This window comes from Hyperoodon ampullatus (assembly GCF_949752795.1).
Source record: "Hyperoodon ampullatus genome assembly, chromosome: 11".
Taxonomy (NCBI): Eukaryota; Metazoa; Chordata; class Mammalia; order Artiodactyla; family Ziphiidae; genus Hyperoodon; species Hyperoodon ampullatus.
In genome coordinates this window covers 96,314,870-96,450,969 of record NC_136924.1, presented here as the reverse complement: position 1 = coordinate 96,450,969, position 136,100 = coordinate 96,314,870, and the positions used below count along the sequence as shown (strand labels likewise).

General features: G+C 55.2%; 12 protein-coding genes and 1 long non-coding RNA gene across 20 annotated transcripts; 10 read left to right on the top strand and 3 right to left on the bottom strand.

Annotated features, from left to right (window-relative positions):
- Positions 1–7,800: 7,800 nt before the first annotated feature.
- Positions 7,801–12,338, top strand: PTMS (parathymosin). Its single transcript, XM_079714554.1, has 5 exons — positions 7,801–8,173; positions 11,101–11,172; positions 11,344–11,419; positions 11,558–11,619; positions 11,781–12,338. Exons 1-5 carry the CDS (start codon positions 8,129–8,131, stop codon positions 11,829–11,831), a joined length of 306 nt encoding a protein of 101 aa, XP_079570680.1. The 5' UTR covers positions 7,801–8,128; the 3' UTR covers positions 11,832–12,338.
- A 1,780-nt stretch (positions 12,339–14,118) lies between these two features.
- LAG3 (lymphocyte activating 3) lies at positions 14,119–19,427 on the top strand (the record flags this gene model as incomplete). Its single annotated transcript, XM_079714534.1, has 8 exons — positions 14,119–14,176; positions 14,481–14,628; positions 15,016–15,275; positions 15,928–16,191; positions 16,582–16,857; positions 18,385–18,627; positions 18,916–19,043; positions 19,323–19,427. 8 exons carry the CDS (start codon positions 14,119–14,121, stop codon positions 19,425–19,427), a joined length of 1,482 nt encoding a protein of 493 aa, XP_079570660.1.
- Positions 19,428–35,892: 16,465 nt separating this feature from the next.
- Positions 35,893–48,042, top strand: CD4 (CD4 molecule; the record flags this gene model as incomplete). The annotated part of the gene is made up of 9 exons (XM_079714537.1): positions 35,893–35,941; positions 36,080–36,244; positions 43,310–43,468; positions 43,896–44,129; positions 45,121–45,459; positions 46,433–46,633; positions 47,206–47,327; positions 47,646–47,713; positions 48,012–48,042. 9 exons carry the CDS (start codon positions 35,893–35,895, stop codon positions 48,040–48,042), a joined length of 1,368 nt encoding a protein of 455 aa, XP_079570663.1.
- A 4,397-nt stretch (positions 48,043–52,439) lies between these two features.
- Positions 52,440–55,810, top strand: GPR162 (G protein-coupled receptor 162; the record flags this gene model as incomplete). Its single annotated transcript, XM_079714512.1, has 4 exons — positions 52,440–53,306; positions 54,021–54,210; positions 54,804–54,961; positions 55,265–55,810. The coding sequence occupies 4 exons, from the start codon at positions 52,440–52,442 to the stop codon at positions 55,808–55,810; spliced, it is 1,761 nt and encodes a 586-aa protein (XP_079570638.1).
- A 1,321-nt stretch (positions 55,811–57,131) lies between these two features.
- Positions 57,132–67,242, top strand: P3H3 (prolyl 3-hydroxylase 3; the record flags this gene model as incomplete). The annotated part of the gene is made up of 15 exons (XM_079714509.1): positions 57,132–57,629; positions 58,544–58,696; positions 59,033–59,234; positions 59,315–59,446; positions 59,917–60,053; positions 60,483–60,572; positions 61,628–61,680; positions 61,795–61,862; positions 61,975–62,099; positions 64,672–64,773; positions 65,049–65,199; positions 65,418–65,535; positions 65,612–65,687; positions 66,410–66,550; positions 66,696–67,242. The coding sequence occupies 15 exons, from the start codon at positions 57,132–57,134 to the stop codon at positions 66,849–66,851; spliced, it is 2,202 nt and encodes a 733-aa protein (XP_079570635.1). The 3' UTR covers positions 66,852–67,242.
- A 1,461-nt stretch (positions 67,243–68,703) lies between these two features.
- Positions 68,704–74,163, top strand: GNB3 (G protein subunit beta 3; the record flags this gene model as incomplete). Of its 2 annotated transcripts, none has more annotated exons than XM_079714543.1 (9): positions 68,704–68,760; positions 69,040–69,078; positions 70,609–70,715; positions 70,804–70,867; positions 70,985–71,147; positions 71,232–71,295; positions 71,397–71,598; positions 72,930–73,146; positions 73,935–74,163. In XM_079714543.1, the coding sequence occupies 9 exons, from the start codon at positions 68,704–68,706 to the stop codon at positions 74,039–74,041; spliced, it is 1,020 nt and encodes a 339-aa protein (XP_079570669.1). In that variant the 3' UTR covers positions 74,042–74,163. The 2 variants fall into 2 exon arrangements, with proteins under 2 accessions (XP_079570669.1, XP_079570668.1); XM_079714542.1 differs by having other exon boundaries at positions 71,232–71,298.
- Positions 74,164–76,290: 2,127 nt separating this feature from the next.
- Positions 76,291–78,184, bottom strand: CDCA3 (cell division cycle associated 3; the record flags this gene model as incomplete). Its single annotated transcript, XM_079714546.1, has 5 exons — positions 76,291–76,637; positions 76,764–76,867; positions 77,005–77,298; positions 77,692–77,818; positions 78,065–78,184. 5 exons carry the CDS (start codon positions 78,182–78,184, stop codon positions 76,482–76,484), a joined length of 801 nt encoding a protein of 266 aa, XP_079570672.1. The 3' UTR covers positions 76,291–76,481.
- A 1,216-nt stretch (positions 78,185–79,400) lies between these two features.
- On the top strand, positions 79,401–92,634 carry USP5 (ubiquitin specific peptidase 5; the record flags this gene model as incomplete). 7 transcript variants are annotated; one of them, XM_079714502.1, is made up of 20 exons in its annotated part: positions 79,401–79,526; positions 82,519–82,644; positions 82,894–82,960; positions 83,158–83,291; positions 83,448–83,593; positions 83,826–84,010; positions 84,484–84,578; positions 85,132–85,325; positions 86,055–86,126; positions 86,391–86,478; positions 86,607–86,732; positions 87,206–87,359; positions 87,695–87,869; positions 88,485–88,573; positions 89,621–89,812; positions 90,315–90,458; positions 90,544–90,689; positions 90,908–91,061; positions 91,304–91,388; positions 92,012–92,634. In XM_079714502.1, 20 exons carry the CDS (start codon positions 79,416–79,418, stop codon positions 92,103–92,105), a joined length of 2,577 nt encoding a protein of 858 aa, XP_079570628.1. In that variant the 3' UTR covers positions 92,106–92,634. The 7 variants fall into 7 exon arrangements, with proteins under 7 accessions (XP_079570628.1, XP_079570633.1, XP_079570630.1 ...); XM_079714507.1 differs by having other exon boundaries at positions 79,416–79,526; positions 83,502–83,593; positions 89,621–89,743; XM_079714504.1 differs by having other exon boundaries at positions 79,416–79,526; positions 83,502–83,593.
- Positions 92,635–93,999: 1,365 nt separating this feature from the next.
- Positions 94,000–97,583, top strand: TPI1 (triosephosphate isomerase 1). The gene is made up of 7 exons (XM_079714544.1): positions 94,000–94,136; positions 95,271–95,394; positions 95,498–95,582; positions 95,657–95,789; positions 96,075–96,160; positions 96,761–96,848; positions 96,967–97,583. Exons 1-7 carry the CDS (start codon positions 94,022–94,024, stop codon positions 97,083–97,085), a joined length of 750 nt encoding a protein of 249 aa, XP_079570670.1. The 5' UTR covers positions 94,000–94,021; the 3' UTR covers positions 97,086–97,583.
- A 1-nt stretch (position 97,584) lies between these two features.
- SPSB2 (splA/ryanodine receptor domain and SOCS box containing 2) lies at positions 97,585–99,973 on the bottom strand. The gene is made up of 3 exons (XM_079714547.1): positions 99,893–99,973; positions 98,978–99,741; positions 97,585–98,038 (listed from the first exon to the last, which is right to left on the bottom strand). Exons 2-3 carry the CDS (start codon positions 99,642–99,644, stop codon positions 97,911–97,913), a joined length of 795 nt encoding a protein of 264 aa, XP_079570673.1. The 5' UTR covers positions 99,645–99,741; positions 99,893–99,973; the 3' UTR covers positions 97,585–97,910.
- A 19,786-nt stretch (positions 99,974–119,759) lies between these two features.
- LRRC23 (leucine rich repeat containing 23) lies at positions 119,760–125,196 on the top strand (the record flags this gene model as incomplete). Its single annotated transcript, XM_079714540.1, has 6 exons — positions 119,760–119,882; positions 119,960–120,069; positions 120,522–120,775; positions 122,095–122,225; positions 122,875–123,011; positions 124,935–125,196. The coding sequence occupies 6 exons, from the start codon at positions 119,760–119,762 to the stop codon at positions 125,194–125,196; spliced, it is 1,017 nt and encodes a 338-aa protein (XP_079570666.1).
- A 2,449-nt stretch (positions 125,197–127,645) lies between these two features.
- On the top strand, positions 127,646–133,551 carry ENO2 (enolase 2; the record flags this gene model as incomplete). The annotated part of the gene is made up of 11 exons (XM_079714538.1): positions 127,646–127,730; positions 128,245–128,340; positions 128,491–128,549; positions 128,837–128,906; positions 129,497–129,630; positions 129,852–130,074; positions 131,102–131,299; positions 132,384–132,585; positions 132,848–132,956; positions 133,117–133,175; positions 133,482–133,551. The coding sequence occupies 11 exons, from the start codon at positions 127,646–127,648 to the stop codon at positions 133,549–133,551; spliced, it is 1,305 nt and encodes a 434-aa protein (XP_079570664.1).
- On the bottom strand, positions 131,897–132,441 carry LOC307060157. Its single transcript, XR_013811146.1, has 2 exons — positions 132,314–132,441; positions 131,897–132,163 (listed from the first exon to the last, which is right to left on the bottom strand). It is a non-coding gene; the product is annotated as an uncharacterized lncRNA (long non-coding RNA).
- Positions 133,552–136,100: the final 2,549 nt, after the last annotated feature.

Sequence of the window (136,100 nt, the reverse complement as noted above, 5' to 3'; positions counted from 1 at the left end):
GGTCCAGTGGTTAAGACTTTGTGCTTCCACTGCAGGGGGCACGGGTTTGATCCCTTGTCAGGGAACTAAGATCCCTCATGCCGCATGGTGTGGCCAAAAAAATGAAATAAATAAAAAAAAAATCTGGTTATCAGTCATTTTTACCTTTGCATGATTTTAAATCAATTACCTCTCCTAGGAATATTTACAAATTACAGTTTAGCATCTAACGATGACCTGGGCTTTGTCTCAGGTTAAAAAGAGATCCTTGGGACTTCCCTGGTGGCGCAGTGGTTAAGAATCTGCCTGCCAATGCAGGGGACACGGGTTCGAGCCCTGGTCCGAGAAGATCTCACATGCCGCGGTGCAACTAAGCCCGTGTGCCACAACTACTGAGCCTGCGCTCTAGAGCCCCGTGAGCCACAACTACCGAGCCCACGTGCGATAGCTACTGAAGCCCGCACGCCTAGAGCCCGTGCTCCGCAACAGGAGAAGCCACCGCAATGAGAAGCCCGCTCACCACAAGGAAGAGTAGCCCCCGCTCTCCACAACTAGAGAAACCCGCGTGCAGCATCGAAGACCCAGCACACCCAAAATAAATAAATAAAAATTTTTTAAAAAAGAGATTCTTGAACAGATGGGGATGAAAGAGGAAATGCAGAGCTCATTTTCAGAGTGCCCAGCGATGGACCATATAGGCAGCCATCCACTCCAGGAATTGAAGGAATGTAATTTTACAAGTAACCTTTCTGTCCCCCAGACACAGTTTGTGTCTGTCTTCCTTCTCCGTCACCTTCCCATCCCTTCCATTCCCCTCCCTCCCCCCTTCTTCCTTCCTTCCTTCCTTCCTTCCTTCCTTCCTTTCCTTCCCTTTGTCCCTCCTTCCTTCCTTTCTCACATCTCTGTCCAGTGAATTCTGATGAACAGAAATTCCTCAGTCATCAGAGTTTCCTGTAGATGATAAGATGTAGGAGGGAGGGTGGGCCCTGCCAGGGGTGAGGCTGAGCTCAAAAGGGGATAAGCATTGTTGGGAAGGAAGAGAAACAGTGGTTTCTCTTCACTGCTTTATCTGATGGAGCCAAAGTCAGGAAGTCCTTGAGAGAGTAGACGTGGGACAGAAAAGGGGCCCTTGTTAGATGTGAGCTCACGCATCTGGAGCAATCCCAGGGCAGTTGGCTATTGGAGCAGCGTGAGGATGGGGCGATGATGGAGTTAGGGGAGACTGGATTCCAGCCTGAGCCAACGTGAATGGGTGTGATTTGTGTATGTGTATGTGCATGTGTATTGGGGGGGGGAGATAAACCCTGACAATTAGCACTAAGTTGCCCCAGGTAGAGAGACTGAGTTGTATAGTGGACACCAGATCAGAGTGAGATTGAAAAATGACTCAGGAACATGTTTTTCAAAACCAGCTTTTCAGTTTGTTTTATATTCACAACCATTCAACAAATATTTATTGAATGCCTACTGTGTCAGGCACTGTTCCTGGCTCTGGAGATATAGTGATACACAGAAAAATAAAGCAGGTTGGAAGTTGGGTAGAGAGACAGGCAAGCAGCTGGGAGGTGGTAGTTGCTTTTTAGGGTGACTAGGGATGGCCTTATTGATAAGGTGACTCTTAAGCAGACTGGGGTTAAGGCATTCTGGGCAGAGGAAAAAGCAAGTGCAAAGGCACTGAGGCAGAAGTATGCTTAGTGTGTTCATGGAACAAAGAAGCCAATGTGCCTAGACTGATGTGAATGAAAGGAAGAGCAGTAGTGAGAAACAAGGCACAGAGCAAGAAGGAAGCCAGATCCCGTGGGACTTTGTAAGACCTACAAAGGACCACTCTGGCTGTTGTACGGAGAATAGACCATTGGGGGGACCACAGCAGAAACAGAAGGACCTATTAGCATGCTGTAGCCGTAATCCAGATGGCTTAGAGTAGGTTAGAAACAGTGGAGGCGAGAAATGGTCAGATTCTAGGTATGTTTTGAAGATGGAGTTAACAATTTACTGATGGTTGGATGCAGTACAAGGGAGAAGAGTCAAGAATGACTCCAGGGGGAGTTCCCTGGTGGTCCAGTGGTTAGGATTTGGCGCCTTCACTGCTGTGGCCCTGGGTTCAATCCCTGGTCGGGGAAGTAAGATCTCCGCGAGCCGCAAGGCATGGCCGGAAAAGAAAAAAAAAAAAAAAGAATGACCCCAGGGTTTTTTGACCTGGGCAACTGAATGAGAAATAAATGACCATTCTGTTTGCCACACTGTACTGTGTGCATATAGGATTCACTTGAGAACATATGGTAATTGTGTCTGGCTGAAATTGTGATCCTAACCACATGGCTACACAGGAGAACTGAGTGTACAGTCTTCCCTTTAGAAGCTAGTCACCCAAAGCAGGCGGAGGACAACAGGAATACGTGAATCCCATGCCTAGTTCGACCATAAGATATTAGATGTTAGACTACCTTGGGCAGGTATGCTAATGTTAATGGTTGGCATTAGCAGTGGAGTTTTAAGTCTTAAGAACTTCCTGTTGTCTGTTGATCATTTCAAGAAGGCATCCCCAAGAAGGCAGCATGTCTCGTGATTAACATGGGCTATAAGGATTGAAGTTTGCACTGCCTGTGTGGTAGTTCCTGTCAGTAAACATTGATGGAGCTCCTACTACACGCCAGGCACAGTGCAAGGTGCTGGAGATGAAAAGACAAGTAAGACACGGTCTCTGCCCAACAGGGTTCACAGCCCAGTGAGGGTTGCCAACATGGAATCCATGATAATCCTGGGATGAAGGCTGCCATAGGAAGATGTATATGAAAAGGGCAAAAGTGGTTCAGAAGAGGGAGTGAGTGGCTCGGGGGGGGGTGGGGTAGGGCAGCCAGGAGAGCATTTCAAGTGGAAGGTGAGATCAATGCGAAGGCACAGAGGTAGGGCCCGTTGGGGAGGAGCTATGAGGAGTAAAAACAATGCTGAAGCAAAACTTTTGAGGGAAACTTGGTGAGAGCTAAGGCTACGGAGGTTAAAAGGGACCAGACCCTGAAGGGCTGGGTTTGCTTCTGGACTTTATCCTATGGGCCTGGGGAAGCTATCTGAAGGTTTTATGGAGGGAGATGACAACTGTCTATTTGTATTTTAGGTAGAAATGCAGTCTATGCATTTCAGCAAACATTTTTGAGCTTCTACCATAGGCCAGGTACAGTGGTAGGTGCTAAATATACAAAAACTCTTAAATCATGATTGAAAACCCAAATTAATTAAGCTTAAAGCCAGTGAGTGATGTTGACCCTTGGAGCAGGGGCAGGACTGGGCTTGGAGAGAAGAGGAGGTGCTCAAGGAAACTTTAGAAAGTGAAATGTGAAGGATCTAGGGAAGAAAGGAAGAGGCGGCGTCTCGGATGACCCCTTGGCATGAATAAATGGGTGGGGGACAGGATCTTTAACTGAAATAGAAAAATGGGGGAGTTGCCGTTGGAAGGCATGGGGTTGAGGCGCTTTGGAGGATCCAGGGAGAGAAGACAGAAGGGAATTGGAGTCATGACTCGCACTCAGGAGAGAAGCTGGCGCTGGAGATATGGGTTTGAGAGTCATCAGGGTTTGAAGTATGCGCTGGCAGTGGGACTTGCACCATTGGAGGTGCAAGATGGAGTCGCTTAGGGAGACTGAGTGAGAACAGGACCCCTGAGACCTGAGCCACTTGCATGGGTTCAGTTGGCACCGCTGACTGAATAACCTCCTCCTGGTTATTGGCACCGCTGACTGAATAACCTCCTCCTGGTTATTAAGTCCTCCCTCGGCCTTTTACCTTCTGGGCAAAATAAGCCTCTAGCTGTCAATCCCGGTCCCATCTCCCCTAGCCTTTTCACTTTCACTTTCCTCTACTCTGGGTCAGCCACATTGTCTGTTTCATCTGTGAAAATATGGAAATCCTGAGCAATCATGCACCTGTGGTAAAGTACCTGACAACAGTGGCCCAGGTGACCTTCCAACACGGCAGCCAGAATTGCTTTTGACTTTCCATGTACAGAACACTGGGGATGGAGACAAGAAACGAGAGAGAAAAAGAAAAGGTAGTTTAGGGCCAATGTCTGAAGTGGTGCTGTCCAGTATGGTAGCCACTAGGGCTATTTAAATTGAATTAAAATTGGGAATTCCCTGGCAGTCCAGCGGTTAGGACTCAGCATTCTCACTGCTGTGGCCTGTTCAATTCCTGGTCAGGGAACTGAGATCCCACAGGCCGTGCAACATGACAGAAAAAAAAAAATAAATAAATAAAATAAAAAAGAATGAGGTAGACTTCTGTTTAAAATAAATACATAAGGGACTTCCCTGGTGGCACAGAATCCACTTGCCAATGCAGGGGACACGGGTTCGATCCCTGGTCCTGGAAGATCCCACATGCCACGAGCTACTGAGCCCATGCGCCACAACTACTGAAGCCCGCGTGCCTAGAGCCCATGCTCTACAACAAGAGAAGCCACCGCAATAAGAAGCCCACGCACCGTAAGGAAGAGTAGCCTGTGCCCAGCAACGAAGACCCAACGCAGCCAATAAATAAATAAATAAATAAATTTAATTAAAATTGAAGTAAAATATGCAGTTCCTCAGTTGCACTAGCCGCATTTCAAGTATTCAGTAACTACACGTGGCTTGTGGCCACTGTATTGGAAACTGCACATATAGAACATTCCCGTCATCACAGAAAATTTTATTGGACAGAGTCCAGCCTAACTAAATCTAGGAATCCATCTCCTTTCAACTCTCTACTGTCTTGAGTTTTGAAAGGATTTTTCTTTTAAAGCAAAGGAAAAATGAGGAATAGCAAACGAGGTCATTGGGAGTGGAATGGGATGAAGAGTATAGTGAGGAGTGGAGAGGCCCAACTTTCAGGTTTCTGTCCTCCCATCCTTGAATGATAGCTAACAACGCCTTCCTTAGCACTTAACCTATCAGATAAAGAGGCAAACTGAAAAAAACCCAGGAAGCTGAAGAGGGGGAAGAATTCACTTAAGAATGAGATGGAAATAGTTATAGAGTTGAACACCTTCTACAGAGTAGTGAGGGAACTGCTGGGATGTCAGAAGTCATAGTTTCCAGGGGGCTCAGGCCTCCCCTATTCTCACCTGGCCTTCCTTTTCCCACCTCCAGAAAATGTGTAAGAAGGCACAGGTTTCCCCATTCAACCAGTGGAAAATTCTCCGTTGAATTGTGGACTAAAAGAACTCTAGGAATAGGCAAGCTTCCACAAGGCCTCAGAAATCATTCTTTGGAAAGCAGTAAACACAGGCTGGCATCATTTAACACTCTTGGCCCCAGAGGCCCAGAGACCAACCCCAAGGAATAGGGGGTGGGCTTTCAGCATCCCACCCATTCCAAATTCATCCTAAGTGTGTAGCTTTCTTCTTAGGAAGCCAAGACTTCAGGAGACATGTGTTGTCCAACCAGAGAGCGAGGGCTAAGGGGTGCTTCTCCCATGCAGGAAGGAATTAGATCCAGGCCTCCTGCTTCCTACTTTTTCCTTTGGTCCCTGCGGACCCTAGTGTCCAAACTCTTAGATTCTCAAGGCTCTCCCTTGGGCCTTGGGGGAGGATTCCCATTCTCTGCCTCTCCATCTCCCTGGAATTTTCCATTGCAGCTGCCTCCGCTCCCAGACACCCCTCCCTGGGCAAAATTCCCGGCTCCCTCCGCCTCCCCTTCCCTAATCACACCTCATTCCCACCCCCGGCCCTCAGGCCCAGCCCACAGTCCAACCCACAGCCCACACTAACCCCGGTGGTCCCAGTTAGGGAAATGGGAAGCCAGACCCTTATAAAAGGGTGAGAGGGAGGGTCCTAGGCTCTCTTCAGGGCGGGGATAAAGGACAGTGGAGGGGCTGGTCCCCTGTGGGGCTGGAGTGGGGGGGGTGGCCCTCCTCAAATCCCCATATAAGGCAGGGCAAGCAGTTAGGCTCCTGGATTGGCTGATTCAAATGAGCATTCCACCTGGCAACAGAGTTTCTATTGGCTCTCAGGAAAAATAGGAGGAAGGTGGATGGAGGTTGTTGGTGGCGGTGATTGGAGGGGGGGGAGGGGAGTGGAGATGACCGGAGTGGGGGGCGGTTACCAGGGCAACAGGGTAAGAGCCCAGCAGGGTGTCCGAGACACCAGGCGGGGCTGCTAGGTGGAGAAGGGGGGAAGAGGAAAGGAGGGTGGGAGGGAGAGGAAAGAGACTGACGGGGAGGGAGCGAGACAGGGAGACTGGGCGGGGGGTGGGGGTGGGGGGGGAGAGGGAGATAAATGAAGCAAGAGAGTACAGAGCTGGAGAGGGTCAGAGATCGCTAAAGACATCAGCGAGTATGTCAGGAAAAACAGAGACAGAGATGGAGAGATCTCAGAGAAAGATGGACAGAAGTCGGCAAGGAGAAACCTGGGTGGGGCTCCAAGATTTCTGAGGAGACAGAGACCGAGAAACTGATAGAAGAGTCGAAAGAGAAATTAGGAGGTGTGGACACCAAGGGACCAAAAGATGGGGTATTTAAGCACTCAAAGACTAAATGGTGATGATTAGTTCGTTATGTCTTTTTTTATTAAGAAAATGAAAATGATAAAAAGATGAAGACTAATGATAGACAAATGCAGGAGTGCACATACACCAAAGATATCTTTTTCCAAACCCTAGCCTTCCATTCCATCCACCTTCCTGACCTTTGCTACACACCCCAGGTCTCCTGTCCCCTCCTGAAACCCCAAGCTTCTCAAAATGACCCAAAGATACTGAGACTGAGGGAGAGGAGCTGAGGGTGTGTGGAACAGTGTGGGCTGGAACCCCCTGCAAAGGAAGCAGATACCATCCAGAAAGGCTGGGGAAGATGGCAGCAGAGGAAAGAGAAAGACCAAGAGAGGGAAAATGTGGGAAATGAGGACATGAAGAGGAGCTGAGGAAAATCAGCTAAGGATATAGGGCCGGGTGACAGACTCAGGTGAGACAAGAACAGTGCTGTCTGGAGAGAGAGGGAAGGCAGAGATGGAAGGTAGAAGAGGGCAAGTGAGAAGTGGTGACAGAAGAAGAGAGATGTGAGACAGAAATGGATGAGGAGGGATGAAGACAGAAGGACCAGGCAAAGAAAAGTGAGGTGGGATGGGCAAAGAAGAAAGGTCGAAGATGGAAAGGGGGAAAGGAGATTGGAGGGCCTCTGACTCCCCGCAGATCACAAGCGAGAGCCCGGAAGGGAGGAACCCAGCAGGGGTCACAAAAGTCAGCCTAGGGCAGGACGGAGGGTGGCCGGCCCTTTCTGCTCTCTCAACCCCTCCCAAGGCCACCCAGGGAACGTAGATGCCGCAGGAGAGGGGAAATCCAGCGAGAATGTGGAAGTAGCTCCCGCCCTCTTCCTCCTCTTTAAGCTTTTGGTTTCTCAAATACCTGCCCGGCCTTTCCATCTGCTTCCCCCCCACCCCACCCCTTGGCAAAAATCTCGAGGCTATTGGTGGGGTGTCTGTAGGATCCAGGCCATCCCTCCAGCCCGCCCCCAAAAGACACACTCCACATTCGCCGGCAGTAGGTCGGGATTCGGAGAGGTCCCTCCCCACAGGAACCCCACCCCTTCCCACCTCCTCGCCCCACTCCTTTCGCCGCGACCGTAGTCTCTCCATTTCCCCCTCCTGGTGTAGTCCTCCCTCCCGCCTCTCGCGCGCTCCCTCCCCTCGCTTTCATCCTCCTATCCCCACCTCTCCAACCTCCGCTTTCATCCTCCTCCCCTCTCCTCTCCTCCCCGCTCCCGCCTGCCCCACCCCTGGGAAGCCCCTCCCGTCGGGCAGCGCCGCTTTATAAGCGGGTTCCCTGGCCGGGGGCGGCAGCGGCTGGTCGGCGGCAGCTCTGCGGGTGCGGGGGCGGCGAGCCGAGGACCGAGCGACCGCGGCCGGAGCGCGCCGGCCACCGCCCGCACCGCCCTTCCGCCCGCCCTCCGGACGGCCGCAGCCCTGCGGGTCTCCGCTCCAGACCCACCCCCGCCCCACCCCGCGCGCCTCTGCCGCCTCTTCCTGAGCCCCAGCTTGCCGAGCGGCCGCCGCTGCCGCTGTCGCCGCCGCCGCCGCCACCGCGCCAGGTTCCGGCCGCGGCCACCCTCCGCCGTCCAGGGCCCTTCCGTCCCGGCGCCGGGACCCCGACTCCCCGCCAGCCCCGGCCCCGGCCCCGGCACCATGTCGGAGAAGAGCGTGGAGGCAGCGGCCGAGTTGAGCGCCAAGGTACGGGCGGGGCCGGCGGCGGCCCGGCCCCCGCACGCCCCCCGGGCTCCGCGCAGTCGTGCGCCCCAGGCCGCCCCCGACGGCCCCAAGCTGCTACCCGTGTGCGGGGTCCCGGCGGACCCCGCTCCGCCCTCCCCCCGCGCCCCAGCCTGGCGCTGCCTGCCCCGCTCCGCGCGGCTCGCGCCAGCGCCCTCTAGCTTCCCGAGCGCCGTGCGCCCGGCTCCCGGCCTGGCCGCTCCGGCCCCGCGCCGTCCCCACCCCTCTCCGGCCCCGGCTCGCGCGCCTCCACCCCGGCCGGTGACCGTCGGAGCTCTGCGCGTCTCATCTACCCTGCCCCCTCCCCCGAGCCCCTCTCCGGCGCCCCGTCCCCTGTCTTCCCTTCCAGTCTGACCTCACCTTTCCTCCGCTAAGCGGTTTGAGAGCCTCCGGTGTAAACAGGACTCTCCAGGGAGGCTGCTCCTCTCGGCCCCTCCCCTCGAGGCCCAACCGACTCTTGCTTCTCTCCTCCGACAGCTACTGCCTCTGTCTATTTTCTCCTTCCCTCCTTTCCTTCCATCTGAATCCACTCCTTCGTCCACTGGCCTTCAGCTCTCTTAGTGTGCATAGCCCTCCTCCAGCGTCTCCCCCCACGCTTAAAGAATCTTGAATTCCTAAAAACCAGAAGGGGGCCAGGAACAGCCTTCGAAAAAGCTGGGGCCCAGCATTGCATGGCATTGCATCGCGCCGCCCTTGCTCCCGTCAGCTCCCTCCCTGGCCCCATCCCTTCGGCCTTGCCTCTCTTCCAGCCTTTCTCTAATTTCCCTAGGGAACCTGCTGAGTGTCGCTTGGGGAAATTAATTCGGCCAGGGTTTGGGGGCTGGGAGCCCGACCTTGGGTGGGGGGTGATTGCTGAGGAGGTCACAGAGGTCTCCTGCAGGCCGGTGAAGTGAAAGGGGGAACCGCTGGGATTCGAGGCAGTGGGAGACAGGGGCTCCGTGTGAGATCTGACAAGGTGTGCTGAACGGCCCTCCGGTGGGCTGTGCGGTGGCATGTGACTTCACTGAGTAGGTGTCTTTGTATGTCTGAAATCCAGCGAGTGTGTGGGACTGCCCGTGTCAGTTACATGTGTGCGTGTGGAGACGTAGCTGTTCTGGAACCGTGTTGCTGCTTTGTGAGTGTCGAGTGGCTCCACTGTGCTCTTGTGCTGTCTCAAGAGTGTGTGCCAGAATGCCCAAACACCGGGCCATGTGTCTCCGGATCGCGTGGGTGCCCCTCTGTAGCTGTGTGTGTGAATCAGTGTCAGCCTGTGTCAGTGTGTGTGCCCGTGTTGAGTAAATGAGGCCAGAGAGCTGCCTAGCACAAGACCTAGGTCACATACCCTCCTGGAAAAGGGATCATGGAAGGACAGTGACCAGAAGGACAGGACCAGACAGGGGAGGAGAGGGCCCGGCCCCTTGGACTTTGGCCTCTGGTAGACTCCCTCCCTCCCTGGCACTCACTCTCCTTCCCTCCATCAGCACCGATGAGAAACTCAGGCCAGGGCCGTGCAGACCTGGTGCTGGGGCCCCCAGAGAGAAGCTGACGATCCCCTGGCTCTCCGGGCCCAGGATGTAGGGGAAAGCCCGCCAGGTAGTAGAAATGCCATACCGACCATGTGGCGGAGAAATGAGGACAGCGGTGGCATGAAGAAACCTAGCTGGAGTGAGAGGGGCAAGCGTTTGGCGCTCCCCATAAAGGGAGAAGGGAATTGAGCGTCCCTCCAGGCCAACCACCCAGCACCAAACCTCTCTCCTGTCCCAACCCTGTTCCAGAAAGGACACACCCTCCCCGGCTGGTCTACTCACCCAGAAAACTTCCATCCCCGTGGAATCGGATACACAGTTGCACACCAACACCAGATCCGATCCGATCTCAGAGACACCACAGTGCCTGCCAAGGGGTGGGGTAGAGAGAGGACTGGAGTCTCAGTTGGAAGGGCCGGTGTGGTGTCCCGAGAGAGGGGACTCTTGTGAGCGCCTCCCTGGGCCACATCATATCAGGACAAGACATCAAAGGTGTGCCTGCTGGGGTCTTGGGAAGGAGAGGGGCCGTGTGGAGGGAGGGGACTCTACGCAGGGACCTTCCCCTCTACTTTCCCATCCCGCCCACACAGACCTTGTCTGTCTCTTCGTCTACCAGGTCCCAGAGTCTTTCCCTTCCACGTTTCCCTTATCCCACTTCCCCTACATCCCCCGCCCCGGCAACGGTGACTCCTACCCTTCTGCCACACCAGTGCACACACCACACCAGGGCCCACACCGTGCTGGTGCACGCACCATGGGTGGTCGGGAGGAGGAAGCCAGCTGCACTGCCTGGGGGCAGGAGTGGGCGGAAGTGAGGGGGGCGTGGGGAGTCGTGCTAAGGGGCTCTTCCTATTCCTGTAGCGTTGGGCCAGGTACGAGCCTGAGGATTAGGGGGGCACAAAGGCAGAAACAAAGGCTTTCGCAGCTGAGAGGGAAGCTGGGAGGGATGCCCAGGAGAGAGTACTCAGGAAAAGGCCCCAGAGGTAGACAAAAGGCCGAGCAGGGCCGGCAGAGGGAGGGGGCAGGCGAAGGAGGGACCTCCAGAGGGGGTGGGGCGTCAGGACTGCGAGCAGATGGAGGGGACTGGCTTTGCTGAGCTGAACTCTTCAGCCGGTGAGGTTGGCGGTGATGAGCGCTTACCTTGGCTGCCTCTTCCCGGGCTTCATCACTTTGCTCCTCCCTCGAGTCTTGGGGAGGGTGTCTGGTCTCAGCCCCTCTGTGGCTGTGAGGGCCCTGGGACCTCTGTTCAGTCTCTAAGCCGCACTGCCCACTTTCTCCATCTTCCACTCCTCTAAAGTCACTGCAGAGGGAGAACCGGGCCTGGAGGGACTTAAGGGCTGCGGATCGTTTGTGGTGAGAGGAAGGTGACCTCTCTCTCTCTTGCAGGACCTAAAGGAGAAGAAAGAGAAGGTGGAGGAGAAGGCAAGCCGGAAAGAGCGGAAGAAAGAAGTGGTGGAGGTGCGGAGGGGTCACCTGCCCACGTGCCCCCAGCCCCCTTCCTGGGGGCCCGCCTTGCCCTGGCCCCTCCCATCCTCGCCGCCCCGCCCTCAGGCCCCTTACCCTTGGCGCTGACGGTGGGTGGAGGCACGGGGCCATCCTGACGCCTCCCTCTCCCTCTCCCCTCCGCAGGAGGAGGAGAACGGGGCTGAGGAGGAAGAAGAGACCGCCGAGGACGGCGAGGAGGAGGATGAAGGAGACGAGGAAGGTGGGGAGGGGCAGGGAAGGCTGGGCTCAGGCACCGTCAGGGCGGGTCTGAAGAGCTGGAACAGGGCTGAGGGCCACCACAGGGGGTCTCTGCTGGAGCTTCCAGCCCTTCCCCAATGACCCATTTCTGGCTCCTCAGATGAGGAAGAAGAAGAAGATGAGGACGAAGGGCCCGCGCTGAAGAGAGCTGCTGAAGAGGAGGTTTGGGCTGGGTTGTGGGCTGAGGGGCTGTCAGGGATGCAGCAGGGCCGGGAGCCCTTTGGATTTGGACCTAGATCCCGGTGGTGCAGGGCGGGGGCTGGAGCAGCAGAGGGCGGTCCCTCTCCAGGTGACAGCTACCGCAGCTCTCTCCCTCTCCACAGGATGAAGCGGATCCCAAGCGGCAGAAGACAGAAAATGGGGCGTCGGCATGAGCCCCCTGCCAGTGGGCTGGGGGTGGGAGGCCCCTCGGGGGGCCTGGAGGTGAGGGTAGGGACAGCCGAGCACAGCCGCTCTTCACCTGGCTCCCTGCTCTGGGCCCCGCGCCAGAGCTGCCGCCCTCTCTCTCCCCAGCCTTCTCATGCCGCCCCTCCACACACTGCCCCCTCCATCCGCACTGCCATCTTCCACCTCCTGACCTGCTCCATCTGAGCTCCCCAGCTGGTCCCCAGTGGCCCCTCCCTCCCCCTCCTCTCTCCCTCCATCCCCGCAGCCAACCCCACCCCCTCCTCCGGGAGCCTCACCCTCCTAACCTCTGCATCCCAGCCTCACGTCCTGCCCATCCCTACCCTGCCTGATCCCTGGGTCTCCCTCAGATCCCCTTCTCTCAGACAGCGCCAGGCCGGGGTGGGAACAGGGTTGGGGCCGAGCCCCACAGCTGCCCCCCTCCCCTCCCCTTTTTGTATAATTTAATAAAGAAACGGTCGCGCTTCTGTTTTTAACCTGCCTCCTGCTTGCCCGCGCAGAGCGAGGAGGAGGGTGGCCGATGGCACATTCTCTCAGGACCCCTCCCCTCTATAAAAAATCAGCGGCACCCTCCTACCACCCACCCCGCGAGAAGACAAGAGCAGCAGCGCTCCGGGTGGACGGGGGGTGGGGGTGGGGCGGTGGCTCTGAGAGCTGACTCGCGCGTCCTGGTTTTGGATTCTTGGGGATGTTCCTCCCAGCCATACACACACCCTTCCCTGCTAACCCACACCAGGCTAGACAGTGCTGAGCCCAGTGGAAAGCTACCAGCCCTATTGTGCTGAACCAGGCAAAGAAACAGCCTCAGAAACAGGAAGTCCCGCCCCTGAAGTGGGAGAGAGCAGGAGACCTGGGTCTCAGCCTCTTTGGATGGAGTGAGAGTTGCCTGGCCCTGAGCAGTGAGCTCCTTCCTGGTCAAGCAGGGAGAACTCCAGGACCTCTTGCGGTTCCAGGCCTGCTGCAAGCTCTGGCTCCGCAGGCTGGGTGGCGTGGGGAGGAGTTCCCCTCCGGCCTTCTCAGGCTTCCTTCCCCAGTTCTGCCTCAGGTTTTCCCGAGGCAGGATCCCTGCTGCAAGATTTCTGCGGTTTTCCGTATCACCCTTGCCCTCTCTTAGTTCAGAGCCTCTGGATTGGGAGAGCCTGCTGATTACACAGAGGTCTGAGCTGTAGAGGGGTGTGTGTGATTCACTGATACCATTCATCCCCAAAGATGAGAAGACACCTGTAACTCACCCGGGGTCAGGGTCACACACACACACACACACACACACACACACACACACAGCTTTTGTCTTCACACTCCCTACCTCACCTTTAATCTCTGAGCCTGCCTCAGTTTCCTCATGTGTACAATGGGGGATAATATTAGATTTCATGAGTTATTGTACACAAAGTGCCCACTACAATGTCCAGCACATAATGAAGGCACAGTACAGTGTAGCTATTCTTTTCCCTGTGTGTGGGGTGCCCCTCTTCAGACCTACCATCTCTTAGGGTACAGTAGAGCTTCTAGGAGTCATTGGATGGGTAGGGAGACAGGTAGACGAGGGTAATGAAGTTCTGGGAAGGTAAGGGAATAAGGGAGGGGATGAGTACCAAGGAAGGGACTTGCCAAGAAAGCGTGACTGGGGCCTGGGGAGGCAGCTCAGAGATGGGCAAGTGGGTAGTTCGAGGCAGAAGAGAGGGGCAGAAGTTCCTCGGGGAAAGAGAACAGTCGGGAGGGTGGGGGAGGAGGGGAGAGGGCGGTGGGGACACCCAGGACTGAGGAAATAAACAAGGGGAGCGCCACCACAGGGGTGGAGGTAATGCTGCTGGGAATCAGCCCCCTCAGACTTTCCACTGCGAAGCGAAACCGTGAGCCCTGGGGTGCTGGCGGGGGCAACGGGGAGGGGAAGTGCGGAAGGTGGAGGGAAGACGGACAGGGGCCAGGGCCCTGGGAGCAGCAGAAGGGCCTCTAGCTCAAGACAGCCACCTTACCTCCACTCTGCTCTCTGCCAGCGCCCTGCCCCGTCCTCCGGGACCCCCACCCCATCCCTGACTGCACCCTCCAGCTGCCCGATCTGCCGGGCTTTCCTCTAGATTCCAGCCCCCGGTCGGGTCGTTGGTTCCTCCCTCTCTCTCCAGGCCTCCATTCCTCTTTTTCTAGATTCTCTTTCTCCAACACCCTCTTTGCAGAACCTCTCTTTGGAACATCAGTCCTTCCCCACTTTCTGACCTCTTCCCTTTGGAGGGCTGCGTGGCCCAGGGCTCAGAGGAGATGTGGGAGGCTCGGTTCTCCGTCTGGCTGCTTCTGCAACTGCTGTGGGCAGCTGCAGGTAAGGTGGGGACCACCCTCTGGGAGGGTTGACCTCCAGACCCACAGCAGGGGGTGAGGAGGGATTTCTCGTTGACCACACAGATGCCAAGGTCCTTAGATTGGGTGGATTCTTCTAACGCCTTTCTTGGGGCAGTCCTTCAGCCCCCAAAGCCTCTCTTAGGTCTCCCCCTTGGCAGGGAAAGGGCAGAAACCCAAGGTCTCCCTCAGCCCTGTTTCTCCCTCAGAAAACACTGAGGCTCCTTCTCTGCTTTGAAGTCTCTTGGTTCATGGCCCCTCCCCTTGGCCTCTCTTTTCCTCCCCAGTGGAGGCTCCAGACCCTGGGGCAGAGGTCCCAGTGGTGTGGGCCCAGGAGGGGGCTCCTGCCCAGCTCCCCTGCAGCTCCACAATCCCCCTCCAGGATCTCAGCCTTCTGCGAACAAGACAAGTCACTTGGCAGCATCTACCAGACAGGTATGCACCCCAAACTGCAGCAACAAGACCCCCAGATCCAGCAGTAAAGGCATGCAGACTTCCAGTCCCAGGCCCAAGCCAGCCCTCTGAGTTCTCCCCAGAGCTGTCGGTCCCTCTGAAGCCAGTGGCTCAGCCTCCCCTGCCGCCCACCGGCCCCCTCCCCGCCCTTCCTCCGCAGCCTGCCCGGCTCACACCTGCATCCCCCAGCACGCCTGCCTCTCTCCGGTAGTGGATGGTGCTGGCCAACTGGAGCGGGGGACGGGACGGTTAGCAGTCCAGAGATCTTCCCTTTGGGCGGGCTTCCTCATCCTCAGAGTGTTGTTGGACGGACTCTTCCCCGGGGTTTCTTCCCCTCGGATTTCTCAGTCCCATCTCTCTCCCGCCCAGTGAGCCCGCGGCGCTCTCCCCCCAGGGCCCGGGGCCACGCCGCTACACGGTGCTTAGGCTGGCTCCCGGAGGCCTGCGCGCCGGGAGGCCGCCCCTGCAGCCCCGCGTGCAGCTGGATGAGCGCGGCCTCCAGCGCGGGGACTTCTCGCTGTGGCTGCGCCCGGCCCGACGCGCCGACGCCGGCGAGTACCATGCCGCTGTGCGCCTCGGAGACCGCGCTCTCGCCTGCCGCCTCCGTCTGCGCGTGGGCCAGGCGGCGGGTAGGTGTCGGGGCGGGGGATGGAGGGGGGAACGGGGCTAGGAGGAGGGCGCCCCATATCCCGCCGCCCCGGAGGCAGGAAGGGCTGGGCAGAGGCTGGCTGTGCTTCTAAGGATGCGCCCCAGGCCCTGCCGGAGAGCCCCGAGCAGAGGGGCGGAAGGGGCCGGCGAGCCTGCCTGCGGGGTGGAAGGTGCCCCCGGAGAAGCACGTGTGTCGGGGGAGGGCCCGGTGGAGAGATCGTATCACCCCTTGAGCTCCGCTTCCCCGACCCACAGCGGGAGTGCCAGGGTGGAGGAGGGGAGGCACCCCTTCGAGGGGAGAGTGCGGGGCTGGAGTGACTCCGTTGAGACATCTGTAGTCTGTAGCTCGGGGTGGGCTTAGTGCGGATCCTCAAGCAAGGCCTGGAGAAGGGGAAGCATAGACCAAGCCCAGTGAACTGGAGGCAGGGGGCAGGGGAAGTAGGCAGGGGGCCCCTGGGCATGCATTTTAAGCACCTCCAGGGGCCAGGCCCTGGGCTGGGTGGGTGGGAGGAGGGTTGGGAGAGAGAAGACAAAGAGATCTACAGCCGGCTGCCTGTTTCCAGGAGCTTCCAGCTTAGTTGGCCTGATGTGTCGGGAAAGTGGGCCTGATCAACCTTCTCTGTCCTTGCGCAGTGACTGCCAGCCCCCTCGGGTCTCTGTGGACCTCCAGTTCCGTCATTCTGAACTGTTCCTTCAGCCGCCCTGATCTCCCAGCCTCTGTGCACTGGTTCCGGGGCCCAGGCAGAGTCCCCGTTCAGGAGTCCCCTCATCACCTCTTAGCGGGAAACTTCCTCTTCCTGCCCCATGTCAGCCCCTTGGACTCTGGGACCTGGGGCTGCACCCTCACCTACAGAGATGGCTTCAGTGTCTCCACCACGTACAGCCTCGCTGTTCTGGGTAACTCCTCCAGTCTGCCTTCACACTTGACCGCAACCCCTTCCTGCCCCCCTGCCCCCCGTCCCCTCCCCCGGACTAATGAGCCCCCACACCAAGCTGATGGCACCTGTGATTGCTCTGGGCCTCACTGTCCCACTCCTTTCTCTTTCTCTTTGCAGCCTTTCAGCGGCTTCTCCCTTGTAGCTTTTCCTTTGGTCATCCAGCCCCACTTGCCAGTCTTTGGTCTCCTGCTGGCCCCTGCACATTGGGGGTTCTGAGCATCCGCAGTTCACCCACTTAGCTCCTTAGCACTCTCCAGAGCCGGACCACCTCCTTCACCCTTCCTCCTCCCTTCCCTGCAGACCTAGCGCTCCAGCTCCTTTGTAACTTGGGGTTCCCTTTTCTTTGCAGGCCTGGAGCCCCCAGTCCCTCTGACAGTGTACGCTGGAGCCGGTTCCAGGGTGGAGCTGCCCTGCCACCTGCCTCCGGGTGTGGAGACCCAGTCTTCCCTCACTGCCACGTGGGCCCCTCCTGGGGGAGGCCCCGACCTCCTGGTGGCTGGAGACCATGGCAACTTTACCCTTCTACTAGAGGCTGTGGGCCAGGCCCAGGCTGGGACCTACACCTGCGGTGTCCACCTGCAGGGGCAGCAGCTCAGTGCCACTGTCACTTTGGCAGTCATCACAGGTCAGCCCCAGGTGGGAAAGTTCAGGAAGGGAAGGCTAGCTGGGCAAAGACTGGGCAAGTCCGCCTCATGATGCCAGGCCACTGGGCACAAGTTGCAGGGGGATGCCCCTTGTGGCCTCCTCTTTTCTCGCCCCCATATAACGAAAAGAAACTGAAAATCTCCCCTGAGCCACTGGATGAGTGTTCCACTCTTCCGTAAGGGACTCCCCTGCTCTGAATTGGGGGGAGGGTCAGAGAAGTTAGAAGGAGAGGTGGCAAAAGTTTGAATGGTTCAAGAGAAGTGGAATATAGTTCAAGAATCCGTGCCCACTTTGGAGCCAGGGCCTGGGTTAAAGTTGCAGGAAGTGGCCTGGATTGGGGAGGAATTAATAAATCCATCCCTTAGTCAGCAAATATTTACTGAGCAAGGGCTTTTTCAAGACAGTATAAAACAAACAGAGAAGAAAAAACCAAACAAACTCAGAAAGTATGTGTTGATTGATCGGTAACTATCACCGCTTGGTTGTGTCTGCCGTACTCAGCTATGCCACTAAATAGTAGCACCACAAAGTAGGCACTTAATAATGTATATTGGTTGAATGAATAAATGAATCTGCCAACAACACACCTCCTGAAGACCAGAGCTGGATTTCCACTTGCTTCCCACGTATCTCTACATAGATATGGTACCCACACCTCAGCCTCACTCTGAGCCCCATCTTTTCCTCGCACCCAATCCTCTTGCTAAGTCACCTTCCCGTCAGCCACTCGTGTCCTACTCATCCTTAACTTCCCCCTTCCCAGTCAGTTACCACAGCCTACCAATTCTTTCTGTCCAGGGTCTTCTTGAGGGTCAACTGTCTTGAGTCAGTTTTCCAAGCTATCTGCATGACAGCTCAATGGGAGAGAGATTGTTGTCCCTGTTTTACAGAGAAGGAACTTTTCCAAAGTCACAGAGCTGGGAAGTGCCAGACTTGGGGCTAAACTCAGGTGTCTGTGCCAGCAAACCTTCAGGGGCCTGTACACCATGCTCAGCTCCAGGCCATTCATCAATTTTCTCCTCTTGCCCATCCCCACCGCACAGCTTCGAGATGCTCTGTCCTTAGATCGGTTGATCTGTTCTCTAGACATTCAGAAATAGGGATAGAATTCATTTGGGGGACACAGATGTGAGCCACAGCATGGAAGCAGGAAAAGTGCCAGGTCTCCGGGAGGCCAACTCACCGGAACGATGGGGGTTCTGAGCGTTTGAGTAGAAAGTCGTGGAAACGAATCTGAAATATTTGTCATGTGATCCTTCGGGCCAGTTTGAGTTTGAACAGTCCCCCGAAGGCAGTAGGGAGCCTGGAAAGTTTGGGGGCAGCAGAGTGATCTGACCAGAGCTTTGTCTTGATAAGATTAAGTTGGCCATGACCCTGATCTCCTCCCCTCAACCTCACCCAATCAGAGCCCAGGTGAGTCAAGTCAATTGAGACTTGGGAGTTGAGCCTATGCTTTCATGTAAGGGGGTCGGGGCCCCAAAAGATCTCTTCCCTCTAATTTTTTCAGTGACTCCCAAATCCCATGGATTACCTGGCAACCTGAGAAAACTGCTTTGTGAGGTGACTCCGGCATCTGGACAAGAACACTTTGTGTGGAGCCCCCTGGACGAGCGGTCTCGCAGGACCTCCGCAGGCCCCTGGCTGCTGATGCCGGAGGCCAGGCTCCTGTCTCAGCCCTGGCAGTGCCGTCTGTACCAGGGGCAGAGGCTTCTCGGGACCGCGGTGTATCTCACCGAGCTGTCCCGCCCAGGTCCGAGACCCCACAGCGCCATAGCCCCGACTCCAGACCAGTCACCTCTATCCCACTTCCAGACCTCCTCCCCACACCACGCCCCGTCCCCGCTCTTTCTCTCCAGCCAGGGAGCTGACCTCCAGCCCTTGTCTAGGCCTGACCCACTTCTGCCAATAATTAGCTGAGTGACCCTGGACAAGTCCCTTAAACTCTCTGGGTCTCATTGTCGGTAACATGTGGGGGTATGGCAAGGTGTCCTTCCAGCCATGACCGTAGGGCTGTTGCGATCCTGACCTCTCTCCGTAGGTGCCCAATATTCCGGGAGAGCCCCGGGGGCCCGGAAAACAGGCCACCTCCCGCTCCTCATCCTTGGGATCCTCTTCCTCTTCGTGTTGGTGACTGGAGCCTTTAGCTTTCACCTTTGGAGAAGATGGGTGAGCCGGGAGCCCCCTCCCCAGTCCTCGGTGTGCTGTCTGGCACCCCTTCCTCAGGTAGATGAGCAAGGTTGACCCCTGAACTTGCCCTCAGAGCCCCCTCTCCATGAGCCTCTGCGCTCCAGGGACCCCTTGTGCCTGAAGGAACCAAAGGAGGCTCGGAGGGGCTGAGAGGAGGCCTGGGACCGTATGGGCAGAGAGGGGCCTGGGAAGGAATAGCTTATTCCCTTTCCCTTCCCCCTCCTCTTCCTCCTACCCTCCGTGTCTGTCTTCCCACAGTGGCGACCAAGAAGATTCTCTGCCTTAGAGCATGGGACTCACCCACCTCAGCCTCAGAGCAAGATAGAGGATCCGGAGCCGCAGCTGCAGCTGAAGCAGCCCTGAGCTGGAGCCGGGCAGCCCCTGCATCTCCGCACTTCAGTGCAAATAAACTCCCCGTCAGCAGCAAGCCTGAGTCTGGCCCCTTCTTGCCCAGGGAAGGTTCTGTCTCTCCCCAGCCTCTGGGGCTCCCTTCTCACACCCTGGCCTTCTGACCTACTTTCCCCAGGCAGTCTTGCATCTTCCCCTTTTCCGTTCCTGGTTTCTTCGTGATTCTTTCCTCCTGGTCTCCGTCTTGCTCTTTCTTTCTCCTGGGGAGTCGTTTTCCTGAAGGTCCGAGCAGCGCTCACCCCTCCAGCCCTCTCCTCCGTCCTTCTGCTCACGTTGCTCTGGCTGCCCGGTTTCCTTTATATTTTGCCCCTCAGGCCCACCCCACGCACGCCATACCTCAGCACTGTCCTTGGCCCTCTGGCGGCAGCGCGCGCGCGCACACACACACACACACACACACACACACACACACACACACACTCAGCCCTGCCGGGTCGAGTCCTCCCGGAGATGGGGTCTCGCAACCTTTCTGGGTGGCAGCCTCCGCCTCACCCCTACATTCCGCAGCCCTGGGTGACCTGTCTGGTCCCAGGCACGAGAGCACACTGCCACCCAGTGGTCTCTGTTTGTCACACACCACTGGAGGTCCCAGGGCAGGCTGAGGCAGATTAGCAGCGTGGGGACCGGGGACCAGGCAGCTCCCATGCCCCGTGGGCTGGCTCTACCTTTGTGACTGCACTCTCCGTGGTCCGCGCACGAGCGCGCACCCAGCAACTGTCTCCCGCCCTGTACACCCTCAGGACAGATCACCCTGGCCCTGGCACAAAGTTATGATCCAAGTCTGACACAGGGGAGTCCTGGGGACAAAGTCCCCCACGTGGGGAAGAGAACAGACAACCAGACTCTGGCTGCTGCTAAAGCCTCAGGAGTCCGGAACCCTGGCTTCTGATCCTGGCTGTGCTGATGTGACCAGAGCTAGTCTCCTTCAGCCTCAGTTTCCTCATCTATTAAATGGGACAAGGGTGATAATGCACCCAAAGGGGTTGTGCAGATATTGGATAATACAAAGGCTTTGAAAACTGTGATTGCACTGGGCATCCATTCGCGAAGGAGGAGAAGACCCATGAGCCTGACTGCCTCCTTGCTCTGTCTGTCTGTCTCTCTAGGAGGGAACGTTTCTCTGGGCGGGGCAGATGGTGCTTTAGCAGAGCACACAAACACACACACACACACACTCTCACACACACACACACACACACACACACACACACACACACGAGGGACCCAGCCCTCCACCTGCAGTGTTTGCAGGGCTCTGGACTTGGGCTGAGGGAGCTGTCACCCTGCACTGGATGGAGAACACACTGCAAGCGGGTGGGAGCTGGTCTACAGGCGCCAAGGGGGGGTGCACAGACACAGGATGTGGCAAAGGCCCTGCCACTGTCCTCCGAGCCTGTGTGCTGTGTGCAGTGACACAGACACGAACCATGAAGCTGAAAACCTGCCCCGTGGAGACACAATGGCCAGAGACTTGGGGACACAATGAGGAGAGGGGCACCTTCGTTCCGTGCAGAGCCCTGGTGGGGAGGGGCCTGAATAAAGACCCCTGTGAGGCCATCTGAAGTTCCCAGCCTTAGGATGGTGGTGACCCTTGTCTCGTCACAGGCAGGGACACAGGGGCGCAGAAAGGAGGCTTTGGGGCTCGCCAGGGACGGTCGTACTGTAAGGAGAGGCCTGAAGCCCCTCTGAGCGGCCTTCAAAGCACCATCAGTGTGGGCTAGGGGCGCTGCCAAGGAGACTCCTTAGCTCTGCCCACGGCCCTGGTGAAAGCCACCAGGCTTTAATGGAGCAGGGGTTTCCTGGAAAGTTCTGTGGGTGACATTCTTCCTCTCTACGAGGTGACACTCTCTGCCCTTTGGGCTTCTGAGAGGAGTCACTGAGGATTCACAGGCTCTGTGCAGGGACGTCCCCGCGCTCCTGCACAAAGGGGACAGGGAGGGGACAGAGGCCACCTGTTCCTCCACCCACTGAGGAAGAGAGGAGCAGAGAGCGGAAGGAAGTGGGGGCGGGGGGCTTGTGTACACAGTGCTCCTTTGATTAATTCTCGGCCCGTCTCTGTGGGATCTCTCCTGGGGGCAGGGTCACTTTCCTGCTCCTGCTCCTCTGGCCCTGAGCCCCACTCCCCATCCAGCAAGACAACCTCCAGCCCTTTCCATGTCCTCTTAGGGTCCAGGGAGTGAGATTAATCCATCCTGTTTCACCAAGTGTATCTGCAAACTGACATTCCAGGTTGGAGTTCTGGAGGGGAAAGGGCGGCAAGGCGGCAGGGAGCTCATGGTGGGTGTGGGGAGGGAGAATCGCCTTAGGTCCTCGTTAAAAAGGAAGGGAGAGGAGCTCCCTGGTGGCCTAGTGGTTAGGATTCCGGGTTTTCCCCGCTGTGGCCTGGGTTCAAGTCCTGGTTGGGGAACTGAGATCCCGTAAGCCGCGCGGTACAGCCAAAAAAAAAGGGAAGGGGGTGTATTAGTTGTTTACTGCCACGTAACAAATCACCCCCAAACTCAGTAATTTAAGACGGTGAAGATATTATCTCACAAGTTCAGGAATCCGGAAGCAGCCTGGCTGAGTAGTTCTGGTGCGGGTCTCTTACGGGGGTTTCTGCCACAATTTGGGCCAGGGCTGTAGGCATCTGAAGGCTGCGCTGGGCTGGAGGATCTGGAGGTGAAAAGGTTCCCTCAGGCGGCTGCCGGCCAGGGGTGTTGGTCTCTCCCCACATGGGCCTCTTCACAGGGCTGCTCATGACCTAGCAAGACAAAACGCTACCATGTCTTTACAACCTAATCTGGAGAGTGACATGCCATCCCTTCTGCTGTTTTCTGTTGGCCACAGAGCCCACGCTCGTACAGTGTCGGGGACAGCATGAGGGTGTGAGATGAAGGAAGCAGGAATCGCGGGGTCCGTGTTGCACCCCGCTATCATGGTGGGGAACAGTGCCCGAAAGAGACATAGGCCAAGAGAGGGAAGAGGCCTCTCTGAGGACCTCCGCCCCCAGCGCTGCCAGGGACCTGACGGCCTCCTCCAGAAGTTCTGGAGGCCAAACGAGGTCCAGAGCTTTGCCCAGTCCAGCGTGTCAGGCAAGAGGCCATACTGTGCGCCTTCAGGCCTGTGGTCACCGTTGCCGGTGTGTCCCCCATCCCTGATCTGGTCTTCTCATCTCCACGGGGCAGGGCAGCCCCGCAAAGGTCCCTGCCTCACCTCCCCCAGCAGCCAGAGGTACTAGGCCTGGGCCCCTGCTGTTACCCCTCCCCCAAAGGAGGTGAGCTTAGCTTTCCCTGCTCGGGCCCACCCCAAGGTGGGGTTCGCCCTTTGAAGGGAATGAGATTCGGGTGGGGATGGGTTCTATCTGCTCCACTCTGTGGCTGACAGTTTCTCCAGGGCCTGCAGGTGCCAGCTGGCTGAGCCCAGGCTGGGCTCTGAAATCTGCCTGCTCATACCTCCCATGGGGCGGGAGGCCTTGGAACCACCCTCTGAGAGTTGTAGAAAGTGGTCGTGGAACGGGGGTGGGGGGTGGTGGGGAGGGGAATGTGGCCTGGGTGGAGGTGACTCAGCCCTGCAGAACTCTGCTTCCCAGAGGACAGCCTCTGTGTCCCCTCCCCCTCTCCCCCGTCCCCAAGCCCCGCCCGCACCCTCTTTGCCGAGGCTGTGGAGGGTGCCGCTGCAGCTGTTCGGGTGAGGAGGCCACCACAGGACTGCACCTGGGGCTCCCAACCTCCCTGCTCCACAGGCGGCCCCACCCCTCCTCCCACAGCCTGGTCCCGACCATTCTGTCAGCAGCCTGGGTGCTGGCTACCCTCTGCCTCCATCTCTTGCTCCCCCCTTGGTCTACCCCCGCACCTCCAGCCTGGAGACAAAATACACGCGGCAAAAATAGCTTTGTTTCAGGAACCAGGAGACTTCTGGAAACCCCCATGCTCCGTGCCTACCGTCACAGAATGGGGCAGAGAGCTTAACTTCAGTTTCTTCTTCTGTAAAATGAGGATCGTAATCCGTGCTGAAAAGGTCTGGCATGTGCTAATGTATGTGACAGTGCCTTGAAAATGGAAAATCTCTCTATAGATGTGAGGGATGCTGGTGATGCCCAGCCTCGGAAGCCCCAGATGAGGTCACGGGCCTCCTACCCACTCCATTGCTGTGGGAGAAGACTTCCCGCCGCCTCAGCCTCATCCTGGCCTTGCTTTTTTTTTTTTTTAAATTGAAGTATAGGGGCTTCCCTGGTGGCGCAGTGGTTGAGAGTCCGTCTGCCGATGCAGGGGACACGGGTTCGTGCCCCGGTCCGGGAAGATCCCACATGCCACGGAGCGGCTGGGCCCGTGAGCCACGGCCGCTGGGCCTGCGTGTCTGGAGCCTGTGCTCTGCAACAGGACAGGCGGCAGCAGTGAGAGGCCCGTGTACCGCTAAAATAAATAAATACATAGAATAAAATAAAATAAAATAAAATTGAAGTATAAGTTGATTTACAATATTATATTAGTCTCAGGTGTACAGCATAGTGATTCAATATTTTTACAGATTATACTCCATTTCAAGTTATTACTAAATGATGGCTATATTTCCCTGTGCTGTACAATAGGTTCTTGCTGCTTATTTATTTTATACATAGTAGTTTGTATCTCTTAATCACCTACCCCTATCTTGCCCTTCCCCCTTCATCCCGGCCTTTCTTTTTTTAAAAAAAATTTAATTAATTTATTTATTTTTGGCTGAGTTCGGTCTTCATTGCTGCGCGCCGGCTTTCTCTAATTGCTGTGAGCGGGGGCTACTCTTCGTTGCGGTGCGCGGGCTTCTCACTGTGGTGGCTTCTCTTGTTGTGGAGCACGGGCTCTAGGCACACGGCTTCAGTAGTTGTGTCTCTTGGGCTCTAGAGCACAGGCTCAGTAGTTGTGGCACACGGGCTTAGTTGCTCTGCGGCATGTGGGATCTTCACGGACCAGGGCTCCAACTCGTGTCCCCTGCATTGGCAGGTGGATTCTTAACCACTGTGCCACCAGGGAGGTCCTCCTGGCCTTTCTTAGTGAAGAGGAGAGGCAGTAGGGTGAGGAGCACCATCCAGGGATTAGGGGCCAAGCAGGTAAGTTCAAATCTTAGTGCCATCAGGTGTAGTTACTAGCTTTGTGACTGTTAGCGATTCTCTTAAACTTTTTGAGCCTCAGTTTCCTCATCTGTATGGTCTGGAAAATAATACTTATGCCCGATCATTGCTGTAAGGATTAAATAAAATACACAGCCATATAAAGCACAGAGCAGTTCTCAATGTTCAGTATAAACTTGCTGTCTCTTCCCCTTTTCTTTTCCTGCTTGAAAACCCCAGAGGGAGGCATTGGTTCCTGGGAACACATCTTCACAGGCCACAGACCCAAGAGTTGGGTGGCATCACACCGTCCATCTGGTACATCAGTTGCAAACTGGTGGGCCCTGAGCTAGATCCAGCCCTTGGAATGCTTTGTGTGATTTATTCAGTGTTAGAACAAAACACAAAATTAGTTGCCAACATTAAAATTAGGAGATATTACATAAATGTCTGGTTTTCCACCTTCTGTTGAAATTTTGGCAGAGCTGGCGACTCTGGGTTCACGTTCTGGTACAACCTCTACTGTCAGCTCAGCTGGAGCTGTGTGGTTAGTAGCTGCCCTCATTAGCTGAGGCAGTGCCTCTGTTTACCTCAGTCCTCACCCCTCCCTATTGTTTACTACCAGCTTTTCTCAGTTATAGTGCCTAGCAGGCTCCTATAGGCATTTAAGTCTGTGAGCCTTTCTATAGCCCCTCGGCATTCATTCATTCAGAAAGTATTCAACAGCCAGGGGCTGGGGGGAGGGGGAACAGAGAGTTTGCATTTCAGAGGGCAGAGCTTCAGTGGGGGAAGATGAAAAAGTTCTGGAGATGGATGGTGGTGAAGGTTGTACAATAACATGAACGTACTTAATGGCATAGAACTGAACACTTAAAAATGGTTCAAATGGTAAATTTTATGGTAAATGTTACCACCATATATTTAAAATCAATCAATATCAATACAACTTAATATTTTTAAAAGTATTCGACAGGGCTTCCCTGGTGGTGCAGTAGTTGAGAGTCCGCCTGCCAATGCAGGGGACACGGGTTCGTGCCCCGGTCCGGAAGGGTCCCACATGCCGCGGAACGGCTGGGCCCGTGAGCCATGGCCGCTGAGCCTGTGCGTCCGGAGCTTGTGCTCCGCAACGGGAGAGGCCACAACAGTGAGAGGCCTGCGTACCGCAAAAAAAAAAAAAATATATTCGACAAGTATTAAGAGTCTACCAGGCCCCAGGCTCTCTGCTGGGTGCTAAGTAAGACAGACGTGGTCACCACTGTAGCCCGTGAGACAGACACTAAACAATAATTTCATAATTGTTTCACTTGGATAAGTGCTTCCAAGGGAGAAGCCGCACAGGGTACTGGGAGGTCTTACCACAAGGGAACCTTCATTCAACTTGGGGTGCCTGAGCAGCCTTCTCAGACTAGGAGGAGGGGTCATGCGCAGGATGAGGGTGTGGAGCAAGATACAAAGAGCCAGTCTTGCCACTGGGGTAGGTGTGCTGTTCCTCACCCCACAACCCTCACCTCTGGACCACCCGCCTCCAGGCTTCTTTCAGGGGAGAAATCAACCTCAGTCTCATTCCAGCCTCTGTTATGTTGAATTTTCTTTCACTGAGAGCGGAGCCCAGTGGTTACTGATCTACGCTTCCCGTGGAAGCCCTTCTCAACCTCCCAGTTGCAATAAGGTTCCCTATGATAAGCTGTCCCAAAATTCTGTGCTTCTCCCTTTGTAGCACTTATCCAGTTGTGATGGAATTATTAAATGTTTAGTGTCCGTGCCACCATGTCTAGCTTACTTAACATCACATCCCCGGGTCCCAGCAGAGTGCTTTGGGCTGGTAAACACTGCACACTTGTTGAATATACCAGTGAATGGAGAGAACTGGGCTGGGTCAGGGGTTATAATCTTAAATGCCTACAGGAGCCTGCTCAGTCATGTAAATGAGAAAAGCTGGCAGGCGGTACACAGGAAGGATGTTTGCATTCCTGCTTGAAGGAGGACACACCCTCTCCCTTGAAGGACATGCCTTAGAGGTTGCACCTAACACTTGCTTTTATTTCCATTAACCAAACCCGAGTCATTTAGCCATACCCAGCTGCAAGGGAGACTGGGAAATATAACTTAAATCTGGGCAACAATGAGCTCAGCTCAAATTCGAGGGTTCTATTACTAAGGAAGAAGGAGAAAACAGATTTGGGGGACAACTAAAGGTCTGTGCAGAGAGAGAGCTAAGATCTGAAGAGTGGATACAAGTTTTCCAGTTTGGTTATTCTCAACGTGTGGCCCATGGGAGTCCCTGAGACCCTTTTGGGGAGGGGGGTGGTTGCCAGGTCAAACCATTTTCATAAAAATAATAGGACATTATTTACCATTGTCACTATGTTGACATTACAGTGATGTTGCAAAATCTGGGTTAGACTGTGCCTTAGCACAAATCAAGGTCACGGTGTCAAACCATGCTATGGTCATCGTGCTCTCCACCGCCAGGCACTTGCAGTAAAAAAAGAAGAAAAAATTAATGCCAGTTTCACTTTAGAATGCACTTGATGAAGCAGTAAATAAATATTAATTGTATTAACTCTCAACCCTTGAGTACACTGTGTTATGAAATGAGAAGGAGCAGAGAATGCTTTGGCTGCAAATAAAGCACAATGGTTGTATCAATAGAAACACTTGTATTAATAGCTGGAGTTGCAAGCTGAACTAGCCACTTTTGTTCATAGTAAGGGAAGGCCGTGATGACACGCGCATACTGGAAGGACCACTCAGGCTGCTGTGCACAGGATGGCCTGGAGGAAGGTAGAATGGAGAGGCCAGGAGGCCAGTGAGGAGGCAGGAGCTGTGGTCCAGGTGAAGGATGCTGATGGCACCGTGGACTGGAGTGGTGGTGGTGGGCAGAGTGACCTGGACAGACTTCAGAGCTGCTTAGAAGGTAACGTCCAGGGGAATTGGTAAATAAATACATGGGAGGGGGCGGGTGAGGAAGGAGTCAGAGATTACACCCAGTTCCTTGGGCTTGAGCAGCTTGGTGGATGGTGGAGCCCTCACTGAATGGGAAATTTGAACAAGAAGTAGGTTTGGGGGCTTCCCTGGTGGTGCAGTGGTTGAGAGTCCGCCTGCCAATGCAGGGGACACGGGTTCGTGCCCTGGTCCGGGAAGATCCCACATGCCGCGGAGCGGCTGGGCCCGTGAGCCATGGCCGCTGAGCCTGCATGTCCGGAGCCTGCGCTCCGCAACGGGAGAGGCCACAACAGTGAGAGGCCCACGTACCGCAAAAAAAAAAAAAGGAGGTTTGGAGGGTAGTAGTATTCAGGGGATGAATTTGGTTTGGGATGCGTTGAGTTTGCTATGTCTGATGAGCATCCAAACGGAGAAACCCAATGGGCAGACGGATACCCCCATTTGGTGCTCATGAGAGATCTGGGCCAGAGAGAAACATTTGAGGGTTGGCCAGAGACGAAGGCCCAGAGGAAAGGAGCCTGGTCCATGGTCACTCTGGGTGTCTGAAATGCCTCAGGCCAGGCCCTTTCTGCTACAGGGGCCCAACTATAGTGCCCCTGGGGAGGGAGCCCCAGAAGCCCCCCCCTGAACAAATGTCCTCAGGGCCCTGGAGCCAGGGGCTAGGTGGGGCTGACCACAACGGCTATCGTAGACCCTCTGTCTCCCCCCCTCCCACGTCTGCTTTCCCTGAAGCCCAGGCCAGACTGTAGTATCACTGATACAATCTTTCTCTTGTCATCCAACGAAAAGCACAGTGACCCTTTTTCTCGCCACTCAGTGAGAAGCGCGGTGACACTCTGGGCTCCGGCCAGGTTCTGCTGATGTTTTTCGCTTGACTTTGCCATTTTCATTTTGACAACTTCCCCAAGAGGCAGGGGGTGGGGACCCCAGCCCCAGGTGGTGACGCTGGGGGCTGGCCCAGGCCTGGGGCGTGGAGGAGCCTCACTACCAGGCTTCCTGTCTCTCCGTTTGAGCACATCTCTGCAGAAGCAACAGGCGCTCTCTCCCGTGGGCTCTTGCTCCAACGCTCACATAGACACACCTGTGCAAGAAGCAGAGGGGAAGAGAGATCCAGGCCCAGAGGTAAGAGGGACAGACAGGGCTTTGTTCCTGCCCGAGGGTCCGGGAAGGGGAGAGGAATGTCGCAGAAGATGTGTTGGATTTCCAGGTCTCTGCCCACAGCTCTGACCACCTTCTCTTGCATTTCATGAGCATTGATCTCCTCTTGGAAATGGGAGCTGGCAGAGGCCGGGGATTAGGCCACACTTCTCTCCGCAGTCCCATGGCGCACAGCTCAGTTCCCGGAGCGGAAGGGTGTTGACTCGGAAGGGTGACTCCGAGAGCAGAGAAGGAATGGGTGCTCAAGTGCCCCGGGCTGAGAAAGGCCACTAGTCATGGGGAGTGGAGGAGATGAAGACAGGGAGAGGGAAAAAGAAGAAGACAAGAAGGAAGGAAGGATGGGAAAGACATAACAATAATCAACAAATACGAAGGAGGGAGGAGGCCTAGAAGAAAGAAAGGAAAAGAGAAAACAAAATAAAAGCAAGAAAAAGAGAAAGAGAAGTAGAATCTGGTCTAGAGACAGCTCTCCCCCCAAATTAATTTTCCCAATGACCCAATCACCAAAAACTCACACCAGAACTCATACTTGCAGCATTTCGTAAGCTGTGGGATTGATGTAGCCTCCATCGACTCCCTGTTTATGTGTTTCTATGCTTTTGTTTACTTTTGGTGCGTTTTTAGGATTTTTGAACAATACGTCTAAAGGCACTTCGACTTTAATTAGCTTTAAAATGATGAATGAAGCAGTTGAAAGGTAAAATTCCCAGAAAGGGTTGAAACCGAGCTCTTCAGTATGACACGCTGTAAAAGTGACAGATACGTATTTTTAGGCCACGACATCGTTAGAAAAATTGGTTCTAAGGAATTGGTTTTAGGTGTCTCAGCTGCTCTGGAAAAGGAGGCTAGTGGGGATTAGAAAAGGATTTGCAGACCCTCCCCGGGCTTGGGGTGTGTGTGTGTGGGGGGGCATGCAGGAGGTGATACCCCTCAAGTGGGATGCCCTGAGGACCCCAGCCTTCCGCTTCCATGCCCTGCGTCCTTTCCTCTTTCCTGAGGCCTCCCTGGCCTCCAGCCCTGTTCCCTGGGTGTCCACTGTCCTCCCTTCCTGGCTGGATTCTGGGCGAACGGCCTCCCTCCCCACGGTCAGATCCCTCAAAATAGAAAGGCCCCATTCTCGCCAAGTCAAAGATTTCACTCTGGGTGGGATAGCTCTTCCTGAACGTCCTGCTCTTGTGGCGCGACTTTTTCGGGGTGCGAGGCTGAGGGTAGAACCTGATGGGGGAGGTCACCACACCTCATGTTCTGACAAACAATTTCTTGTGCTGTGCAGGCTCTGGGCTCGAACAAAATGGCCGCCCTCCTCACCTCAGATGAAAGGGCTCCCAGAGGACCGGGTCAGAGAGAACCCCGGGCTGTTTCCCTCTTTCAGCGTGGGGCCCCTTAGGTAGAAGAGGCCCCCCTGGGATAAAAACTCCCCCCACCGACCGGTTTGGGGCAGAAGCCCCTCAGCCCTTGGGCCCTGATCCTGGCCACGGTGATGTCCGCCACGCCGTTGGAGACCCACGGGTCCCGGCGTGCTGTCTGTAGACCCTCAGTGAGCGCTGGTTGAATGAACTACCTCTGATGAGGGTGGGTGTCGGCGAGGGGCAGGCGGGGGCCTGGGTTTGTGGGCTCCGAGGCCGAGGACCCGTCTGCACCTTTCGGGGGATTGTGGTAGGAGGGGGGCTCCGCTCTCCCCACGTGGGCGGCAGAGGCAAAGGAGAGGATGGCGGAGGTTGCAGCCAGGGAACCACAAGGGTCCCTTAGAGGGACCACGTCTCTAGGAAGTTAGTTCCTGTGAAGCTGGGGAGCAGCAGCCGGGCGCGTGCGGTGGAGGCCGCATCCCGCGGCGGGGCTGGAGGGGGCTGATGGGGGCCGTGGGGGGCCGTGGGGTGGAGATGAAAGTGCCTGCGGGACCACAGACTGTGGCTGCGGTGGGGATGCGCCCTCCTCCTCCCCCCCAGCCTCGCTCCTCAGCCCAGCCCGGGGCGGGGAGGCTCGGGGCGCCAAGGGTGTGCGGTGCCTTGCCACTTTGGCCTCTCCTCGCCTCTCTTTGGGTGTCCAGCTCCCGGCGTGGGTCTGGCCTCTCAGAATTTCCTTCGCTTTCCCTCTGCCTCTACCTTGTTTGCACGACCCTGGGCTTTGGGTGTGATCGTGGACTGTGTGAAGTGCAGCTGCTGCTTTAATGAGCTGCTCTGGGTCTCTCCCTGCCGCCCACTTTCCTAACCATCCTCCCGTCATCCCCCTTTGGAGCTTCTCTGTGTTTCTCTGAATCTGTCCTTTCCCTTTTCTTTTCTTTTTTTTCTTAATATTTATTAATTAAATTAATTTATTTATTTTGGCTGCACTGGATCTTCGTTGTGGCATGCGCGTGGGATCTAGTTCCCTGACCAGGGATCGAACCCAGGCCCCCTGCGTTGGGAATGCGGAGTCTTACCCACTGGACCGCCAGGGAAGTCCCTGTCCTTTTCCCTTTGTCCAGGCTGCAGCCATCTCCCTGACATCCGCGCCTGGGTTCCAGGCTGTGTTCTGCAGGCTCCCTTCACATGGAGGCTTGTGGAAGCCTGCATCCCTGCCAGAGGTCTGCATGCCGGTTTCCAGGCCAGAAGGGCCTAGAGAGTAGTGGCAGCTGGAGAGAGGAGGGATGCCAAAGGAGAAGAGGCAAAGGGCTCTCAAGGTGAGCCCAGGAGAGCCAGACTCGCCTCCTGGTGTCTGAGGCACAGAGGAAGGGGGACACGGATGCAGGGAGTTGAAGGTGGAGGCATCAGCGTGGGGAAGCATAGGTGCAGGAATGCACAGATGTGAGCAGAGAAACGGGGGGGAGAGAGGAGCCAGGGCCTCGGGGACCAGCGGGCCCTCCCAGGCGCTCTCAGGGGCTGTGGTGTACAGGATGCTACTGTACCGGGGCAGAGCGCCTCTGGGGAGGCTGAGGATGTGGAAATCAAAGGCCAGCTCTCTGAGGCAGCAGCGGAGGCCCCAGGCACCAAAGCAAGCAGCAGCTGGAAACCCAGAACCTCCCCCATCAAGCTGAGCCCTGTGGTGGTTTGGGGCAGCGCAGGGAGCTGGTGGCGAGAGGTGGCCCTTGCGCAGACCCCGGGATCACCGAGTGGGGAAGAAAGAATGACCACCACTTGGGGAGAGGCAAGAATGTCCCCAACCTTGCTCAGGCATCTAGGCTGGCTTTGGACCCCAGGGAAGGGCTATCCCACGTGCAGACTCCTTCACTCTCCGCTCACCAAGGACACGGTGAGTCTGGGGTGGCGGTAGTGGGACCCGCTCTCAGATGTCAGCGTGCCCTGGCCTACGCTTTCACCCCAGCCTTCCCCTCTGTGCCTCCACCGCCTAGGCCAACTTGCAAAACAACTTCGCCCGTGACGAGCCTCCCTCTTCCTTTCCCGGAAACCTTCTTGCTGACCTCTTCTCTTCCTATTTCCCTGGTTTAAAAGAATTCTGTCAAGTTCCCACCATGAGTTAGGCCCTGGATCGTTCCTCATTCAGGCAGATGGAGCAACAGGAGGGGGCTTTCCCCCTGCCCCCCAAACCTCATGAGGAGGACCAAGCCCTCAGCACCCATCTGAGTGCTACATCCTTATCATGGATCAGTGCCCAACAGGAAACAGAATGCATCTCAGATGGGTCAAGACCATCTGCAGAAAGAGGTGTGGACAGGGGCCCAACCAGCATGGTGAGGCACCAGATGCCAGTAGGAAGAGGCGGAGTCTTGAAGGAGAAAGGGCCAACCTGTTGTTTCTAGAACCCAGTGAGGGTTCTAGGGGGCCATCTGACAGGAGCTGCAGTCGCCAGGGGAGGGAGCGGGGAGAGAGGGAATCCAGCCATTGCCAGAAAATATGCCCAGAGCTGGGAGAGAGTAAGGATAAAATACCCCAGCCTCTCTCCTCGGCCCTCCCATCTCTTGTGGATGCTTCCCAGTGGCCAACCCCAGCCAGGAGTTGGAGCGTAAGGGAGCCAGGGTGACACGCTGTGTAGGATGTGTAGCAGTCAGCCTCCTTGTGGAAAGCAGGGCAGAGAGGATGGAGCATGCCTGGGGGGATGCTCACAGAATAGGCAGCGTGGATGCGGATGATTGGGCTTCATCCAGGCCAGGCTTGGGTGGGTACAGACCCTTCAGTGACCCATTTTAGTAACAGAATTAACATGTTGAGTACAGAAAAAAATAATCAGCGATTTCCCCTCTTCTGTTCAATTCAATTTGGTTTAAGTTACCCAAACACATCACGAGACCTTACTCTGTGCTCCAGCTGGTGTCAGTGGCAGCATTGCTGGCTGGACCATCACCTCTAACCCAGAGATCAAGGTGGTGGAGGAGAGGTGGGAACCCAAGTCATTGTACCCGAAGGTAGAAGGTGGGACGTGCCCAAGGGGGTGTCAAGTTCAGAGTGGGAGGCTGTGGGAGTTCAGAGGGGGCAGATCACTGCAAAGGTGGTCTCGGGGGAGAGAAAGACCAGGCAGGGGGGAGAGAAAAGTAGGTCTGGATGCACAAACTCTGGGCCAGGTGCATGCCGACACTGCCCCCAAGGCCGGTTATGCTCTGAGGCCCGCTTACAGCCTGGGCCTGGAGTTCAAAGACACTTTTCTTTAAACTGCAGTATAGTTGATTTACAACGTTGCATTAGCTTCTGCTGTACAGCAAAGTGATTCAGATACATCTATATATATATACATATACATTCTTTTTCATATTCTTTTCCATTATGGTTAATTACAGGAGATTGAATATAGTTCCCTGTGTTACACTATAGGACCTTGTTGTTTATCCATTCTGTATATAATAGTTTGCATATGCTAATCCAAACTCCCAATCCAACCCTCCTCCACCCTGCTCTCGAAGACACTCTAGCCTGCCCCTGCCTGTCTTCGAGGCACTGTCTGGTGGCCTTCCTTTAGTCTCTACTTCCTCCATGTCATCTATCTGGTCCCCTTACCACATCAAGCTTCCTAAAGCTCTACAAAGACCACTCACATCTCTGCTCAAAAAAACAGCAGCGACTCCCAGTGGCCTGCAGAGCCCAGCCCTCATTCTCTAGCCTGCCTCTGAAGATTCAAGGTCAGGTTCCACGTGCCTTCCCATGTCACCCCCCACTACTTCCCTCCACAGCCCCCTGACCTTGCACATGGCAGTGGGATGCCCCTCCCCTTTCTTTTCCAGCTAGCTCAGGGTTTTCAGACTTGAGCAGCATCCATCAGTCGCCCAGAGGTTTGTGAAAACACAGATGGCTGGACACACCCCCAGCTTCTGATTCAGCAGGTCTGGGGTGGACCCGAGAGTTTGCCTTTCTCACATGTTCTCAGGTATCAGCCGCTGCTGATGACCTGTGACCACACGCTGAGAATCACTGCTCCAACCCAGTGCCGCCCATTCCTTGAGGCCTGTTCAGAGCCTTTCTGCGACCCCCTGCTCCACAGCCTTGTCTGTCTTCCAAGCCCACAGAAGCTCAAACATCATCTTTCTCCTTATCCCACTCAGAGGCCTCATAGGGTCGTTCTGACAGTGAGCAGGAATCGCCCTCTGCTCTTTCTCTGACCGCATCATTCACACTGAATCAGGCCCCAAGTCCTGGCAGTTTTATTTTATTTTTAAAATATTTATTTATTTATTTATTTTGGCTGTGCCTGGTCTTAGTTGCGGCATGCGGGATCTTTAGTTGTGGCATGCAGACTTCTTAGTTGTGGCATGCATGCGAGATCTAGTTACCAGACCAGGGATCAAATCCGGGCCCCCTGCATTGGGACCATGGAGTCTTACCCACTGGACCACGAGGGAAGTCCCAGTCCTGGGAGTTTTAATTCAGAACTCCTCCCTCAAGCCTGTCTCTCTGAGTTCAGGCCTCATCTTCTCTCACCAGGATTCTTTTTTTTTTTTTTTTAACATCTTTACTGGAGTATAATTGCTTTACAATGATGTGTTAGTTTCTGCTTTATAAGAAAGTGAGGACTTCCCTGGTGGCGCAGTCGTTGAGAGTCCGCCTGCCGATGCAGGGGACACGGGTTCGTGCCCCAGTCCGGGAAGATCCCACATGCCGCGGAGCGGCTGGGCCCGTGAGCCATGGCCGCTGAGCCTGCGCATCCGGAGCCTGTGCTCCCCAACAGGAGAGGCCACAACAGTGAGAGGCCCGCGTACCGCAAAAAAAAAGACCAAAAAAACCAAAAAGTGAATCAGTTATACATATACATATGTTCCCATATCCCTTCCCTCTTGCGTCTCCCTCCCTCCCACCCTCCCTATCCCACCCCTCTAGGTGGTCACAAAGCACCGAGCTGATCTCCCTGTGCTATGCGGCTGCTTACCATTAGCTATCTATTTTATGTTTGGTAGTGTATATATGTCCATGCCAGTCTCTCACTTTGTCACAGCTTACCCTTCCCCCTCCCCATATCCTCAAGTCCATTCTCTAGTAGGTCTGTGTCTTTATTCCCATCTTACCCCTAAGTTCTTCATGATCTTTTTTTTTCTTAGATTCCATATACATGTGTTAGCATATGGTATTTGTCTTTCTCTTTCTGACTTACTTCGCTCTGTATGACAGACTCTAGGTCCATCCACCTCACTACAAGTAACTCATTTCGTCCCTTTTTTATGGCCGAGTAATATTCCATTGTATATATGTGCCACATCTTCTTTATCCATTCATCCGATGATGGACACTTAGGTTGCTTCCATCTCCTGGCTATTGTAAATAGAGCTGCAATGAACATTTTGGTACATGACTCTTTTTGGTTTATGGTTTTCTCAGGGTATATGCCAGTAGTGGGATTGCTGGGTCGTATCGTAGTTCTATTTGTAGTTTGGAGGTTTCTCACCAGGATTCTTGAAATCCTGCCTCTGGCGCTTGACCTCCTCCAGCTCATTGTTTGCTCAGCAGCTGAAGACATCTATCTTGTAAATCTACTCCTGTTCTTCTCTAGGTAAAGCTCCCTAGCGCCCAGGGTCAAGTCCCAGCCTCCCAGTATGGCACTCAAGGACCTTCATGACCTGGCTTGGTTCCCTGGTCCTAGTCCCAATTTACCACCTTCTCCGAGAATCCGTTTCTGGTCCCACCTGGCAGAGAACCCACCCCTGGCCTGGGCACAGCATGTCCAGTGGGTGTCTTGTTTAGAGATCTGCACGTCTAGGTCCTGGCCTGGCTGTCCAGGTCCTGAAGGGGTCCCAGGCCAGGTGAATGCCTGCTGACTGATGACTGGTGTCTCTCCCAGGCCCTGCCTTTTCTTTGGGGGAAGGCCCAGGTCCCTGCCTGCCTCAGCAAAGCCACAATGGACCCCGGAACCTCTCTTAGGCACCTGTTCCTAGTGCTGCAACTGGGTGAGTGCTCAGACTTGGAGTCTGGGTGCAGGTGGCCTGGGAGGAGGGGCTGATTGGGAAATGCAATGGTGGGAGGGGGATAAGGCGGAGGCAGCGCAGCCACACCCTTGAGGCCTGACCCCCTGTTTTTCCACCTAGTGATGCTCCCAGCCGGCACTCAGGGGAAAGAAGTGGTGCTGGGTAAGGCAGGAGACCTCGCAGAGCTGCCCTGCAAAGCTTCCCAGAATAAGAGGCTGGTCTTCAGCTGGAAAAATTCTTACCAGACCAAGATTCTGGGGAGTCATGGCTACTTCTGGCACAAAGGTAGGCTGGCCCCACTCCCCGTTCATAGAGGAAAGCCCCAGGGATTGAACACCCCTGGTGTCAGAGCCCAGCTCCTAGGAAACTCTGGGATCCTGGAGGTTCCAGCTGAGAGTCTCAGGGACTCTCCAAGTCCAGAGCCTCCCTCTGTCAGCTGCTGGTGGGCTGGGGAATGGCTTCTGGTGGTCTATTATAATTTCATTATATTAATGGATATTAGAAAAATAACTATCATATAAAACCCATGATTTCATGAATATTGTTGCTACAGATCCATGACCATACTTTGTTTACTTCCATTAAAAGCAATAGAATGGGGGCTTCCCTGGTGGCGCAGTGTTTGAGAATCCGCCTGCCGATGCAGGGGACACGGGTTCGTGCCCCGGTCCGGGAAGATCCCACATGCCGCGGAGCAGCTGGGCCCGTGAGCCATGGCCACTGGGCCTGCGCGTCCGGAGCCTGTGCTCCACAACGGGAGAGGCCACAACAGTGAGAGGCCCGCGTACCGCAAAAAAATAAATAAATAAAATAAAGCAATAGAATGATTTATTTCTAGCTTTTAAAGTGGAAAGAATTAAGATTTCAATACTTCTTAAGAACGTTATTTTGCAGTAAAGGAGATTATTTTCTCACATAAATTTTACCCTCATGCTTCTCTTTTTTTGAATTTTGGGGGAACACAATTCAGTCCATAGTAACATACTTTTCACTCTTCCTCTCATGAAATACAAATGAAAACCTAGACATTGCATATAGAACTAACATAAGAAGATTCTGAAAGGCGTTGAGAAGAGAGCAGACGGGTAGGGACCTCAGGGCCTGAAGAACAACAGGTTGGCGAGTTTTCTTTTTGCCTCGAATACCCCAGTTTTGGAGCTGAAGAAGCCAGCAACCTGGAAGCTCTGATGGGCACAGACGAAAATAAGCCTCACAGAAGCCTGTTCTCTTTAGTCAAAGGACCAGGAAAGGAGCAACCCAGCAAGACAAAAAACTTCAATATAACGATTGCTCTACTGCAGCCAAACACCAGAGGAAAACCGTGACCCCACACCCTCCCATGCCAACAAAGGCTGAATGGGAGCTTAAACTTCCACACACCCCCACCCAGGCTGTATAAGGCACCCAACACCTCCACTGAGATGGGATCAGAGAATGCAAAGTAGAGAATGGCGCTGTGCATCCCCACCAGCCAGTGAGAAGGCTCCTCCACCCCCTGTAAAGTCAGTGGAGATCATCGGAAGATCCTGGACTTCCACCCCACCCAGCAGTCAGAAGGCACCCCCCCCCACTGGGGTGGTGTCAGAAGAGGTCTAGTGGAGAGTCAAGACCTTTACCATCACCCTGCAGTAACCAGGATCTATGGAGACCACATGGGGAACTGGAACTTCCCCACGTGGGGAACTGGAACTCCCATCCCTGACCAGTTATGAGGAGCATCCCCCTCTAGCACAGTGGAGGGTGAGAGGAGAACCTAGATTTCTTCCTCTACCTGGCAGTAATAAGAACAGTATAAAAGAAAGCCAGTTAAAAAAGAAGGTTTAAATAAGATCCAGAATCTCATAACATAACACTCAAATGTTCAGGTTCCAAGTGAAAATCACTCTTGATACTAAGAACCAGAAACATCTCAAACTGGATGAAAAAAAGAACCAACAGATGCCCACACAGAGATGAAAGAGAGGTTAGAATTATCTGACAAATACTTTAAAGCAGCCATGATAAAATGTCCTTCAGCAAACAGTTACAAACATGCTTGAAACAAATGAAAACCAGAAAGCCTCAGCAAAGAAACAGAGGATGTTGGAAATTTCCTGGTGGTCCAGTGGTTAGGACTTGGTGCTTTCACTGCTGGGGCCCAGGTTTGATCCCTAGTTGGGGAACTAAAATTCCACAAGCTGCACAGCCTGGCCAAAAAAAAAAAAAAAAAAAAAAAAAAGACTATTAAGAAGAGGAAAATTGTCTTAACTTATAAAATGTGAGAAAATATATTCAAACTACATATCCAACAAAGGACTAGTATCTAGAATGTGTAAACAACTCTCAAAATACCATACAAAAAAACCCAAAAAAATTCAATTGGAAAATAGGCAAAAGACATGAACAGACATTTCACCAAAGAAGACATAGAGATGGCACATGAAAATGTGTTCAGCATCATTAGTCATCAGGGAAATGAAAATTAAAACCACAATGAGATATCACCACACACCTATCAGAATGGCCAAAATAAAAAATAGTGACAACACCAAGTGCTAGTGAGGATGCAAAGGCACTGGTTTACTTTTACATTGTTGGTGGGAGTATAAAACGGTACAGCTGCTCTGGAAAGCAGTTTGGCAATTTCTTTAAAAAACTAAACATGCAACAACCCAGCAATTGTACTCGGAGACATTTACCCCAGAGAAATAAAGATTTATGATGACATGGAAATCTGTATAAAATTGTTGACAGCAGCCTTATTAGTAATAGCCAACAACTAGAAACGACCCAGATGCCCTTTAATGGGTAAATGGTTATATCCATGCTATGGACTATTTTTCAGCAGTAAAAAGAATGAACTATAGATTCAGACCACAACCTAGATGAATTTCCAGAGAATTATGCTGTGTGGAAAAAAAAAAAAAAAGCCAATCCCAAAAGGTAACATACTGTATAATTTCATTTATATAACATTCTTAAAATGACAAATTATAGAAATAGAGAACAGATTAGTAATTGCCAGGAGTGGGGGCAGGGGTCTGGAAGGGAAAGGGGTTTGGCTAAAACAGGGAAAAGGGTAACATCTTTATGCTGCTGGAAATGTTCTGCATCTTGATTTGTATCAATGCCAATATCCTGGCTGCGATATCGTGCTATAGTCTTGCAAGCTGTTACCTTTGGGGTTACCTGGATCAAGGGTACTCCAGATCTCTCTGCATTATTTCTTACAATTGCATGGGAATCTATGGTTTTCTCAGAATAAAAAGTTTAATTTAAAAAATCAGGGACTTCCCTGGTGGTGCGGTGGTTAAGAATCCCCCTGCTAATGCAGGCAACATGAGTTAGATCATGGCCTGGGAAGATCCCACATGCCACGGAGCAACTAAGCCCACCTACTAAGCCTGCGCTCTAGAGCCTGCAAGCCACAACTACTGAAGCCCGCGCACCTACAACCTGTGCTCCGCAACAAGGGAAGCCACCGCAATGAGAAGCCCATGCACCGCAACGAAGAGTAACCCCTGCTAGCTGCAACTAGAGAAAGCCCGCGCAACAACAAAGACCCAACACAGCCAAAAAAATAAAAATATAAAAATAAAAAATCATCAGAGTAAAAAGATTAGCTTTCATAGTTTCAAAACAAACAGAATGAAGAAGCTCCACATACACATGCTTAGAAGGATGTCAAGCACATTTTGTTAAGTGGAAAGTAAGCTATGGGCTTCCCTGGTGGCGCAGTGGTTAAGAATCCGCCTGCCAATGCAGGGGACATGGGTTCAAGCCCTAGTCGGGGAAGATCCCACATGCCATAGAGCAACTAAGCCCATGCGCCACAACTACTGAGCCTGTGCTCTAGAGCCCGTGCTCCACAACAAGAGAAGCCACCGCAATGAGAAGCCCGCGCACCACAATGAAGAGTAGCCCCTGCTCGCCGCAGCTAGAGAAAGCCTGTGCGCAGCAACAAAGACCCAACGCAGCCAAAAGTAAAATAAATAAATCTTTAAGAAAAGACATGGGCTTCCCTGGTGGCGCAGTGGTTGAGAGTCCGCCTGCCGATGCAGGGGACACGGGTTTGTGCCCCGGTCCGGGAAGATCCCACATGCTGCGGAGCGGCTGGGCCCGTGAGCCCCGGCCGCTGAGCCTGCGCGTCCGGAGCCTGTGCTCTGCAACGGGAGAGGGCAGTGAGAGACCCGTGTACCGCAAAAAAAAAAAAAAAAAAAAAAAAAGTTGGTATATACTGCAAGATCATTTCCAGAAAGGTTCTAGCCATTTACAGTAAGTCTAGATAATAATGTCACTGTGTGCCTATCTCACCAGCACCCTCGCTGACTCTGAATAGTAATACTTAAAACTTTTTTTTTTTTTTGCTAATTTGATAGTGGAAAAATATATCATTGTTGGTTTAATTTGCATTTCTATGATCGCCTGTGAGACTGAGACATATGTGCTCCCTTCTAAACATTCTTACCTCTTTTGTGTCGACGTTTTTGTTCTGTTCCCATGATTTGAATTTCCTTCAGAACAGCTCCCCTTCCCGGCTTCCTGATCTCTGACCATGGCAGTATCACTCTCCTGACTCCCCCAGTTTCTGAACCATAGAGCCAATTTTTTTTTTCCCTACTTCAGTCCCGATTTCCCATCAGTCACTGCTTATGGCCATTCCTTCCCGTGGAAATGTTTTTCTGTTTCATCTTCTTTGTTCTCATGGGAACTCCACCCTCATTAGCCAAGGCCACATACCCCTCCCCTGGATTACAGTGGAAGCTTCCTGGCAAGTCTCTCTGCTACCAGTCTCTCCTACTTCAGTTCTCTTCCTCCTGCAGCAGTACCGGCTCCCAAAGCAATGCTTTGCGTGTGTCACTCCCTAGTCCATTAGGCTAAGCCTGGAAGCCTCTGCCTGACATTCTTCCCCTCAGCATCGCTTGCTGCAGCTCCCCAGCCAGAAACCTCACACCCAGGTGTTTTCCTCACTGCTTTGAGGTGGTTGCCTGTGCAGCTTTCCTGGAGCTTTTCCCCCTTCCTAGATGTCCTTGCTGCAACCCTTTCCTCTAGCTCACCGCCCGTACTTCTTTTAAGGCTTGGTTCAGTACTGGTTTCCTCCATGAATTGATCCCAGACGCATTGATAATCTTCGACCTTTCACAAAGTAGAATCACTTTTACAAGGTATGGAACAGTCTGGACAAGGGGGTCATGATGAGGCTCGGAAGACGTTTTAAAAGGGAAGCAAGGAGGAAGTTATTTTAGGGAAAGGGTGTTACATTTCATTCGGAACCAATTGAGTTTTGGGTGATGGCAGGACATCCAGCTAAAGTCATCCCTTGGGCCACTGGAAATGTGGGCCCAGGATGTAGGCGAGAGGCTGGGGCTGGGGGTCATCTGCAGAGCCGACAGGGGATGCAGTGGAATTGAGAATGTCTACAGAAACGGGGAAGAGGATCCAGGAGAGAGTCTGGAGTAGCACCTAAATGTAGATAGCAGAATCGGAGTCCAAGATGAAGAAAAGGGAAGGGTGCTGAGATGTGGAGGAGAGAATCGAAAGAAGTGACACGGGGGCAGAACCGGAGGAGGCTACCCCTTCAAGAAGTTTGGTAGATTGTAAAAGGAATGTAGTAGGATTTCAGAAAAACTGGGGAGCTAACCAGCACACGGATCCAGGGGAGAGAGCAGGTAGGGTAGGGACTCCTGCAGGACAAATGAAAGGGGAGGTGGGCAGAGCTGGAGGAAAATCTGGGGTGGGTATGAGCCCAGGGCTACAGGTTATCTGGAAAGGCCTCCTGGAGAGGGTGGCCCTGAGCAGCGGGAAGGGGCTGTGAGGTCTGGAAGAGGCAAGAAGGGAGAATGACAGCCGACTTGACAGTAAGTCTCGCGCACCAAGGCCAAACTGGGGAGAGGGCCAGGGGGTTGAGGGTGGGAGCTTTATCTCAGCCGCCTTCACCCCCGCCCTCCAAATATGCGTTCTAAGTAAAAGCCTGTGTGTTCACTGTGCAAATTTAGCTTCTAAAGCCCTTCATTGCAATGAAGTTCTGGGGCTGCTGCTACACCCAGAAAATGGTTAGCTAAAGAGAAGAGCTCCCTCTGGGTGCTGGTTGTTAGTTCTGATGAGGAGACTGGAGGAGGCCGCATGTCCGTGCTTGCAGAACTTTCCAGAGACAGTATTGCATAACGTACCCAACAGCCTGAATCTTAATCCTGGCTCCACCATTTACTGATGTCAAAATTCAAAAGGTAGAAAAGGGCATAAAGTGAAAAGCCCTCCCACACCTGTCTCATGGGGATGCACTTCTTCTCCCTAGGGACTACCAAGGCGACCATTTCCTTACGTTCACCTCTAGAAATATTTGTTCATATACCAGGCAGGATAGACAGAGAGACAGATAGATAGATGGATAGATAGATAGATAGATGATAGATAGATAGATATAGATAGATAGATGTTAAATAACTTTCCCCCTCCTTTTCAAGCAATGGTAACCTGCTTAATATCTTGCTTTATTCAGTTGATAATGTTTCTTAGATATTATTCCATCTCAGAATAGAAAGAGCCTTCTCATTCTTCTCTTATAGCATTCCACTGAATGGGTGAACTCTAATTTATTTAATCTCTCCTTTCTTGGTGAACATTGAGTTCTGCATGTGCATTTGTAATTCTGGTAGATATTACAAATTACCTTCCAGGGGAAGGGATAAATTGGGAGATTAAGACTAACATATACACACTACTATATATAAAATAAATAACTAATAAGGACCTACTGTATAGCACAGGGAACTCTGCTCAATACTCTGTAATGACCTATATGGAATAAGAATTTTAAAAAGAGTGGATGTATGTATATTTAGAACTGATTCACTTTGCTGTACAGCAGAAACTAACACGACATTTAAAATCAACTCGACTCCAATAAAAATTTTAAAAATGAAAATGAAAACAAAACAAATTACCTTCCAAAGAAAGTGTACTGGTTTATGTTTCTGCCGATAATGTGTAAGCAAGAGTTTGGGCAACTATTTAATTTCTCTGAGCCTCACTTTCCTTATTTGCAAGATAAGCAAAACAGTACCTATGTCTCAGAACTGTTGTGAAGATTACTTGAGATGATGCATGTAAAGTGTTTGGCATGTAGGAGTTGGTGCTCTCTAAATGAGGGTAAGATTTTATATTTTGGGTTAGTGAGATGTTGTCCTGGCCTGGTAAAAGAATGTGTTGGGACCTCCTCGCCAGTCTGGGGTTCTCGGATTAGGACCTGAGGCAGATTCTGCTGGAAATGAGCAACTCAGATCAGCAGAGTTGTGGGCACCGCCCTCGCCAGGGGGTGCCGTGCCTCCAGGGTACCCCAACCTCCTCAATACGGTGGCATTCTACTCACAGGTGCCTCCAACCTGAGCTCTCGAGTCGAATCAAAAACAAACCTGTGGGACCGAGGATCCTTTCCTCTGGTCATCAAGGATCTTGAAGTACCTGACTCGGGGACTTACATCTGCGAAGTGGAGGACAAGAGGTTCGAGGTGGAACTGCAGGTGTTCAGATGTGAGTGGGGCAGCCTGGGATGAGGACACCTCCAGCCAATCTCCCTTCCTCCTTGACTCCCATCCCCATATACCCAAACCAGGGCCTGAGCTGGTGGCATTTCAACAGTCCAGAGACTGATCAGAGAGGCCGCCGCGGCTCCTCAGGCCTTGGGTCAGGCAGGGGGGAGTCGAAGAGACCTAGGGGTGGGGGTGAGGGGGTTGGAAAGGCAGGAGACAGAGGGAGGACTGAGACAGACGGAGGACTGAGACAGACGAGGAGAGGGGGAGGGGAGAGGGAAACGCTGCCTTGGGCGGGGGATGGGCAGAAGGGAGACGCTGGGATGGGGGTAACGAGAGACAGAGAGACACGCTTGGCCTCCTAGCTCCTTCCCTTCTCCTTGGAGATGGTGCGTGTGTGTGACACAACTGGCCTGCTGCCCCCACAGTGACTGCCAGCTCGGACACCCACTTGCTGCTGGGACAGAGCCTGACCCTGACCTTGGAAGGCCCCTCTGGTAGTAACCCTTCAGTGCAATGGAGAGGTCCAGGGAATAAAAGGAAGGATGAGGCCAAGAGTCTGTCACTGCCCCAGGTGGGGTTGCAGGACAGTGGCACCTGGACATGCACCGTCTCCCAGGACCAGCAGACGCTGGTGTTCAGCAAGCACATCCTGGTGCTGGGTAAGAGGCGCGCCCCTCCTCCGCAGGCCCCCCCGGCCTGACAGACGGTCCCTCTTCTCTCTCTGCTGCTCCACTTCCGGGTCTGGTGTGGGCTGGGGGTGGACGGAGACCAGCGTCAGGGCCCCCTGGAGTGGAAGTCTGCCCTGCGGGACATACTGGGCCCTCTCTTCCTCAAGATGCTGATTTACAGCCACGCCTCAGGGTAGTGGACATGGAGGAAGGAAGGGACAGGGGATATGAGGATGTGAGGGACCCCAGAGACCCAGGAGGAAGCCCCGAAGGAGGGCTGTCCAGGGCGTCTATGTTCTTCGTTGCCTCAGCTCCCCCCTCCCACCAAGTTGGCAAAGCCACTAATTCAGGGACACTCACAGCAGCAAGCCAGCATCGGGAGGGAAAAAAAGAGCCCAGAAGGCAGGCACTACCTCAGATCCTGCGCTCCAGGTGCTTATGGGACACACGGTAGGGTAGTGTGGTGGTGAAGTGTGTGGACTCTGGTTGAAATCCTGGCTCTGACTTAACCGTGTGGCCTTGGGCAAGTTACTGAACCTCTCTGTGCCTTGGTTTCTGCATCTGTAAAACAGGGATGGTCTAACCTACCTTGTCGTGTTATGGGCAGAAGTAACGTACAGAATGCACTTAGAACAGCACCTGGCACGTAGTCAGCCAGTATCCGCTCTTATCTTGTGAAGGGTGATATAACTTGTGTACCCAAGTGGTGCAGGCCAAATGGCCTCTGTGCTCCAGGATCCTGAGGGAGAGGCCCCTTGTGTCTGGGCTGTTCTAGGAGGGCTTCTAGGGGGAGGGGGTGTTGCCGTGGGACCCCCCCTGGGGTGCAGAGCTGAGAGAGGAGAGGAGAGGTAGATGGGAATTGAAGCGCCCGAATGGCAGCCTAGGTGTTTGGACTCAGCTGGTCTCCTGCCGTCTCCCCCACCACGTGCCTACCCACTGCGTGCCTGCGTATGGACCCGGGTTCTCTCCCGTCCCCCTCCAGCCTTCCAGGAGGTCTCCAGCACAGTCTATGCAAAGGAGGGGGAGCAGGTGAACTTCTCCTTCCCACTCACATTCAGAGATGAAGATCTGAGCGGGGAGCTGAGTTGGCTGCAGGCAAAGGGGAATTCCTCCCCCCAGTCCTGGATCACCTTCACCTTGAAGAACAGGAAGGTGACTGTGGGAAAGGCTCGCAAGGACCTCAAGCTCCACATGAGGAAGGTGCTCCCCCTCCACCTGACTCTGCCCCAGGCTTTGCCTCAGTACGCAGGTTCTGGAAACCTGACCCTGGATCTCACCAAGGGGAAGTTGTATCAGGAAGTGAACCTCGTGGTGATGAGAGGTGAGAAGCTAGGCTGAGAAGGTGAGGGCGGGGCGGGGCTGGAGGGACCTGGCCCTGGGACCCTCCAAGGCAGGACAAGCCCCCAGAGGGATGCCTAGGCCCTGGCTGCCTGATGGAGCCAATCGAGAGCTGGTTTTGAACTGAGGTTGCAGTCCTCTGTTCTTCCCTGACGTCCAAGAGCCGGCCTAGGGTGGCCCCCACTAGAATTCCCAAGGGGCCTCCCTGAGAACCAGGCTCTAGTGCTGCCTCTGCCCGACCCTCTGTGACCCCAACTAAGCCCCTCCCCTCTGTGGTCAGGTTTCTCCTCAGGAGGATAACGGTATGACAGTGATGGTGACAGTGTCAGGCGCCACACTGAGTTCTCCCCATCCTTATCTCCTTAACCATCATAACAAGTTCATAAATAATAACGGCTAATATTTGATGCTTTGTACCTGCCAGGCCCCATTCAAGCGCTCTACATGTATTTCTCCATTTAATTTTTGTCTGGGGCTCAGGTGGGTAAGTAACTTGCTCAGGGACTCACAGAGAGTAAGCAGTGGGGCTGGGCTTCAAATCTAAGACTGTTGGGCCTCAAAAACCCTGTTTCCGGGGCTTCCCTGGTGGCACAGTGGTTGAGAGTCCGCCTGCCGATGCAGGAGACACGGGTTCGTGCCCCGGTCCGGGAAGATCCCACATGCCGCGGAGTGGCTGGGCCCGTGAGCCATGGCCACTGAGCCTGCGCGTCCGGAGCCTGTGCTCCGCAACGGCAGAGGCCACAACAGTGAGAGGCCCGTGTACCGCAAAAAAAAAAAAAAAAAAAAAAAGCCCTGTTTCCTCCATTATAACTGCAGGAAAATGTGCTCTGAGAGGCTAAAAGAGGGATGCCAATGTAAAGTATCATTTTCATTGTCCTATGAATCCCCTTAGAGCATGGAGGTGCTGGGAACCCAGAGGTCCAGGCTCCCAGTCTCAGGCTCTTGTCCCTCTGCAGTGACTAAGTCCCCAAACAGTTTGACCTGTGAGGTGCTGGGACCCACCTCCCCCAGGCTGACACTGAGCTTGAAGATGGAGAACCAGAGTATGAGGGTCTCAGGTCAGCAGGAGCTGGTGACGGTGCTGGGCCCTGAAGCAGGGATGTGGCAGTGTCTACTGAGCGACAAGGGCAAAGTCCTGCTGGAATCCAAGGTCAAGAGTGAGTGAGAGTCCAGATTCCGTGGCCCAACCCCGAGCCCCGACCTCCTCCACTGCGGGACCCTCCCAAGGCTGGTGGAGACCACACAGCCTCCCAGTTGCTCTGAGATGGGTGGGTTATAGGTATGGTGCCTGGACACAGGGGTGATGAGGTGAGGTGGGGTGTGGTCCTGGGTTCTTGTAGTCCTACAAGTTCCCATCTCCCTAAGGTCTACAGCCCAGGAACGGGGTCCACCTGACCAAGAGCCCCCCTCCCTGGCTCCTCTTCAAACCCAGACAGACAGACACACACACACATACACACATTCATGCGCACGGCACATGGCGTGGACCGCCGCTTCTAGCTTCCCAGGGTACAGTGCAGTGTCTAAACCTTAAAACCCCTTCCCCAGCCTTTCCCTGCCAGCCCTGGGGGCCCCTGAGGGCCCCGTGCACCCTGCCCTGCTCTCCCAGCCCAAGGACCAGACCCAAGTGTGGCCGGGCAATGGGGCCCTCCCTCCTCGGGCCCCCCGCTGCGTGCCCTGTGCCTGACTGCAGCGGGCAGGGAGCTGAGCACGGCTCTCTCTCTTGCAGTTTTGCCCCCAGTGCTCACCCACGCCTGGCCGAAGCTTCTGGCTGTGGTGCTGGGGGGGATCGCCATTCTTCTGCTTCTCACTGGATTTTGCATCTTCTCTGCTAAATGCTGGCACCGCAGGGTGAGTGAGCCTCCCCAGACGCCCTCGTTCCCCCGCAGGGCACTCGAGCACCTGAGGCCTGTACGGCAACACGGATACCCTGTGTCGGTGACCTGCTTCTGCTCTGGCTCCCTCGGCCCACTGCTCAGCAGCCTCACTGCCAGCTGGGCCCCGTCCCAGATCCCACGCGGAGGGAGAGACAGGAAGGCACAGAGTTAATTCTGGGACAGATGGCCTCAGCCACAGTCACCGTCTCTCCCCTCCCACGCCCCCCTCCAAGGGGCAGCTCCCTTTCAGAGGCCTGGGACCCTCACGACTCCTCTCTTTCTCCCTGGACAGCGCCAGGCAGAGCGGACGTCTCAGATCAAGAGACTCCTCAGTGAGAAGAAGACCTGCCAGTGCTCGCGGTAACTAGGGGACAGAGAGGGAAGGGGGGAGAAGAGAGGGAAGGGAGGGGAGGAAGAGAGGAGGAGATGGGGGCTAGAGGGAGGTGGTGGAGAGGAGAGAAGCGGGCAGGGATGGCCCAGGAGGTAGGTAGCTGGCGGGGGGTGGAGGACGGCGAGGTGAGGGGCAGGGGACCTGCGATGTGTCCAGAGGCCATCACTGAGCTGGAAGAGGAAAGCAGGGTCTGGGAGCCAGGGAGGGCCTGGAAAGCAAGGAGTTGGGGAGGAACAGACGTGCTCCTCTTATTCTTCGTCCCTCCAGCCGGCTCCAGAAGACGTGTAATCTCACCTGAGGCCCCAGCCAGGAGGAGCTTCCCACCTGCAGCCTCCCCAGCTGGCTCCCCCTGCATTTCCTGTTGGTCTCCTGGGCCTGCGGACCAGATGAATGTAGCCGGAATAGCGCCTCTGTCCGCCTCCTGCCCTCCCCGTCCAGTGGGCCTTGGGTCCGCTCTTCCAGAGGCTCACTCACACCCCCTCTTCCCATTTCCTTTTCACTCAAACCCTAGCCCTTCTTTGATGATTTCTTCTCGACCCTCTCCCTCACTGCTCACTTGCATCTCAGGGGAGCACGTGGGACCAGCCCTGCCTGGCCTGGAGGGTGAGGCTGGGTGTCTGAAGCACGAAGCACAGGGCTGTCACTGTACGGGAGAGGACCCTGGGACCAGAGAAGGCAGGGACTAGCCCAAGGTCACACAGCCAGTCAAGGATGGATCCAGATCCAAAGGCTCCTGACTGCCAGCCTGTGCTGCTCCATTCTCCCTGCGTCTTACCCTGTGTTAGCAGAACCACAGACTTACAGCGTGGCGCTGTCTACAAATCAGTTTCACATCCTTAGTCTATTTGAACCTCATGAAAATCCTACAAGACTGGTAGTGACAGGACCAAGATTATCATCTCCAGTTTATAGACCAGAAATGGAATGCAGAGAGGTCAGATGGTGGCCTAGGTTCACACGGCTAGTACGTGGACTAGCCCAGGTCTCTTGACCTCTAGGTCCACTGCTATCTCTTGAACACGGGGACAAATACCACACAGATTTCTGCAGTTGGCTGGTCATAGATGCCCGGTATGTGCCTTGGATTCCCTTCACCGCAGGGAGGTTGCCTCAGAGAGTTCAGGGCCTCCCTGCCTAGGGTCCCTCCTTCATCACCTGCTGGCAGAGGACAAAACCTGCCGTTCTCCTAATCAGGGCACAGGCTTCGAGCACAGGCCCTGTGGGAGGGTGTCCAGTGACCCGCCACTCACCCTATCAGAACCTTCTAGAAGGTGAGCTTTGCCAGGGTGACAGGGTGGGGAGCTGGCTAGAGAGTGAGCCCTCTGAGGGTACCTCTGGGCCTCAGAGATACCCCCTGGGCCTCAGTCTCCCTGCCCCATACCCCCCTCCATCCCTCCCCCAAATGACTCAGGAGACAAGAAAATTGGGTTTACAAGTTTTCTTCTTCCTCCTCTTCTTGATCCATTTCTCTCAGGATCCCCAGCCCCCTCTGCCTCTCTCTCCTCCCTTCCCTTTCTCACCACCTCCTGCAGTCCCTACCTTTTTCCCCTTTTCCTTTCCTTCCAGCTTGCCTCTTCCAGGAAGAACACCCGGTTGTCTCCAGGGCTCCCCATGGCTTGCTTTGTATTCCTGCCCACTCCCCACCCCTGCCTCCCTGAGCTGACAGAAAAATCCAAGAGACTGACTTTAAGGAAGATGCTCTTCTTCATTTGTGTGTGTGTGTGTGTGTGTGTGTGTGTGTGTGTGTGACAGAGAGAGAGAGAGAGAAATGGCTCTTTTCTGGGGACCTGGAATCTTCTGATCTGTGGGGTCAGACCCAGAGGAGAGGTGGCCAGGCTTGCCCCAGGAAGGAGACGAAGTTTCCCTGGGGAGGGAAAAATCCTCTGGACGCCATTACCCACCTCCCCACCCCAGAGGGCCCTGAGTGTGCGGGTGTGTGATACACGGAAGGGGAGAGGCTGCAGGGGCTGTGTGTGCCCTGCACGTGAAAAACTGTGATGTGTGCAGGAGAATTGTGTTTGTCGCCCACACAAGTGTGAATTTGTGCTCCAGGAGGGGGAAGCGGTGTGTATTGGTGGGGTGCTTTCTTTCAGCCTGTGTACCCCGCATCCCGCAAGCAGCCCCAGCGTCCTCACCAGCGCCCCTCACTCGGCAGCCTCCAGCACATGCCCGCGTGAGCTACATACACCCGGGCACAGCCCTTACAGATACACACAGTGACACTCGGTGACACACGTGTCCAACTCCCCGAGCAACGCCAGCTGCCTCATCGAGCTTGAGTTCGTGTTGAAAACCGGGTGGGGTGGGGGCAGGACACGATCCAGTTCTCCAATGAAGCCGGTTCCCCGCCGCCCTCCTCGCTCCCTCCCTCCTGGCGCCTTCTTCGCCCCTCCCCCTCCGAGTCCCCACCGTCCGGTCCCCCGCCCCGCGCTCGACCCCGCCCCTCAAGCCTCGCCTCCGTCCCGACCCGGGGCTGCGGCGGCAGGACCCCGGGAGAGAGGGGCTCGGAGGGACGTAGGGGGCCGAACGGAGAGGCTGGGACGGGCGGGAGGAGGGAGGCCCGGAGGGAGGAGGGAGGAGGGAGGAGGGCGGCGAGCTGGAGCCGGCAGGCGGCGGGAGCCGGGGAGAGCAGCGTCGGGAGTGCTGTCTCCATGGCAGTGCTGGGCGCAGCCCGAGGTAAGGCGACCCCGGCCCTGTCCCCCGTGGTCCCCTCCGTCCCCGTCCCCCCACCGCCGCCTCCTCTCCCCTCGGGCCGGCCCCTCCTCCCCAGCCACCTGCTGTTTCTGCCCTGGAGACCGCGGTGGGTGGCCCGCAGGAAGGAGGAGCCGCCTGACCTTTTACCCCTTCACCCCGAAGGGCGAGGGACCCCCTTCCGCCCTGGGGTCCCCCGGACCCCCTCCCGCCTTCCTCTGATCGCTCTCCGTCCTTCACCTCCTCCCTCTGTCCTTCACATCCCTCCTGCCGCCCTCCCTCTCCGAGTCCCCAGCTCTTTCCTCCTGAGCCCACCCTCTGGGCCTGGGTGGGTGTGGATGGGAAGGGGTCCAAGGCTGGAGGGGAGGTGGGGGGCGCTCCTGACCGATTCCCTCCATCTCCCTCTAGCTGGCCATTGCCATGGCAACTAGGGTGTACTGGGCTCCGAGGGAAGACAAAGGTGGGGGATGGACCAGGACCTCTGGGGAGGGCAAGGATCTAAGGGTCTGCTACAGGAAACAGACGCTACCACCGATGCGTCCCATTTTTACCTCGCTTACCCCAAAGCCTTTACGCCCATCCTTCCTGCCTCCACTCTCTTCAGGCTTTCAGCCGAGTTCCTCTGAACCCCCTCCCCAGGGCTCGATGAAGCTCAGAGTCACCAAATTCAGAACATCCTCCTTCCCATCAGAGGGAAACTGAGGCTCAGGGCAGGGGAGGAGAGAGCGGGGGTCTATGAGCTGGAGGGAGTCCGAACCTTATTGAGCACCGGGCTTTTCTTCTCAGCCTCCCTGCTCCCCGCTCCCTCCCTCCACCCCCCCACCTCCCCCCAAAGCCTCCTCTCCAGGGGTCTCTTGGCTTTTCCTTCTATTTTCAAATACTATCACTTTGCCCCCGCTTTCCTTCTCTTCTGTTCAAACTCTCCTCCTTCCCCCTAGTTCCCCCTCTTTCCTTTTCTGGATGCTTCTGATGTCAGTGGTTCCCCTGCCTTCGGGTTCCCTGCCACCCCCCCACCCCACCCCACCCCCGCCTCGGTCCCAGCCTCCTTTCTCCCATCTTCCCAGATACCCGGTGAGTGGGCGGGTGATCATGCAGGCTTGGGGAGATGGAACTGAGCACCTGGACCCCTGGACCCAGGAGCCTGGAAGGTTGGGGAATGGCTGTAATACCACATCCCAGTTTCCAGGGAGCCCTCAAGAAGAAACAAGCCTTGCCTCTGCCATGGTAGCTCTGAGGAGAGATTCAGGGATGTGAAGATAGCAGTTGGGGAGTGCTGAGCAGGGGACAGAAAGAGGGACCCGGGAGCGCCAGAAGCAGGAAAAATGGCTGACGAAGGATGGGAGACAGGAGGTCAGAATACCTTCTTTCCTGGAGGTCTGGAAAGCAGGGCTCTCAGCCGTGTTAGAGTGACCATCTGCTTTAAGGCAGGAGAATGTTCTGAATGACCCCATGACCCCTAGTAACGAGTCATTTCTATCATTTCAAGAGAAGGGAGCCTTGGGTGCCAGCTGGAGACCAGCCTGGACCCCACCTTTGCTCCGCCCCTCCCACACCTCATCTCTCCCTTGCAGTGTGTCCAGGCGGCTGAGCCCCGCCCCCATGCCCCTTGAGGCATCCAGAAGACCCCTGACTGGCCAAGTACCAGAGGCAGAAGACAGCTGGAAGTCCTGACATGGGGACCAGGGCTTCCCAGCCAGCCTCCTAGTTGGGAAAGCGGTCAGCTTGCCTCCCCCATCAACTACAGGGATACTTCTGGAAGGGTCCCACCCAGCATGGAGGCGGAGGACCACCTCCGCTGACCCTCAGTCTCCTCCCCTGCCCTCCACACCTGACCTTAGCTGGGTCAGTCGTGCAATGCTGAGCACTAGGGTAGGCCTAGGGGCGGCCTGCCTCACTCCAGGGCAAGGACTGTGGGCATCATGGGGGTGTGTGTGAGTGGGGCTCCTGGGTGAGACCTAGCCCCCACCCCCAAGAGTTCAAGGGGGGTGGGGGGACCGACGAAGGATGGCTCGGGGTGGGGCGGGGGCAGAGGAGGCCTCCCTCCGCTCAAACGCGTTGTCCTGGCTGGCCTGCGGGCTCCTGGCACTGCTGGCCAACGCCTGGATCATCCTCAGCATCTCGGCCAAGCAGCAGAAGCACAAGCCGCTGGAGCTGCTGCTCTGCTTCCTGGCAGGCACGCACATCCTCATGGCGGCCGTGCCCCTCACCACCTTCGCTGTGGTGCAGCTCCGGCGCCAGGCCTCCTCCGACTATGACTGGAACGAGAGCATCTGCAAGGTCTTCGTGTCCACCTACTACACGCTGGCCCTGGCCACCTGCTTCACCGTCGCCTCGCTCTCCTACCACCGCATGTGGATGGTGCGTTGGCCCGTCAACTACCGCCTCAGCAACGCCAAGAAGCAGGCACTGCACGCCGTCGTGGGCATCTGGATGGTCAGCTTCATCCTCTCCACACTGCCCTCCATTGGCTGGCACAACAACGGCGAGCGCTACTACGCCCGCGGCTGCCAGTTCATAGTCTCCAAGATTGGCCTCGGCTTTGGCGTCTGCTTCAGCCTCTTGCTACTTGGGGGCATTGTCATGGGGCTGGTCTGTGTGGCCATCACCTTCTACCAGACGCTGTGGGCCCGGCCCCGGAGGGCTCAACAAGCCCGGAGAGCAGGGGCTGGGGGCGGGGCCAAGGGGGGTGGGCCAGGGGGGTTGGGCACCCGGCCAGCCTTTGAGGTGCCGGCCATTGTGGTGGAGGATGCCCGAGGGAAGCGGCGGTCCTCGCTGGATGGGTCCGAGTCGGCCAAGACATCCCTGCAGGTCACCAACTTGGTCAGCGCCATCGTCTTTCTCTATGACTCACTCACAGGGGTGCCCATCTTGGTGAGATTGGGGCTCCCCCCCGACCTGCTCTCTTGCAATATCCAGACCCCAGCATGATCACCTGACCTCTAACTCCATCATCCATCTTCCTCTCTCCTCTACCCAGCCCCACTTGTGAACCCCCATCTCCATCATCCATCTCCTAGCTCCCACTAGCCCAGCTCCGTAGCCTGTTCGCCAGTGACCAGTACTCAACTCCATCATCCATCCTCCTGTCCCACTCCCTGTCCTCTGGCTCCATCATCTTTCCTGCAGCTCCACGATTCAGCCCCCCAGACCTATCACCCAGCTGCTAAGCTCCACACTCCACTCCCGAACTCCCTCTGGATACAACAGGGTCTTGAGCACCCCTGGGTGGCAACCCCAGAGAGCTCACCCCCCCCGCCCCCAGCTTTCTGCATCCCCATCTAGTCCCTCTGTCTGAATTTCAGTCTGTCTTCAAGTTTACTGTACCGCGTCTGCTCCTCTTCCTCTGGACCCCTGGGCTCTCTCTCCAGTATTCTCTCTCCCGATCTTCCTCTGAGTCAATCCCTTCCCCTCTGTTCAACCTTCTTCACCTCCAACTTTGCCTCTGTCCTGATCCTATGTGATCCGGACCATCCGCTCCTGACTTCTTGCCCCGCCCCCGTCTGCACTAGGATGTCGGATCTGGGGTCGAGTGGGCCCCCTCGGCTCTGGGCCCTGACCCGGGGCCACTCTCCATCCTCCTGCCAGGTGGTGAGCTTCTTCTCCCTGAAGTCGGACTCGGCTCCCCCCTGGATGGTGCTGGCTGTGCTGTGGTGCTCCATGGCACAGACGCTGCTGTTGCCTTCCTTCATCTGGTCCTGCGAGCGCTACCGCGCCGACGTGCGCACGGTGTGGGAGCAGTGCGTGGCTCTCATGTCCGAGGAGGACGGCGACGACGGTCAGAGGAGGGACTGGGCTTTCGCTTTCCTAGGCGTCGGCTCCCTTTCCTGCCCTCTTCTACCAGCCCTTTTCCTTGTGGGGACGGGCTGCCCTGGAGTGCCCCCTGCTGGACAGAACCTGCAGCGCCCCTGGGTTGACTCGTGGCTCCCCTCTCCCCAGTCATCACCCCGATGCACACCCACTGCTTCCTCCTCTCGGTGTCTGTTCCCCCTCGAAGGCCACACTAGCCAGCTCTGCCTCCGCCGAGCCTACGAAACAGTCCAGAGAACTACCACAACCATAAAGGAAGGCTGTGGAACCAAGGGAAAGCTAAGCTTCCTGAGAGAGACTCCCCAGCCACAGGGACAGCTCCTGGCGTGGGATTGGGGGGCCAGGGGTAACTGTTTCAGACAAGTGTGTCTGTATGTATGAATCGCTAGGGATTCAGCACCGAATGCAACAGACGCTGGCCACTCTCGTTTTCCTCTTGGAGCTTACAGACTAATGGAAACAGGATTCTCTGGGGAGCTTATAAGGGGGTGGGAGCTTTTAAAGGGGGTGGGGAGGTGGGTATTCCCTGCCTGTAACCACTCTGCCCCTTTTTTCTCCTAGATGGGGGCTGTGATGATTATGCAGATGGCCGAGTGTGCAAAGTTCGCTTTGACGCCAACGGGGCCACAGGACCAGGGGGCAGGGACCCTACCCAAGTGAAGCTGCTGCCTGGAAGGCACATGCTCTTTCCCCCTCTTGAGACGGTCCACTACTTACAGGTATGGGACTAGGCAGTACACCTCCTATTCTGGGTATCCCCTCACTACTTTTCTCCAGTCTCTGTTATCCATCCTGACCCCCGATTCCCTAGCCCTAGCCTGCAGGGCACATGAGGAGTAGGTGAAAGGAAGGCACGGCAAGGGAGGCTCCCCTTCAGACCGCTCAGAACCAGGTTTGCCCATCAGAGGATGTTTTGCAGAAGTGTAAGGGGTGGAGCCACCTTGCAGAGTCCCCGCTTTGGTTCCTGCCTCTACCCCCTTTGTCCCGGCAGCACCCCTGGGTCTACTTGCTCCTCTCCCCAGGTCCCTCTGTCCCGCCGTCTGTCCCACGATGAGACCAACATCTTCTCTACTCCTCGGGCACCTGGCTCCTTCCTGCACAAGTGGCCGTCCTCTGATGATATCCGGGTCCTCCCAGCCCAGAGCCGGGCCCTAGGGGGCCCTCCTGAGTACCTGGGACAAAGACAAGGGCTGGAGGAGGAGGAGGAGGAGGCTGAAGGTGGGGGGCTGGCCAGTCTTCGCCAATTCCTGGAGGGCGGAGTTCTGGGGTCAGGTGGGGGACCCCCACGGGGTCCAGGCTTCTTCCGAGAGGAGATCACCACCTTCATTGACGAGACACCTTTGCCTTCTCCGACGGCCTCGCCAGGGCCCTCTCCTCGCCGGCCCAGGCCGCTGGGAGTCTCACCCCGCCGACTCTCCCTTGGGTCCCCTGATAGCAGAGCCGTTGGACTTCCTTTGGGGCTAAGTGCAGGGCGACGCGGCTCCCTGACAGGAGGTGAGGGGAGTGCAAGAGCTTGGGGAGGACCTTGGGACCCAGGTAACCCCATCTTCCCCCAGCTGACCCTGTGAGCCCAAGTGGGCCTGCTGGACTGGGGGTGGGGGGGCCTGGGTGCGAAACACCTCGTTCTGTCTCTGAGCCTGAGGCAGCTGCCTCCAGACTCTGGGGAGATGGAACCTCTGCTGTCTCCCATCCAAGTGACCAGATGCCTGACTCACCTTCCATCATCCCTAGCAAAATGTATTAAAGTCTGAAGTGTCACCATGGAAACCACTGTGTCCAGTGTGCTGTGGTGGCAAAGGGGAGGGTCAGAGGCTTGGGGGGTGGAATGGCTCATAGAGGACAAACTAGAGCAGGCACACTGGACAGAGGCACAGAAATATACACGGAGGGGCCTCCCTGGTGGCGCAGTGGTTGAGAGTCCGCCTGCCGATGCAGGGGATACGGGTTCGTGCCCCGGTCTGGGAGGATCCCATATGCCGCGGAGCGGCTGGGCCCGTGAGCCATGGCTGCTGAGCCTGCGCATCCGGAGCCTGTGCTCCGCAACGGGAGAGGCCACAACAGTGAGAGGCCCGCGTACCACAAAAAAAAAAAAAAAAAAAAAGAAATATACACGGAGAACGACAAACATGGAGACATTCACAGAGACGGCCTTATGAGAGCACCGAGAGCACCTCGGGCTGGGCTGGGCGGGAGGCGGGTGTGGAGTGGGGAGGACATAGGGAGACACCTGCGTTAGCTGGCTTGGGGTTTGAAGGATCTTCGTTGAGATCTGTGGAGGTGGTTTTAGAGGATGTCTCTATCTCCCATGCCTCAGCCCTCCTCCTTTTCCCAAATCTGTATGAGCGCACTTTCTGGGCAGGAAAGGGTTTGAGCAGACTTGGTGTCACAGACCTGGAGTTTACCCCCCTCCCTGCTGCATTCGAAAGTTCCTTTGTCCAAAAGCGCGTGTGTGCGGGTTTGTGGGAGGCATCCACGCTCCTTTTCCTGGACCCCAAGAGTGGAGGAGAACGCAGCCGCAGGAGCTCTTCCCACCCGCTGGGCCTCGGCGCCTGGAGTCCGGGGTCCTACGAGGCTCCTCAGGCTGTCTTCAGAGCACCAGGCCTGCTCCACCGCCGGCCGTCTGCCCTGCTCTCCCCGCGGTCTGTTTCTTGGTCCACACCACCCCGCTGGTCCTAAAGCCCGCGTTCTCCACCTTCTGCCAGGCGTCCTCTCCCAGGGCTGGGGCTCGGCCCCATCAGCTCCCGTCGGCGCCGCTCATTCCTCCCCTCTTCCTCTCCTCCCTCCTCTCTCTCTCTCCTTCTTTTCCCCTCCCTCTTCCTTCCCCGTTTCCTCCCTCTTCCTCGCGGCTCCCGCAGTTCCCTCCTGCAGCCGGCCGGCGGCTCAAGCACGATGTTCCGCCTCCTCCGGTGGCTGCCGCTCTTGCTGCTGCTGCCTCCCCCGGGGTCCCCCGAGCCCCCCGGCCTGGCCCCGCTGTCCGCGGGGGCGCCCCCCCAGGCCCCCGACTTGCTCTACGCCGACGGGCTGCGCGCCTACGCGGCGGGGGCCTGGGCGCCGGCGGTGGCCCTGCTGCGGGAGGCGCTGCGGAGCCGGGCGGCGCTGGGCCGCGCGCGGCGGGACTGCGCGGCGCGCTGCGCGGCCGAGCCGGGGGCCGCGTTCCCCGCCCTGCTCCCCGCCTCTCCGGGGCCCGACTCCGGGCCGGGAGCGGCGCGGGGCGCTTGGGAACCGCTGCTCCTCCGCGCCGCGCTCCGGCGCGCCGAGTGCCTGACCCAGTGCGGGGCGCGGAGGCTGGGTCCGGGGGGCGCGGCGCGGCTCCGAGTGGGGAGCGCTCTCCAGGACGCCTTCCGCCGCCGGGAGCCCTACAACTACCTGCAGAGGGCCTACTACCAGGTGCGCGGCGGCCCGGGCCCCGGGGGTCTTCCTGGGCCCGCCGCCGTCCTCCTCCAGCTCCCGGGAGGGGCGGCGGGCCAGCGCCCGGACCCGGGTGGGGCTGTGTGGATAGGACCTCGTCTTTGGAGTCCGTCCTATCAAACCGCGTCAAACACCCATCGAGGCCGCCGAGGGACAGCCTTGGGAGAGTGGGAGCGAAGTTGGAATGGGTGTCATGCGGCGGGGTGGAAGTAGGTCGGAGATGGAGGGCAGGGGCCTGGAGTTTTAGAAAGTCTAACTGAGACCTACGTGGAGTGACAGCCGCCTCTTCCCAGGAATGAAGGGGGAGGATTAGGGTTGAGATCCGCCGCTGGAGAGAGAGCATGGGGGCGGGTAAGGGGGTGAGTGTGAGCCTTCGCTTGGGGCTGGAGGGAGCTTCGGGAAAGAAAGAGGAGGAGGCGCGGGCCAGGGCTGAGGGGCCCGGTGTCCCGGGGCAGGGGCAATGGACACTGCGCTCTACTGGTGCGGTCGCTGTTGCCTAATAATGCCTACGTGGCCGGGGAAGGGGGCGCTGGTCACACACACCTCAGCTCAGGGTCCTAGAGCCCAGCGGCTTTTGCTGGTCGCTCGGGTCACCTCTACTTCCGCACCTCACTTAGCCATCACTTCCACTTCTTCTCTCCAACGAGGTCCCTCTGCCCATATCCCACCCACTCCAGTCTTCAGACCCCGCTTCCGCTTCCGTAGCTACCAGACTCCTGAGAGCCCCAACATACTGGGGGTCTGGAGGTTGGGTGGTGGGCAGTTCTCACCTACCGGTCTTCCAGAAGGCTCTGGGGCAGTGCCAGGTGTGTCTGGGGTGGGGAGGGTGGGGAGGAGGCAGAGTGTGACACCCCTACCCCAGGGCTGACTCCCTCATCCTCCCCGCTTCTCAGCTGAAGAAGTTGGACCTGGCAGCAGCCGCAGCGCACACCTTCTTTGTGGCCAACCCAACGCACCTTCAGATGCGAGAGGACATGGCTAAGTACAGACGGATGTCCGGGGTTCGGCCCCAGAGCTTCCGGGACCTGGAGACGCCCCCATACTGGGTGAGACCCTCAGCACGACCCCTATCCCGCCCCCAGTCTTTGACTGGCTGGATACACAGACCTCGCCGGACTGTGCATTGTCCGCTGGGCATCTGGAAATCTGGGTACCGTCCTCTGTGACCCTGATGGGACTTAGTTTTCTTCCTGAGATTCACAAAGTCCCACGTTCTAACATTTGGATTCCAAGGCCCACCCTGTATTCCCCAAGGTGACCTGGGACCTGGAGTCCAGGCCCCAAATGAGACCCACACCCCTCCCCTTCTTTCTCCCTCCCTATCTAGTCTGGCAACCCTTGCCCCAGGATTTCAGGTGACTGACCACTCCCCTCCCCAGCAGGCAGCCTATGACACCGGCCTGGAGCTGCTGGGGCACCAGGAAGCAGCACTGGCACTGCCCTGGCTGGAGGAGGCCCTGCAGGAGAGCCTGGCCCAGGTGGAGAGCTGCCGGGCTGGCTGCGAGGGGCCTGAGGAGCAGCAGAGGGCGGAAGAGGAGGCGGAGGGGACCGGGAGCCAGGGAGGCCTGTATGAGGCCATCGCGGGTAAGGAGCTGGGTCGCGGGGCCTCACGGTGCCCGGGGAGGTGCAGCGCAAGCTGAGTGGCGCACGTGTGTCCCCCGCAGGGCACTGGATAGGGGTCCTGCAGTGCCGGCAGCGCTGTGTGGGGGACACGGCCACACGTCCTGGTCGCAGCTTCCCTGTCCCAGACTTCCTTCCCAGCCAGCTGAGGCGGCTGCACGAGGCCCATGCTCAGGGTCAGTGGGGCAAGGGTGAGCCCTGGGGGTGACTGAGGTTGGAAACGGGGAGAGTGAAGGTTTGTCTCTGATGGTATCCTGAGCCCCATCCCTCCCTCCCTCCGTCTGTCTCTGCATCTGTAGTTGGTCAGGGCTCCATGGGGACCACCACCTGAGGAGGACACTCGCTCTCCTTTGGTGCCGTTGTGGAAAGCTCGGAGATGGGTCACAGGGCTCCTGTCCTTGCTGTTTCTCACCTTCCTTTATTCTCTCCTCTCTTCCTCCCCTCTGAACTCTGCCCACACAGCTCAGGGATGTTCCAGTAAGCTTTGGAAAGCAGCACGGGATGAGCCTGTCTGCTGGGTGGGATGGGGCCCTGGGAGGCCACCTTCTCCGGCTCTGCCTCTGGCCCCCTGGCTTCTTGCCTCTGCCCAGGGATCACAGCGGTGCCCGGTCTCTGGGTCCCACCCCGCGCTATTCTCTGTCTCCAGTAGGGAATCTGTCCCAGGCTGTGGAAAATGTGCTGAGCGTCCTCCTCTTCTACCCGGAGGATGAGGCTGCCAGGAAGGCTCTGGACCAGTACCAGGCCCAGCTAGGAGACCCAAGACGTGGCCTCGGGCCAAGAGAGGTAGCCCCTCCACACTCACCCTGTGAGGTAGCCCGAACTCAAACAGATATACTGGAGAAGTCACCTGGATCCCGCCCCCCGTTCTGTCCAAAGGCGACCGCAAGTCCAGCATCTGCTCGGTCTCCACTCCCTGCCCTCCACTGCAGGCTCTACTTCTGAGTCCAAGCACCAGCCCAGCCCTCTCCCATTAACCTCACCCCTGCCTGCCCCCACCTAGGCACAAGTGCACATGTGCACAACACACACACACACACACACACACACACACACACACTACCCCCAGTCTGAGCCCCGACACCCTGAAGCTGCTGAAGGAGGCGGGTTGAGCCGAGGGGCACAGCCAAGGTTAGGGCGCCTGCGGGCTCCCCTGCCCTTCTCCAGCCTTAACTTCCCTGACCCCCACTCCTCCCCGCTGTCCCCCTTCTCCAGGACATCCAGCGCTTCGTCCTTCGATCCCTGGGGGAGAAGAGACAGCTCTACTATGCCGTGGAGCACCTGGGGGCCAGCTTCAAGGATCCCGTGAGTGACCCCACGGCTCCCCACCTGCCCCCAGGAGGGGGACAGCAGTAATGCCCTATGTGGATGTGCCACATCCGTTCCCAACAGCGTTTCCCATTTCTCCATAACCCTTCGAGGGTTGGAGAGGACTCTGTGTCCCAGCGTCACAGGGACAGAGGCAGGCACCTGTAGTTAAGGGCGGCCTTGGGGTCATGCAGGCCTAAATGTTGGTCTCTCTGCTACGAACAAGCTCTGGACCTTCACTTGCCTCGGCCTCAATTTCCTTACCTGTAAAATGGGAACATCACACTTATCTCACAGCCCTGTTGAAGCCACGTCTCTTGCTCCGAAGTACAGAAAGCTCTGTTGCGGCTGCTTTTCTTACTCTTTGTTGTAGCTGTGAGAGGGAACTAAAGGGCAGAGGTTATTCTCGCTGGTGCTGCAGCATAAGGCAGCTTCCTCAACCTGTTTGCCACTATTGCCATTTTGGACCAGATACTTCCTAACTGGGAGAAGGGGGCTGTCCAGGCAACGGAGGACCGTGTAGGCCAGCTTACCCGGCCTCTGCCCAGTAGGTGTCGCTAGCACTCCCTGAGTCATGACAATCAAAACTGTTCGCAGACATTGCGACGTCCCCTAACGGGCAAATCTCCCTGTTTGAAAACCGTTGGTTAAATCCCAACTCTGTCCCTTATCAGCTGTGTGATCTTGGGCATGTTACTTTACGTCTCTGTGTCTCAGAGTCCTCTCAACTGCAAAATGGGCACATTACTACGACCTGTTTGATAAGACTGTTGTGAACTTTAAATGATAAATTCCACATCCGTGTAGAAAGCTCTTAGAATAGCACCTGGCAAACAGTGCTACGTCAGTTGTTGTTGTTATTATTATCATTATTATTGCAGACTTTGGCCCAGTGCCCAGTGCCCAGGGCTCCCGACAACGAGTCCAGGGCTTTCTCCACCTCCACCTTCCCCTCTGGAAGCAGGAGGACCTTCATGTGGTAGCTCAGGGTCTACCGTCAGGGATTCAGGGGCGGACTTGATGGGTGATGGCGCTTTTCCTGACTGTCCCAGGATCCCTGGACCCCAGCAGCTTTCATCCCTGAGGCCCTTAGAGAAAAACTCAGGTAGGAGGTGCCTTGTGGTGGGAGGGGCGTGGCCTGAGCTGGAAGGGGAGGGATGGGTCCTGGGGAAGATGGGTCTGGCCTGTGCGTCCGCTGAGCATGTCTCTCACCCCTGAGAGAGGATCTGGAGAAGAGGCCGTGGGACCATGAGCCTCCACAGCCGAAGCCCTTGACTCACTGGAAGGGTGAGTTCCTGGGACAGCAGGAGACAGGATTCTGGAGGGGCTGGGGGCTGCCAGCTACTGCTGGGCCTGCTCTCAGGGGACCCTCAGCCCCGGTCCTGTCCCTCCCCGGCAGATGTCCTCCTCCTGGAGGGGGTAACCCTGACCCAGGACGCGAGGCAGCTGAATGGGTCGGAGCGAGCGGTGCTAGACGGGCTGCTCACCCCAGCCGAGTGCGGGGTGCTCCTGCAGCTGGCCAAGGTGAGAAGACCTGTGTGGGGGGGGCACTGCCGCTACTTGGGGACCCGCTGGCACAGCTGCCTGCCCCCTTGCTCTTGGCCTGTGCCCTGTCCTGCCCTCCCTGACTCTCCAGCGGGGACTGTGTTTGCCACTGCCTCCCCGCTGGGGACAAGTTCCTTTTCCTCTTAACTTAGCTGACATGGGCTGGTCATTTTACAGAAGGATTTTGCGAGAAACTGATAGGAAGAACAAAATACAAAGCATAAATGCATCAGAAAGGGTGAGTGCACAGGTGAAGATTCCTTGGTTGGCTGAGAGCTCAGTTATTGGCTCGGCAGACATGCAGGCTGTTTCTCCATCATCGCATCCCCTCCTAGATTGGGGGGGATGATCTGTATTCACCAGGTTGAGTCTGCCATTTTATGAAGCTTCAGTCTCACTCTGGGCTAGCGTTTCTTTGACACACGCCCTTTGAGACCCTGCTGTACACTGGAAATGCCTGGGTTCCAGGGAGAGGTAGATGAACACAGACCGTGCATTTGGGAGCTCAGTGTATAGAGAAGGAATCAGGCATGGAGACATAATCGGAGTGGGTGGTGAGTTTGATGAAAGAAGTCTGTACAGGGTACTCATCCAGGGACTTCCCTGGCTATCCAGTGGTTAAGACTCCAAACTTCCACTGCAGGGGGCATGGGTTCGATCCCTGGTCGGGGAACTAGGATCCCGCGCGGAGATGCAAAGTCACGGAAGGCTTACCGGAGGGGCTGGCATTTGAGCTCAATCTTAAGGATGAGTTAACCAAACAGAGCGGGAAGGAAAGTCAGGCTGCAAGGGAGAAGAGCAAGGGGGGTTCTGGGAACCGCAGTGGAGCACAGGAGTTAAGAACATGGGCCAGTCCCAGCAGGGATTGCCTGTGTGACCTTGGGCAATGTATTTTAGCATCTGTGAGCCTAGTTTCCTCTCTATGAAATGGGGCTAAATGCAGCCGTTATGTTGTAGGGTTGCTGTGGTTGCTGTGAGGATTAAACGAGTTAGAACATGGTAAAGCTCTTAGAAGAATGTGGAAATAGTATGATCTATCGCTATTAACATCAGGCCGTATATTATCCAGAGGCGGTTTAGGGTGGAGGCCCAGGAGAGATGGGGAAGGGCCTCTGTACCCTACCAAGGAGTTTGGACTTTATTTGTGGACGGCTTTCTGAAGGATTTAAGGAGGGGTGGACTTTTGTCTTCCTGCAGAACCTCCAAGGTCAGGGTCTGGAGCCCTCATCCTGTAGGGCTGGGAGCTCCCTCTAGTGGCAGTGTGGAGAATGCAGCGGGAGAGGGAAGTGAGGGGGAGCTTCTGGGATGATTGCAAGAGGGCCGCTGCCCTAGGTTAGGTTCTCATTTCAAGGGAATGAAGATGGGGACGGATGAGAAATATTTAGAAAATCAAAGAGAGAATTTGAGGACTAAATCTATGTGGAAGATGAAGAAAGAATGGAGTCAAAGATAACTCCCAAGTATCAGACCTTTCTGTTCCTTGATTACACTAAACTCATTCTGGCCCCAGGACCTTTGCATTTGCTATTTCTGCTGCCTGGAACATTTTTTCTCTCAGCTATTCCTTCATATCATTTGGTTTCAATGTAGATGTCACCTCATCACTTAGCTGTCCCCTGACCCCTGCCGGGGCACTCTCGGGGTTGTAACCCTGCTTTAATTTTCCATGTAACACTTATCACCGTCTGAATTGATCTGGTTTGTTTGTTTGTTTATTATCTCAAAATATAAACCCTGCTGGAACTTTTCATGTTCACAGTTGAGTCCGCAGTGCCTAGAACAGTGCCTGGCACATAGTAGGTGCTCAGAGCCTACTGAATGAATGAATGAATAAAAGAATAGAGGGTTAGATGGCTTGAGTGGCCCGGTAGCCTCATCTCAGAGATGAGGCTTAAATACGGGGTAATTAGATAGTGGTACCTTGAGTTTCAAAAAGCAGACAGAATAGAAAAAAGAAAGAAAAAGCAGACAGTAGGTGTCAGGAAAGGGACCCTCAGATACTAGGAGACCCCCAGTAGATAAGAGTCATGTAGGCAGTTGGGTAACTGGGACTTAGCATCAAGGGCCTTAAATTCTCCAAGAGCATGTAAGGTGAGAAGGGATGGAGGAGAGACACCTTGGCTGATGCCTTGTCCCTACCTTGAGTCAGCCAGGACCTGTCCCGACTGTCAAACCTCCTGCCAGCGTCCTTTTTCAGAGAAACTCCCCTATTCTCGGCCCATCGGGATGAGTGATCAAGCCCCTCCTGCCCCCTTCCCCAGCTGTCCTCAGCTCTCAGGGCCCCTTCCCCACTGTAGGAAGCTCTCCAGAGTTCTGTGCACAGTCCCTTCCGTGAGTGGGGTTCCAGATCTTTACCAGGAGTGACAACACAGACGCAGAGATAGTCGTTCTCTGGGAAAGGGCAGCAGCTCAGAGAACTCCGGGAGCTTCTAGCCTCTTCTAGGGAGTTGGGAGGGTTGGAGGGAAGGCCATGTGGCCCTGTGGGCAGTGAGGTGGGCGATAGCCCGGGGCCGGGGAGGGTGACTCCCCAGCCAACCCCCTCCCTGCTTAGGACGCGGCTGAGTCTGGAGCCAGGTCCGGCTATCAGGGCCGCCGCTCCCCACACACTCCCCACGAACGCTTCGAGGGGCTCACGGTGCTCAAGGCCGCCCAGGTGAGAGGAGGCCCCCGGGCCCTGGCCTGATGCCAGAACTGGAGAAGAGGGCCGGGCATCTCCTGGGGAGGGCTCTCCCAGGACCGAGGGTAGCCAAGTCCTCGGCCCAGGGTTGAGGAGAGGCTTCCAGACCGAGGGGCCCGTGTTGCCATCATGGAGCAGTTGGGTGGACGGGCGCCCCCAAACCGTGGGTGGAGGGCAGTGGAAGTGGGGCGGGGCCAGGGGCCACCCTTCCAGTGCCTCCCCCTTCCCGGCCGTTCCTTCTCTGCTGGCAGCTGGCCCGGGCTGGGACTGTGGGCAGTCAGGGCGCCCAGCTGCTTCTGGAGGCGAGTGAACGCGTGCGGAGCCTGACACAGGCCTACTTCTCCCCGGACCGGACCCTGCACCTCTCCTTCACCCACCTGGTGTGCCGTAGTGCCATAGAAGGTAACCGCCAGGGACCCTGCCGCTCCGCCCCAGCCTCGGGGCCCCTCGGGGCTGGCGCACCGCACACCTTCCGCAGCCCCAGCCGTGTGCGTCCCAGTCTTCGCTGCACGAGGACTGACTCCCCTGCCCAGGCCGGGGCCCGGCTGTGACCCCGGAGCTGCAGGGTGGGTGTCGGTGGGCAGGCACCGGGGCACCCACCAGGCCCCTTCACTTCCCAGGAGAGCAGGCGCAGCGCATGGACCTGAGCCACCCGGTGCACGCAGACAACTGTGTCCTGGACCCTGACACGGGGGAGTGCTGGCGGGAGCCCCCGGCCTACACCTACCGAGACTACAGGTGGGCGGCCCTCCAGGGGTCAGGCAGGGGGGCCTGGGCGGGGGTCTCACCGCCTCCTGTCTTCCTCCCTCCCCAGCGGGCTCCTCTACCTCAACGATGACTTCCAGGGCGGGGACCTGTTCTTCACAGAGCCCAACGCTCTCACCGTCACGGTAAATGGGGGCTGGGTGAGGGGTGGACAGGGAGCCCAGCTGTGGGCTCAGGATTCCCAGAGGCAAATGCACGGAAGTGGCTGGGGCCGCCTTAGCCCTCTCCTTCCCTGGCCTCCCCAGCGCCTCCCACCACTTGTGTGTTCAGGGGCTCTCCTAACCCCTCCCAGGAGACCTCCAAGGGGCCCCTCCAGGCCCTCCTAAAGGAGGGCTGGTGAAGCACAGGACCCCAAGCCCCTATTCCAGGTACAAGCTTGGGGCTAGGATCGGTAGAAGAGCGGAGCGGTGCTTTTTCACTGTGCGTTGCTCTGCCTTATCCAATTACTTCCTTCTCTGCTCACCACCTGTAATCCAAGCTCTCTTTGGGGTGGAAAAGTGTCCTCAAGATCCTTATGCCCAGAACCCAGAGTCTGGTACTGGGCTCGTGCCTTCAGGTGGCTTCACACCTGGTACCAAGAGTTGGCCAGGAAAAGTCAGGGCACTGGGGCGGATGGAGGTCCCTTCTCCCTTTGGCTCCAACTCCTCTAGCCTCAGTCCGGCACTTGTGCTCCCCAAGTGGAGGCCCATTTCCCATTTGCCCCCAGACAGCCCCTGAATTACGGAGGGGAAGTGGTGGGCAAGAGAGCTGCCTTCTCTGGGCCCCCTACCCCCATCCTACTCCAGGGACTCAGGGCCAGGTTTTCCGAGGGCCCCTCCCTGGAGCTGAATCCGCCGTGGCCCGCCAGGCGCAGGTCCGTCCTCGCTGTGGGCGCCTCGTGGCCTTCAGCTCCGGCGTGGAGAATCCCCACGGTGTGTGGGCCGTGACGCGGGGGCGGCGCTGCAGCCTGGCGCTGTGGCACACGTGGGCCCCTGAGCACGGCGAGCAGGTGAGGAGGAGCGAGCGGGGTAGCCGTGTGAGGGGTGGGCAGGCTGACGGGTAAGGCGCAGGGGCTGAGTTGAGCCAGGGAGGGGCCTTGGGGCAGGGTGGATGCAGGAGATCAGGCCAGACCCTCCTCTCCACGCCCCCCCCAGGAGTGGACCGAAGCCAAAGAGCTACTGCAGGAGCCAGAGAAGGAGGAGGGAGAAGGAATGCCCAGCAGAGACCCCGCCCCAGAACCCCCCAGCCACAGGCTTCAGCGGGTCCGGGACAAGGCTGGGAAGCCGCCTCGGGTCCGAGAGGAGCTGTGAGGGGCTGAGCCAGCTCCTTGGGGATGTGGCCTCTTGACTTGTGGGGGGTCTGCCTTGATGCCAAGACCCCCAAGAAGTCCCCACGTAACGGGAGCAGAACAGCGAGCTCTCCATCTCTGCACGCCCACCAGCCTGGGGATCACACGGGCCGTGCAGCCCTGGACTCAGAGGACACTGCACAGACTAGCCTGGGGAGCCAGGCCTGGGCCCAGCAGACGGACCTCCAGCCCTAGGACAGACAGAAGACGTGATGCTGCCGCCGTGGAGAGAAACGGCCGGGGGTAGGGCCCGACTGCTTTAAATGAGGCGGATGAGAGGGAGGGTCACCCCACTGCCCGCTCGCCGCCCGTCAATAAAGATCGTGAAGACCCCTCAGCCGGGGCCCAGTCAAGTGTGTCGCAGCAGTTTCCCTGGCGGCTGGAGGGTGGAGAGGCTGTGACCAGCCAGGGAGGACAGGTATCGTGGGCCTCCCAGAGGCAGGGCCTCTCCAGCCTGTGATTTGTCAGGGAACTCTCGGCCACCTGCTGCCCTCGTGCAGATGAGCCCTCACCCTGACAGCTGCTCCTTGGGCCTCCTGCTCTAAGCCCTGTCTTCCCTCTCTGAGCTTGCCTGGGGCTCCGGGCAGCCTCGTCCCTCTGGTGCTTGCCTTCTCAGCCCCAGCAGGACCCTGTGAGTCCTGGGGGCCAGCAGTGGGCCCAGCCCCGGATGGGAGCAGGGGATGGGGTTGCCCTCCACTTGCCATTCTTTTCTCCACCCAGAGCTGGGCCAGGCCTGTCCACCCTCCTCTCTGGAGCCCCCGGACCTTCCCCCTCTACCCAGGGATCAGACCCTGGGGGCAGCTGGTTGGGGCTTGTCCAGAAGAAGGATTATCCAGATCAGTCCCTTCTAATCTCAGCTCCGGCCTACGTCCTCCCCCGTAGTCCTCCCCGTACTCACCGTAACCCTCTCCGCGCCCCACCCGGAGCTAAGGCACACAGTTTTGGGTATTGACAGTGGGCTGTCTCTCACCCTCATTCTCTGGCTCCTGGACTGGTTGCTAGCCAGGCCCTGACTGCCAAGATCATCGCCACTGGTGGGGGCCAGGGCCTGCCCCCCCGCCCCGGAGCTGTGGTCGTGCTGCTCCTTCGCACCCCTCCCAAACCCAGCCCTTAATCCTCACAGCTTTGCTCTAATCCCATGGGGCCTGATGCTCTGCCCTCTGCCTGGAGACTGGCCGGGGAAGCACCCACACCCCTTCCTCCCTCCGGGGCTCGTCATGGGGGCTGCTTCTCTGTGGAGTCCTGCACTCCTGCTGCCACCCACCCACCCCCCAACCTGGGCTGGGCCCAAGCCTCTCGGAGGCCACACGCCTCCCGCCCTGTCCTCTCCCCCCACCCCGGCCAGCTGACTTCATTTGCCTGACGTCGTTGGCCCTACCCTTCCCTGTCAGTGCCCCCCTGCCCCCCGCCCCCAGTCGGGGCCAGGCCAGGCCAGCTCCCCTGGCAGCAGAGCCGGGGCAGGTGACGGGCGGACTTCGCAGCTGAGGGAGCGAGGAGACGCCTGGGAACCGGAGCTGGAAGCCTAAAGAGGTCCAGTCAGAGCCCAAGTAAGAGGGAGCTGGGCTGGCTGTGCCCTCTGGGGCTGGGGGCTGCAGGCAGGGCTGGGCCAGCGCCGGGCCGGCTGCACGGGACTCCACACGGGGAGGGCGGGCGGGGTGAGTGGTGCAGACCATCCAGTCAGTTCCGTCTGGGGAGTGGGCTCCGGCCTTCGTGAGGGGTCCGGTGTGGGGTGTGAGGGACAGAGACGTGGGGATCCCCCTACACCCACCCTGTGTTCCTGGCAGGAGCCGGAGCCACCCCTCAAGCTGCCCGCCATGGGGGAGATGGAGCAGCTGCGGCAGGAAGCAGAGCAGCTCAAGACGCAGATTGCAGTAACCCCAGAACCCTCCCACCAGGGAACCCCAGAAAACAAGGAACCGGGCCCGTGCGGGAGTGGGGCCTGCGGGGGAAGAGGGCTGGGGTCACCCTTGAGTGACGCCCAAGAGACCCCTGACCTGGAAGTCGCCAGAGACCTCCTGAATTTGGATCTCATATTTGAGAGGCGGCCCCAAACCCTAGAGCCCCAAACCCACCCGCATCAGACACCCACGCACCCCCACCCCCACCGACACCCTGCCCTTACCATCCCCTGATGTCTGCTTTCCCCCCAGGATGCCAGGAAAGCCTGTGCTGACATGACTCTGGCAGAGGTGAGAGCTCCTGTCCCCCTGACAGGGCCGGAGGGGAGGAGTGGGGAGGGGAGGGGATGGGGCGGGAGCCCCCTGACCAGCCACAGCCTGGTGCCCAAGCTCTAGTACAGCGTGTGCTTGGAGTGAAGAATGACATGAATTCATTCATTCAACAAACATTTGCGAGGTCAGTCTGCTCTGGGCCAGGCACCGAGTCGGAGACTACGGAGGCGGACTCTGTCCTGTCCTTGTCCATAAAACGAGAGTGATTACCCCCCACCGCGGGGTGGCAAGGATGAAGAGGGGTAGGGCGTTGTCAATCAGGAGCCCTTCGCGACGCTAGGTACTAGCTGTCTAATACTGAAGTCGTCAGTTCTAAGATGCATTTTTTCACATTTTGACGTCTCGGAAATTGAGATGCATCCAACAATCGATGCCTTACAATTATAATTCGCAGCATTTTTTCCTTCTTAGTGATCCATGTGAGAATCGTGCTTCTTAGAGTTGGTGGCATCTTAGATTGGATTAAATGTTAGTAATAAGAGTAAACAGTTACTGAACATGAGCCAGGCACTGGGCTAAGTTGCTTAAATACATAATTTCATTTCATGTTCACGACAACCCCATAAGGTAGGTGCTATAAACCTCATTTTACAGGCTCAGAGGAAAACAGGCTCAGAGAGGTTAAGTAACTTGCCTGAGATAACAAAGCAAGTAAATGGCAAGTCAAGTCTTTTGACCCTGGAGCCCCGGCCTAAGTCTAGAAGGTCGAAGGAGTTTCAGGGCCATGGAGCTGCTCTGGGTTCCAGGGAGAGCTGGCCATGCAGCAGTGGTAGGCGAGGGCAGTCTCCTAGCAGCTGGGTTCATCCAGATGTGTGCATCTCTTCCCAAGTCCGTGTGTGGTGGTCTCACATGGCAGCTTGAATTGGTCAAAAGCCGGTACTATTTATACGATGGAAATCCCCCTCCCTCTTCCCCTCCTCCCCCAGCCCACGCAGGAGAGGTGGTGGTTAAACCCTTAGCAACATGCCTGTGTCTGTCTCCGCATCAGTCTAAGCCATTGCCGGGCAGGGCCTGTTAACTCTGAGGCTGGGGCCCTGACCCCGAGCCTGGCATGTAACAGAAACTTGTACAGATCAGTGGCTCTGACACTTGACACGTGGGCACGCACCCTGCTCACCCCGATTTCTTTCTTTTTTTTTTTTTATGCGGGATCTTAGTTCCCCGACCACCACGGATCGAACCCGTACCCCCTGTATTGGGAGCATGGAGTCTTAACCACTGGACTGCCAGGGAAGTCCTCACCCTGATTTTTTTTTTTTTTTTTTCTATGCGGGCCTCGCACTTTTGTGGCCTCTCCCGTTGCGGAGCACAGGCTCTGGACGCGCAGGCTCAGCGGCCATGGCTCACGGGCCCAGCTGCTCCACGGCATGTGGGATCCTCCCGGACCGGGGCACGAACCCGTGTCCCCTGCATCGGCAGGCGGACGCCCAACCACTGCACCACCAGGGAAGCCCCTCACCCTGATTTTTAATGCTCCCTTTCCTGCAGCTGGTGTCTGGCCTAGAGGTCGTGGGACGAGTGCAGATGCGGACGCGGCGGACGCTAAGGGGACACCTGGCCAAGATCTACGCCATGCACTGGGCCACCGACTCCAAGTGAGGCTTAAGAGGTGTGGGCGGCCTGGGGTGGGTGTTAGGGGGACACAGGAAGGAGAGTTGGGTGGCACGAGTGTTCTCTCCCCAGGCTGCTGGTAAGTGCCTCGCAAGACGGGAAGCTGATTGTGTGGGACACCTACACCACCAACAAGGTATCAGCCCTGTCTCCCGGCCCCTCTGCCGCCCTCCTTCCTGGGGGCGTCCTGCTCCCCTTCTCTGCTCTCCACCGGGGAGCTCAGCGCAGGCCCCCGCTGCCCCGCCCCCCGCAGGTGCACGCCATCCCGCTGCGCTCCTCCTGGGTCATGACCTGTGCCTACGCCCCGTCGGGGAACTTCGTGGCATGTGGGGGGCTGGACAATATGTGCTCCATCTACAGCCTCAAATCCCGGGAGGGCAATGTCAAGGTCAGCCGGGAGCTCTCTGCTCACACAGGTGAGTGAGAGACTGAGGGTCCCTGGAAGCCCCGGCCCTGCGGGGGGCGGCCGGCGGCCAGGGCACTGTCCTCACTACCCCCAGGTTATCTCTCCTGCTGCCGCTTCCTGGACGACAACAACATTGTGACCAGCTCCGGGGACACCACGTGGTGAGGACCGAGCGCTGTGGGTGCTGGGGCTTGGGAGGCGCCCCTCTGTGCTGGCCTTTCTCTGTGACCCCCTCCCCTCCCCTCCCCCCACCCCGCAGTGCTCTGTGGGACATCGAGACCGGGCAGCAGAAGACTGTGTTTGTGGGACACACGGGGGACTGCATGAGCCTGGCCGTGTCCCCTGACTTCAAACTCTTCATTTCGGGGGCCTGTGATGCCAACGCCAAGCTCTGGGACGTGCGGGAGGGGACCTGCCGGCAGACGTTCACGGGCCACGAGTCGGACATCAATGCCATCTGCGTGAGCAGCCCCCTCACCCCCGCCCCCTCTGTTCTCTGACTCCCGGGAACACCTCTCCGCCTACAACACACACACTTCATCCCCTCCTGCAGCCCCCGGACCCTTTCCTTTTTTTTTTTTCTTTTTCTAAAATTTATTAATTTTTGGCCGCATTGGGTCTTCGTTGCTGCGTGCAGGCTTTCCTCTAGTTGTGGCTCGCGGGCTGTAGAGCGCAGGCGCAGTAGCTGTGGCGCACGGGCCTAGTTGCTCCGCGGCATGTGGGATCCTCCCGGACCAGGGCTCGAACCCGTGTCCCCTGCATTGGCAGGCGGATTCTGATCTACTGCGCCACCAGGGAAGCCCCTGCCCCTTTCAGCTTTCCACTTTGAAATAATTTTCCCTCACAGAAAAGTTGCAAGAGTAACAAAAAGAGCTCCCATCTACCCTTCACCCATATTCAGTTACCTTTCTGCCACATTTGCTTCATCATTCCCTCTCTGTAGAGTGAGGGAGGGATAGACGGACAGACGGACACAGACACACACACACCTAGATGTAGGTATAGACACGCTTTGTCATTAGCTTTTTCCCTCGGTTCTTTGAAAGGAAGTTGCAGACCTCACGCCTCTTTACCCATTAAATACTTCGGTGTGTACTTCCTAAAATCAAGGCCGTTCTCTTTCGTAGTCACAGTCTAATTCTTAAAATCAGGAAATTTAAATCGACGCAGTACTGCAGTCTATAGTCTATATTCAAATCTCATCAATTATCTGAAAAATAGCAATGTTTTTTTTTCTGTCCAGGAACAGGTATCGCATTCCCTTGCCTTGTCTTTTCAGTTTCTTTTAAACTGGAACCGTTTGTGCCCTTTCTCTGTCTTCCGTGACATTGACATTCTTGAAGAGTACAAGCCAGTTTTCTGTAGACTTTCCCTCCATCAGGTTATGTGACATGTCCTCACGATGAGATTCAGGATATGCATTTGTACTTGGCCCTGTGCTTACACGCTGATCCAGCCGACTGTAGTCGTTGGCGTCTGGGACAGCCTCCGCCCTTCTGACCGTGTGGCCCTGGGCACGCTGCCCACCCTCCCTCAGCCCCGTGCTGTCCCCTGCAACGTGGAAATACTGTGGAGCAGGGAAGGGGGTAGGGAGCCCGGCTGCAGCTGGCATGTGACACACGTCAGCGGTGAAGAGTGACCGTGCTGGCGGTGGAAGGGATGGGGGCGGGGGCCAGAGAGGCTGAGGGAAACAGCTGGGCCTGGAGCCACCAGGGCAGGAGCAGGGAGAGGGCAGGAAAGGCAGCGGGCTGCCCAGGTCTGAGTCCTGACCCCTGGCCACCTGTACCCGCAGTTCTTCCCCAACGGAGAGGCCATCTGCACGGGCTCGGACGACGCCTCCTGCCGCCTGTTTGACCTGCGGGCAGACCAGGAGCTGACCACCTATTCCCACGAGAGCATCGTCTGCGGCATCACATCCGTGGCCTTCTCCCTCAGCGGCCGCCTGCTCTTTGCGGGCTACGACGACTTCAACTGCAATGTCTGGGACTCCATGAAGTGCGAGCGAGTGGGTAAGAGCCTGCCCACCATGGCCACCTCGCTCCCCTTGTGGGGACCCTCTTACCACTGCTCCCTAAGTATTGGGTAACTGAGCTCTACCCCTAGAAGCCAGTCCCCCTTGCTTCCCAGTCTAGGACCACCTTCTCTCAAAGCGAAGTTGCTCTAACGGGCCCTTCTCCACTGCGCCCGCCATGGCTGCTTCCCACCGGAAGAGCTCCTCCTGGCCACCCCCAGACCTGTGGGCCTTGAATGTCCAGTCAGTGCTGGGTTTCAGGGGCATCCACCAAAGGGAAGGGCCATCTCAGGGACTATGCAGTGACAGAATTAGGTGGATGGAGAGTGACCTGATGGCCCTGACCCCAACCTGGGTGCTTCTCTAGGACTGGCCTGGTCTGAAGTTGAATCAGATAGTGTGGCTTCTTCTCTTGGGAGAGGCCAGGTGCCCAGTGAAGGTAACACCGGGCCAGAGAGTCAGGATCCAAATCTTAATTCCACTGCTTACATTCTGAGTGGCCTTGGGCAAGTCACTTCTCTCGGGGCCTACGTCTCCATTTGGAAGCCCTCCCCGTTTTCCAGTGCCCTTGCCTTTCTCCCGGCACGTTGATATGTCCAGCCCTCCCAGGTCCCTCCCCTCCCCTCCCCCACCCCAGGTTCTACACAGAGAGACTGGCCTCAATAGAAGGCCCGCCCCTTAGGGCTAATCCTCTTGCCTCTTCCAGTTGGATGTCTCGCCTAGCTAACCTAGGGGCCCTGTGTGCACACACTCCCTGCCAGGCTGACTCCTCTCCCTTTTCCTCAGGCATCCTCTCTGGCCACGACAACAGGGTCAGCTGCCTGGGGGTCACAGCTGATGGGATGGCTGTGGCCACTGGCTCCTGGGACAGCTTCCTCAAAATCTGGAACTGAGGAGGCTGGACGAGGGGAGGTAAAAGGCCATGAAGACACTCGGCTGCCCTCTCCGCTGCCCGATTTCTTTAAGATTTTCTCTTCTACCCTGCAGTCACCCTCCCCGTCCAGCTTTCCCCTTTGAGGGCGTGGGGAGTACGGGGAGCGTGCCTCTGGGAGGCACCACCAGGGACATGGGTGGGGAACTGCCCCATCTCCTCCCACGGCCTCCCCTCTCCATGGTCCTGACAGCTTCTCCCTTAATGAGCAAGGACAACGGACCCCGGGACCTCCACCCTTGGCAGGCCTAGCAGGCTTCCCATCGGAGGCCACAGGCCCTAGGATTCCCCCCCGCCCCAGAGACGCCACCTTTGTCTAGACCTGAGTGGCGCAGAGCCCTCAGCCCCGTGACTATGGCTCTGGCACCACTAGGGTCCTGGCCCCCTTCTCCTTCGTACTTTCTCCTTTGTCTACCTTCTCGCCTCTCCTAAAGCACTGGCAATAAAGTAGTGCCCTGGTGTGTCTCTGATGTTTGCCTCCCACCCCACTTCTGTTCCAAACAGACGCAGGTCCCACTTAAGTACTAAAGTATTACATGTGCAGTGATAAAGGCTGGGTACCAGAGAGCTGTGGGCAGAAAGGAGGGTGGAGGCAGGAGCCCAAGCCTCATGGGCAAGGCCTGAGCTGGGGCAGGAGGAGAAGGAGGCTGGGAGGGGGGCTGTGCACAACGGTTCCCCACCGCCTGCCTTTGGAGCATATGTGTGTGTCTGTACAGGAGGGCTGTGTTGAGAAGGAATCAGATTGTAAGAGGCCTAAAAAAGCTAAAAAGTCTAGACTTTACCCTACGGGCAATGCGGGACGACTGAAGAGTTTTGAGTGAGTAGTAACGTGATCAGCGATGCTCCTCGGGAAGGTGGCCCTGGCAGCCGTGTCGGTTGATGAAATGGAGGAAGGGAAGCCTGGAGGAAATGGAGGGAAACAAGGTAGGAAGCAGGTGGCAAGAAACGCAAGAGCGATAGGACAGAGGGGGATGGGAAGGGGTGGGGAAGGGATTAAAGATGCAGAATCTCCAGGAAGAAGTGACCAACGCCTAGGCTATGGGCTATTCAAAGGGAAGGATTCAAGGTAATGGCCAAGGTTAGGGTTTGGCAACTGGGTGGATAGTGCTGTCATTCACTTGGAGAGAGAATAGGGGAGGACGAATAACTGTGGGGGGGAAGATCACAAATTCAACTTTAGACAAGCTCTGAAGTTCCTCTGGGGCAGCTGGATGAAGATCAGGGTTAGGGAGAGAGACCTGGATGTCACCAGAATACAGATGAGTAACAGATGAAGGCCTAGAAGTGAACACCCAGGGACAGCAAGAGGAAAGGGCTAAGGACAGTGCCCTGGGGAACACCAGGATTTAAGGGAGGTGCGCAAATGAGGCTTGGAGGTGTCAGTGCGGGGACGCTCAGGCCGTGGAACACAAGCACACCCCGCCCCCACCCCGGGCCGCCTTTCTGCATACAGAAGACCCAGTGCAAGGTTTAGGTATAACACTTAAAAACATCATTTAAGTGGGAATGTAAATGGATACAGTGGCTATGGAGAACGGTATGGAGGTTCCTTAAAAAACTACAAATAGAACTACCAAACGACCCAGCAATCCCACTACTGGGCATATACCCTGAGAAAACCATAATTCAAAAAGAGTCATGTACCACAATGTTCACTGCAGCTCTCTTTACAATAGCCAGGAAGTGGAAGCAACGTAAGTGTCCGTTGACAGAGGAATGGATAAAGAAGATGTGGTACATATACACAGTGGAATATTACTCAGACATAAAAAGGAACGAAACTGGGTCACTTGTAGAGACGTGGATGGACCTAGAGACTGTCATACAGAGTGAAGTAAGTCAGAAAGAGAAAAACAAATATCATATATTAATGCATATATGTGGAATCTAGAAAAATGGTACAACTGAGCCTATTTGCAAAGCAGAAACAGAGACACAGACATAGAGAACAAATATATGGACACAAAGGGGGGCTGGGATGAATTGGGAGATTGGGATTGACATATATACACTACTATGCATAAAATAGACAACTGAGAACCTACTGTATAGCACAGGGAACTCTACTCAGTGCTCTGTGGTGACTTAAACGGGAAGGAAATCCAAAAAAGAGGGGATATATGTATACGTATAGCTGATTCACTTTGCTGTACAGCAGAAACTAACACAACATTGTAAAGCAACTATACTCCGATAAAAAAAAAATCATTTAAAATCACTTGCTTTAATATACAGAAACACATAAGACACAAAGAAAGCCAAGGAAGCTCAGTCCCAGAGTTGGTAGTGTAGGGGGAGTTGAAGAAAACGAGCCTTTCCGGTCTCCCAGGGAAAGAAGGGGTGAGAGGACACAGAATATCACGAGGCCCCTGGTGAGTCCCAGTGCTGGGGCCGTGCACGCCCTAGTTCTCTACCAAAGGAAAGTGCCGATTTTCCTTGTCGTGGCCCCGGCCTTGCTCCCATGCTCGTCCTCCAGTTTTCAGAAGTCGTCCAGTTCCCAAAACGGCCCCTTCCTTTAGTTCCCTAACATTTTCACTCGGGGGAGAAGGCCGCTTTCCCTGCGAAAGGCAGTGGGCAAGGTGAGGGAGGGCGGGAGGTTGTTCAGGGGAGAGAAGATCGGGGAAAAGGGCTCCCATCTTTACGTTGGATTTCCTAGTAATAGCTTTCACCTTCTCTCCCTTTACCTGTCGTGGTGTCAGAGTCCCGGGGGAGTTGTCATCCTGCAGGATGGTGAGAGGAGATCTCCCTAGCACCTTGCTGTTTGGTTTCCATCTGCTGCACTTAGAACCTAGGGTTGGTAAGGAGTTAAAACAAGGAGCCAAGATTAGGGGTTTACAGTTTATTTCTCCTCCATCCATTCATGGACATTATCCCAGAGTGTTCTCCCAATTTCTCTACCCCATACCTTGCCCTTAGATTCTGTACCTGAAGACCGAGGAGTCTCGGGGTCTCTTAAGGGCTTGTCTGAGTCCTGGCTGGCCATAGTGGTTTCCGAGGCATGTCCTATTTCCTCTTTGGAAAACACCTGCCTGGAGGGGAACTCAGTCTGGCTCCAAGGTGGCATCTGATCCTCAAGGGAAAACCGGGTGCCCAGAGGCGAGTCCAGTGGAGAAGATGAAGGTGTCTCTAGGGGCAGAACAGGCTCTGGGGGAAGACTTAATGTGGGGTCTTCGGTCTCAAATACGTCACTCAGCTGTTTCACCAGTGGGCTTGGGGGCTCTATGGGGGGGAGAAGTGAAATGAGATAGTGACTCTCTGTTACAAAGCATTCAGCAAGGAGGATAAGATACATGAGCCTTGGGCTTCCCTGGTGGCGCAGTGGTTGAGAGTCCGCCTGCCGATGCAGGGGACACGGGTTCGTGCCCCGGTCCGGGAGGATCCCACATGCCGCGGAACGGCTGGGCCCATGAGCCGTGGCCGCTGAGCCTGCGCATCCGGAGCCTGTGCTCCGCAACGGGAGAGGCCACAACAGTGAGAGGTCCACGTACCGCAAAAAAAAAAAAAAGAGTGACATGGGTTCAAAGCAGGAGGATGGAGGCCCCTTCTGATAATGCTGTCACCCAAGGATGCTAGGTGACAGCATTACCAGAATTCCCTGGGCCCAATACTTACCTCCGCTGGTCTTCATAGGTGTCCGTGCAATGCCAAGGGTAGGAGATCGGGGATCTGAGTCCTGGGACTGCTTAGGGCCCTCCAGCTGCTCCCCTGATGGCAGGTTTGGTTGAGGAGAGCTCTCTACCTGTCAGGACCAAAGGCTAGAACAAGTCTGGGCCCTCACTCTTCCCCGCCAGGTCTCTAGCCTCAGGTCCACACCCAGATGAGAATTGCCAAGGCCCTCAGACACTCAGCCTACTTCACCGGGATTGAGAATGTGGAAAATAAGGCGGGGGGTGGTGGCGGGGAGTGAGCTCTCTCAGAATCAGGTTAGGCGGAGGCCCCCAAATTCAGACAGTTTCGCTGCCTCCCCCACCCCGATCCTGAGTACCTGGATGGGTGTGCGCAGGATGCCGGCGCTGGGTGAACGGGGGTCCGCCACTCGAGCCAGAAGCTTGTTGTGAGGCGGAGGACGCGCTGGAGTGACTGGGACGCTCTTGGCTGAGCCCATCTCAACCAGGAGAAATAGGATGGGGCAGGGCCCGGCCCGGGCGAGGAAGGGATGCCTGTGAGAAGTGACTCGGGTCTCAGTCCTTGCCGCGACCACGTTCGCCCTCTGACTCCAGACCACCCGAACTTCCCCAGTTCCCCGCTGAGGAAGCGCCTGGCCGCCGGGCCAGAGGTCTCAGAGGGGATAATGACTGATACAGATGACAAGGCAGCTCCTTCGGGGGCAGCTCCTTCGGGGCCTCCTGGGCCCTCTAACTTATTCACTAATTTATTCAAATCACTTACCGGGCCCCAGTTCCAGCTTTGGATGCAAAACAGCTCGATCCTCAACTCCCGAAGCTAAGTTTCAAACTTCCCGCCACGCCCCTGCCCTGACCCTATTGGCTGAGTCGACCCTGGTTCCTATAGGTCCGCTGTGTGAGATCCGCCTCCAGTGCAGGAAGCCATTGGGCTGGGAGGACGTCTATCATGGGGACCGTGGGGCCAATGGACGACGGCTTGACTTGCCAGGGGTGACGCCTCCTCGATAGGGGGACTTTTGTTCAGTATAGGGCTGCGAGCTGTCTAAGACTTTGAAGAATGCCAGTTTTCGCTTTTGAGACCTTCAGTTTCGAAATCAAATGATTTTATTAAAAAATAGAATCATGAATTATTACGCTATTATGTACATATCCAGCTGGAGACGGAGTTATGAAGATTTTTCTGAGGCCAAAGAGATCGTAATCCTTATTGGTCGACGGAGTTAGCAATCACTCGACACTAACTCTCAAACCCCGCCTCATTGGACAGCCCCTTTTCAAATATCAATACTACAACTGTCCTTCTATTTTCCCATTGGACAGGTCCCCAGGAAAGTTTCTGGGATTGACTGGTTTAAACCACCGTCAGTTTCTGCTCTTCAATAGACAGCACGCTAATGGACTGTAGGGTCCCGGAGTCCCAGCAGCCAAAACTGCGGGACCCACCTCACTGCTCTACGTGCGCTCTACCCTGGAGGAGTGGGATTGGCTCTTCCGAGCATCGATTGCATTAGAGGCGCTTTTCATTGGTGGTAGTCAAGAGCCGGGCAGAGGGCGGAGCACTAGCGGGCAGGCTCCGTCCGACTGCCATTCTCGCGCGTCTTTCCTTCAGCGCATGCGCCTAACGAGTGGCGCTCATTGGACTAAAGGGTAGGGGGTGGGGAACTAGAAGCGGTGGGAGCCGCTGTGTGTGGAGGAGCTGCTGCCGGTGTCATGGCGGAGCTGAGTGAGGAGGCGCTGCTGTCAGTATTACCGACTATCCGGGTCCCCAAGGCTGGAGACCGGGTCCACAAAGACGAGTGCGCCTTCTCCTTCGACACACCGGTAAGCCCATTCCCCACGGCCGCAGCGAGCACGACTTCCTTCCATCGCCCTGGTCATTCCGCCGGGGCCTGCAAGTCTTGGGCCACCGCCTCCCTGCGGTGCACCATGGGACTTGTAGTCTCCCACGCTACCCCTGCCGTTGCTTCGAATTCGCGGGAGTTGTCGTATGACTACCGCCCCCGGAAGCCACCGCGCCCGCCTCACCCGCACCCGGTCTCGTGGAGCACTGTGGGGATTGTAGTCGCTCACTCCCTTCGTTACCGTTCTAAGCCAGAGGCGCAACCGGGTTGCCGGACTACATCTCCCATGTGGACCCCTGCGAAAGCCTGGGAGTTGGCCTTGCCTATCGCGCATGGCTCTCCGGGTTTTGTAGTCTCGTGTGGGAGGGATGGTGCGACTCCCCCCCACCCCCCCCACACAGTTCTGGGCCCGGGTTGGGGTAGGAGGGTGGGCACTGCAGTTCCCAGGCGCCTAGTAGTCTGGAAGTGGCCTTGAAGAAACCCGGTTCTGAAAAAGGCAGAGTTAGAGAGCCTCCACCCATGGTTAATATGGACAGGGGCCGGGGAGGTGGGTCATTGGTGGTAGGGAGGGGAGGAAAGAGGAGAGGAAAGCTCTAGTCGTTTCTCATTTGAGGTGAATTATGGCCGCAGCCCTCTCTCTTTCTCCCGCCTATCACAGAGAGCAGAGGGAACCCTTTTGAAAGTATTCCCAGAGGTGGTTTCTTTCATGGCGGGTACTAAGGCCCCTTTCCCATCCCGCTCCCACTCTTGACTAGTTAGGCAAAGCCGCCACCCACACCGTGCTTCACGTTTTGCAGGCTCCACCCGGTACCTCCCTCCCTTCCTGCAGTTCTGCCTTCCTGTGGCACCCTCAGGCAGACACAAGCCTCCAGCTAGGCCAGAGCCTGAACTGAGAGGGCAGCAGCCTGGCTGGGATCCGCCCCCCACCCCCACCCCTCCCTCAAGCCGCTGCTGGGCCCTGCCCAGGGTGTTCAGCCAGACCAGCTCATGGCTGGGAAAACTGCAAGTCAGAGTGGAAAGGCTTCATTAATGCATCGCCAGTGCTGAGGATAGCAGCGTGATCTGAGGCCCAGTTCAGGATCATCACTGTGATTTGTAGGTTGCTTGGTTTGCTAGGCTTTGATCTGGGCCGCAGACAATGTGCTGCTTCTCTGAAGTCTGGCTTTGGCGGAGCTAAAAGAGGACGGCTGCTCAGAGCAGAGCTCCAGGGTTCCCGATCTTTGGTGGAATCAGCGTCTTCTCTTTGCAACATAGGAGTTTAATCACTGCAGAGCTCCCACAGGCCTCCCAGTTTTATCAAGTGCATGAATTGGTGAAGCACTGTCTTTCTCGGGAGGGAAAGGTTTTTTCCTTAATTATCAACAGATGGTAGAAGTCTCCCTTCTTTCAATTACCTACAGTGGCTCCTTCTCTACACTCCTGTCCCTCTCCTTAGTAATGGTTTGAATAATCCAAAGGGGGTTTTTGTAATCTCATTACACTTTCCTTCTCTCACCCCAAGTCAGGAGATCTCCATTGGTTGGCTTTGCTAACCAACTTCTGGCATATTTGATTGTTTTCAAATTGGGTTCATGGTAGAAAGAGCTTATTTGATCTCCATGATGAGAAATGCTCTATTTGTTCATGAACGTTATAAGCCACACTGTCCTAGGGAGTGGTACAGAGCAATCTATGGGACTGAGAACTGCGGTGCGGTGCCCTATTTTTTTTTTTTTTTTTTCTGTGGTATGTGGACCTCTCACTGTTGTGGCCTCTCCCGTTGTGGAGCACAGGCTCCGGACGCGCAGGCTCAGCAGTCATGGCTCACGGGCCCAGCCGCTCCGCGGCATGTGGGATCTTCCCGGACCGGGGCACGAACCCGTGTCCCCTGCATCGGCAAGCAGACTCTCAACCACTGCGCCACCAGGGAAGCCCCCGGTGCCCTATTTTTAACTCACAGCAGAGAGTTTTTCAAGGCCACTGAGGCTTTAATTCCAGGAAGAAGATGCCTGTCGTTGCTTGGATCTGAGGGAAGACTCTGTTGTCCAGTTTCCTCCTTCTCCATCAGTCTCTTCACAAGGGCACGGGTGGACTTGCTCAGTTTGGGGAAAACCCATCTTCCCTCCTCAGCTGTGATTTATAGTGGACACTTGTCTTTCCCTGTTTTCTTCCTGGGTTATATGTGTTCTTGTCTCAGAAGGTGTTGATAGATGGTTCTAGAAAGAGGATGGCTTTGAGGTTGGAGGTTGATGGGACTTCAGTGGGGATTTGGTTATTGGTCGGGGGCGGGAGTGGCGAAGCATCAGGGCGGTGACTGGAGAATGCTGGACTTCATGTCCTTGCCAGACAGGGTCCCAGTTCAGCTGTGAGCCCCAAGCAAGGCATTGTTCCCCTGGAGCCAGGCCTCAGCAGGCAAGGAAGGAGGAGACCAGTGTGGACCAGGGGTCGACTGCCTAGTAGAGTGAGGGAAGGGAAAGGTCTGGCCTTGCTGGCAAGCTCGGGCTTAGGTGTCTTGTTCAGGTGCTGGCATCTGTGCTCCTCCGGTCTGGAAGGTTTGCTGAATCTTGGAGGTCGGGTGGGGTTGGTCATGGTGTCCCTAGATTAGGTTCAGTGTCTGACATGGAGGTCTCTCCAAGTCTATGGTAGTTGATCCCCATTCACTCTCCAGATCTCTAGGCTCCAGGAAAGAGGTAAAGGGAGTTCTCTGCAGTATACCAAAGGGCTCCAGAAAAGGAGCGGGAAGGAAGAGGAATGGTGACTGATAGGTGTTGCTCAGCCCTGGTGTCCTTGTGGGTTGTTAACAAAGTCCCAGGACGATGGGGAGACGTAGCCAGGTGCCGGGTCCTAAAAGGCTAAGTGACTCGCCAAGAGCCACACGGTGTTTGAGGACAGATCTTTCTTCCGGAAACCTGCAGTTTCTGACTCCAGGTCTTGGTTTTCCGTTGCCAGGCCTCATCCTGCCTGTGTTCCCTCCCCTGCCTCTTGTCCTGCAGGAGTCTGAGGGTGGCCTCTACATCTGCATGAACACATTCCTGGGTTTTGGGAAACAGTATGTGGAGAGACATTTCAACAAGACCGGCCAGCGAGTCTACCTGCACCTCCGGCGGACCCGGCGCCCGGTAGGCAAGGCCTGAGGACATTCGGGCCCATCCCCCTGGGCCCCCGTATTGAATCTGTCTGTTCCATCCTGCCCTCCCACAGGCCTCAGTTTCCCCCTCACCTATTTCTGTTGGTGTCATTAAAACCCAGCACGTGTGTGTTTTAGCTCCTTTCTCTTCCGAGATTAGCCCACTCCATCCCGTCCACCCTCCTCATTGGTACCTTTCTTGGTGCGCATGGCTGATGCTGCCCTGCGTGCCTCGTTGCAGAAAGAGGAAGACACGACTGCAAGCACTGGAGACCCTCCCCGCAAGAAGCCCACCCGTCTGGCTATCGGTGAGCATCACTGCCGTCCTGTTCTCCTCCCTGAGCTGGCCATTCCTGCTCTCAGAGGTGCTAGGAAAGCCCCCGAAGGACGGGCCTGATCCGTGGCCCTGAAGCTCTGGAGGGGACAAGGTGAAGTGCTGTATCAGAGGAGGGCTGTCGACCTGTGGTGGTGGTCCTATTCCCCCTCTTCTTCCCTGTCTTACCAGGTGTCGAAGGCGGGTTTGACCTCAACGACGAGAAGTTTGAATACGATGAGGATGTGAAGATCGTCATTTTGCCGGATTACCTGGAGATAGCCCGGGATGGGCTGGGGGGACTGCCTGACATGGTCAGAGATCGGGTATGCACACCTTCCTGCCCTACCGAGGAGCCTAGGGCAGGCGGGGCCAGAGCAGTGATGTCGTGGGCAAGGCCCGAGAAAGCTGAAGACCACGGGGCTAGAGGGGCATGTGGGGCTGCGGGCTGGGTCCTGTCTCTCACCCTCTGCTTCCCCCAGGTGACCAGTGCGGTGGAGGCCCTACTGTCGGCCGACTCGGCCTCCCGCAAGCAGGAGGTGCAGGCCTGGGACGGGGAGGTACGGCAGGTGTCTAAGCATGCCTTCAACCTCAAGCAGCTGGACAGCCCTGCTCGAATCCCTCCCTGGTGAGGCCTGGCCCCGCCACCTCGGGGTGCAACCCCCAGAGCTGGGGCAAAGAGGCCACCCTCCTGGGGGTCTGGTGGGAGAGAGGGTCGGGAGCAGGCTGAGGAGGGAGGCCTGGGGGAGCTGAGCTAAGTGAGGGCACCTCCAGAGGAGAGGTCTTGGACCAGCGGGGGACCCACCTCTCCCATAAAGCCCTGACCCATATTTCGGCTAATTTTCTTCTCCCGGGGTCAGTGGCTGGAAGTGCTCCAAGTGCGACATGAGGGAGAACCTGTGGCTCAACCTGACAGACGGCTCCATCCTCTGTGGCCGGCGCTACTTCGACGGCAGCGGGGGCAACAACCACGCCGTGGAGCGCTACAGGGAGACGGGCTACCCGCTGGCCGTCAAGCTGGGCACCATCACACCCGACGGGGCTGGTACTCCCCCCTCCCCCCACCGCCGCCGACCACCTCCACGCGGAAATCGCGGGGTCTTAACCCTTAACTCGTTTCACATGACACGAACAAGACGCCCGTTTGTTCTCGTGTTAAACGATGAAAATATTGCAGTAAAACTGAATTTGATGTTAACCCCCTAATCCCAGTCCCTTTCCTAGGGGTCACCGTCATTGTCTTTTAGTGAGTATTCTTTCAAACCCATCTCACTCTAGAACCTTCCCTGTAGGGTGGAGACACAATGAATTCCAACCCTTACCCTGTTTCACCCCATCTTCCCGGACAGCCAGTCCCAGAAGGGCTTACGGCCTCACTGATGCTCGAGGGAGCTAAGAGCGTTACCCTCACGGCTCGTCCTTCCATCCCACCGAGGCCTCTCAGGGCAGGGGCTGGGGTTGGTGGTCAAGCTGGGCCTGAGCCGCCCCCTCTGACGCTGCTGCCGCCTCCTGTGCTAGATGTGTACTCATATGACGAGGATGACATGGTCCTGGACCCCAACCTGGCCGAGCACCTGTCCCACTTTGGTATCGACATGCTGAAGATGCAGAAGGTGAGACCCCTTCAGCTTCTAGAATCATTTCATCGTTCACTGACTACTCCTGAGCTCCTACTATGTGCTGGTCACTGCAAATGAGACGGGGTGGTCCTCGCTCTCATAGGCTTATATTCCACATAAGAGGCAGGTGTGGATCAGATGCTCACACAGATACGGGAGTAACTGCAGACTGTGGAGGGTGTGCAGGAGTTTCCAGGGGGCCACCTAGTCCAGGGGTTGGAGGAAATGGCCCTGAGGAAGTGATGCTCGGGTGATCTGAGGGCAAGAAGGGGTGGCTTCAGCATGGATGAACGCTTCAGCTCGGGGGAGTTGAGTTCGTTTCATCCCCTCATTTGGGCAGAGGCCTGCTGCCTAACGGGCCCCTGGGACAGTTGCCTGTGGCCTTCCGGAACTTGCACTGGAGGATACCCAGTGGGCCTCCCGTGTCAGAGCCCATAATTCAGTACATTCCAGGCTCCAGCTGGCTCTCGTCCTAGACCAAGTGAGAGAACGGAAAAGACGCAGGGCTGCGTTCCTTAGCCTGTCTGCGGTGCCCCTTCCCGTGCAGACGGACAAGACGATGACAGAGTTGGAGATAGACATGAACCAGCGCATCGGCGAGTGGGAGCTGATCCAGGAGTCGGGGGTGTCGCTCAAGCCCCTGTTCGGGCCCGGCTACACAGGCATCCGCAACCTGGGCAACAGCTGCTACCTCAACTCGGTGGTCCAGGTGCTCTTCAGCATCCCCGACTTCCAGAGGAAGTGAGTGCTGCCCTCTCCCCGAGGCCGGCCCCTGGGCTGTGCGCCCCTGATACCCACTCCTCTCCTGGCGGCCAGCCTCCAGGCACCCTCCTTTGGCTGCCCTCAGGACCTCTGTTCTAGCTCAGTCTTAGTTCCTGGTACACTGCGAGGGCAGCAGGTTCTAGGGCTGCGTCACCATCAACCCGGCCACACACAAACCCACTGGTGGGGCCAGACGCCCAGCCCCAGGGCCCCCCGAGGCCTCCTGACTGACTCAAGGGCGAGCAGGTGGTCTTTATTTTAGGCCAGTGACAGCAGGTGAGCACCTAACAGGTACATGGAGCATTTGGGGATAGGGGAGGGCTAGGGACGTGACGATGGAAGAAAGGCAGGTTCTCAGCATAAGTGAGTTTACTGTCTAATTGGGAAGGCCTGGTGCACACGTGAAAACTTAGAACACATTGACACGTTCTGTTCAAAGAATATGAACCGTATTTATCCTTCTCCTGGGCTGTCTTCTCCCTTCCCCCGACTCTCTCTCAGGGAGGGGGCTGGAGTGCCCTGCATGCTGACCGAGTTGGAAACGGGAGGGAGGGCAGGTTGCTGGAAAGAAGTGGACTCCAAGGGTCAACTGCATGCCTCCCCGCCCTGGAGGGAACCTGTTCGCTGAGCTAGTAGATAATTGCTCCCTTCCCTTTTCCTCTGGGCCTGGGCCAAAGCCCTTCCAATGGTCCTTCCCTTTGCTCTCAGATATGTGGATAAGCTGGAGAAGATCTTCCAGAACGCCCCGACGGACCCTACCCAGGATTTCAGCACCCAGGTGTATGTAGCCAGTCCTGTGTGCCTTCTTGCTCCTCCATGACCCCCTGGAGTGGACAGCAGTTTAGCCCCTGGCCAGCTAGAGGCTTTCAGATGACTGCCTTCTGGGCATGCTGTCTGCCTTGAGTTGGGTTCCCATGGAATCTAAGGATTTTCACATTTTAGAGAGCTGTCTCAGGGGGCTTTGAGCAGGGGTTGAGCTGGGGAGGATGAGGTGTAGGTTGGTGTCACACGGAAGCTGAGTGGTTCTCTTGGGTGTTAACGCAGGGCCAAGCTGGGCCATGGCCTTCTCTCGGGAGAGTATTCCAAGCCAGCAGCAGAGTCGGGCGACGCGGAGCAGGTGCCAGAACAGAAGGTGAGTCTGGGCCTCCATCCCTTTCAGGCTCTGGAATTGTGGGGAAACTGAGATCCGGGAGGTGTCTAAAGAAGGCCACTTGGTGGCCTCTTGGGCCCCAGCTGAATCGCCACCCTGGCTCTGCCTAGGAAGTCCAAGACGGCATCGCCCCTCGGATGTTCAAGGCCCTCATCGGCAAGGGTCACCCCGAGTTCTCCACCAACCGGCAGCAGGATGCCCAAGAGTTCTTCCTTCACCTTATCAACATGGTGGAGGTGAGGGCGCTCTTCACACACCTTCTGTCTGCCTGCGATTCAGTTCCCTCCCTTCTCCTTGCTGCCCATTCTTTCCCGTCAGCCCTGACCCACTCCCAGCCCTGGGACCCCACGGCCTTCGCGCCCTGAGCTTTCCCTGCGAGGAGCAGTTGCACCTGAGGAGAGCAGCCAAGGAGCGACCCTTACAGTCGCTGGGCTTGCAGCCTAGTGAAGGACGCACCCAAAGAAAACGATAGGCGGATGCTGAGCACTTAGACAGTACAGGCACTTGCCCACGCAGTCCCACCGTGCCCAGATGGGCCAGAACGGGCGGGTTGATTAGGGAAGGCTTCTGCTCTGCTCTGGCGGCCCTGCACCTCTTCGTGGTCGTCTCTCTTCCACTCCCCTCTCTCCCTGACCCCCCAGTGACTCTTCTAGGCTCCCATCCCAGTGCCTGGCTGCCCAGACCTCCCCACCCTGCCTCTTCCCCATAGAGGAATTGCCGGAGCTCTGAAAATCCTAATGAAGTGTTCCGCTTCCTGGTGGAAGAAAAGATCAAGTGCCTGGCAACAGAGAAGGTGAAGTACACCCAGCGAGTGGACTACATCATGCAGCTGCCGGTGCCCATGGACGCGGCCCTCAACAAAGGTGGGCACCCTGCTCTCCCAGCGGGGCCTGGAGGCGGAGGCGGAGGCCTGGGAGCGGAGCTTGGGTGCCTTACAGAAGCAGAGCCCGCGGTCCGCCCTGCTCTCCAGCCAGAGGGCCGAGGCGGGGCTGTTGGGGGCAGGTGGGATTAACCTTGCCTGCGGCTGGTCAGCAGAGCTGTGTTGAGAAAGAGGCCAGATCACAGACGGACGTGTGTCCGGTAGGTTTGGAGAGGTGGAGGAGCTGAGGTGGTCGTGGACGCAGCGCCAGTAGGGAGAGGCTAAGGGGGGAAAGGGGCAGCCCCCTCTGAAGGACCCACCCACTGATTCTGTCACCAGAGGAGCTCCTGGAGTACGAGGAGAAGAAGCGGCAAGCCGAAGAGGAGAAGCTGCCACTGCCGGAGCTGGTTCGGGCCCAGGTGCCCTTCAGTTCCTGCCTGGAGGCCTATGGGGCCCCCGAGCAGGTGGATGACTTCTGGAGCACGGCCCTGCAGGCCAAATCCGTAGCCGTCAAGTAAGTCCTGTGGGTCCAGGCCCGTGTCAGGGTAAACCCAAAGATGCTGTCAGCCTTTGCATTCTCGAGTCCCTCTGTGGTCAGAATCTCAGACTTGTATCAGTTGAGGCTGGCACCCCGGTCCAGGAGGCCCCAGCAGGAGTGGACTCGGATAATTGTGACACGTTACCTTGACCTGCCCCTACCAGTCCCTCGTCTCTCTTGGGATGGGATCAGTTTCCAGGGCAGCCTCTCTCTGCTCACTTCCCCAATCCTGGCAAAGCACAGGCACTTAGTAACAGTCGTGGACAGAATTGAAACTTGCAGTATATGATCTTACTCTTTGCTAACCCATCCTTGGGCATGAACTTGAGATGTGAAAGAGTCTCTGGTCTCCGGGATTTCAGCCATCTGCCCCTTTGCTGCTCCTGCCCGTGAGACGCCCCCACCCCTCCCCCGCCACTTCCCCGGCTTCTGCTTCTCCTTGTCCACAGATGCTCTTGATGCCTGGCCAGGGCAAGAAAAGAATATGGAGCGTCTTCTGGGCTGTTAGGTCTTCTATCCATGACAGGCTGAACCCAGGGTGGGGCTTTCAGGAGAGGTTCTCTGGGTACCAGAACATTCTCTCTTCCCTAGGACCACACGATTTGCCTCATTCCCTGACTACCTGGTCATCCAGATCAAGAAGTTCACCTTCGGCTTAGACTGGGTGCCCAAGAAACTGGGTATGGTGGCTGGGATGAGCGAGGGAGGTTAAGCAGAAAGTGCTAGAAAAAGAAGGGGCCTTAACACATAAACTAGTGCTTCTCCAACTTCCCTCTGAAAGGGGAAACATTACTTTAGATGTTTCAAAATGTGTCTAGTTTGAAAAGCGCTGACTAAAAATATTGACTTCTTTAATTTTTTACTTTTTTCACTACTTTTTTTTTTTTTTTTTTTTTTTCATTTTTGCGGTACACGGGCCTCTCACTGTTGTGGGCTCTCCCGTTGCAGAGCACAGGCTCCGGACGCGCAGGCTCAGTGGCCATGGCTCACGGGCCCAGTCGCTCCGCGGCATGTGGGATCTTCCCAGACCGGGGCATGAACCCGTGTCCCCTGCATCGGCAGGCGGACTCTTAACCACTGCGCCACCAGGGAAGCCCTTCACTACATTTTTTAATTGAAGTATAGTTGATTTACAACGTTGTGTTAATTACCGCTGTACAGCAAAGTGATTCAGTTATATATACACATTCCTTTTTTTTTAGTATTCTTTTCCATTATGGTTTATCATAAGATATTGAATACAGTTTGCTGCGCTGTGCAGTAGGATCTTGTTGTTTAACACTTCTTCGATTTTATAGTTATGACTTAAAACCAAAAGTTATCTTCATAGTTTTATATAATTGGTAAGATGCTTTCATTTTGATAATCTTGAAACAGTTTTTTACGGGCCCTACAGGCCCCTGATTACTTTGCGAACTGCAGAATTAACTTCATTTCCTAGATAAGTCGAGCCCCACGGAAGTATAGAGTCATTCTGCGGCGCAGTCGGAGGCCCTTTCCTGGCTCGTGGCTCATTGGTGGTAGATCCAGGACTGGAATCCTGGTCTCCTGAACCCCGGCCCGTGATGATTTTTATTACACTGAGACCCCTGCAATGGGTCCTGCTCTGAGCAGCATCTTACTACAGAGCAGGATGGGGGGAGGGGCTTGAGATTCCTGGAGTGCTTATCCCCAGAGGGCCTCGGGGAGCTGCTGAGGTGACCCCTGTCCTGCTGTTCCACTTGCAGATGTATCCATTGAGATGCCAGAGGAGCTAGACATCTCCCAGCTGAGGGGCACAGGGCTGCAGCCTGGGGAGGAGGAGCTGCCCGACATTGCCCCACCCCTGGTCACTCCGGATGAGCCCAAAGGTAGCCTTGGTTTCTATGGCAACGAAGACGAAGACTCCTTCTGCTCCCCTCACTTCTCCTCTCCGACATGTTAGTGACTCTTCTTCCTGCCTGTCTCTTTCCCTTGCTGATGGGGGTCTTCTCTGCCTGCCTCCCCTTGTCCCTGTCCATTGTGTTTCTCCTGTCCTCCCTTTCAAATTTCCTCTGCCCTCTTGATGGACTGAGGACCAATAGAGCACCCCCAGCCACATCCTCTGTGTGGCTGGCTAATTGCCTCTGCCCTCGTTCACCTTGAGTTGGGTAGGGGGTGGGGGGCAGGTTATCATACTCCAGAAACGGCCTGTTCTGAGACAATGGGCAAGGAAGGGGCTCCCTGGGGGACCTCTAGCCTCAATTCTGTACCTTGAGGATACTGCTGGCCACACGTGATGTTGTGTTGTCATTTTAGTTCTGGAATAAGGTGCCAGGCCATGGAGGAAAAACACATGGAACGGGTGGCTGGAAGAGGGCTGGGGGTGGACTGTGGGAGCGAGGCGGGGCATGGAGTGGCCCAAGGAGTCAGGCCCCTGTGCCCGCGCTTCTCCGCCAACAGCGCCCATGTTGGATGAATCGGTCATCATCCAGCTGGTGGAGATGGGCTTCCCGATGGACGCCTGCCGCAAAGCCGTCTACTACACGGGCAACAGCGGGGCCGAGGCCGCCATGAACTGGGTCATGTCGCACATGGATGATCCAGGTAAGCAGAGCTGGGGAGCTGGGGGCTGGTGAGCAGGCAGGGCCAGCACCCTCCCGCAAACACTTCCATCCCCTCACATCTGCAGATTTTGCAAACCCCCTCATCCTGCCTGGCTCCAGTGGGCCCGGCTCCACAAGCGCATTAGCTGACCCCCCGCCAGAGGACTGTGTGACCACCATCGTCTCCATGGGCTTCTCCCGGGACCAGGCCCTGAAAGCCCTGCGGGCCACGGTATGGGCGCCCCCAGATGAGGACGGGACCTGTGGGAAGAAGCGGGTGGGAGCGAGGTTCCATCCCTCGTGAGCAAGACCGAGGATGACCTGTGTGGTACGGCCAGTCTGGGGCTCTGCCCTTTAGGGGCTGTGATAAGGGAGCAGGGGGCTTCACTGGGGGCTTTCTGACCCTGACTTTGCTAAAAAATAAAAAGTAACGCTTCCCTCCTCTCCCAGAGTAATAGTTTAGAACGGGCCGTGGACTGGATCTTCAGTCACATAGACGACCTGGACGCGGAAGCTGCCATGGACATCTCCGAGGGCCGCTCAGCTGCCGACTCCATCTCCGAGTCCATACCGGTGGGACCTAAAGTCCGGGACGGTCCTGGAAGTGAGTGTCCCGGGGAAACAGGGCGGGCCTGGTAGAATCTAGCCAGTCGGCTTCCAGGTCCTCATCCCAGGGCAGCTTGCTTCCCTCGGGGGGCACAGAGGTCAGAAGCTTCCTTCCACTGACGTGACTCCTGAAGGTGGGATCCTCGGGGGCTGATCCACACCCCCTGAAGTCCCGTCCTGGGTGTGAGCTGCTGGATGCGTCCGCCCTCACTGTCTCCTCCCCTCCCCCTCCGTCCCTAGAGTATCAGCTCTTCGCCTTCATTAGTCACATGGGCACCTCAACCATGTGTGGTCACTACGTCTGCCACGTCAAGAAGGAAGGCAGGTGAGGGGACGGCACGTGCCTTTTGAATGGGGCAGTGTTTCTGGGGATGGGGAGGGGCATCCTGGAAGTCCTAGAATATTTGTGAGGGACAATAAAGCATTGCCTCATGGTGGCGCAAATTCACCAGAAATAGACAGAAAGCCTGACGGCAGAGGTGGGCAAACCCAGGGCCCGGGGGCTGAACCCCGCCACTTGCTTTTATAAATAAAGTTTTTACAAGCACGGCCACACTTACTCGTTTATGTATCGCCTGTGGCTCTTTTCACGCTGCAACAGGCAGCCTGAGTAGTTGCGTCAGACCGGATGGCCTGCAAAACCTGAAACATTTCCTGTCTGGCCCTTGACAGACAAAGGTTGCTGATCCCTACCTAAAAGGAATGGGTGCAGGTGGCTCTAAAGATACCACAGGGTCTGAAGACACCGAGTAGAGTAGGAATGACCCTGTGAGATTAGGACGTTCCCTTGAGACAGGTGGCAGCTGGACTGTAGGTTTGGGGATCCAGGCAGAGAATGTTGGGAGCCTTTGCCCCGGAGTCACCAGGGTCAACTCCAGGCGCCACGTCAGAGAGACTGAGTTGAGAATGCCTGGGTTGTTCATCCTTTTCCCCCACCCCCTTCCCTAGATGGGTGATCTACAACGACCAGAAAGTGTGTGCCTCTGAGAAGCCGCCCAAGGACCTGGGCTACATCTACTTCTACCAGAGAGTGGCCAGCTAAGAGCCTGCCCTGAGCCCTTACCACTGAGGGCGGGGGACAGACCACCCAGCATGAGGGATGGGCGCCCCCCTGCTCTATACCCTTTTTCTTTTCGTCCCCAGCAGCAGGGAGGAAGCTAGTGGCCATGGGAGAATGGCCAAGCAAAGCGGGGGGCGCTCCGGAGACTTTGGGGATAGAGCAGGAAGGGGACAGGAGGGGCCGGCTGCCTGTCTGTGAGGAGACGGTTGCTTTCCTGCCCTTGACCCCATAGTGCCCTGCTTCTCTGTGATCCTGCCGGCCTGGCGTGGAGCGGGCTTGTTTGTGTGTGTGGTGTGGGTGTAGCTTTGTGCAGCCTCTTCCACAGGAGGGGGCTTCTGTGCCTCCCCTCCCCACTTTGTGTTTGCTCCCCGTGTGGTCGGGCAAGGAGGGACATAAGGGAAATGGGGACCCCCCCACCCTCTTGCCTCAGTCTTTTCCCCACCCTGTCTCTCCCCCGTCCTTCTCTGGAAAATGCCAAAATACAGGATGTGAATAAAAGTACAATGGCTCAGTCGTGTCCTGTTGGATAACTTGGGGGAGACTGTTAACCCCCTGGGGTTAGCAGGAGGGCCAGTTTCGGAGAACTCCCGGCCCCAGCCCTTTGACCCTCGTGCCCCCTCGTAGGCAGTTCTGTGCTTTTTACTGTTCTAGCGCTCTTGGGAGATTGGGGGCTGAGTGAGCTGAGCACCGGGGGAGTAAAGCTGAGGGGTGCGGGCTGTCAGATGACGAGAAGTGGAGTGGGGTGACAGCACAGATGGGGTGAAGAGTCCTTCCTTCCAGCCATCACAGGGGAGGGGGCCCAAGTGGGTACCTCCCAAATGTCCCCAGTGGCTAGGGAGCCCTGGGCCCCAGGCCCTGCAGTCCCTTGTCAGGCCTTGGCCCGCTGGAGTAAAAAGTGGGGTACTCCATGGACTTGCCTGGTGGCGCAGTGGTTAAGGATCCGCCTGCCAATGCAGGGAACACGGGTTCGAGCCCTGGTCCGGGAATATCCCAAATGCCGCAGAGCAACTAAGCAAGCCCGTGTGCCACAACTACTACTGAGCCTGCGCTCTAGAGCCCGCGAGCCACAACTACTGAACCCCGTGCTCCGCAACAAGAGAAGCCACTGCAATGAGAAGCCCGCGCACCGCAACGAAGAGTAGCCCCCGCTCATCGCAGCTAGAGAAAGCCCACGCGCAGTAACAAAGACCCAACCCAGCCATAAATAAATAAATATATAATAAAATAATTTTTTTTTAAAAAGTGGGGTATTCCTGGGGTCAGGGCAGACTTCTGAACTGGCTCTTAGCTGCACCGTCTCCACCCAACGTGGGCCGTCCCTCCGCCTCTGAACCCTGTTACTTGCCCAGTTTCTGTTGGGCTGGGCTCGCCCTGGTAGGTCAAAGGTGCCTGCTCAGCAGTCAGGGATGTGGCCGCTCCGATGGGGGAAGGGGGTTCATTTTCCCAGAGTTGGGAGAGATGCCCCTCGGGGCTCTGAGGCCAAGCCTGGGAGTGGAGTGGCCGGGCCTGCAGCCAGCGCCCCCCTCGGGATCCCTCTGGCCCTCTGGAGGGCTGCAGCCGTGAAGCGGTTCCCCTGAGTGCCTGCCGGGCGCACAGTTCTCGCTTTCTCCCCAAAGTCTGGCAATTGCGGCTGAAGCGACTGTGAGCCCCAGTCAGCCCTGGAACGTTGCTACAAGAAGGGTGATAACGTCAGAACCTCGCAACGCGGGCGGCGGGCGGGGCCGGGGGCAGAGCCTCCGCGGCGGTGGGCGGGGCCGGGGGCAGGGCTTCCTCGGGCCGGGCCAGCCATGGCAGAGGACGCGGTGGGGGCGGAGTTTTGCCTCTCCGCGCTCTATATAAGCGGCCAGTGGAAGCGGCTGCGCGCTGCTCGTGACCTTCAGTGTGCCAGATTCAGTACAATGGCGCCCTCCAGGAAGTTCTTCGTGGGGGGGAACTGGAAGATGAACGGGCGGAAGAATAATCTGGGGGAGCTCATCAACACTCTGAACGCGGCCAAGGTGCCGGCCGACACCGGTGAGCCTTGGCCAGGGAGGGCCGAGGTGGGAGGGCCGGCGTGGCGGCACCCTCTCCCGAGCTCTCTTAGCCGGTGTCCGCGTGGCCCTGCGTGCACGGCTGGGGACCAGGGCTGTCGGGGTCCGGGCCTTGGCCCCGCGGCCGCAGGACCCGGGGTGTGTCGACGCGGAAAGGCGGGGCCGCATCTCACGGTGCCCTCGGCTGTGGGTCGTCGGGAGGATGGTTGCCCCGGGGCGCGGACGGGGGCTGCACCCGCCGAGAGCCGGGGATGGAAGCGGAGCCCAGCCCCTGCGGGCGATCGGGAGAGGCCGACGGCAGCCCGGTGTGTGTGGGAGGGGGCTGAGTACGGGCTTAAGCTGCCCTCTAGGCGCGGGCTTCGTGCGCCGCCGCACGTAGCCCGAGACTCCTCCCCGCGCCTTTCCTGGGCGGCCGAGTGGCTTTGGCCTCCTGAGCTACCGCTCTGACCCTTTCCCCTCGGCAGCCTGCATGACTCCTGCCTTCCGCGGAAGGGGCTGAGCCATTTGGGAGTGAAGAGCGATCCTACCGCTTTCTCCAGCCTGGAAACGGGAAAGCGCAAGGCCTCTATGAGCCAGGCGACTCGCTGCCACCCTCGGCAGAGTGCAGTCCTCAGCCCTCCCCCCTCCCACGCACCTAAGTCACAGAACCCCGGGTCTGATCAAGAGGCATCCCCTTCTGGTTTATTACTCCCAAAGACGCCAGTACAAACCCCAGGAGTTGGCCCCTTCTGCTCTTGCTAAAAACCCTTGCCTGGCCCGCTTCCGAAGGTGGGGATGGGCCATTTTAGAAGGGAGGCGGGGTCGGACCCCAGAGAATGCTGAGTCTAGGAGGTGCCCAGGCCCAGAATAGCCTGGGGAAACCGGAGCCACAGCTGTTAAAAGAGCAGAGGGCAGGGCAAGGGCCATCGCCTCTCAGGGGTACCTGGAAGGCTCAAAGAGTTGGGTCCAGGCCCAGCCTGAGCTGCAGAGTGGACAGAGATTATCGTGCTGGTGTGAAAAAGGGCAGAAGCAGAAATAAGAAAGTGGTTAAGGCTAGGGGGCTCCCGAGCACTGGATGGGGTCTGGGGAATGAAGGCTTCCTGTGACCTCATCCCCTCTGTCACCGTCTCATCCTCAGAGGTGGTTTGCGCACCCCCCACCGTCTACATTGACTTCGCCCGGCAGAAGCTAGATCCCAAGATTGCAGTGGCTGCGCAGAACTGCTACAAAGTGGCTAACGGGGCCTTTACGGGGGAGATCAGGTGACATGTGGGTGGGTGGTGGACGCAGCCCTCATTATTCTCATGAAGGGGAAAGCGACAGGGTGGGCTCCCTGCTGAACCGTGGCTTGTTCTCTTCCTTTAGCCCTGGCATGATCAAAGACTGTGGAGCCACATGGGTGGTCCTGGGGCACTCGGAGAGAAGGCACGTCTTTGGGGAGTCAGATGAGGTTAGTAACCAGGAGAGGAGGTAAGAGATGGCTTATCCCAAGACAGGTGTCTGACCAAGTCTGTTCCTCAACAGCTGATTGGGCAGAAGGTGGCTCACGCCCTGGCAGAGGGACTTGGAGTAATCGCCTGCATTGGGGAGAAGCTAGATGAGAGGGAAGCTGGCATCACTGAGAAGGTCGTTTTCGAGCAAACCAAGGTCATCGCAGGTATCTCTGGAGAAAGGGACCTTTGAGCCTAGCCAGGGCTACGGAGGCACAGAGGGTGGGGTCAGATGCCCTGCAGCCTGACTTGGTCCCCACGCTGATGCAGGAAAGGGGAGGGTGAGAACCCTGTATCCTATCACTTCCGCTCCTGCCCCGATGGTATAGATGCCACTTGGAGTTCCTCTAACGGCCGCCAGGGGGCAGTAGGCCACCGTCACTCGTTCCCTGGGGAAACAGCTGGCTATCTCCTTCCTGTTCACCCTTTCACCTGTGATCTCTGTCCCACAGATAATGTGAAGGACTGGGGCAAGGTTGTCCTGGCCTATGAGCCTGTGTGGGCCATCGGTACTGGCAAGACTGCGACACCCCAACAGGTAACCAAGCCCAGGAGCCCTACCCTCATCTCCCCTGCCTTGGTAGAACTGGACAGTCACAGAGACCACCTGGGCCAACCCCTCATTTAAAAGACAGGAGAGGGGAGGAGGAAGGGTAAGCTGGGACGAGGTGAGAGAGTGGCATGGACATATATACACCACCAAATGTAAAATAGCTAGCTAGTGGGAAGCAGCCACATAGCACAGGGAGATCAGCTCGGTGCTTTGTGACCACCTGGAGGGGTGGGATAGGGAGGGTGGGAGGGAGGGAGACGCAAGAGGGAAGAGATATGGGGATATATGTATATGTATAGCTGATTCACTTTGTTATAAAGCAGAAACACACCATTGTAAAGCAATTATACTCCAATAAAGGTGTTAATAAAAAAATAAAAATTAAAAATAAGTAAAAATAAAAGACAGGAGAAAAGAGAGTGACATGTCAAAGGACATCCATTCCAGGACCTGGGTGGGATCGAAGCCCCGGTGTTCTATCTCAGATCCCAGGGTTCTTGTCCCAAAACCACACTGCCTGTCTACACTGGTGCCCAGGGTTTTTGCCCCTTTGAGTGAAAATCTTAGTCTAGCTTCTTGTTCTAGGCCCAGGAAGTACACGAAAAGCTCCGGGGATGGCTTAAGTCCAACATCTCTGATGCAGTGGCTCACAGCACCCGCATCATTTATGGGGGTAAGTGGGTTTGGTTCCAGCCGGAGGTGGAGTGGGCTGAGAACCCGATTGAGTCCTTTTTCGACATGGAGTACCCCCTCCCATCCCTGACCTCTCCCCCTCTCTTCTCCCTTCCCAGGTTCTGTGACTGGGGCAACCTGCAAGGAGCTGGCAAGCCAGCCTGACGTGGATGGCTTCCTTGTGGGGGGCGCTTCCCTCAAGCCTGAATTCGTGGACATCATCAATGCCAAACATTAAGCCCTGCCCGTCTCTGCTACCCTTCCTGCTGAGACAGGGACTAGGTAGCTCAGAAGCCCAGTAACTGTACTGCCCCCCGACCTTCACACGTGCTTCCGATGGTGTCACCTGCTGCCTCTTGTGGCCTAATCCAAAGTGTACCTCTTCCTTTACCGTTTACACCCTACCCTGTAATGGTTGGGACCAGGCCACTCCCGCTTCCACTTACTTTATCAGTTGGAACTCAACCTGTCACCAAGGTGGCTTTAGGTTGGCTGAGAGGTGGGAGGGGTGTTTGCTTATGGGTCCCCTCAGTCCCCAGTGAAGGCAGGAGCAAGAACCCGTCCTGTCCCATCTCACGCCATGAGATCGGGCTGAGAGAAAGCCCTGTCCTCTGCTGAGGCCGGGGTGCTGCTCCCTCCCACGGTGCCGATGCCTGTGTGTGTTGTGTCTGTGAGCAGTCCTGCGTGTGTGGGAAATAAACACCTGGCACTAAGCCTTGGGGTGTGTCCTTCTTCACTGAACTTGTCCAGATCATCTTTTTCCCTTTTGAGGCAGCCACGGGACCCTTGTGCAAAAAAAAAAACAAAACCAAACCACAAACAGGTTTCTACAGCAGCACATCTCTTCCAACTTTTACTTGCAGTGTACCAGGCTGCTGCAGCCTTGAGTAACAGCTCCCTCCCTTCCACCCTCTGGGTGGCCCTGGGGCTGTGGTGCTCCCCAGAGCTTGCGGTGGGGTGGGACCCAGCCTCACCGGCTTCAGGCAGCTGGTCTAGGCCAGCAGTGCTGTCTCCCCCCCAGGGGTGGGTCAAGGCCCCAGCGCAATCTGTGGTATCACGGGGGTCACCGGTAGAGCAGGTAGCGCTTCATGGCGGGGGGCAAGGGCAGAGCAGAAACGTGGCCTGGCCGCGTATCCCCCAGGGCGTGGCGCACACACAGGCGGCTCAGGTGCAGAAGGGAGTGTGGCTCGGCTGGGAGAGAGAATGAGGGAAGGTAAGTACGGGTGCGGCCACCGGCCAGACATCATCAAACCACGGGGTCCTGCCCAGAGTCCCTTCCGTTTTCCTGCTGCAAGTCTGCTCCCACCTCGGTTCAGGGGAGGTCTAAGGTGCCCCGAAGTTCTGCATCCGCTCTTGTGGCGTACGCATCATGGATCTCACACGTCCCCGGTTGGAGTTAGGGTGAAGCTCTAAGTAAGGCCCTCTAAGCAACAGGCCGAGGCGGCTGTGACTGTGGAGCTGGCCCAGGCTTGGAATCCAGAGAGGCCCCAGAGCTGGGGCTGAGGAGATGAAAGGAAGGGTGGCCCTCCTCCACTCTACAATAGCTCCCATGGGCTACGGGGGAGAGGCAGCCACCCTCTGCTGCAGACTCAGCAACTGCAGAACAGTTAAGTCCGCTCAGCCCCAAGGCCCTGCCTCCTTCACTGCTCTTCCAGGTGCCTGGACCTCAACGGCTCCTTCCTGGGGTTCGACTGAGGAAGGAAGTAGGTATGTGTCAGAGTCAGAGCCCAGTGAGCCGGGTACATACCCCGGGCACCCGGCACCGCCAGTCCTCTTCCTCTGGGACTTGTGCACCGAGCCCAGGACACATCTAACCCTTTGCACCTCTGGCTCCAGGGGCTGATCCCCTGTGAAGCTCTAATTCCCACAGTGCTCCACTGCATTCCGAGGGTTCACCTCTCATTAGCAAGTTAATTTCCCAAGCCTTACGTTTACCTCTATGGCTGTTAGGAAGATTGAGTTAGGTAACAGCTGTGAAGACTCTTAGCCATTCCTGGCACTGAACAGGGGTAGGAGATGGGTCAGATGAAGGCCAGTTCCCTCTGCTCTTGTAAGGCGTTGAGCTTCCATCCCAAAACCACACACCCCAGTGGCAGAATTTACTCTCCCCACACCTGCCCCAGGCCTCACCTCTCCTTTCGCCCAGGTAGCTGATGCGGACCTGGCACTGGCCCCAGACAGCGCTTACTGCTGGATAGAGGGTCCTGCCCTTCAGTCCGCGGAAGGCTGGCCCCAAGTAGGTGCCCCTAATAGCGTAGCCCAGAGTTCCCTCCTCCATATCCAGAACCACCAGCAGCCTCTCCGGCACCTCCAGCTGCTCACCCTGAGGTCCGGCTGGATACCGGGGGGCCTCGGGCCCCTTGCTCTGATGGTACAGCTTCCCGCGCCCAAGGTCCCAGCCCCACGACTCGCTGTTGCTGCCCAGCAGCGCCGCATAGTGGTCAGCCTGCAGCGGCGCGAGGGCCGTGGCCACGCCCACCACAGCGTGGGTGCCCCTCTGCTCCCGGGGCCAGCTGATCTCCCAGGCGTGCAAGCCCCTCGAGTAGCCCCTCTTACCCCGGGCCCCATCAGTGCTCTGGGCCACGGGCCGCCGTTCAAAGCACAGCCCCCCTTCCTTGACCTCGATGTTCTCTGAGCAGTCCTTGGGGTTCCAGCCGTGGCGCCGTTGGGCCCCCAGGTCAGGAGGGGGAGCCGAGAGCAGCTCCTCCAAGCCCTCGGGACAAGACAGGTCAGGGTACAGGGCCTGCGGGCTGTGGGTGCTGCTGCCGCCGCCCCCTGCCGAGGCTGTCTGGCCCATGGAGATGAGGAGCTGGAGAACTCCCCTAAAGAGGCTTGCTGGGGCGTCTCTCTTCTGAAAGTCGAGCTCCGGGAGGTCGGGATCGACCTAGAGAGGACTTGGGAGAGAAGAGTGTGTGAAGCGAGGGATCCTGGAGGGGACTCCTCACCCAGGCGCCCCATCCTTTCCCCAGGTTTGCTCACCGCCCCGCTCCTCCCTCTTTGCTCCCCCAAAGCTCCCAGGCCCATCACTACCTTGCCCTCACCCACCTGTCCCGGTCTCTCGGGACTCGCGAGGTCGCCGCCTTTCGGCCTGTCGAGGGACCTTCCCCCTCGCGCGCCCCGCACCCCTGTCACCGCCCTCGAACCTCGCAGGGCTTCCCGTGCCGGGAGGTCGCAGGCCCTCCGGAGCAGCCCAGCCTAAAGTGCCCGCCGCGCCGGGCAAAGACCGTCGGCCTCTTCCGCCGCCAGCGCCTCCCCCAGGCCTCGCCCCGCCCCGAGGCCCCGCCCCCACGGCCCCTCCGGGCGGTTAACTCTCTCGTCGTCGTCTCGGGTCGCGCCCCGCCCCGAGACCGCGCCCCCGCGGGGCCCCTCGGGGGACGGTTAACACTCGGCTCCGGCCTGGGCCGCTGGGGGCACGTAACGTGTAGAGCCCATTCCCGGGCGGTAGACCTCTGGTCACAGTCCCAGGCCGCTCCTCGCCCCGAGGCCCCGCCCCCGCGAGGAGGCGGGCCGGGCGCTTAAATCTTACCAGGCTTCCTTGGAGTCCGCTCCTGGCCGCTCAAGCTGGGGGTTAACCCTTTCGTGGTATCATCGCTTTGGAGGTCTGTTCTCCACCGTCAAGAACTTTGAGCCTCCTGGGCCAGCAGTTCCTGAGCCCCTAGGGATATGGGACAGGAGGTCAAGGAAGGGCTTCCATTGTGGTGACATCTATTTCCGAGTCCTGGTGATTCTGGGTCACTGTCACTGCGCTGATCTTTTTCTGACCCGGGTTGTGAGTCAGCCTGCTCTGTGCCTGAGGTTCTGAACTCTTGAGTTTCTGGCTCTGAACGGTAGGCGTCATGGGTCTGCGTGCTGTTCTAGCCTTCATCCTACCCGTCAATCCATTCCTGAGCTGTCAGCCTCATCTGGTAGAGTGTGTGGATAAGACCTTGGTTGTGAGTGAAGCTATACCACTATAATTAGTTCTCTGACCTTGGAGAGGTTGCCAGACTTCTCTAAACCTGTTTTCTCTTACATAAAATGGGAATAATGATGGTACTTACCTCACAGGGTTGTTGTGGAGTTGAGATAATCTAGGTGAAGCACTTAGCACAGAGTCTGCTAGATAGTTTGTACTCACTAAGCATAGCTATTCCTGTTTCCTTAACATTTACTAAGTGCCCACTTTATAGAGAGGCAATATAATATTAGTAGTAAATGATGCTAGCTGTGGAGCCAGGCTGAGTGAGTGTGAACACCTGAAGGCCCGTATGCGGGGGAACTTGGGCACATTTATTAACCTCCTCATGCCTGTTTCTCCCTCTGTAAAATGGAGATACTATTGGTATCTACTGCATAGGTTCTAGTGAGGATTCAGTGAGGTTCTATACATAAAGCACTTAGTTTCTGGTTCAAATTTAATCATTTGTTCTGAGCTCTGAGGATTAAGCAGGGAATCTTCAAGGAAGTTACAAGGACATTTATGAAACAGTTTATCGTGCGGTAGATAAAATTCTGGATATCCAGAAAGTACTATAGGAGTTAAAAGGATGGGACTCCTAACCAGAGATCAAGCAGTTCAGAAAGGAAAGTGTCCTGGAGGAGATGACACTGGGCTGAATCTTTTTTTTTTCTTTAGTATTTATTTATTTATTTTTTATTTAGGCTGCCTGGGGTCTTAGTTGTGGCACACTGGATCTTAGCTGCGGCATGTGGACTTCTTAGTTGCGGCATGCACGCGGGACCTAGTTCGCCCACCAGGGATCGAACCTAGGCCCCCTGTGGGAGCGTGAAGTCTTACCCACTGGACCACCAGGAAAGTCCTTGGGCTGTATCTTTAAGAATGACAAGAAATTTGCCTGAGAGGTAGTTCTGCAGGACTGGAGGTTGGATTAGAGTTGCTGCATGAATAAGACATCAGACTGAGAGGTCAACATGAAAATAAAACAGAAGCGGTAGCTCGGTTTGGGGAACTTGGAAGATTTCAGGGTTGCTGCAGCGTGAGATGCAAGCCTAGGGAAGTCGGTGTGAGATCAGGAGGGCTTGCAGGCCAAGTTAAGAATGCAAATGTTGGGCTTCCCTGGTGGCGCAGTGGTTGGGAGTCCGCCTGCCGGTGCAGGGGACGGGGGTTCGTGCCCCGGTCCGGGAGGATCCCACGTGCCGCGGAGCGGCTGGGCCCGTGAGCCATGGCCGTTGAGCCTGCGCATCTGGAGCCTGTGTTCCGCAGCGGGAGAGGCCACAACAGTGAGCGGCCCGCGTACGGCAAAAAAAAAAAAAAAAAAAAAAGGATGAAAAGAATTCAAGAAACACTGATGAAACTGCAAGACCTGGTGACTGATTAGATGCTGAGGCCAGGGGAAGGAGAGAGAGAAAGGGAAGTTTTCTAGCCTGGAAGACTTTTTTGGAAGGTGATGCCACGAGAAGACGGAGATGACAGAAAGAGGAGCCGATGGGAGCAGGGGCAGGAGGGTGGGAGAGATGGTGAGTTCACTTTAGGACGTGTTTTTGAGGTGCCTGAGCAACAACCCAATGGAACCATCCAGAACACGCTTGACAGTGGCAGGTCTGGAAAAGAAAAAGAAAATGGCAGGGCTGGAGGGGGCAGTGAGAGGCCTGGACTGGAGATATAAATTTGGGAGGTGTATCAGCCTTCAGCCAGGAGTTGAACTATGAGAACAAGAGGAGCCCTGGAGGAAATGTGTAGAGTGAGGAGAGGGTCAAGGAGGACACAGCACAGCAGACAATTCAGGTTTGATTACATACATGATTTCTTGGGTCATCGGCAATTTTAGTGAGAGTGCATGTGGAAAGTGGGTGTCCAGGCTGAAGGCGCTGAACTGGCACCTCCTGTGTGTCAGGCACTGTGCTACACGCTTCACATTTTTAGGGGATAGAGAGTCGGCAGAGGTAAGGTGACAGGTTTGTCTCAGAGTTAAAATTACCCTTGAAAATACCTTACCCCATCTATTAGGTACAGCATATGTTAGTTTCAGGTAAAATACAATACATGGCAGTACACATATAATGATGTACAGAATAACATTTTACATTGTTTTAATTAAAGAGAAAGAAGAAAGCATATTAAAAAGAAGGATGTGGGGACTTCCCTGGCAGTCCAGCGGTTAAGACTCTGTGCTTCCACTGCAGGGGGCACGGGTTCAATCCCTGATCCAGGAACTAAGGTTCCACATGCTGCAAGGCGTGGCAAAAAAAGAAAAAAGAAAAAAAAAAAGTGGGGGCCGCGGGAGCACTGGGATTTTTACCTCTGTAGAACTCTCTGGCTTTATTAAACAGACTGCTACACTGCCACCAGGAGAGAAGAAGAGAGAGGTGGTCACAAGGTCACTAGTTGCTATCAAACCAGGGCCTTGTGTTTCTAGTTTGGAACTTTAATGGCAATTGGGCATTTCCCCATCAGAAGATACCAGCCTCATTATATTCTGGAAGCTAGCCCTTTGCCCAATACTTCTTTTTAGTAGCTCTGGGTGGCTTTTGCTTCCTGTTCCTCCACTGATACAGCCTCATCAACAGTTTGAACGTTTTTGGTTTCTAAAACTGTTATGCCATCCTTGGCTAGTTTCGAAATCCTTCCATCCCAAGGCTGTCTTCTCTGGCAGGAGGTGTGAACTGTGACTTGAGACCAAGAGCTTTTCTTTTTCCTTTTCTGCCATGTATGGCCATTGTGAGGCACATACTTCTGCTTCATTTCTTCCAGGAATAAGTTTAGTGCTTTTAAAGATTTATCACATGTACTTTGCTGTCACTTTAACAGTTACAGAACTTGATGACCTGGCTTCACGAAATCTGTTGAATCTTGATTGCACATGTGGTTTTTTTTTAAAATAAATTTTATTTATTTATTTATGGCTGCTGCACGCTAGCTTTCTCTAGTAGCGGCGAGGGGGCTACTCTTCGTTGTGGTGCGCGGTTATCTGACTGCAGTGGCTTCTCTTGTTCCGGAGCACGGGCTCTAGGAGCACGGGCTTCAGTAGTTGTGGCTCGTCGGCTCAGTAGTTGTGGCTCACAGGCTCTAGAAGGCAGGCTCAGTAGTTGTGGCGCACAGGCTTAGTTGCTCCGCCCAGGAAGATGTAGGATCTACCTGGACCAGGGCTTGAACCCGTGTCCCCTGCATTGGCAGGTGGATTCTTAACCACTGCGCCACCAGGGAAGACCCACATGTGATTTCTTGAGATCATACTCATGTGCCACGTTGGAGATGGACACACTGCCCTTCCTTAAGTAAGCTCATTTTTCTTCCAGCATGGGAAGGGGTATCTGTTTCTTTGGCTGGGCGCCAGATGAAATGGTTAGACTGCCTTCAAGTGGGTCGTGTTATGCGGAAAAGAGGCATCTTAAAACAGTGGAATCTAGCTTAAAAAGCAAAACACTAGAACCCAGCCTCCCAAAAAACACACAATGAGAGGCTGAGAACCGGCCGAGAGCACAAAGTCCAGTCTCCCGCCTCCTCCCGCTCGCATGGAACGGTGGCTGGAGACCTTCCGCCCTATTTTGAGAATCGTTGGGCTCACGTTAAGGGTGACTATGATGAAACCCCACCACATCTCATTTAATCCCCACAACGAAGACGGCCCAATGTTTACAGATTCACAAAGCGAGGCTCCGAAAGGTTAAACGACTTCTCTGTGACTAGATCTGGTAAACGGCAGCAACGGGGCTCAAGAAATGAGAAGCCACTGCGCCAAATCCCCGGGCGGGGACGAAATGGCGACTGCAGGAAACGCGCCCTGAAGCAGACGTGACACCCGCGCTACCGCCCGGGCGCCGGCTACGTAACCGCGGCGCTGCGGGAGGCGGGACATGCTGACTCCCCGGAGTAGCGGTCACGTGCGCGGTTACGTGCGCAGGCGCGGCACACGGGCCGCCCGAGTGGCTCGCGCGCCTCCCAGCGGCCGCAGCGGTGACGCGGTCTCCGCCCCGCCCCGCCCCGCCCCGCCCCGCCCCGCCCCGCCCGCCGCAGAGGGCCGCCGTGGGCCTGCAAGCTCCCGCCCCCGCTCGCCTCCTTCCGGCGCCGGCGTTTGCGTCTGGAACATTCTGCGCCGGAACAAAGGCCCCAGGGCGGAAGTGAGGGCCGCTGAGGGGCGGCTGTAGCTCCGGGTTCCACTGGAGAGTAGGAGGAACAGTGCTTCAGCAGATCTGCTAATAGAGGCTGATGGAGTTTATCTGCGTTTGAAGGGCTTCCTTCCTCCATCACTCAAAAAAGCGTCCTTACTTCCCCATCTCTCTCCTCTTCCCACGGTCAACGTAGTTCTGTCTAGGGACCCTCCACAGGAGACAGTATTTGTGTTCACCTGGGAGGAGAGCGAGGCCGGAAGTAGGAGACACCCAGGTTATTCTAGAAACTGCAGGGGAAAGGAGCACGCCTACAAAACCCACTCCCTCTTAAACTCTGCCAGCCTAGATCAGTCAGTCATCAAAAGTCTTACTTGCCAAATCGAATGCCCCTTTATCAGTGCTAATTTTTAAAAGACTGACTTAACTTTTTCTAGTTTTTCTCCACCTTTATATCCTCCAGGGCCTTCACTTCCTTCTAGTGAATCCTAAGTGGGGCTAGCTCCCTGGCTTGTCCTTTGTTCACTCATTAGTGATTCACAAAGTGGAGGGAGGAGCCAAAGGCATTTCATCTATACAGCAAATCCAAATTGAGGGCAGGAAGTTCTTAATTACTTTTAAAAATCACATTTAGGGCCTCCCTGGTGGCGCAGTGGTTGAGAATGTGCCTGCTGATGCAGGGGACACGGATACGTGCCCTGGTCCGGGAAGATCCCACATGCCGCGGAGTGTCTGGGCCCGTGAGCCATGGCCGCTGAGCCTGCGCGTCCAGAGCCTGTGCTCCGCAGCAGGAGAGGCCACAACAGTGAGAGGCCCACGTACTGAAAAAAAAAAAAAAATCACATTTAATACTCATTCTGCAAGTATTTATTGAGCACTTACTATGTGGCATGCACTGGGCCTGGGCGGTAGGGATGCAGAGCAAAACTGAAGGTCTGTTGGAGTTAGAAGAATCTTACACAGAAGATTAGAATCTGACATAGAAGTACTTGATGACATTTGGAAAGGAACAAACTCGATCCACAAATTCAGGTATAAAGACAAATTGTGTTTGCTGCCATCAAGGAAAAGCAGGGCCCAGTAAGAGGGAATCCTAATTTAGATTATGGTTAAGAATGGCATTTCTGGAATTCTCTGGTGGCGCAGTGGTTAAGAATCTGCCTTCCAATGCAGGGGATACGGGTTCGAGCCCTGGTCCAGGAAGATCCCACATACTGTGGAGCAACTAAGCCTGTGTGCCACAACTACTGAGCCTGCGCTCTAGAGCCCTCGAGCCACAACTGTTGAGTCTGCGAGCCACAACTACTGAAGCCCGCGCGCCTAGAACCCGTGCTCTGCAACAAGAGAAGCCATCGCAATGAGAAGCCCGCGCACCGCAACAAAGAGTAGCGCCTGCTCGCCGCAACTAGAGAAAGCCCACATGCAGCAATGAAGACCCAAGGCGGCCAAAAATAAATAAATAAAATTAATTAATTAATTGAAGAAAAAGAAAAGAAGAATGGCCTTTCTGAGAAGGCCTAGAAGACCTCAGGGTGTAACCGAGCAGGACCCTGTGGGCCTCCCTGGGACAGACCCCTCCCACATAGCCTCGGTTTTATAGCTTCTCTCCAAAGTACCTAGATGATAGTATCTGATGCACATTTCCTGAGTTGTTTCATAGATGCTAGAACCACCACCAAGTGGAAAAAATTAACCGCTTGATGGCCATGAGCACATAGCCTACTGGTGCCTAAGGACTCATAATGTTAACCCCTGTGACACGGGCCTGTTACCCCAACATTCAGAAAATTGTGCACGAGCTGATCACATACACTGGGACTCCCCCTCCCTCACCTGGCCTTTAAAATTGCTTTGCTGAAACCCATGGGAAGTTTGAGTGTCTTAAGCGTCTTAAGCACCAGCTGCCCTGGGCTGCTCTCTGGCAGCCCTGCAATAAACACTGCATTTTCCTTCACCACAACCTGGTGTCATTAGATTGGCTTTACTGTGCGTGGGCAAGCAGATCCAAGTTTGGTTCAGTATCAAGGTGTTAGTTGAGTTCCACACAAAAGAAAAGAATATAAGTGAAAGCCACAAGAAGAAGGGAGTTAGGTGGGAGAAGGAACTGAAACAGGAGGGAAGGGGGCAGGGCACAACCTTTAAAAGAATGATGTAGCCATAGGACATGACAAAAACTGGTTAGAACCAACCAGGTCCAAGATGGCAGAAGTTTCGACTTCCAGTGGACCTTGAGCCTCATTATACGCTCATTGTAATATATTAGCATGCTAAATGACACACCCAACAGTGCCATGACAGTTCTGAGGCTGTAAAGGCCAAAAAGTGGGCAGTGGCCCAGTTCCTGGAAATCCCCACCCCTTCCCCGAAATAGTTGGAATAATCCTCCCGTTCATTAGCCTATGAAGTTACCCAATCCATAAAAACTAACCACCCCCATATTTCAGGGCCTCTCGCCTTCCACACTTTGTCTCTGGAGTGTGTTTCTCTCTAAATAAGTCCACTTCTTACCTATCACTTTGTCTCTCACTGAATTCTTTTTGCCATGAGACATCAAGAACCTGAGTTCATTAAGTCCTGAGGCCAGGTGTGTGATCTCAATTAAAAAACCGTGGGTTCAAGTTCCAATCTGGGTTGCACGGTTTCAGAACTGGCCCTATGACCCAAGTGTGGCTGGAGCTCAATAGCAAAGGTCAGACCTTGCTGGGCTTGCTACAGAACACAAGTTCACGTACCCAATGCATGGTGAGGCCAAACAAACCAAAATGCTGGAGTTTGGAGCAAAGAAAGGTTTATTGCAGGGCCAAGCAAGGAGAACAGGTGGCCAGGGCTCAAAAACCCAGGACTTCCTGATGGTTTGGGGGGAGAGATTTTTATAGGCAAAATTTGGGGTGAGGGCTACAGGGTGTGACTTTCTTCTGATTGGTTGGTGGTGAGGTAACAGGGCGGTGCCATCCTCCACCTGGGTGGGGGCCTTAATTCCTGCAGAAGAGCTCAAAGGTATTATCATTATTTTAAATTTTATTTATTTATTTATTTATTGCTGCATTTGGGTCTTCGTTGCTGTGCACGGGCTTTCTCTAGTTGTGGCGAGCGGGGGCTACTCTCCATTGCGGTGCGCGGGCTTCTAATTGCGGTGGCTTCTCTTGTTGTGGAGCACGGACTCTAGGACTGCGGGCTTCAGTAGTTGTGGCTTGTGGGCTCTAGAGCGCAGGCTCAGTAGTTGTGGCGCACGGGCTTACTTGCTCCACGGCACGTGGGATCTTCCCGGACCAGGGATCGAACCCGTGTCCGTGTCCCCTGCATTGGCAGGCGGATTCTTAACCACTGCGCCATCAGGGAAGCCTCAAAGGTATTACTATGTATATTTCTTGGGGAGGAACCAGGACCCTGCCCCAAGGTTGCACTATTGTTTCTTCACTGCTCCCCCTTTTTCTGCATTCCCTCCCTTCCCTGATTAGCAACTGTTTGAACCTGCCCTTTGGAACTCAGGGAAGTTTGTGAATGAAGCCTATTTTCTACAGATAAGAAACAGGGGACACAGAAAGGATTTGTACCAGGGAGGGCCCCACAGGGTCCTGCTCGGTTTCAGGCTTTGCTTCTAGGCTAGGGTGATGAGTAACCATTTTATCCTAAGAGCAATAGGAAAAGCCAGAGGCTTCTCTTTACATTTGAAAAAGCTTACTATGGCTGCTCTTGAAAGATGGTTGGATGAGAGAGTGTGGAATCAGGAAGACGATTTAGGAGGCTACTGTACTAGTTCCAGAGAGTGATGATAATAGTTTGGGCCAGAGAGGTGTCACAGAAGATGGAAGGAAGTAGATGGAATCAAGACTGAGAAATAAAACATTGCCTGCCTTATCCGTAAACAAAGGATGTCACAGTCATCAGCAACTGCAGTCCTCCAGTGGTGAGCTGGTGAGTCCTGAGGAACTCAGGAAGGAAACAAAGAATACCTGCCATCTAGCAGCCATCAGACTGCAGCCACTCCCCACGGTGAACCTGAGGAAACTCAGGATGTGCAAACACAGGATACAGGCCCCAGATAGCTGAGGTGCCTTTCAAAGGAATGATTTCACTGAGCCCAGACTCTTGCATCTCCCCAGACACAGAAAAGCGCTAAATTCTTTAACTTGAGATGTATAGTTTTCTTTTATTAACAGTAATCTTTTTTTTCCTGCTGAAACCGTGCACCTCAGATTTGGACTTGAACCCCCGTACCGGGACTCGAACCTAGTCTGAACCCAGATTAGGACTTGAACCCACGTGGCCGGGGCTCAAAAGCAGCCAGAACCCTGATTGGGACTTGAACCCCCGGTCTTTTAATTAGAATCACTCACCTGGTGTCTGGACTTACTGAGGTTCAGGTTCTTTGTGTCTCAGCGCAGAAGGAATTCAGCGAGAGACGAAGTGATAGGCAAGAAGTAGATTTATTAATATAGGATGCTTGTAAGAGATGCAAGCAGGCAGGCGAGGGAACTCTCTGCCCTGAGGATTAAGTGGGCTACAATTTTATAGTCAAAGGAAAGAGGGAGGGGAAAAGACCACCTTCTTCGAGTAGACAGGAGGCTTACATCACTAGTTCCTCCTTTGTATCAGGCAAGAGAGTGTCTGACCCTATGAGGTCAAACTAGGATTATTGTAGCGTTTATTTAAATCAGTAGAAGGGTGGTGACACTTTTCTTCCACCTAATGGCCTGGGGCATATCTCGTGCTTTTGTTTATGGCTTTATAGTTAAGCAAGCCTGCTTCGTTCCACGATGTTCCAATAGCTTTCTTGAGCAATCATTAACTTACAGTGGTCTCGCAAAGTTTCCTAGGTTTCCCTATCTATAGTCCCCTACTGGGACTTCTACAGCTACCTGTATAACTATCCTATTCTATCCCTGTCACTACTATTTGCCCTTTGTTGCAAAACTCCTCTATGTCCTAGTTCCCACCCTGCCTCCTCAGACCAGTTTTCTCAGGGTTACTTGAGATGCTGCCTTCCAGAATTGAAGTCCTTAGTAGGTCCACTGAATAAAACATAGCTCTCAACGTTTAGGCTGTGAATATGTTTCTTAGTCGCCAAGATATATTTGGAGGTGGGATGGATCACGTTGGTGACAGATTCATGGGAGCCCCTGGGGAAAAATGTCATTGAGGGAGAAAAAAACAGCAAGGATGATGCAAGGTTTCTGGTTTGAACATCTGAATGGTGACATGGGGAGCACTGAAGAAAAGCAGAGTTAGAGGAAAAGATATGGAATTTGTTTGTATATTTTAATTTTGAGATCTCAGTTATATAAACTGAGAAGGAGGAGGTTAACTATAGAAGCCTTGGACTGAGAAAAGTGTTCTTGGTTAGAAATAGAAATTTGGGACTCATTGAAATATGCAATGAACTGGAGCTGGCTTGAACGGGCTTGTGAGAGCTGTTTGTTAATTTTTCATGAACTCTGTGAGCCGGTTATTAAATGCAGCCATTAAAAAAAATAAAATCGGGGACTTCTCTGGTGGCAGAGTGGTTAAGAATCCGACTGCTAATGCAGGGGACACGGGTTCCATTCCTGGTCTGGGAAGATCCCACATGCAGCGGAGCAACTAAGCCCATGCCTCACAATGACTGAGCCCTCGTGCCACAACTACTGAAGCCCGTGCGCCTAGAGCCTGTGCTCCGCAACAAGAGAAGCCACCGCAATGAGAAGCCCTCGCACCGCAATGAAGAGTAGCCCCTGCTCGTCGCAACTAGAGAAAGCCCACGCACAGCAACGAAGACCCAACGCAGCCAAAAATAAATTAATTAATTAAAAAATAATAATAAAAAAATTTAAAAAATAAAATTGTATAAATATAATTTAAATAAATTATATTAAAAACAAAAGTTAAAAAGTACTCAAAACTCATCACTTTCTAATTATCTTACTACCTTTTTGTATTAGTTTGCTAGGACTGCCGTAACAAAAATGCTAAAATAGTTTAAGCAGCAGAAATTTATTTCTCACGGTCCTGGAGGCAATCCAAGATCAAGGTGTCAACAGGTTTGGTTTTGACAGAGGCCTCTGTCTTTCGCTTGAAGGTGGCTGCCTTCTTCTGTGCCCTCACACCATATTTTTATCTGTGTGCGTGCACCTCTGTGTCCAAATTTCCTCTTTTTTTTTTTTTTTTGACCACGCCTCTCGGCCCGCAGGATCTTAGCTCCTCGACCAGGGACTGAACCCGGGCCCTTAGCAGTGAAAGCATGGAGTTCCAACCACTGGACCTCCAGGGAATTCCTAAGTTTCCTCTTCTTATACTGACACAAGTCAGATTGTATTTGAGCCCACACTAGTGGCCTCATTTTAACTTAATTATTTCTTTTAAGGCCCTATCCCCAGTACAGGTACACTCTGAGGTACTGGGGGTTAGGGCTTCAACTTATGAACTTGGGGGGTACACAATTCAGCCCTTAACAAAACTGAAATTATTAGGTTGGCCAAAAATTCATTCGGGTTTTTCTGGCCAACCCAATATTTATCTCTATTGTATCTGTATGGTGGAAACATGACATTGTGAGTTGCCAGCTTGCAATCAGCCATGGTGGGAATTTACACCAGAAAAATCAGTATATGCTAAAAAGGAGGGCCTTTTGTTCTCTCTGGAGAGCCTGCTGTTAAACATTTACCTGCATATCATTGCTATAGATGTTATTTAGTTTGTAGAGTATAATTTGAATGTGAAAAATGCACGCACACACATACGCACACACACCCCTTTTGTTGAAGTGCTGCAAATTATGGCTGATAGAGATACAAAGAAAGTCTTCCTAGGGAATTCCCTGGCGGTCCAGTGGTTAGGACTCAGTGGTTTTACTGCCAAGGGCCCAGGTTCGATCCCTGGTCTGGGAACTAACATCCCACAAGCTGCACGGTGAAGCCAAAAAAAAAAAAAAAAAATTCTTCTGAGTATCTATCACTGATTTTGCAAGGACAGGTTTTGTTTTTTTTTTTTTTTTCTTTTTTTTTGTGGTACGCGGGCCTCTCACTGTTGTGGCCTCTCCCGCTGCGGAGCACAGGCTCCGGACGCACAGGCTCAGCGGCCATGGCTCACGGGCCCAGGCGCTCCGCGGCATGTGGGATCCTCCCAGACCGGGGCACGAACCCGTGTCCCCTGCATCGGTAGGCGGATTCTCAACCACTGCGCCACCAGGGAAGCCCAAGGACAGGTTTATCGAGATGCTTTCCACTGAGTCACAGAAACTCTGACCAAATAGTATTAAAGGACATCTCATAAGGATCATCTCATTTATCATCTCACATTAAACTGTATCCAAGGGTAGTGGGGTATGCTGGAAAAGAAGGTTCTTTGCTCTGCCTGAGGTAGGAGATAGATGAGCCTCTGGGCTGGACAGCTGGGGTTTGTCTAGTGGAGTAAAACTGAAGATTTGTTCTCACCCAGACACTCCAAGGACAAAGCTAGTGGCAGAAGCTCAGCTCTGCTAAAGTAAAGAGATAAGGCACGGGGCTTCCCTGGTGGTGCAGTGGTTGAGAGTCTGCCTGCCGATGCAGGGGACACGGGTTCGTGCCCCAGTCCGGGAAGATCCCACGTGCCGCGGAGCGGCTGGGCCCGTGAGCCATGGCCGCTGAGCCTGCGCGTCCACCAATTCTTTGATACTCCTCTCTTCAAGAGGTGGAGCCTATTTCCCCTCTACTTAAGTGTGGGCTGCACTTAGTGACTAACTGCTAAAAATAGAATAAAGTGGAAGTGATCTGTGTGACTTTGGAGACTAAGTCATAAAAGGCACAGTGGCTTCCACCTTGGTCTCCTTCTCTCTTGGGGGAAGCCAGCTGCCTAATTGTGAGGACACTCAGGCAGTCCTGTGGAGAAGCCCATATGGCAAGGAACAGTCCTGCTAACAGCCATGTCACTGAACCATCTCCAGGCCCAGTCAATCCATCAGATAACTGTAGCCCAAGCTAAGATACTTTTAGATTCCTGATTCACAGAAACTGAGATAATAAATGTTTTAAGCTACTAAGTTTTGAGATAATTTGTTATAATCAACTAAGAATTGCATTTGCCTACAACATAGATCCCTCAAACCCAGAGGCTTAACCAGTTTTTCTCTTTACATAAAATAAGTCTGGAGACAGGCAGTTCAGTGGTGATACAATAGCTTCATGATATTTTCTGTATCGTAGGCTGCTTTCTACTTTTGTTCTGGCATCTTAGCATGTGGCTCATATTCTCTGGGTCATCTCACAGCCCCATGTGGTTGCTGGAACTCCTGCCATCACATTTCTACTTTACAGAGGAAGTAAGAGAAAGGGGAGGAGGAAAAAGGGACATTCTAGAAGTTTCACTAACCGACCTATCAGCAGTGAATGGAGGTTGAGATACATATATATTTTTTAAGCTGGGCACAGTGTTGCCCCAGTAATATAAAAGTTCTGTTAGCTCAAGAATGAGAAGACAAAAAAATTCAATTAAAAAATAAGCAAAGAGTTTAAGCAGACAGTTCCTCAAAGAAGATATACAAAGGGCCAATGAAAACAAAAAAGATGCTTAACATCTTTAGCCGTCAGGGAAATGCAAATCAAAACCACAATGAAATACCACTTCATATCCACTAGGACAGCTATAATCAAAAACAGGTAATAGCAAATGTTGGCCAGGATACGGAGAAATTAGAACCCTCAAACACTGCTGGTAGAAATGTAATGTGGGGCAGCCACTTTGGAAAACAGTTTGGCAGTTTCTCAAAGGATAAATATAGAGTTACCATATGATCCACTTACAATTCCACTTGTAAGGAAAAAATGGCCAATAAACTAGTTGAAATATATGAGGTCTGGTTCTATTTGTAACATTTTATTTCAGGCTCCTAGCAAAATGCCTGGTACCTAGTAAGCACTCAATATTCATAGTTGAATAAATGAATATGTTGAAACTGTAAATATTTTAGAATGAAATCTCCACATGGCAAAGAATCATGTCCTCCTTTGGAATCCATTCATTACTGTATAGAACTCAATATCTTGATACTAAAAGTATTATTTTTTAATTGATGCTATTTGGGTATATAACCAAGGGAAATGGAAATATTCGGCCACACAAAAATTTGTACATGAACGTTCATAGTAGCATTATTCATAATAGCCAAAAAATGGAAAGAACCAAATGTCTCTCAACTGATGAATGAAGAAATAAAATAAAATGTGATATAAACCATACAATGGAATATTGTTCAGCAATTAAGAGGGGATGAAGTACTGATACATGCTACAACACAGATGAACTTTGAAAACATAATGCTAAGTGAAAGAAGCCAGACGCAAAGGACCACATGTTGTATAACTTCATTTATATAAGCTGTTTAAAAACAGTTCTGTTAGTGAGATAGATGGCAAGAATGAATATCAGGTAAGAAACTGGCTGTTTCCACCACAGTTAATATTCAGATCATATAAAGCTCCTACAAATCAATTTTAAAAATTAATGACTTAGCAGGAACATGAAAAAGGACATGAAAAGGCATTTTGTAAAATAAATACAAATACATAGACATATTAAAAAAACCTCACCAACAATCAAAAATGCAAATTACAATAATTTTGTGGTTATTTGATAATGGTTATTATTAAAAAGACAAGAAAAACAAATGTTGGCGAGGATGTGGAGAAAAGGGAATCCTCACACACTGTTGGTGGGAATGTAAATTGGTGCAGCCACTATGGAAAACAGTATGGAGGTTCCTCAAAAAATTAAAAATAGAACTACTATATGATTCAGCAATTCCACTTCTAGGTATTTATCTGAAGAAAACGAAAGTACTAATTCAAACGATATGTGCACCCCTGTGTTCATTGCAGCAGTATTTACAGTAGCTAGATATGGAAGTAACCTAAGTGTCCATCCATAGATGAATGGATAAAGAAGATGTGTGTGTGTGTGTGTGTGTGTGTGTGTGGTAGTGGAATATTACTTGGCCATAAAAAAGAATGAAATCTTCCATTTGCGGCAACATGGATAGACTTAGAGGATATTACGCTAAGTAAAATAAGTCAGAGAGAGGATATTACACTAAGTAAAATAAGTCAAACAGAGAAAAACAATACCGCATGATTTCACTTTTATGTGGAATCTAAAAACCAAAACAAATGAACAAACAAAACAGAAGCTGACTCATAGATACAGAGAAAAAACTGGTGGTTGCCAGAGGGCCAGGGGATGGAGGGATGGATAAAACAGATGAAGGGGATTGAGAGGTACAAACTTCCAGCTATAAAATAAATCATGAGGATATAGTGTACACATAGGGAATATAGTCAATACTGTACAACTTTGTGTGGTGACAGATGGTAACTCATCTTATTGGGGTGATCATTTCACAATGTATAAAAACATCAAATCACTATGTTGTATACCTGAAACTAATATAATATTGCATGTTAATTATAACTTAAAAATGCCATAATAAACGAACCTCCCTGAAAAAAATAATATTGACATATCTATTTTTCAATCTATTAAGACTGGTAAAGATAAGTACATACACTTTGAACCAGAAACTGCACCTCCTAAGAATGTATTCCACAGAGCCATGTTACTCAAAATGCGGTCCATGGACCAGCAGCATTGGTATCACTTTAAGGGGTCGGAATCTACATTTTAATGAGCTCCTCAGGCAATTCCTATGCACACTAAAATTTGAGAAGTACTGTTACAGAGTACTCACACCGAAGAGCAAAGATATATCTATGAGGATTTCTATTGCAGGATTGTTTATAATGTTGATAATTTTCTTTAAAGTTAATACACCTCAACAGAAAACAGTTAAAAAATTACCATATAGCTATATAATGGAAGACTTAGAAAACTATAAACAAAGAGGTAGATAAATGTTTAGTAATATGAAAGATGTCTAAGACATATTGTTAAATGAAAATAATCCAGATGTATGTATGATTGATACCATTTTTGTCTTTTAAAAATCTATATATTAATGAGAGTGGTGCTGAGGGAGATCATGGACTTTTATGTTCCTCTATATACACATCTCTATTATTTGCATTATTATTATTATTTTTTTGCGGTACGCGGGCCTCTCACTGTTGTGGCCTCTCCCGTTGCGCAGAACAGGCTCCGGACGCGCAGGCTCAGCGGCCATGGCTCACGGGCCCAGCCGGTCCGCGGCATGTGGAATCTTCCCGGACCGGGGCACGAACCCGTGTCCCCTGCATCGGCAGGCGGACTCCCAACCACTGCGCCACCAGGGAAGCCCTATTTGCATTTTTATTTTAATTAAATAGTACTTTTGTAATCGAAGGAGATGTTCTCTGGACCAGGCACTGGGGGAAGGATGTCACTGAGAAGGACGTGGAGTTTCTAGCTCTCATTCCACGGCATCAATTCAGTCCTTGCCAACAAAACAAAATCAAACCTCCAGTGGCTCCTTACAGCTTTGGGGATAAAGTCCAACCGTCTGTTGCCCCTCCCTCATGCCCCTGAGTGCACCTCCGCTCCAGCCAGCAGAACCCCTGCCTTCCTTCCACTGACACTGAGCTCTTTCTCCTCCAGGACTTAATACCGGCGCCTCCTCTGTCTAGAATCTCTGCCCTGCATATGTGATATTATGTGTGCATGTGTATTATAAAATTATCCCCTGGCACTTCATAAAAGCCCTGTAAGTGCTGGGTTTCATTATTATAACATATTTCTCATTATATTGAATTACTTGTCCACTAACCCTATCCCTGGACTGTAAGCCCCCTGAAGACAGGGCCTGTGTTTTATTGTCCTTGAGTGCCCAGCCAGTCCAGCCTGGCAGAGAGTATGTGCTTAACAAAAGCATGCTAAATGATACCTCCCTTTCCTCTGCGCCAAGGAAGAAAATCACATCCTTTCTCTCCGACTACATCAAACCACCTGGATGTTCCCCTTCTCCACACTCCAGCAATGTGATAACTCCTTTGCAAAGCACTTCTAGCCCTTCAGAGAGCTTTCCTATCTACTCTTTTTTTTCCCATTAATTAATTAATTTATTTATTTTTGGCTGCATTGGGTCTTCATTGCTGAGCACAGGCTTTCTCTAGTTGCAGCGAGCAGGGGCTACTCTTTGTTGCGGTGCGCAGGCTTCTCATTGTGGTGGCTTCTCTTGTTGCAGAGCACAGGCTCTAGGCACATGGAATTCAGTAGTTGTACCACGCAGGCTCAGTAGTTGTGGTGCATGGGCTTAGTTGCTCCATGGCATGTGGGATCTTGCTGAACCAGGGCTCGAACCCATGTCCCTGCATTGGCAGGCGGATTCTTAACCACTGCGCCACCAGGGAAGTCCCCTATTTACTCTTTTTTATTCCTCACAACACCCCCAGGACCGAGGAAACAGGCAAGGGGTGGGTGGGAGGTGTTTACGAGGGACAACTAAGTGAAGGCGGTAACTGACACTCTTTTAACTGTCCAGCAGTCTTTTGAGGTGGACATGTTTATCCCCATTTCAAAAATGTGAGAATGAAACCTCAGTAAAATGATATAACCTGCTGAGGAACATGCAGCTATTAAGTGGTGGAGTGGGCTTGGAACCTGCTCTCTCTGACTTTAAAACCCCAGCTAGTTCCATGATACCAAGTGAACAGATTTGTCTGTGAACTATATTAGCCAAGCCGGACAAGGCAGGAGGTAGTATTTCCCGATTTTCAACTCAACACATCTGCCATCAGACCACTTTTCCTGTTGTATAGTCTGTAACGCACACGTTAACAATTAATCACACGACATGTTACCTTGAGACCTAATTGTTTTATTTACATTAGATTCTACAGGATTGGTAATATCTCCCTTCCCCCATGCAGGAATATTAGCTTCGCTAAACCTTAATTTCCTCTTCTCCCAAATATCTATCCCACAGGACTGATGTGGAGATTCAACAGCACTTGCAAAGGCATCTCACACATGTCTGGCAGAAATATCTGGCACAACGTCCCTCCAGAAATATCTGTTGCATCTCAACCTCTCTTTTCCATCTCCTTCAACAAGTCACACAGGCTTGAGTGCCTGGGTGTGGCTGTACCAATTCTTCTTGATTGTTTATATGACAGTGCCAGATGAGGATTATTTTAGTGGCTCCTGCTGGATTTTCTCCCTTTATATACCACACAAGGTTTGCATCAAAAGATGAGGATGGATGGAAATGGTCCCAAGCTGGGTTTAGCAATCGATACAGTGCTTCAGCATACATCACACTCTTACTCCATCCCTGTCAGTTGGTATAGTTAAACTTATTTTATAGATGAGAAAGTGGGGTCTTAGGTAACTTGCTAGTGAATTACAGATCTGTCAGGACTCCAAAACAGGCTTTCTTTCTTTTTTTTTTTTTTTCGGCCTCGCTGCGCAGCTTGTGGGATCTTATTTCCCTGACCAGGGATCGAACCCAGGCCATGGCAGTGAAAGAAAGCACTGAGTCCTAACCACTGGACTGCCAGGGGATTCCCAACAATCCAGGTCTTAAGATACATCGGGCCTGGGCTCCTTCCACTCCAGGAAGCCACCTGCCAGAGGTCTACCTGAAAATAATTATTGGTGGGGGAACCAGACCAAATACTTCATAAGTTTATCTATTTACTTATTTTGGCTGCATTGGGTCTTCATTGCTGCGCATGGGCTTTCTCTAGTTGTGGTGAGAGGGGGCTACTCTTGTTGTGGTGCGTGGGCTTCTCATTGCGGTGGCTTCTCTTGTTGGGAGCACAGGCTCTGGGCGCGCAGGCTTCAGTAGTTGTAGCTCGCGGGCTCTAGAGCGCAAGCTCATTAGTTGTGGCGCACGGACTTAGTTGCTCCGTGGCACGTAGGATTTTCCTGGACCAGGGCTCGAACCCCTGCCCCCTGCATTGGCAGGTGGATTCTTAACCACTGCGCCACCCACCACTTGGTATTTCTTGCCCTTCTTCCCCACCTTTTACTTCAGGGAATGAGTTTCTTCTGAATTCACAGTACTTCTGCATTGAGGTTGTCCGTTTCCTTTAAGGTCTCGCATGGTGCAATGGCTAGCCCCGCCCCTCAGCTCTACTAAGCCACGCCCACTGGCCTTTTTAGCGGGCCAATTACCGCCCCTCATCCGGGTTCCTAGGACTGGGAAATTGGGCTCGTAACCAGGCAACTACCGGTCCGCTTGCTTCGCGGCGGATTTTCAGTTCGGTTATTCGCAGCTCTTCTCTCAACGGCTGCCAGCTGCGGAAGGCGAGTGCCCGGCCTCCCCGTTGCCATAACAGCAGGACACAACTCCTTCTCCCTTGCCCTCTACCAAACAGTCCTTCCCTCTCGGGGCCAAGCCTTCTCCAGGAGAGCTTCTAGTTGAGCAGAACCAGGGTCTGCGCCCCTTTGCAGAGGAGGATTGATTGAGTGGGAGGGTTGGAGGCTGCGTGTCAGGCTGGTGTCCCAGAGGGGACAGGGAAATGGGTCTACGCGGCGTGGGAGAGTTAGAAGAAAGGAATAGAGCAGGGGTTATAGCGATGGAAGGGGATGGGAGGGGGCGGTAGGGAGGTTTGGAGGAGAACGTGGCTTAAGGCAGAAGTGGCAAGAACTAAGGAGAGGGAAGTCCAGGAAGCTGGACACCGAGCTGCTGGAGGAGTTGGAGCCCCTGAGAAGGGCAGGAAATGCCTTGGGGGTCTGGGAAGGCATCCAAGTGAGAGGGGTCCTTGGTGGGAAGTATGAAGTGGAGGTTGGGAGTCCAAATGAGATGTTCACAGGGATGAGGAAAGACGCATCGCTGGCAGGAGGTCTGGGGTGATAGGGTGATGAGAGGGGTACCCGTTCATGGAGGTGAGGGAGGGAGCCTTGGCAGACGCTGAGGAGACCTTCTTTCTCAGGGCCGGGACCTAACTGGATTTGACTCCAGAGCCTTCAGCAGGGAAGAAAAATGTCAGATGAAGATGATCTGGAAGACTTTGAGCCAGACCTGGATGGTCTGGAAAGGGAAGACGACGAGAAGGAGACAGAGGAGTGGGAGGACCACAGGAAAGAGGGAGAAGACCCTGAGGAAGTGAGAGCTTGGAAAGAGAGGGGGCCGGGCTTAAGGGCTGGGGTGGAAGGGATGCCTGAGTCCGCTTCCTCCTGCAGTGGATGTCCACGCCCCTCACAGAGGACATGATGAAGGAAGGGCTTTCTGCGCTCTGCAAGACGGGTAATGGACTGGCCCATGCTTACGTCAAGCTGGAGGTTAAAGACAGGTGTGTTCATGGGGGACCAGAAGAGGTCTGAGGATGTGGGACCCAGTGTCCTTTCTCAGCCTCCACCCTGGGTGTTTCGGCTGAGGTTGGATCTCTGGCATCCTGGACCAGTGAGGAGGGAAGGATAGAGTCTACTTTTCAGGACGCTGTGACTCCCTGTGTCAGAGCTGGCCTGGGCAATTGGAGGCTGTGAGGGTATGGGATGGAGGTGGGGATTCCCGTTGGACTCCCTCACTTGTCTTTCAGAGTGTCGCTTCTCAGCCCTTCACAGACACAAGGTCCCTGCCCACCGTTGAGAACCCACCTACCTTCTCTTCCCCCTCCCCAGCCCTCCCTTCTGTCAGCCACTCTCCTCCCCACTCTAAGCCATCTTCATACTGCCTTCTGCTCTAGTACCTCTGACAGTCCTTGCTGGGTTCTTAACCCTGACCCTGGCCTCTACCGTCTCCTAGGGATCTGACAGACATCTACTTGCTGCGTTCCTACATCCATCTGCGCTATGTGGATGTTTCCGAAAACCACTTGACAGACTTGTCCCCACTCAATCACCTCACCCACCTGCTCTGGCTCAGGGCTGATGGCAACCGGCTGCGGAGTGCCCGCTTGAACGAACTGCCCTACCTGCAGATCGCCAGCTTTGCCTATAACCAGATCACCGACACTGAGGGCATCTCTCATCCTCGTCTGGCCAGCCTGGATCTCAAAGGTGGGGCCTTAGGGTGGGCCTCACAAGATTCCTTCCTCGTCTGGGGCCAACAGAAGTGGGCAGTGTGGTCCTTGGCTGTGCCACACAGCAATCTGCATTCGTTCATTCACTCATTCAGACACTCATGATGGTTCATGATGACAGTTCTGTGTGCTGGAGATGTAGCAGTGAACAAAACAAAGAAAACCCCTATTCTCCTGTAGCTTACACTGTAGTCAAGGGAGGTAGGCAATCATCAGTGATCAGTATTTTATTTTTAATCTTTGGCTGCACTGCATGGCATGCGGTATCTTAGTTCCCCAAGCAGGGATCAAACCCGTATCCCCTGCAGTGGAAGCATGGAGTCTTAGCCACTGGACCACCAGGGAAGTCCCAATGATCACAGTACATAAGTAAATTTAGGGACTTCCCTGGTGGCGCAGTGGTTAAGAATCTGCCTGCCAATGCAGGGAACACAGGTTTGAGCCCTGGTCCGGGAAGATCCCACATGCTGCGGAGCAACTTAGCCCACGAGCCACAACTACTGAGCCCGTGCGCCGCAACTACTGATGCCCGCGCACCTAGAGCCTGTAGTCCGCAACAAGAGAAGCCTCCGCAGTGAGAAGCCCGTGCACTGCAACTAGAGAAAGCCCGTGAGCAGTAACAAAAGACCCAACACGGCCAAAAATAAATTAAAAATTTAAAAAATAAGTAAATTTATAAAGCATGTTAAAAGGAGATAAGTGGGCTTCCCTGGTGGCGCAGTGGTTAAGAGTCCGCCTGCCGATGCAGGGGACACGGGTTCGTGCCCCGGTCTGGGAAGATCCCACGTGCTGCAGAGCGGCTGGGCCCGTGAGCCATGGCGCTGGGCCTGCGCGTCCGGAGCCTGTGCTCCGCAAGGGGAGAGGCCGCAACAGTGAGAGGCCCGCCTACCGCAAAAAAAAAAAAAAAAAAAAAAAAAAAAAAAAAGGAGATAAGTGCTATGGAAAAAATCAGGGTAAAGGAAAGGTGGGGGAGCAGGGGTGGCGATTTCAAACAGGTTGGTTAGGACAAGTGTCATTGGGAAGTTGACATTTGAGCAAAGACTTGAAGGAGGAGAGGGAGTTAGCCATACAGATTGCTGGGCACCCCTCATTCACTCCTCAAAGACTTAGGTGGGCACATCCATAGGCCCTTGGACTGCCAGACCACCGTCCAGGGCTCCGCAGCTCTTAAGTCTGGAGCTGTGCCTCCTCGTATTACCTGGCATTAGAGAAGATGACACAGAGGCTCCCCAAATTCAGGCTCTACTGCTGAACATTTGAAGTGGCCCTTTGAACTCTTGACACCCTCCTTCTCAGGGAACCACATCCACATGGTGACAGGTCTGGACCCCCAAAAGCTGATCAGCCTGCACACACTGGAGCTTCGGGGGAACCAGCTGAACAGCACCCTGGGAATCAACCTTCCTAAGCTGAAGAACCTCTTCCTGGTAGCTCACTGGGTCAGAGGGTGGTTGGTGCTGGGAAGGGGGCACTGTCCTGGGGGCCAGGATGCCTGGTTCTAGTAGACTTACCTACTAACTTCATCATCATCATAATAGGTATCATTTTCTGAGTGCTTACTTGGTGCCAGATGCTGTGTGGATTCAGAGTCAAAACAGACAAGGTGCTCACCACCTAGCAGGGCTGATAATACACAGTGTGTGGATAATATAAAGACAGTTTGCTTGGATAGAGGTAGCAGCACCATGTGCATAACTGAGGTTCAGATCAGGCTAAGGAGGCCCCTTATGTGCCTAGGCTTTTAGTCTCTTGAGTTGCCTCATTCCAGGATGGAGCTGAAGCCATTTCTCCTCAGTGGAGCAGTGAGGCTCTTGGCCCCGGGCGGTGGGTTGAAGAATCTCCTCCTTAATCAGAGGTGGCTGTGCTGGGATGGGCAGTGAGAGTTACTGCTGAGCTTTCTCTGGGTTGGCAGCTTCTTCTGGATTCTTTACTCTCTACGCGGGTCTCTACCCACCTCCACTCCCCTCCTGTACCCTCTCTACCTCTTACATTTGCCCTTTCGCTGCATCTCTTTCTGATTTCCTTCCCTCTCCCTGCTCCCTTCTCCCAATCTATCTACTGTGTCCTGGGGTCTAGGCCCAGAACCTGTTGAAGAAGGTGGAAGGCTTGGAAAACCTATGCAATCTCACTACCTTGCATCTTCGAGACAACCAGATTGAAACTCTGAGTGGCTTCTCCAAGGAAATGACATCACTGCAGTACCTCAACCTAAGGTATGAACCCCCTCCAGGCCCACCTTGCCTCTACCCCTGACCAGGAGCCACCTTTGACCCTATGTTTCTCCCTGGTCCCAATCCCCCAATTCTAGACCACCCCCAGATTCTCACCTCATCCTCTGTCCTGATCCTCACCCCTCCTGTCCTTACTTTCTTCTGCCTCAGTCCTAATTACAGCACTGAGACCTTTGTAGCCTGAGACCCCTGAATCCTATTCATTCAACCCACATATGGAGAACGTACTATGTGCCAGGCCTTGTGCTGTGTTTTGGGAACCATCTGAAGGAATCAGAGATGGTCCCTGTTCTCAGGGACTCACAGTCTGGCTCCATCCCGTATAAGTTTCCACTGCCCTTCTCCATCTCCTGGGCCCCAATTCCCCTTCCAGTTTCCTGCCTCTCTTCTCCTGAGCCCCACCTGTAAGGGATGGCCCCATACTGCTATAAAACACAAGACATGCTCAGATTTGTTTTTGTTTTTTTTCCCATAAATTTATTTATTGATTTATTTATTTTTGGCTGCGTTGGGTCTTCGTTGCTGCGCGTGGGCTTTCTCTAGTTGCGGCGAGCGGGGGCTACTCTTCATTGCGGTGCACGGGTTTCTCATTGCGGTGGCTTCTCTTCTTGCGGAGCACAGGCTCTAGGCACGCTGGCTTCAGTAGTTGTGGCACATGGGCTCAGTAGTTGTGGCTCGCGGGCTCTAGGACGCAGGCTCAGTAGTTGTGGCGCACGGGCTTAGTTGCTCCGCGGCACGTGGGATCTTCCCGGACCAGGGCTCGAACCCGTGTCCCCTGAATTGGCAGACAGATTCTTAACCAGTGCGCCACCAGGGAAGTCCCCGTGTTCAGATTTGAGGTGAGAAGAGTATTTAAAAGAAAATCTCTAGATGGAAAGGCACTGAGGATCAGGGGCGAGTTTCTTGCAGCAGCTCTTGTCGGATGGAGGATTTTATTGTGTACCTTTAAGCAAAGATGTAAGGAAATTGCCTCCTTCGTCAACAAAGACAAATCCTCGAGGCTGGCAGTGGAAAAAGAGTCTCCAAGTAGGGAGTGGTGGTTGTACCTTGAGGCCCAAAGTCCTGCTTTGACTGCTGGAGCGATCTCTTGCTAATTGGCTCTGCTCCCTTGGTCTGGTAGGGTGCAGGGAGTATTGTTTTCCTCTTAATGGTCTAGACAGGGATAATGGACCTTCCTCAGTGGCTATTTACCAGGGATGTTTGGAAGTAAGTGTGGGGCGGAGGGGTTGTCTCAGTGACTGGGAGGTGCCCCTGGGGCCAAAGACCTGCAAGCAAGGACAGTCCAGCCCCTAAGAAACACCAGAGTGGTGTCTCTTGAGATAAGGCTGAAACATTTAAGCCTGATGTCACAAAGGTGTGAGGCAAGAGCATGAAACCAATACACAGTATCCTACAATGAGGTACTTTAGGGGAGGAAGCTTATTCTTCAGTCTGGGAGGCCCCGACCCATCCCCAGCTCCAGGCTCCTTCCTGTGGGAGCGCCGAGACAGCACCATCTCCACGACCCTAGAGCCCATTTCCTTCTCCACTGGCTCGGGTCCTACCTTCTAACCTTTGATTAGGTGTGATGACACAGAAATCTGTCCCTACAAAGGAGACTCCCCCCTACTCCCCAACTACAAGACAGGGCTGAGACCTAGCTCTGCTGCTCCGAAAAGATAAATATGACACATTACAGAATAGACTGCGGCACCTAGGGATTCCCTGAAGGGCAGAACAGGACAGGAGTAGGGTTACACAGCGTCTCTGCAGCACATCTGGCAGTGCGTGGCAGGCCAGTCCACAGAGGCCATGTTTCTAGAGAAACCGGAGCCCGGTGGGAGACTCCCCCTGAGGGCCCAAACCTGGTAGCTGGCCTCCGAAGCCCATTGTTCTCTCGTGAACACCTCCCCACCACACCGGCAGGGGCAACATGGTGGCTGACCTGGGGGAGCTCGCCAAGCTGCGGGACCTGCCCAAGCTGCGAGCCTTGGTGCTGCTGGACAACCCGTGTACGGAGGAGAACGACTACCGCCAGGAGGCCCTGGTGCAGATGGCGCATCTCGAGCGCCTGGACAAGGACTTCTATGAGGAGGAGGAGCGGGCTGAGGCTGATGAGATCCGGCAGAGGGTGAAGGAGGAGGCTGAGCCTGAGCCCGAATTGGAACTGGACCAGTCATCGATCTAGCAGTTCCCCTAGCCTCCAAGGACAGTAAGGAAGGGGGGCAGCGAGGCCAGAAGAGGAGGCCAAGGGCCTGGCAGATGGGAAGGGAAGTTGCTGTAGGAGGAGGTGGGTGAGGAAGGCAGAGGCAAGGAAACCCCTTGGGGAGACCTGGGTTAGGAGTCACAGGTGGGGAGAAAGAACCAGAAGAGCCTGGGAGGAGCTGAGAGGCTTAGGAGATACATCAGGAGGCCTGAGGAGTAAGCAGTATGAATGGGGTGGCAGGCAGAGATGTGGCTGTGGGCTGGGCAGCCACACCTGATGGGAAATGCTGGGTCTGGGGCATGTGGGGGTGCGGGGTTGGGGGCCGTGGTGTATGAGGATGGCAGCTGGGCCTAGAGAAGAAGGCGGGAGAGGAAGATCCTGCACTAAAGAGCCAAAGCTAAAAATAACAGGACACTGGCAGGAGGAAGAAAGGAGGGCAGGATGAGGCAGAAAGAGACTGAGGCTGAGACCAGGGAAGCGTGGCAGCTGGCACTTCAGGTGGGGCAGAGGCAGCCGTGGGAGTGCAGTGGGGCCCAGAGGACTGGCTTCTGTCCTCTTCGTCCAGGAGACCAAAGATGCTGGCCCCAAGACTGAGGAGACTCCCAGCTGGGGGGGCCCACGCCCCCTCTTCCGGAGACAGAGGACACCTTTCTCTTGCCCCAGGCCTAGGAATTCATCACAGCCTGCCTCCCAGACTCTGTGACGGGCACCTGGGCAGCGGTGACTGGGCGGGAGCAGCCCTCAGGCAGGCCTGGTGGGAACCAGGCCTGGGTGGGCCAGGGGATGCTTGAAGAATTGGCTGCGGAGGAGCTGCGGAGGCGGCGGCCTGGAGTGTTAGGAACAGTTGTTCGTTTTTCCAATAAAGAGACATTTTGATACTCTTGTGTCTGACCGGGTTTGTGAGACACTGAGGCTGTCACGGGCTTCACTGGCGTGAGGCTGAGATTGTTACTTTCCACGGGGTCGGGGAGTGGGTATGAGCGCGCGTGGGCGGCGGGGGGCTAGGTCCTGGGTGGCCCCCGGCCCCTCTCGCATCGCTCTCCTCCTGCCCTCCCTGCCCCATCCCATCGGTCCCCCCCACCCCCCGCGCTCCTACGTGCGCCTCCGCTGGCGGCTCCTGAATCATCGGGGGCTCCGGGTCACATGCGCCCGCCCGGCCCTATCCGCGCCTCCCCCGCCCGCCGCCCGGGCTCCGCAGCCGCCGCCACCGCCACTCCCGCTCTCTCTGCGCCGCCACCGCCACCACTGCCAGCGCCACCGACAGCGCCACCGCCACAGGCTGGGTCTGCAGCCCCGAGGTGAAGCCCCGGCCGAGCCCCGCGCCCCTCCGGCCCCCGCCCCTCTCCCCGGGCCTCGCGCATCCCTCGCCGCGCGGCGCTGCGCACCTGCTCCGCCCCCCGCGCCCCCCAGGCACCTCCTTCCCCAGCCTTCCCGGACCGCTCGTCTCGGCTTCAGGCTGTCGCCCCCTCCTCGTTCGCGCGCCAGGCCTCTCCGCACCTGTGTCTAACTGCGCCTTTCTCCACCCTTGTCTGCCCCCTCCCCATGCCGCTTTTCGCCTCCGGTTCTGTCGACGATAAGGTTTCGCGGTCTCCCCGGGCTGTGCATTTTCCCCCTGGCACGTCCTTTGGCTTTGCATCGGGGACATGTCTTTCTCACCCTCCCTCGGCATCCGCAGACTTCCTCTAGACGCCCCTCTCCCACTCCTCTCCCGCATCGCCCACTCCGGTTACGGTGTTTCCACTGCACCGGGGAGGGATGGGAAGAAGGGAGAATGTGTCTAGGGGCCGGCGGAGGACCGGCCCAGCTGTGCCTCTCCCCACGGGTCTCTCCTCCTCCCTCCCCACGGCAACCCCCAGAGACTGAGGACCCTCTCGCAGACTTCTCTACTGTACATCTCTCGGGAAGAGGAGGGACATACATTTGGAGGGAGATTGGGACCTTGGAGTGGGGGTTGGAGCGTTAGATTGGGGGGGATGGGGGCTCGGGAGGAGAGGCCTCCCGCTGCCCATACGACCCATGCTCTTCTGGGCTCCAAGGAGAAATGCAAACCTAGCAGTCGGACCGCCCTGAGGAGATCTGGGGGAACCCCACCAGCCGGCTGCTGAGGGGATGAGGGAACCACTGCCGTGCCCCTCCCCTCCTCACTGCGGAGTCCTCCCACCTCGGTTTTGATTCTACCCCGCCCCCCACTGCAGTGACCTCCCCTTCCTCACTGCATTGACCTTCTCCTCTCCCCACGGGCGGGGGGATCCCTTCTACAGCCGACGACTGCAGCCAGCTCCTCGTCACCCCCCCACCCAGTGCAGTAACCTCTTTCCCATCCCTCCCAGCCTCCCAGCCTTTGGCCCCTCCCACTGGTCTCAGGCTCCACCCCTCTAAGCCTCTTACCTTTCTCCTTCCTTCCCTTCCACCCAAGCGGATCCCAGCCATCATGTCCATTGAGAAGATCTGGGCCCGGGAGATCCTGGACTCCCGTGGGAATCCCACGGTGGAGGTGGATGTCTACACTGCCAAAGGTAATGGGCAGGGCCTTCCCACAGCCCCCATGCTGGCTTTGCCCTCGCCTGGCATGGGCGGCTCCCCTGGAATTACCAGTGGGGATGGGGTGCTGGGCCAGGCTCAGGAGCCTGGAGCGGGGCGGGGTGGATCCTCCTTGTCCAGGGGAGCCAGGATAGGCTGGTCTCTGTGTGCTAGTTTAGTGTGTGATACACAGCCTGCCTCTGCCCTCTGTGTTCACCGTGTGTGCATGTGTGTACCGTGTGTGCGTGCTCCATGTGTGCTGCCTGCGTAGCTTCGTTCCTGTGGGTTCCCACTTGCGCACGTGGGACCTCAGTTGGGTGGATGAGGAGGCCACTGCTTGTGCATCCGCCTCCGTGCGTGTGTCCGGGTCGGGGTGGGGGGGTGGTTTGTTAAGGAGCGCTGTTGGAAGAAGGCTGGATGCGGCTGCAGGGGCGTAGAGCTGGAAGGTGAAGAATCCCTGGTCCCTGTGGTGTCCTCTCTCTCCATCCTCATTCCACGTTCCCCTCCCAGGGCTTTTCCGGGCTGCGGTGCCCAGTGGAGCCTCCACTGGTATCTATGAGGCCCTGGAGCTAAGGGATGGGGACAAACAGCGTTACTTAGGCAAAGGTGAGGCCCTTTGTCTTTTCCCGGCTCTCCCGTCCCTCCACTGGGGACCTCACACCAGTCCCCAGCCCTCTTCCTGCATGCCTTCCCCCCACCTTTTCTCTTCTGGCCCCTCCTGGCCTGAGCCGGCCTGACCTCTCCACCTCTCCCTAGGTGTCCTGAAGGCAGTGGACCACATCAACACCACCATCGCCCCGGCCCTCATCAGCTCAGTGAGGCCCGCTCTTTGCTGGGGGTGGGGACCAGGGTCCTGGAAGGAACCCTGGATTAGGGGAGGATGAAGAAGACGAGAAAGGCCCACCTCCTGGGAACCATGGTTACCGGGGAAGGATGCCCCCTGCTCCCATGGAGCTTCAGGTCCCCTAATCCAGACAGGCCGCTGTTGCAGGAACCTGGTCGGACCCTGGCTAGATGTGAGCCTGTGTGTGGATGTAGGGGGCCCTCTGGCTTAGGGTCCAGCCTTCATCCTGGCTTTGGGTGACGGAGGCTCTGCTCACAGGGTCTTTCTGTGGTGGAACAAGAGAAGCTGGACAACCTGATGTTGGACTTGGATGGGACTGAGAACAAGTGTAAGCAGGGGCTGGGAGAGAGTGGGGGTGGGGAGGGAACTCACGGAGCAGATGGAGAACTGAGGGGCCAGCGCTGTGGGGGGCTTCTTAGGAACGATGACCTGGGACTTCCCCGGAGGTCCAGTGGTTAGGACTCCACGCATGAGCTTCCACTGCAGGGGGCATGGGTAGGATCCCTGGTTGGATCCTGCATGCCACGAGGTGTGGCCAAAAAAAAAAAAAAAAAAAAAAAATGAGAAGGATGACCCGAGGAGGACTAGCCCTTCAAGAAACCATGAGTTTAATGCCAGTGGGAGGGGAATGACATTAGACAGAAGGGAGAACTTTGCAGCATAAGGAGGGGGGAGTTGGTGGCAGATAGTCTGTGGTCTCGGGGATGTTTAGCAATAGTGCCGCTCTCTGCCCTTTCCAGTCATCTCCCGTTGCTGACCCCCCACTATTTTCAGGAGAGGATGGATGAGGTGTTGCAGGAGTGGAGAGGGAGGAGGGGGGTCCCCTTTACTGGCTCCTTTTGGGGAGTATAGGTGGAGGCGAGGCCTGGAAGGGGAAGGGGACGTGTTTGCTCAGTGCCTTCCTCTGTAATCCCCCAGCCAAGTTTGGGGCCAATGCCATCCTGGGTGTGTCCCTGGCCGTGTGTAAGGCAGGGGCAGCGGAGCAGGAATTGCCCCTCTACCGCCACATCGCTCAGCTGGCCGGGAACTCAGACCTCATCCTGCCTGTGCCGGTGAGACTACGACCTGCCCCTCCCAGGGGTGGGTGGGGAGGGAATATGAAGCCTTGTGAGGACCGACGGGAGGAAAGTGATGGGGCGCAGCTAAAGAGAAAGGATGGGGACGCGGGACTCCGAGTCCAGGAAGCTGGAGGAAGTTTGGGATTTGGGGTTGACGCTCCCAGGGGCGGAGAGGGAAGTGCTCTATGACCTTTCTGTCCTCCTGTGGCTCCCAGGCCTTCAACGTGATCAATGGGGGCTCCCATGCTGGGAACAAGCTGGCCATGCAGGAGTTTATGATCCTCCCAGTGGGCGCTGAGAGCTTTCGGGATGCCATGCGGCTTGGGGCGGAGGTCTATCACACACTCAAGGGTGTCATCAAGGACAAGTATGGCAAGGATGCCACCAACGTGGGAGATGAAGGTGGCTTTGCCCCCAATATCCTGGAGAACAGTGAAGGTGAGGCCAGGATCCCCACTCCTAGCTCTAAGTCTCACTCCATCCCAGGACATCAGGAAGGGCCACACATTTCACCAAGTCCCGAGGAGGCTGCGTGAGGGTCCCTGAGCTAATTCCAAGAGGTTCCATTCCTCGGAGTGGGTGCCAGAGGGCCTAACAAATTCACATGCAGGCCTAAGAGGATATTCTTTATCCACCCAGCCAGATCTGTTAGCATCTGCAAGTTCCCACTGGAGCCCCTGGGGATGCTGGGAGATGGTCTAGGTGACCTGTGGGATCCATCCCCACCTTTAACTCCGATGGATCCTCAGTGTGATGAGATACACCATACTCCAGGGAATCCACTCCAAACCTATCCCATTCCCACCCCAACCTCTTAGACTTCTAGGATTTCTAGTCTTCCTTTGCCCTGGGAGAAACCTTATAGTGAAGAGAAACTATACAGACAGGTAGTGGCTAAGAGTTAACTTTGTGGGGCCAAATTGCCTGGATTTGAACCTTGACTTGAAGAGTTAACTGGCTGGTGATCTTGCTCACTTAACTTCTCTGTGCTTGTCTTTCTCATCTGTAAAATGGGAATAACAACAGTCTCTACCTCTTAGCATAATTGTGACGATTAAATGAGATAATATGTGTAAGTGCTTAGGTGACATAGCCCTCAATCAATTATAGCTATTTAAAACAAAACAAACAAACAAAAAAACAAAACTATGGGACTTCCCTGGTGGTCCAGTGGTTAAGAGTCCACGCTTCCAATGCAGGGGCTGTGGTTCAATCCCTGGTCGGGGAACCAAGATCCCACACACCGTGTGGCGTGGCCAAAACAAAAACAAAAACAAAAAAACTATTATTAACACAGTTCCATTCCTCTGCCTTCCTAAAAGGTGGCCTGCTCGTCGCAGACCTGGGAATAACCCCAAAACAACCTTAACCAGACCCAGACCTCTCCCTAGCAACAACCCTCCACTTCTGTTCTGAATTTCTTTCTTTCTCTCATTCCTCCTTGCCCATTGTATTCCATCCCCAGCCTTGGAGCTGGTGAAGGAAGCCATTGACAAGGCTGGCTACACAGAAAAGATCGTCATTGGCATGGATGTCGCCGCCTCGGAGTTTTATCGTGATGGCAAATACGACTTGGACTTCAAGTCTCCCGCTAATCCTTCCCGATACATCACTGGGGACCAGCTGGGGGCCCTCTACCAGGACTTTGTCAGGGACTATCCTGGTGAGAGCAAGGGCTGTGGCAGGGGGAGGGCAGGGATGTGTTGGGGACAACTCTGGACCTTACGGGGGTGCTGACCCTGGTGCCAGGGAGAGATGTCCTGAGAAGAGCCTGAGAACCAGGGGTGGGGTGAAGGAGCCTCCTGCAGAGGTTGGGCTTTGGATGTCGTGTAATTGTGCAGGTGCCTGTGGTGAATCTGTTCCTTCTGCTTTGGATCCTGATTAAAATCCTGAACTCTGAAGCTGCTGGGATCAGGGGGCGGGTTTGGGAGGAACCAGGCATGGTGAGAGGGTGACTGGAACTAGCACAGTTCAGGATCTTGGGTTGATAAAACTGGATGCTGGGGGATTCCCTGGCGGTCCAGTAGTTAGGACTCCACACTTTCACTGCCGAGGGCACGGGTTCAATCCCTGGTCAGGGAACTAAGATCCCATAAGCCACCAGTGTGGTGGCTGGATGCTGGATGCTGAATGGAGCTGGACGTCACGTGGATGAGGAGGTGCTGAATCACCCTCTCTAGGTCTCCCAATGGCTTTTACCCCTGGATGGAGGCAATTGGTTTCCAGTTCCTGAGACAGAGCGAGAGAAAATAGACCTAAATTGCAGAGTGATGTTTTTAGAATAGCAACGAGGAAGGGCTTCCTGGTAGAAAATGGGAAAATACAAAGATAGGTTGTGAGGGCTTCCCTGGTGGCGCAGTGGTTGAGAGTCCGCCTGCCGATGCAGGGGACGCGGGTTCGTGCCCCGGTCTGGGAGGATCCCACGTGTCGTGGAGCAGCTGGGCCCGTGAACTATGGCTGCTGAGCCAGCGCATCCGGAGCCTGCGCTCTGCAACGGGAGAGGCCACGATAGCAAGAGGCCCGCGTACTGCAAAAAAAAAAAAAAAAGATAGGTTGTGAGAAAGTTTCTAAACTCTTGTTTTTTGAAAGGTTTTATGAAAGAATCAAGAAGCAATCAGGGCAGGCTTGTTTCTGGGGAAGGAGGGGTGAGGAGGCTGAATTGGCCAGGGGGTCTGACCTGTCCATTCAGGGAATCTCAGCGGGGTGTTCCTGCCTGACTCAGAGCCTCCGCATCGCTCTCCCAACAGTGGTCTCCATTGAGGACCCCTTTGACCAGGACGACTGGGCTGCCTGGTCCAAGTTCACAGCCAACGTGGGGATCCAGATTGTGGGTGATGACCTGACAGTGACCAACCCAAAGCGAATCGAGCGGGCCGTGGAGGAGAAGGCCTGCAACTGTCTGCTGCTGAAGGTCAACCAGATCGGTTCGGTCACCGAAGCCATCCAAGCGTGAGTGCCTGCCGTCCCTGACTCAGCCCGTTTCTGCAGGATGCCTCTCACCAGTGCTCCCAGCCCAGTCTTGCCCACAAGTGCTGAAGGGGGCAGGGAACCTGGAGTCACTGTCACGGCTCTCCTGGTTCTGGTCCCCCCACCCAGGTTCCCTGCTCCCCTCCCAGACAGCTTCCCTCCAGATGTTTCTTGACCAACACAGGGGATGAGAAGAGGGTGCGGGCGTGAGGGGCTGGGGCTCAGTGCTGCTGTACCGATGCAGGTGCAAGCTGGCCCAGGAGAATGGCTGGGGGGTCATGGTGAGTCACCGCTCGGGAGAGACTGAGGACACGTTCATTGCGGACCTGGTGGTAGGGCTGTGCACAGGCCAGGTGAGCGCCAGGGAGCCCTTTGTGCAATTGGTGGTGGGTTCTGCTCAGGTGGCTCTCTCCCAGGGGTTTGCGGGTGTTGGGGGAATTTCAAGGGAGTATAAGTTTTCTTTCACGGGGAAAAGGGCGGCCACTGAGCTGCTTATGTTTTGTGGTGTTTTAGATCAAGACTGGTGCCCCATGCCGTTCTGAGCGTCTGGCTAAGTACAACCAGCTCATGAGGTGAGGGAACCCGGGGAATAGAAGCCCAGGGCCCAGGGGGTTATAAGCTGTGTTTCTCCACCATTTCATCTCCAGTGCCTGGGGCCTGGAGAACAAACAGTAGGCATTCCAGAAAATACTTGTTTCTGATGGATGGGTTTACAGATGGCCTGATTGACAGCCCATGGAAAGCCAGGGAATGCCCTCAGCTCAGGCCAGGACCTGGGAGCAGGTGGTGCGAGGGGCTTGGAGGATGGCGGCCCCATGGGAAGTGGGGGCGGTCCTCCCGCTTCCCTGACTGTTGCCTTTCTGACTCCCTTCTCTCAGAATCGAAGAGGAGCTGGGGGACGAAGCTCGCTTCGCCGGACATAATTTCCGCAATCCCAGCGTGCTGTGACCCCTCTACCTGCCTGGAGACTTGGAGCCCCTCGCCGTCCGCCTGGAACCTCTTCTTTCCGGTCCTGCTCGAAATTTCACCCCAGACACCCCGGCTGACCTGCTGCGCTGCTCCTTGGCTGGTCCAGCCCCTGCTGTCTCCGCTCTCGCCCACTCTGGGTTCCACTCTCCACTCCTTCCTTTCTCTTCTCCCTCCTCAAAAACTGGCCATGGACTGAGGATGTCAGGGCATCCACGGAAGACCGATCAGGGTCTGTGCTGGAGCGTCAGGGTTGGTTGTTGCGGTGTGTAGAGGGGCCATGTGTCATGTGTGCTTTGCGCTGGGTCTGTTCGTTTCCAGATTGCATATGAGGCAGGAACTGCGCACTGCTGAGTGGAGGGCAGTGCTGGCTGCGTGCTCAGGCCTGGCCTAAGGCACTGATGTATTATTTATTCATTTATTTATTTTTCATTCATCCTGTTAATGATTCACTTCCTCATAACTCCAGGGCCAGAAACTGGCCTGACTGGACGGGACCATGTGTCTGTATTTCATGTGACTGTAGATTCTGAGATGGCCTGGGGTGGGGGTCTTGCTGGAACGGGAAGGGTCACAGAAAGGGGCCTCGATGAGGGTTCCTGTGTGTGTGCCAAGCCTTAACCGCAGCCTGGCTCGGTCCAGAGGTGGGGCTGTGTGCCCGGGGCTCCTCCCCGTCCCTCTCTCCCCAGCCCGCCTCCCCCTCGTTCGTTCTTCCTGCAGCTGCACCTGAGCACCGTCTCACTCCCCCGTGCCGTGTTCCACAGCTGCCAGCACCTCTGTGGCGTTGAAATGAGCACCACCATTAAAGTCTGAGTCACCGTGCATTACTGTGTCTGAGGAGTCTTACTCTCATCCACACGAGGGGAGAGAAGATGGAGCTCCTGGAAGCCGGTGAAACTGGATAGCAGAGCTGGGGAGGGCACAGAAAGAGGAAGAAACCCAGCAAATAGGCCAGGAGGATGGCATTGCCTACCTCACCCTGGCCAGGTAGGGAGCACATTGCCCTGCCTTGTCAGCAGCAAGCCTGGCCCCAGGACCCAGGTGAATTAGGGCTTCTTAACCTGGGGTCCCAGAATTCCTAAAAGTATCAAAGATTGTGTGTGTATATGCATTTTTGGAGAAAGGGATCCCAAGGGTTTGCAGATTCACCAAAGGCCTTGACCAGAGAAGGGATAAAGCTGTGGGCTAGAGCAGCTCCGGTACTGGGCCTCTCCCAGACCAAGTCCTGGCTGCTTCTGGGATGGACCAGCACTGCCTGGGCAGCACCCCTTGCAAGGTGGGGCCCCGGGGAGGAGAGGATGGTACTTGGGAAGAATGGTACCATGGAGCGAGGGAAGAATGGTACTGGGGGTACAGAAGCCTGAAGAAACAGCCTTCCTGGAGATTCAGGACCTGGGGTGCTCAACGGGCCCCTCCCTGGGTCAGCCTGCGAGAAGGGTGCCAGTGTGTGGCTGGGGAGACGCACTGTCACTCTTCAGCTCCAGCGGAGCCCCAGCATTGAGATGGGAACCCAGGAACCACCGGGGTGGGGGGGGCCGGAGGAAGGGGGCGGGGGAGCCACCTCCAGGGCTCGGATACCCGGGCGGAGCCGGCAGGGCCTGAAGCTGTGGCCACTAGAGCGAATTGCAAGGCTGCTCCCTCTGTGGGCCTCCCACTCTGTTTCTTCTCTGAGTTCTGGTCCTGGGCCCCCTCTGCCATCCCGCCCAGCTCCAGGACTGGAAGAGGATTCCCGTTCTGTACGCGCAGGACCCGTTTCTCTGCTTTTCTCCTCCTGTGTCGCTGACAACTCAGCCCTTTTCAGTCGAAGAGTTTCTCGCCCCGTCCTCTGTGCCTCTTCATTACGGCGCGGGCATCTCAGCTTTCCCTTCTCTGCTGTCTCCGGGTGCCCCTTTCTGTTTCCCTTGGGGGCACACCGTACTTTTCTCTAGGGTCCATTATATCCATCTTGCTTCAGTAACTCCTGGTCGGAGCCACATTTCCTAACCTCTGCCCTTTCCTCCTTGCTAGGTCGCCTTCTCATGCCCCCCACACCCCAACCCCTCAGGTACTGGCTTGGATTGGGTTACAGCTAGCTCTGCCTGGGCCTCCCAGGCCCCTCTCTCCACTTTCCTTTTGTGCCGTTGCCTGGAGACGGGTGGGTCGTGGGGGACTGGGGCCAGAGAGGGAGCTGGGGTGAGGGATGGTGGTGGGGTGTGTGTGATGCTCCCTGAAGCTGAACTGTGAGCCCTGCCCTCAGGTAGGGGAGGAATTGGAGGGGGTAGGCCCTGGCTTCTCTTCTCACTCTCCTCATCCCGTTTCTACCACTGCCTAAGTTTTTCTTTCAGGCTCAGCTACCATCCTAGCCCATCCCTTAGTGGTTAAAAAAAGGAGGGAGAAGAGCTCGGCCTGGAAAGGAGCTGGGAAGAGCCTGGGCCAGGGCCCAGTGGGGGACTGAACTGAACAGTGCAGACAGGGAGGAAATGCAATGGAGGGGGGACCATGGGGAGAGGAGGAGTCTTGGAACAAAGTTGGGGGGTGGGGAGAGGAGCTGG

Excerpts from the sequence above, each read along its gene's own strand:
- SPSB2 (XM_079714547.1), bottom strand. The coding sequence starts at position 99,644 with ATGGGCCAGACAGCCTCGGCAGGGGGCGGCGGCAGCAGCACCCACAGC. Across the intron at positions 98,039-98,977 it reads CTACCTGGGCGAAAGGAGAG|CCGAGCCACACTCCCTTCTG; the intron begins GTGAGGCCTGGG and ends TCTCTCTCCCAG.
- TPI1 (XM_079714544.1), top strand. The coding sequence starts at position 94,022 with ATGGCGCCCTCCAGGAAGTTCTTCGTGGGGGGGAACTGGAAGATGAAC. Across the intron at positions 95,790-96,074 it reads GCAAACCAAGGTCATCGCAG|ATAATGTGAAGGACTGGGGC; the intron begins GTATCTCTGGAG and ends TCTGTCCCACAG. Across the intron at positions 96,161-96,760 it reads AGACTGCGACACCCCAACAG|GCCCAGGAAGTACACGAAAA; the intron begins GTAACCAAGCCC and ends TTCTTGTTCTAG.
- PTMS (XM_079714554.1), top strand. The coding sequence starts at position 8,129 with ATGTCGGAGAAGAGCGTGGAGGCAGCGGCCGAGTTGAGCGCCAAG. Across the intron at positions 8,174-11,100 it reads CGGCCGAGTTGAGCGCCAAG|GACCTAAAGGAGAAGAAAGA; the intron begins GTACGGGCGGGG and ends TCTCTCTTGCAG. Across the intron at positions 11,420-11,557 it reads GGATGAAGGAGACGAGGAAG|ATGAGGAAGAAGAAGAAGAT; the intron begins GTGGGGAGGGGC and ends CTGGCTCCTCAG.